General features: G+C 39.9%; 1 protein-coding gene across 3 annotated transcripts; it reads right to left on the bottom strand.

Moving 5' to 3' along the window:
• Positions 1-2,764: 2,764 nt before the first annotated feature.
• On the bottom strand, positions 2,765-115,916 carry pax7a (paired box 7a). Of its 3 annotated transcripts, none has more exons than XM_088338063.1 (9): positions 115,501-115,916; positions 109,431-109,666; positions 107,278-107,407; positions 106,962-107,090; positions 68,545-68,744; positions 50,621-50,786; positions 49,592-49,782; positions 9,936-10,191; positions 2,765-3,650 (listed from the first exon to the last, which is right to left on the bottom strand). In XM_088338063.1, the coding sequence occupies exons 1-9, from the start codon at positions 115,583-115,585 to the stop codon at positions 3,535-3,537; spliced, it is 1,509 nt and encodes a 502-aa protein (XP_088194189.1). In that variant the 5' UTR covers positions 115,586-115,916; the 3' UTR covers positions 2,765-3,534. The 3 variants fall into 3 exon arrangements, with proteins under 3 accessions (XP_088194189.1, XP_088194187.1, XP_088194190.1); XM_088338061.1 differs by having other exon boundaries at positions 107,263-107,407; XM_088338064.1 differs by lacking the exon at positions 106,962-107,090 and having other exon boundaries at positions 107,263-107,407.
• Positions 115,917-144,179: the final 28,263 nt, after the last annotated feature.

A 144,179-nucleotide genomic window follows, 5' to 3' on the forward strand; every position in this document is an offset into this window, starting at 1 on the left:
TTGTCCTGTTTATTATTCTCTCCAGTTTTAATTCCCGTCTTGTTTGTCCTGTTTAATTTCGTGACCTGTTTCATTATCAATCCGGTCTGTCCGTCCCGTCCGGTATCGACCTATCAGTCCGATATCAACACGGGCAATTGGTATCGATCTCGTCGGCCTCTGGCTTCCGATCATATCACGGCAGACTGCTGCCTCACGTGCATGACTCCCCATTTCCCGTAAAATAAAAGGCTTGTGTGAGAATGTCCCGCGTTTGGGTCCTGATCCGGTTCTGCTTCTTGACAGTTCCTATGTATGTGTTACATCAACACTGGTAATTTTTGATGTTTTGAAGTCTCCTTTTCCCCATTGTATACACAGGTCACGTTTTATGACCTGACAAATGGTTTCCCTAATTAATACAATCCTTGAATGATTTAAAGACAGACAATAAGACATTTCTCAATCAGTTTGAATTGGAATCTTTATTAGATAACAGTTACGCCAGTGTTACAGTTAAGACATCCACAGGCCGAAGGTAGTAAATACCAATACAAGTTTTCCCCACTAGTCTAATATTCATAGAGAAGAATAAATTATACCTTGATAATATATACACACACACAAACTTACGTGCCGAACAAAAAAGCGCGGAAAATCCCAAAGAAACTAAACAGGTAATTCAGCTCATCGGGGTAGGAATAAGACATATTAAATATCCAAATGTTTATTGAGTGTTAGAAATGAGTTTGATACGCTAAAGACGAATCTAATTGTTGTTTTTTTTCGGATTGTTTTTTTCTTCTTTTCAGATATTCACAAGTTCATTGGAGAATCAGGTGAGTCCGTGCGTTTGGTTCCAACGCCGCTCAGGATGAATTTTTTTTCCTCGTTTGTTTTGTTGAGAGAAGAGCGCATAAACAGGAAACGGGTCCAGTCCTGTCTGGCCAGCAGGTAAAAAGATCCGCTTATCGGAGCAGTTTTTTGGTCCTTTTCTTTGGACCAAGTCCAAGGGAAATTCATTCCCAAGTGTTTATTTTGCACATTCTTCTTCCCGAAGTGGGATTCAAGAGCAGTTCGATACAAAGTCCAACGAAACCAACAGAAATTCAACAGACGGACAGCAAGGTGAAAGGTGAACGCTTCATTTTAGTATAAAACTTTAGAAACAAAGACACTGTACATGTTTAAAAATAAGATGGCACGTGAGAGAAAACAGAGGTTGGTGTCAGTTGAAGGCTTTTCTTTCATAGTATTCAGACAGTCGTACTTAGAAAACATTCAAACCAGAGAAATGTCGATTAGAACAGTGCTTGGCAACTACTGGGCCTTGTTTTGTGACTATTCCATATTTATCTGTGTATATATATATATGCATTTTTCTTATCCCACAACATACCTCGAAGTTAGGGTCCATGTTATGCCGAGGTATAACAGTAACATATGACCGTAATTGAGTTAAAACGCATATTGACCAATCATAAGAGGAAAAAGGCGTCCCGGGGGGAACCAGCTGTTGATTGGTGGGGAATAGACTCCCTTTGTTCACTTCCAAGAACTCATAGAGACGTTTTGTTTGCGGACGACAAGAGTTGGTTGCCTTTTCTTTCGGCTCACTAATAAATACTGTATTCGTAACCGCTATCTAACTATATTGTAGTCGCTATTTTGAATGGTGACATGATTCGAAAAGACGCGACGTAAACAACTCAGGGGGGAGCGGAAAACCTAAGCGCTGATAAGGTCGTGTGTCAAAGTACGCACCCCTTTTGACCGTCAGTAATGGTAACGGCGGAAAACACAATTTGTATGTTTACCACTTTACTGAAGAAAAATAACGCCATTACGTAACACTGCTGACAAGCCACATAAAATGATGTGGTATGCCAGGCCCACGGCCCATGAGTTTGACACCAGTAATATAGCCTGTCACTAAGCAAGGTCCCCCTTCCCAAAGGGTGCGCGAATATGCATTAAACATGACATCTGCGATTGTGTAAGGATTGATAAGTCGAAAGATTTAGTTTTTTTTAAGAATTAGATGCAACGGGAATTGAACCCAGATCACCGCAGTGAAACATACAGATCCCAATCATTTGGATTGTGAATTACGAAGAATAAGGTTTCAAATTTAATTTCATCATCTCACTATTATTACACACGGTGCCACGTTGTAATGGGGCATTGTGGGAAAGAGTTCAACCAAAACAAAGTACAAGGTGGTATTGTGAGTAAAAATAGATCAAATCAAATACCTAAATATATATATATATATATATATATATATATATATATATATATATATATATATATATATATATATATATATATATATATATATATATATATATATATATATATATATATATATATATATATATATATATATATATATATATATATATAGGGGCAGCACGGCGGCGCAGTGGTTAGCGCTTGTGCGGCACAGTTCATGTCATGGGAACCTGTCGTGGGTTCAAATCCAGCTCCAGACTTCCTGTGCGAAGTTTGTATGTTCTCCCCGTGCTTGCGTGGGTTTCCTCCGGGCACTCCGGTTTCCTCCCACGTTCCAAAAACATGCATTTCAGGTGAATTGGCCGGTCCAAATTGTCCCTAGGTGTGAATGAGCGAATGAGTTGTCTGTCCCTGTGTGCCCTGCGTTTGGCTGGCAACCAGTTCAGGGTGTCCCCTGTTCACTGCCCGGAGATGGCTGGGATGGGCTCCAGCCCCCCCGCGACCCTAATGAGGATAAGCGGTACGGCTGATGAGATGAGATGAGATATATATATATATATATATATATATATATATAAAATAACTTTTAATTTCTTTTTTATGTCCTCTATACCTCTTTTAAAATTTGGAGTTGACTGTAGTTGTCAAATAATACACACTGTTCCTTTAAAAAATCCTGGAAATCAGAATTCTGTACTGATGTTTCGTTTCTCGCATATTTTTCTCCCATTGGAATGCTTTTCAGTTGGAATGTTTTGGAAGGAATGTTTTTTTTGAGCGAGGGGCAAGTGAAGGTGGTTAATTTTCAATTTGCGGGGTTTATTGGGCTTTGGACGAAGATAGACAGGATTTAGCTTAGTATCGCCAATACATGAATGTCCCCGATCTGTTTGTTCCCCAAACAAAGGCCGCGCCTTCCCTATGGGATGGAGCTTCTGTTGGAAAGAGGCGGTACTATTGGCTGCCCAAAACTGCTTAAAATTCCCTGCAGATTCCCTCCAGCCAGACTTCCCACTGAGCGGCCAAGTGCTTTTGGAATGTCAAGATGAACATGAAGGCGGGAAGGTCATTCCCCCCCCAAAAAAAGAAAGAAACTGATCTTAGGTTACTAGGAACTTGGGCAAAAAACAAAAAAAGAACAATATGCCTCCTCCTCCTCAAGGTGGAATCAAAGAACAACATATTAACAATAATCATACAGCAACAGTCATATTAACAATCGGGGGGAAAAAAGAGCGAGTCAAAATGGTGTCGTTAACTACTATCCACATGGAAGTCGGTGGGGCCCAGCGGGGCCTCCTGAAGAGAGGGGCCGGGGTTTCAGTAGGCCTGACCCGTCTCCACTTGCAGAAGTCCCAGCACGGCCGAGTGGTCGCCCAGTTTCATTCTCCTCTGGGTGGACAAACTCACGTTCTTGGCCAGGTAGTCCACAGCAGCTGCACACAAAATAAAGTAAAGTTACACATTTGAAAAGTTTCTATTTGACATGGTATATTTATTTTCATATTTGTTAATAAAACTTGATACTTATTAATCTAAAACCGTTTCATATGTGTTTGGGAATTGTCTTTTTTCCCCCCAGACTGTCAGAAGCACAATGCAGAAACAATGGTTAGCAGGTTATGGATATGGTCAGGGAGCCAGGCAATAATCATGGTTGACGATGCAGCATAGGGGTCGGTGTTTCAGTGAGTCCCAATAGCGAGGGCAACAGTCCAGCAGTTCGTTAGGCAGTACTCGACATCCGGAAGGGCAGGGTAAGTGTTCGGAACAATAGAATGACAAAATGCTGGCACAAGAGTGCTTAAGACGTGATATGAAGGCAACAAACTAGCACTGAGCCAAGAATACATAGTGTTTAAATAGTGAAGAGGGAGAGGTGTGATGGGAGGGTAATCAGGAAAGGGGACACTAGTGTGGGGTGGAGATTAGAGCCCGGAGGTGAGTGACCAGATAAGGTAGGGCCGAGCAAGATAGCAGGATAAAGGTAGAGAGAGAATTTATGTGTTTCATGTCTTTTATTAAGCATGCCGTTTTCAATCAGGTGCGCTCTTATAGTAGGAAATTTACAGAATTTTGTTTGTTTTTCTCTACAGTCGGGCCTGCGATTGACAGGCGTCTTTTTTCCGATGTGTCGGCTAACCGCGTGAGTCATGTGACTTAAGCCAACCTCCATTCACTCTTGGTAATTCATGCAAGTCTCAAAAGCCAGAGTGAAAGATACTATTAAAAAAGGAATAAGATAATCGTTGGCAGTCTGCTAGCATTTGTAGCCTCGTAGAGCTAGGGTGTCAAATTCATTTTAGCTCAGGTCATCGAGTCATAGGGTCTTAGAGTTGAAAGAAGCATTCTCTCGGGCGGCCGACGAGTAAATTAATGGCATAAAAAGTGTGACTTTTCTGGAGGGCTGTTTTTTTTTTCCAGGGGCTCACTATTAAATAATGATTCAGGGATGTAATAATTTATTATAAAAATATTATTGATGGTGTTTTTCCTCAATATTTATTTCCTTTGCCTTGATTTAATATCTCGTAGGTTTCAACTGTGCATTTATTAAAAAAGATTAAATGAGAAAGGAAAACAGTATTTCCACTAGTTTTCATTTCCACTAAAGTTTATTTAATTCCGGGAAAGTGAGCGCTAAACACTATTTAAAACTATTAATTTAATGATCGCAAATCTCCTAGTGAAAATGGTTACCTAAATATGGGAACTTTGCTGTTAGTTCTCATATCTATAATAGAAAAGAGCTAAAGCTTCTTTAAAGGTAGGGTGTATCATTTAAGGTGTCCTTAAAATGTTGAAAGTTGATTTTTTTTTTGACATTAGGAAGCAGGAATGGGAGAAGGGGGCTGGAGAGTGATTTCTTGCTCGGCCCTACGTTTTTTGTGAGTGTGGCATAAAAATGGTGGAAGTACGAAGCAGCCTGTTTCAAGTACAGTCCAAACGAAACCCCTAAGAAGATAAAAAAAATAATGGTTTATGCGAGCGTGTCTAAGAAATGCACATACTCGCACGCGCACATACGGAAAATGACAAAGGCTTCACTGATGACCTGAGCGAAAAGATGGCTTAGAAAAGTGTCAATTTTTGTACAGCTTCTGCAAACACACCCAAGAGATATTTATTTGATTTTTTTTTTTCAAGCCTGTGACATATTTTAAGTAAAATAACATCAGGATATGTTTCCTCAATATTCTCTGGTTGATTAATGGTAGTCAGCAGATAAAGCTAAAGTAGGTGCTTTGCAGGTGGCACCTGGCTTTAGTGACGTCCAGTGGACATATTCAAAACTGCAAGTCATTTTTTAAAATGATACAGCTCATTTTTCTCTTGTGCTTCTTTAAGCATTGTCTCACAAAAAATAATTTTTTATAGTTACTCACTAATCCTTCTAAAAAGTAACTGAGTTAGTATCTGAAATACTCTACAGTAAATGTAATTAGTTACCAGGGTAAGTAACTATCCCATTACTTTTAGAATTAGTTGTTGTGTGCAGTATTTGAGTCAGTTGAAGTAGTTACATGATGGAACCTTGTAGTATTTATTGCACCTCATCAGCAACAGATTTATTTAACACTCGAAGTGCAACAAAAATAAACAGTAAAGAATATAATAAAATAACAATCAACCGGGTTTGATAAATGAATTGGGAAATTGGTATAACAGAAAAAAATACAAATACAGAAAGAAAAAGAGAGAAAAGAAGGAAAAATATTAAACTTTATATACATTCATTAACACTCAAAAACACGGGAAATAAAATAAAAATGTTTTGAAATCTCCAAACAAAGATAAAATACAAAACAATTTTAACCTTTTTTAATGGTCAACAGATTTAAACAGAAACCCTCCTGACATTAAATATTGACCAATCATAAGAGAAAAAGGCATCCGGGGGAAATTAGCTGTTTTGTTCGTGAACGACAAGAGTCGGTTGCCTTGTCTTTTGGCGCACTAGTGAAAACTATATTCGTAACAGCAATCTAACTATATGGTATTCATATTGTCAGAACCAGAACAGATACAGGACCCAATCGCGTGACGTTCTCACACAAGCCTTTTATTTTATGGGAAATGGGGAGTCCTGCACGTTAGGAAGCCGGTCTGGCGTGGAAGGACAGGAAGCCAGAGACCGACGAGACCGATTCCAATTGCCCAAGTTGATATAGGACAGATGGAGTCGATACCGGACAGGAAGGGACAGACAGGATTGACAACGAATCAGGATATCGATAATTAACAGGAGAAACTAGACGGGAACGAAAACTGGCGAAAACAATAAACAGGACCAAAATAGACAGAAACAAAATTGGAACTTGAAAAAACAGGACATAAATAAACGGGAATAATACTGGACTGAAGATATTTACAGTAAACCAGGATCGTGTCAGAACCCACGGCTTGTGGGCAGAAGAGAGCGCTGAGCTTTATATAAACAGAAAATCAATCTCTCAACGAGCCGCAGCTGACACCACACGGGCGGGGCCAGTTGGGCACCATGGCAACCGTGACACACACGGGCGCAGCCAATTGGACACAGCGGCAACTGTGACACACACGGGCGCGGCCAATTGGGCGCCATGGCAGCCATGACACATACGCTATTTGAATTGTGACATGATCCGAAAAGACGCGACGTAAACAACTCGGGCTGAGCGAAAACCTCAGCGCTGAAAACGTCACAGGTCCGGGAGCACGCCGCCATTTCCGTTCTGCAACCAGGTGTACGTATCCCTTTTGACCGTCGGTAATAGTAACGGCGGGAAACGTAATTCGACAGATTACCCCTCCACTGAAAAAATTAACGGCGTTACGTAACACGTAAAAGCCACATAAAACCATGCGGCGTGCCAAATCCGGCCCACGGCCCCTGAGTTCGACGTCTGTAATATAGCCTGTCACTCAGCAGGCCTCCCCCTCGAAAGAGCGTGCGAGTGTGCACGCCAGTCTTCGTTAAACCTGGCATCTGCGATTTCATGCCCTCCAAACTCCGCGCGACCGCTCATTTTCAATCACTCCACGTCGGCCCCCCTCCCGGTCATTAACCGTCTTAATGAAGCCGCCATTAAACTGGCATCCGACTGACGCAACCGACGGGAAAACGCAAACAAGACGGGATTTTTACCTCTCTGGATGGCCGACAGCATCGGTCAATTATGCTAATCTAATAACGCTAACTCTTTTCCTGCCCTCGGGTGTGTTTTTGTACGTTTGTGCTAGTCGGAGGTGAGAGGAGGAGGTGGGCAAGAGGACATGGCGGCCCCCGGGGCGTGCCGCTCTTTGAAGTGGCCCTCTTGCTTTTCCCATACAAGTGGAGAAGGATGTGACTCAGGCGTGATGGAGGGGGGGGGGTCTTTATCAAGAGCACGTGTCTCGGCCTTCGCCGGTTAAGGTGGCAAAGGTCAAGATGCTCTTTTGCGTTTTATCAACATTGTGTATTTGTCGAAGGGGTTTATATTGTTCTCAAATATTAAATATGAAAATACATGGGGCAGTGGTTAGCGGGTGTGCGGCACAGTTCTGAGGTCGTGGGGATCTCCTGCATGGGTTCAAATCCAGCTACCGGCCTTACTGTGCGTAGTTTGCATGTTCTCCCCGTGCTTGGGTGGGTTTCTTCCGGGCACTCCGGTTTCCTCCCACATTCCAAAAACATGCATTTCAGGTGAATTGGCCGGTCCAAATTGTCCCTAGGTGTGACTGAGCGAGTGAGTTGTCTGTCCCCGTGTGCCCTGCGATTGGCTGGCAACTAGTTCAGGGTGTCCCTTGCCCACTGCCCGGAGATGGCTCCAGCCCCCCCGCGACCCTAATAAGGATAAGCGGTACAGCTAATGAGGTGAGATGAGATGAAAATACATCAATCAGTAACAAGTCTATGGTTGCAATTAAAGTGTGTGATATTCAGTGCCTCCTAGTGTTAACCTCCATTATATTACACTTATGAGAAGGCGAATGTCTTTGTTTCATTTTAGAACTTTGTTTGAAAATGATTTTATTTCATGAAAATCTATCCTTGCAAATACTATGGAATACAGATTTAATGGTTGGTCGGATCCCTTAACCGTGTCATGAGTGCTGATGTGACTCACCTGTGCCCACTCATTTGGCGCCAACCGCCACAGGTTCTGATTGGATCCCTGTCACTATTTGAGCCCGGCCCTGTCAATCCCCTGTGGTCAGTCCGTCTGTGAACATCAGTTAACACGAGGAAAGCATTTTTCGACCCTGACTCCTACCTGTCCCGTTTTTTGCTACCGTGTGTTCCCCTGCTTCAACCTGTTTTTGATCCTTACGATGTCTACTCTCCCGTCCGGGCTTTTGCCCTCTTTTTGTCACCGATCACGTCTACTGTCCCGTCCCTGCTCTCGACTTCTTTTTGTCCTCTACCACGTCTTCTCTCCTATTCCGGCTTCCGACTCGCTTCCGACCCCGACCACGTTTTTGCTCTCCTGTCCCGGCTGCTGACCCGTTTTTGCGGTCCCCGACTCCGCCATCGCTCGCCACGGAAGATCCACTTCTGCGTTCGGAGCGCAATCCGAGTACCAGAGCGACCTGCTTTCCGTACCCAGCAATCACCGGATCGTGGGTGCACACCTTTCTCCTAATAAAACTTGTGAGAAACGCAACGCAAGTGGGTCCTGTCTCCGTTCTGGTCTAGACAAACCGCTATGGTCGCAGGGGCACCATTTTCCTGTGGTGCGGCTTGGACAAGTACAACCTGGTGGTGCCCATTGCACTCCAAGCTACCATGTTTCCATCCTCCTATGGTAATTCGAAATTATTATACATTTGAAAAACATTGATTTGAGTAATAGGCAAAAGTACATAAACTATCATACAAATGTGCACTTTATTTGAACACTCATGTGTCGAGAACTTTGTATTCATTTTACATGACGTGAGCTTCACGTAAATGGAGCTGACATCATCGCCTGCCATCTTGCTGCTACAGTTACCCCCAAAACCTTGTAAAAGGCTGGTCAAAAAATGAAGTAAAGTGGTGTGGTTCGGTTACTTTGGATCTACGTAGTTTGTCTTCTTCCTTGTGCTTAGTAGCACTTGTTTTCGGTCGCACTACATAATACAGTGACACATAGTGGGACAGACTAGTACATTATAGAGAAAGAGAGAGAGATAAAAAGAGAGAAAAAGACCAAGAGAGAAAAAAGACAGGAAGAGTGAGAAAGAGAGAGAACTAAAACAGAAATAAAGGGAAACCGATATCAAGAAAAAAAAGTGAATGAGAAAGACAAAAAAAGAAAAGGAAAGAGAGAAAGAAAAGTAAAAAGACAGATAAAGAGAACAAGAGAAAGAGATAGAGAGAGAAAAAAGAGAAAGTTTATAAAGAGAGAGGAGAAAAATACAAAGAGAGACAGGGAGAGAGAAAAGAAATAGAGACCTAGAAAGAGAAACTGAGAGGGAGAGAAAGTTGAAAAGAGAAGAAATGGAGCGTAAGAAAGAGGATTGAGACGGAGAGGGAACAAAAGATTTAAAAAAAAATAGAGATATATGAAAAGAAAATAAAGAGAGAGAGAAAGAAATGCATCTCCAGTTGATTTGTGAGTGATGCCTGGCTTTGGCGGCATCCAGTCGACATTTCCATCTGCAAAGTCTTTTTTCACTTGTGCTTCTCTCAACGGTTAATACCCTTGGCAGGCCTGATCCAGCCCACGTCACGAGATAGAACGTATTAAGATTTGATAGGAAGGTATTTCCCTTACTTTGGCCGTACTGGCTATACTGGTATCCGGCGGCGGCAGCGACGGGGTCCACGCTGTAGCTGGTGGCGCTGTAGGTCGGGGGGCAGTAAGACTGCGAGGAGGCCAGGCTGTCCACACCCTTGATGGAGTCCGAGCGCTGGCTGCAGCTCGCCGAGATCGGGTTGGAAGCGTCCAGGCTGCCGTGCAGCGGCGAGATGGAGAAATCGTGTTGCGCCTGCGAAGGCACCGCGCTTCCGTTGCTCAGGATACTCATCACCTGGGGGCGCCAAAAACAACCCACGCGTCAAAACGCAGCCGATGGCGATCGAATTCCCACAAGTGGACGTCGTGTTTATTTGTACGTTATAGCCTTGTTTTCAAAAAGTCTCCAATGGCTGTAAAGACCACCAATACAAGATCCCCTGATCTGTAACATACATGAGGGTAAGGGAAAACTCAATAACCTCGGCATGAGGAAAATGAAACACCTTGAGACTCTTTGGTCTTCAGGCAAAAAAGATAAATAAGTGACTAAGTTAAAGGAAATCCAATAGGAACATATTTTACTGTTTTCATCATTCAGCTTCTTAATTGTAGATCATGGGTGGGGAAACGACGGCCCGCAGGCTACGCGGCCCATCGGCCTTTCTAATCCGGCCCACCAAATATTAAAGACAAAGTGATAATACATAAAAAATGGTTCGAAAAATATTGTCCCCAGCGTCCAACATTTAAACAGCAAAGTACCTTTTCCTTCAGTCACTTTTTTTAAATAAGGTGTTTATTTCATATATCAGACGGAAAAACACGTTCATAGACAATGCTTTACATTGAGAAATGAGAATGTAATTCGTACTAATTTCATCTTTTTCAGAGGAGTGAGAAAAGGGCTCAAAATCATAAAGGACAAATCCTACCATATCTAGGAATAGATATATAAATGAATAAATGAAGGCAGCACGGTGGAGCAGTGGTTAGCGCGTGTGCGGCACAGTGCTGAGGTCGTGGGAACCTCCTGCGTGGGTTCAAATCCAGCTCCCGGCCTTACTGTGCGGAGTTTGTATGTTCTCCCCGTGCTTGCGTGGGTTTCCTCCGGGCACTCCGGTTTCCTCCCACATTCCAAAAACATGCATTTCAGGTGAATTGGCCGGTCCAAATTGTCCCTAGGTATGACTGAGCGAATGAGTTGTCTGTCCCTGTGTGCCCTGCGATTGGCTGGCAACCAGTTCAGGGTGTCCCCTGCCCACTGCCCAATGATTGCTGGGATGGGCTCCAGCACCACCGCGACCCTACTGAGGATAAGCGGTGCAGCTGATGAGATGAGATGAGATGAATAAATAAATACCTGCAGATAAATGCAATGTAGATAAATGAGCACATAAATAAATCATATTATATTTTAAAATACATCATGGATTTTATCATTTTAACTGCGTATTTTGCAGTTGTATATTCGTCATGTATTTTGTCATCTATTTTCTCATTTATTTTGTCATCTATTGTGTTGCGTATTTTGTCTCTTATTTTTTTAATCGCATATTTTTTCCATGTATATTGTCGTGTATATTGTCAGGTATTTTGTTTCATATTTTGTCATTTATTTAGTCATTTACATTATCATGTATTTTCTCATCTATTTTCTCATTTTTTGTTGCCTTTTTTTCATGTATTTCGTAAATTTTTTAATCGCATATTTTTCCACGTATATTGTTGTGTATTTTGTCAGGTATTTTGTTAAATATTTTGTCATTTGTTTTGTCGTTTAATTTCTCATGTATTTTCTCATGTATTTGTCATTTTATTTGTTATATATTTTGTAGCGTTTTTTTTTTCATGTGATTTGTTACCTTTTTGATCGGGTATTTGTTATTTATTCTGTTGTTTATTTTGTCATGTATTCTCTCTGTATGTTGTCATTTATTTTGTCCGTTGTTTTGTCATGTATTTTCTGATACATTTTCTGATACATTTTCTCATGTACATATTTTGTCATTTGTTTTGACACATATTATGTTGCGCTTTTTTTCATGTATTTTGTCATCTTTTTGATCGTGTATTTTGTCATTTATTCTGTTGTTTATTTTGTCATGTATTTTCTCATGTATTTTGTTATTTGTTTTGACATATATTATATTGCGTTTTTTCATGTATTGTCGCCTTTTTGATCGTTGTATTTGTCATTTATTCTGTTGTCTTCTCATGTATTTTGTCAAGTATTTCCTCATGTATTTTGTCACTGATATTGCTATATATTTTTTGCGTATTTTGTCATCTTTTTAATCATGTACATGTATGTATATGTATATGATGTCATATATATTTATTTTAGTTTGTCATGTATTTTGTCCTTTTTTTGCATATTTTGTTGCATATTTTGTCATTTATTTTGTTGAGCATTTTGTCGCATATGTTGTCATGTATTTTGTCAGGACCAAATTTTACTCAAATGAGGTGGAATGTCAAACTAGCTAAGCTTTTTACCCATTGGTTGGTCGCTGTAGTAGCCAATACCGAAATCAATAAATGACAATATGCATAAACAAATGAATACATTGCAATTATGTCATATATATTTAGGTATTACGTGTTCATTTTGTTAGCGCTCAGCCCCACGGTGTGGGGGTCCAAGGTTCAGGTCCATCTATCGCACCCTCCCCGTGTGGGGTTTGCATGTTCTCTGTTCCTGCGAGGGTTTCCTCCAGGCACTCCGGTTTTCTCTCACATTTCAAAAACCTGCATGGCAGGTGAATTGGCCGGTTCGAATTGTGAGTGAGCGAGTGAGTTTTCTGTCTCTGTGTGCCCTGGCAACAAGTTGAAGGTGTCCCCCTGCCCACTGCCTGAAGATAGCACCCCCACCACTCTTTCAGATAATGGATACATAGTTGGTGTTCATTTATTTATATCACATGTATTTGTGGGTATTTATCTATATATTTATGGCAGGCTCGGCCCTCCATTTAGGGTCACTGGCTGAAGCCTATCCCAGCTGACTTTGGGCGAGACACCATCCAATCACAAGGCACATTTTACCAGAAAGACCCCCCTTCCTCCTGGAATCGAACAAAAAAAGACGAAGCGACCCATTCTTTTTGGAAATGAGTCGAAGGGGAAGAAAAGCGACTGTTCCCAGTAGCTGGCGCTGTCAGCGAGTGTTCCGATGAGGGACATCGGGGTCTCCGGGCGATAATAAGCCCGCCACCCGCACCAGACGGCCCCCATCCCGGGGCCAAAGCCAGAGCCGACGGCACAACAAGCGCCCAGGGACTCGCTAATCCTTGGCCCCCGAGCTCATCGTCTCATGAATAGTAATGGACTTGGAACTGGTAAATGATCCCCTCGGATCCCCGCGACAGTCAGAGAGGCCCGCTGATACCGCAGGTTAGGGCCCGGCCCCGCAATATGCCCAAGCGCGCATTATTCCCACCGCATAAAGCTTCCAATTCAATATTCTAGATTATTGTAATAGCATGTGACATTCGCCGGAGGAAGAGCTCGGAATGTGTTCAAATGGAAGAGATTACCTCCAGTTGTGCTCCACTTAAGCACCTTGTTAAAGAGGCGCAAGGATATAGGATGGATTGAGTAGGGGGAAAAACTATTGCAGTTTATATTCTATTTAATAAATATGAAAAAACGAATAGTAACATATCATTCAGGGTCTTCCATTGCACTACTTTCTATTTCACTATTGTTATAATGCACTTTTTGTCATTGCACGATTACTATAACACAGGCCAGTCTCCAAAAACTAAATATCTTTGACTATCCCGTTGGTCTTGTAAAACATTTATTACGCGTTGCATGCAATTTTCACGATGTTATTTTCAAAGACAAAAAAGAAGGTTCAGTTTAATTCAAACTCAATTGAATTGGGGGCTGCTAGATCTGGGGTCTGTTTAAGGGGGGGGGTCAAATCACGTTTTCTAAAACAAAGTTCTTAAATATCATATTTCTTTAAATTCCAGACAAAAATAAGATTACAAAATTAGAAAAAATAATGATACATAATACATAATAATCATGTGAATTTCCCTGTGGGGATGAATAAAGTATCTATCTATCTATCTATCTATCTATCTATCTATCTATCTATCTATCTATCTATCTATCTATCTATCTATCTATCTATCTATCTATCTATCTATCTATCTATCTATCTATCTATAAGAAAATAAATCAATCCCTAACTAATCTAGGGCTGCACTTAAATGAACAGTGTGGTTATCAGTGTCTCCTAGTGGTAACACATATCTAATTCCTTCAAAATATATATTGATTTATATATTTTGCAAAAATACATGAATTAACAAGTAAAAGTGCATTTTTTTTAAATACACATTGGTCGAGAAATGCCTATTTTACATGTGGACCGATCCACATATTTAAATGATAAATACTGAACGAGTACTATGTCATGATGACTGATTTGGATCACTTGTGCCCGCTCGTTTGGTGCCAGCCGCTGCGGGCTACCTGATTGGTTCCCTGTCATTTTTAAGCCCAGTCCTTTCACTCGCCTGTGGTCAGTCTGTCTGCGAACCTCTGTTGTTACAAGGCAAGCCTTTTTGACCCTGACTCCCACCTCTCCCGTTTTTGCACCCGTTTTTCCACCTTTCCGTTCCAGATCGCCCCGTTTGTCTCCGGCTACGACCCATTTTTGATCCCGACCACGTCTGCTCTCCCGTCCCAGCTTACAACCCGTTTTTGATCCGGACCTTGTTTTTGCTCTCCTGTCCCGGCTATCGACATGTTTTTTCCGTCCCTGACACCCCCCATCACCCGCTACGGAAGATCCACTTCCGTATTCGGATCACGATCCGATTGCGAGAGCGACTTGCTTCCCGTGTCCTGCGAGCACCGGATCGCGGCGATGCCATTCCTCTTTCTATATCTCAATAAACGTGTGAGAAACGTTACACGATTGGGTCTACCCTTTGTGCTGGTCGTGACATACTAGGATCGGATCGATACTATTATCTTGGGATCGATACCTTCTTCCCATTGTAAATATAACCATAATAATGTTAAGTGTAAGATTATCCTAACACTCCAAAGTGCAGTGTAGTGTAAAATAAAATCTTTTTATCACGGAAAAATTAACTCTGAAAATGTAACTCTACTCCCTCGATAAGTACCATGTTTTCACTGGGGTAGTGTTAAAATGTACTTTACCAGTGTTTTATTGACACTGGTTACCGTGACCATTCAAGATGGTAATTACAAAGACGAGCACATATTTATTACTGCACCGAAAGAAAATGGCCAATGGACTGCATTTATGTAGAGCTTTACCAGTTCACTGAGGACCTCCGAAGCACTTTACAATACACTTCAGACTTTATTGATGGTAACTTTAATTTGATCTCAGGTTTTGGACCCGTTGAATAATGATTTGGTTGCCACACACCGGATTGATGTTGCTCACCGTTGTAAAAAGAGCAGCTTGTTCTTTTCCTCGCTCCCGCACTGTGTTTAAAATCGCAGTGTTTGAATTGTAGGAAAAATGAGTGCCTTATGGTCTCGACTTAAGGGTATGTTACTGTGTATTAACACTGCCACCCCCTTCTAAAACGATTATTAATGAAACTTCTCAACACACAACACAGTTTGAAAATAAAAAGAGGGAAAAAAGATGGTTTTGAAAATGATGGGGGGGGGGGACCCGAACTTATGTCCGACATATGCTTCCCTCCCTGGCGAGGGGGTCTTCCTCTCGACATCAGGTTCGTGTTGAGTTTGGCTACGCTACGCTAACCTGCGACCCCTTCGGCTGCTAAACCAATTAGGCCCTCGCCAGGGCCGTCGCCACATACAGGGCAGCAGGAATTGAACCTCGACACCAGGGCTGGGCAAAATACAGCCCGCCAGCCAAATGCGGCCCATCAGCCTTTTTTATCCAGCCCGCAAAACGAATAGTTGAAATATGATAAAAAATATATATATAATTGTACGGTAAATAAAGCACTACCAAACAGTTTTTTTTCGCCAACTTTGCCCCATTGTCCATTTGTGTGAGAAATACTATGTGAATACTACAAAAAAAACGCAGAAATGCAACGGAAAAACTACAAAAATACTATGGAAATAGTTGAAAAATACTTTTACAGAAACACTACAAAATACAAATATATCAGCAAAGAAATATTACAACAGAAAAACAACAAAAATATATATCCATTAATAACACACAAATACAAAAGAAATACTTCAAAAATACTACTATATTAATAATCCAAAAATACTTTTACAGAAATACTAAACAAAATACCACCAGCAAAATATTACCACGGAAATACTATAAAAATACTACTACAAAAATATTACAATAGAGACACCACATACATACTACTATGAAAACACCAAAAAAAGATTCCCACAGAAATGTGACAAAAATACCCCTACAATATGAAAATACTGTTACTGAAATATTACTTCAGAAATACTACAAAGGTCAAAATACTATAATACACAATTTAAATATTGAAATAGAAAGACTACAAAAATACTACTACAGTAATGCTACAAATGCTACAAAAATTCTACTGTGGAATTAATACAAAAATACAACATAAACACTGCAGAAATAATACTATTAAAATACTAAAAAATACTTCTACAGAAATACTCCAAAAATACCACCAAAGTAACACTCCAACAGAAATATTACAACAAAAACACTACAAATATAGTACTCCAGAAATATTACCACAGATAGACTATATACATTTAACTACAACAATACTACAAAAACACAACAGATTTACTATAAACACTCTGATATGGAAATACCAAAGAAAATACTACTATCAAAATAATACAGAATATACAACAATGGAAATACTACAGAAACACTATAAAAGTAGTACTATGGAAATATTACAAAAATACTACTGTAGAAAGTCTTCCAAAAAATCTACAAAGTAAAACTAGTGTAATGCTACAAAAATACTACAGTAATACTAAAAAAATACACCAAAGTAAAACTCCTATAGCAATATTTCAACAAAAATACTACAAATATAGGACTACAGAAATATTACCACAGAAATCCTCCAAACGTTTAACTACAGTAATGTAACAAAAATATCACTAAAGCAACACTACTACAGAAATATAAAAACATAAATACAACAAAAATGATACTACATAAATATGACCAACAATACCACAAAAACACAACAAAGAATAAATAAAATACTAATATTAAGATACTACAGAAACACTATAAAAATACTACTGTGGAAATAATCCAGAATCGAAACATAAACACTACAGATATGATACTAAAAATGTAAATACTAAAAAGATACCTCTGCAGAAATATTACAAAAATACTAACAAAGTAACACCCCAACAAAAAAATTAAAACAAAAATACTACAAATATAGTACTACATAAATACTACCACAGAAATCATACAAACGTTTAACTACAGTAATACTACAAAAACACCATCAAAGGAGCACTACTACCGAAATATAACAACATAAATACGACAAAAAATAATACTACATAATTATTACCACTGATAACTACACACATTTAACAACAATAATACTACAAAAACACTATGAAAATACTACAAAAATACTACTTTAGAAATTCTACAAAAAAATCTACGTAAAACTAGTATAATGCTACAAAAATACTACAGTATTCCTAAACAAAATACTTCAGAAAATATACAAAAATATTTACAAAATAAAAAAAGTAAAGCTACAAAATTAAATAGCAAATTAAGTGCTTAAAACAGGGTACTAATCTAGTACTTTGCTTAAATTGTGAGCGTCCCATAACTAATTTGATGAACTAATCTATTTCAAAAAACAATCTAACGAAATATAAGATGTAGAAGTCTGCATGTACATTCCTTCATGAATGAGGGTCTCCAGGATTGGCCCCTTGGCTAAATCTGGGCGTTCCACTTTAGCTTTTAATTGAAGCTCGATTCCGTCTTTCCTGATGTCGAGCAATAGCCAACAATGACTGCAATTAATATTCACGCTCATGAAAGTTCTTCAAAAGAAAATGGATGTCTTATCTGAGAAAATGGCCGCCGCCACACTTCTTTTTTTTTTGCTATTTTCGTGGGTCAAACATAGCCGTTAGTCGTTCTCCAAAAGGGAAAAATGCTTTCAATCATTTCATTTTTGCTAAGGCAGCAAAGATAAGTACTTTCCTCGCAGCCCACATACGCTCCTTTAAAATTACTAAAAAGGGGTACAGTTAGCTGATAGTACGTTCAAACAGAGACCTCTACATACATTTTAGTAAAAATGATTTAATCATTTAAAAGTGTTTTCCTGCTTTTTATTTTGATTCTTTTTGGAAATTTTGTATTTGAATCTGGAAACTTTGCTGTTAGATTTCGAATAGAAGGGAGTAAAGCTTCACAGAATTGTTTTGGAAATGGTGCTCGGGTTTAGCGGCATCCAGTGGACACATTTAAAACTGCAAGTCATTGTTTGATATGATGCGGCTCATTTTTATTCTCTTGTGCTTCTCTCATTCCGCTAGTCGGACTAAGTCTGTTGATGAGCCTGACACGGCCTGACACCTCTTCCTAAACATTTCAGAAAGAGGAGGAAATCCATTTTGCGTATAAAAGTGATCACTTTTATGAAGGAAAATATTTTATCGTTGTGTTTAGTTTGTATTTTTCGAATTAAGCAAAAAAAAGTACAGTGTGTAGAAACCATATTTTTAGTAGAAAATCAGGTTTTTGTGTATTATGCGGACGACTGAAAAATGCTTGTCGGGCCAAAAATGAGCCACTGTTTTTCATAAGTCTTTATATTTACACTCTACTGTATTTCAATACCGAATTCAAATAAGGAAAAAACTGATTTTACTCGAGAATTCTCCAAAAAAAACTTACTAATAAAAGCCTTTCCATATCAATATCACTGATGCTTTGCATGGGCAGCACGGCGGCACAGTGGTTAGCGCTTGTGCGGCACAGTTCATGTCATGGGAACCTATCGTGGGTTCAAATCCAGCTCCAGACTTTCTGTGCGGAGTTTGTATGTTCTCCCCGTGCTTGCGTGGGTTTCCTCCGGGCACTCCGGTTTCCTCCCACATTCCAAAGACATGCATTTCAGGTGAATTGGCCGGTCCAAATTGTCCCTAGGTGTGAATGAGCGATTGAGTTGTCTGTCCCTGTGTGCCCTGCGATTGGCTGGCAACCAGTTCAGGGTGTCCCCTGCCCACTGCCCGATGATTGCTGGGATGGGCTCCAGCCCCCCGCGACCCTACTGAGGTACGCTAATGAGATGAGATGAGATGATGCTTTGCATTTTCTCCCATCCTTCATTGACTTCCTAAATCAGTTTTTCCGCACATCATTCTTTTGAATAGTGTGTTGTATTGGCATCTCGTGCCCAGCTTCTTCCAACTTCAGCCCCTCTATTTTCTGCAGGTGCCCCACCGGGAGGAAAAGCTGTAGATGTCCCCCCAGAATAATGTTTTCAATCGTGTTATGCCGTGTCTCTCGTTTCAATATCACTTCCTATTGGCGTCTCAAGCACGCTTCTTCATAATTCTTTGCACACTGCTGTAGGTCTTCCATCGGTTGTATGATTTCGCTCCAGAATTCACAAGTTCTTCATTTCCTCGCTTCTCGAGTACCCGCGCCTTCGTCCTTTGCATTGGCACTCTCTCCATTTTTTAACACTCAAGCAGCGCATTCCGCTCCGGAATTGTAATTTTCGAAAAGCATAAATGTATTCTATTCACATTTCTTTAACCTTCCTATGAGCTTCCACATTTCCATTTTTTTTCCTCAACCAGGACTGCTGCAGGTGTTATAATATGAGGGAAAAAATAGCACAGATGAGTTTAATAAGACTATTGTGTGTCTTTCATTTCTGTATGATGTTCTATTCGTGTATCCAGCAGTCTACTTGTGATGTGTTATTGGCGAACGTAACGGCTCTATGAGCTCACTTGGAGGGAAAAGACGGGAGCCGGCTATGCATCATTCTTTGAGGAGCCTTTTTTTTCTCTTGAAGGCACAGCATGCATTTTTTTTAGGATTCTGTGTTTTTGAGTACATATAAAGTAAAAATTAATTTTTCAGATGTGTTAATATTTCATAATAATTTCCTAATTCCAGTGTTTCCTGACTAGCGTGACACATTTAAGTTTTATTTTAGTTTATTTGTTGTTGCGCCGAAAGGGTATATAATTCATTTTACATTTTTTGGGTCATGTGTTTTTCAGGAATCGCAAATTGCTGTACTTCAACGGAGCTCCGTATAAAAATTTTTAAGTGTTCTAAAAGTTTATTATAGAGTGAAAACTATTTCATTATAATTAAGTAGTGCAATGGATTGAATAAAGTAATGATGAAGTCACTTTGTGCAAAAGTTTACATAATAATCGTTAATACATATCCATTATAGCAACAACAAAAATCTGAGGAGCCGTTTGGAACCAGAAAGAGACGGCTCTCAAAAAAGAACTAGAATTCTATTCACTATAGTCTACATCCCTTTGTATTTCCTTTTAAGTTCTTGCACTTGCTGCCGCCGGTGGAAAAAGAACAAGTCTGTGTTGCAATCTGGCATTATTCTCCAGAGTATGTTCGCCCTGGTGCTATCCTGTAGAAATATAGGGCTCAAATTTTACGCCACGCAGCCCCCTGTCCCTTTTACTTCTGGTAGTAAATATATGTTTGTCTCTGTAATCACCAAATATGGTCACATAATACGGAAACACGTGGCGCAAACAACTCGGAGAAGAACTGAAAACACTGATTCAGGTGTGCTGGGGCAATGCGCTGGTGGCACTTTCATAATGTAATATTTGATGTTTTGAGCTCCACAACAATTCTGTTTTCATTGTGTTATGTATGTATGAGGCATAAGGTGCACTAAACAGTTCCTGTCGGAGCGTGCAACAGTAGATAGCGCAAGGCACGTTATTTTTTTGCCCAACCAGGGTCTGCCACGTCTACTGCCACCGTCGCTGATATTGGCCTGTGCAGTGTCTAGCCTTGTTCGCTTCTACACCAAATGAACTTCCAAGCTTCCTGTATTTTAAAAGACAAGGCATAGGGGCTTGATAACTACAGCATTAAGCCCCTGCTTGTCTACACTAACTATGAGATGTCCAGGGCATGTCTGGATTGTGTTCTTTGTAATTTCATCCCCAGTTGTTTTTTTGTTTGTTTTGTTTTTCACCGTCATCATCTACATATTTATTCACATAAATATGTATCCAGATTGTGCTGAATTTAAATAAAATGATTGTGACAGAAATACAAATCAACCCTCAACTATAATAGACATTTAGTTGATAATGATAGTAATAATAAAAACAACAAAAATAATAGTCATGATACTTGTTATAATATAACTATTAGCTTTACCCATCTATTGACTGTATAAGGCTTCTTCTCACTTACATTTTTGGATACCAATAATATTAACAATCTAACAAAAGACTGATACCCCTCTCGCCAACAAATCTATACCCCTGGCCACCCTCTCGTGGAGTCATTGCTCATTTGACCCTTTCACTGCTTCAATATATGTTTCGGCAGATAAGACTGTCAGATTAGAATGTAATATAATATATCCACTCTTTCATATTTTTTTGCACTAGCTGCCACAGGTGAAAAAAAGAGATTTCACTTCATAACGAATGCTCAAATTTATTTCCGACATCACGTTCTCTATGCAACATTCGCCGCAGCAGGCGTAACGAAAACGACACATTTCACTCCAGATTTATTTGAAAGGTTATTAACCGTGTCATTATTTTGCCGTTAATTTTCAACAACAATGCACAAAGAGAAACTCGTCAAACATCCGCATAGACAACGGCGACAAAAAAAATTTGACGTGACTGCTGCAGACATGAAGGCGGCTCTGAAAGGAGCTCTTTATGTGCCATTTATTTATCTGAAAGGATGCACATTGTATCAATTTACAATTCTCCGCAGGCTGTGGCGTTCGCAACTTGAGAGAATTAATTACTTTTTTGTTATTATTTTGAAAGTAATCTATCTGTAGAGAGGAAAAGGAGGGGGTTAGAGGGAACAGCCCGGAGCACTGTCCTTTAAACTGAAGTCCTGGCTCGCATTATCTCTCCGAGCAGCACTTGTATGAACAACAAACGAGCTAGTGTGGAGGAGGAAACTGGTCAGTGAAGAGGGTTGCAAAAACAAAAAGACAACAAAAGCATTCTATAAACACATATAATTTGCCAATTTTTTTAAAGGTTGCCATGTTTTCCTGACTATAAGGCGCACCAAAAAAACACAAATTGACCAGAAATTTGAAGGTGTGCTAAACTAATGCAAAATACCGGATAAAATTGGGAATGCACAAAGTATTATTTTGTGTGCGTTACTAGAGGAGAATTTACAGTATAAAAAAGGAAAAATATCACATTGCTAAAAGTTCGATTTTGTACTGTGCACTTTTTTCAGAATACAGGACAGTACAGTAGTACTTCTATCTGCCGCTACCGGCGTGTGGTGGCGCTGTGAGAGGACACCCAACATCCACGCCGAAGAAGAAATCCTGCTTCTACTTCCTAGTTCGAGTGTAATGTAAACACACTGCACTTTATCTCTAGCACTCTAAGAACTTTGACATTTTAATTGTTTAATATATCCTGCATCCATTCATATGGTTGGTGTAAAGTGTAAGGACGATGTAATCTGTTTCTTTTTAAATGAAAGTGGAATAATTTAGCTTGATGCGGTTGAGAAAATGGTTGGATTGCTTTTTTTCAGCCACTTTCTACCACAGACAAGGAAGTTGCCTAACTCTTGAAGCTCATCTTCCAAAAATGAGTTAAAATTAACTTTATTCATAATTATAGAGCATATTCTTTTACGAAATACTTATTTTTTAGGACAAAACAGGTTACTTATACAAGCCTTAAACATACTTATATAAACCTTAAACATACAAAATATAGCACTGAAGCAACTTATGAACAAATTCAACTTACGAACGATTATCCGGAACCTATCTTGTTTGTAAGTAAGACAGCATCTGTACTACTATTATTTGTGCACGATTGCTGAACAAAATTGCAAAAGACCGTCCGCAACGGGAATCGAACCCGGGTCACAGCGGTATGAGCGCCGACACCTAACAACTAGATTAACCATTATACAATATACCGTATGAAAAGGCATGAGGTTCGATCTCATTGTCACACTACTTTTATGTTGCCAGAGAGGAATTTTAGGGAATGGAGAGAACAGAAAGTCGTTCAAGAATAAATACAATAGCTCTTATTCTAGTTTGAATTGCATGTGCCTTATAGTCCATTGCGCGTTATAAAATATATATGACAAAAGGCTATTTTTGGAGGGTGCACCTTCTAATCCGGTGCACCTTATATCTCAGGAAATACGGTACTATACTTTGATTGAAAGATTATTAGAAATACGTTGTGTCGTCTCGGAAATCTAGTAGGAAATTCTAGAAAAATCAATGATTCCAGATCAAAGTATTTTGCCTAAATATAAACCGGAAATACCACTGAAAGTGTACGGAAGTGTATAGCTGACAAACAAAAAGAGCCATGCCAAGTTTTGCCGTTTCCAGGAAAATGTTTACACAAACATACCATTCTCACATATGAAAGGGACAGTATGTCTTTTTTAGCACCTTTAAGTGGTGACAAAAAATTTAATTCATAAAAAAATAAAATAAAAAACATATTGGATTGTTACAATAATCAAAAATACATGGACTATATTTTAGATACTCGTAGGTCAAAGAGCTGCCGTAATCGTCTGCCATCTTGCTGCTACAGGTAACCCACAAACCCAAAACCTTGTGAAAAACTGTGCAAAACAATTAAGAAGAAAAATTGTGCGGTTTGGTCACATTGAACCTCTATAGTTTGTATTCTTCCTTTGTAGCACTCGATCTCGGTTGCACTACAGCAATACAGCAGCATCTAGTGGTCAAAATCTTCTTTAAGAGAAATGTTACTTCAGAGTGGCTTCTCATGAGAGAAAATGTGTAAAAATGCTAATTATATGATATTTTAAGTCATATCGGTCCGTTTTTTAGGAGGGAGGGGCGAATTTAAAAAATATATAAAATTTTCACTTATTTCTTTGGCAGATTTTTATTTTCTCAAATCAAGCAAAACATTTTCTTTTTAAACTTTGTTTCGAGTGCTTGAGAGGTGAACTGAAAAACAATATCGAAAATGTGTGTCCAAATATATACGCAAGATTTTGCACCTGCCGCATTTTGTTAAAAATACCGGAATTAGAAAATAAACAAACAAGTAAAAAGGTGACAACCAATGGAAGGGCATGGGCGCTAGAGACACAAATAGAAAGTAGTATCTGGAAAGTGGGAAGTGGAGGCTTTTGGGAGTAACGGAGGGGGGTTATTGGAGTACAAAGACTCCTGCAGGACTGCGCTGGCCCGGGGGCTTGCCTGCCTGGAGAGCTGATAGCGAGAGCTCCTCTGTTCCATCCACAAATACTCTTAATCTGCGCAAGACTGGATTAGTTCCTCTGTCACCGATAGCTGTCGCGCTCTGCCCAAATGAAATGCCCCCGAGGCGTACCTTTAAGTTGGGCAGGGGTCAAAGGGTGCCCAGACGGGCGGCGGCGGGGGGAAAAAGAGACGCGTCGGTTATCGGGACGACGCAGGACGTGGCGTTTTAAGCCGATGGAGAGATAGGCGGAAATGATCCTTGAGTTGAGGATCGATACTACTTCCACTTGGCTCGACCTCTGGGGCTCGTCCTGGAAGTGTTTGACTTTGACAGGGGTCAGTTATTTACTCTTAAATGCACAAACAAGGAAGAAAAGGGAGATTGTAGAGTGTAAGAAATAGCCTGTCAGAATTGGCATGAGCATCGGCATTCTGGAAGGGGCATTACCTTCTTAAGGTTTCTTCATTTTCCTTATGTTGAGTTTTTACTTGCCCTCGTGTAGGTTTTAGATCAGGATATGGTGTCATAATAGTCTAGTTTGTCCGGGGAGCCCTTTAAGACTCCTTGTGATTAAGGGCGTCAAGAATAAACATGACTTGACTGAGATTTTTGAGTTTTTCCTTTCCCTCATGTAGGTTTTAGATCAGGGGGTGGTGTAATAATTGTCCACTTGCAATAATCTGTGGTCTGTGCAGCCCTTTGAGACTATTTGTGATTAAGGGCTATACAAATAATCATGACTTGACTTGACTAGAACTTAAAACCTCGCCGCTAGTTTATGTAGCGTTGACTCAAAGTTAGAAAAATAGTGCTTTATTGTTACTCGATCGGTTGGATTCTTACTTGTGATTTCAAGCATTTGTTTTCAGTTGCACGAAGGATATAGTGACATCCAGTGGTCAAAAAACCCCACAGCCTCTTTAACTTTCATATTGAGGCCAGGCCCTCAAAGTATCATTCAGAGGGCTGCAATTAGTCCCAGGGGCGCAGCTTTGAAACCCCTGATCTAAGCAGTTCAAATTTATTGATGAAAACACAACAACTTGTCTTTATATTAGACAAACATGCAAATTTTCTAAACAGTCATGCAAACTAAGGTATCTAAAAGCATTTCAATAATTAATAAAGCCAAATTCCTTTTAAACTAGAATGCACTGTATTTATTATATTGTTCTGTAGTTCTGCCATACTTAACATATTGTGCAGAAGTCTGGGGCAATAATTACAAAAGTTCACTACAGCCCCTTTTTATCCTCCAAAAACGTGCGATTAGAACCATACACAGGGTAGGATATCGGGATCAGACTCATATTTTATTCATGCAGTCCAAATTATTAAAATTGGATGATTTAATAAATGTTTTCACTTCGCAACTGTTATTTAAGGTCAACAAAAACATGGTGCCAGAAAACAACCAAAAAGTATTCATTCGGAAAGAGGGAAATTATAACTTGAGGGGCTGTAGTATATTCAAAATCTCAAAGGTGAGAACAACCAGGAAAAGTATGTGTGTGTCGGTGTGTGGAGTCAAACTTTGGAATAATTTACAAGATGCGATCAAACAATGTCCAACTATTCATGTGTTCAAATTTAAATACAAAAAAACATTACTGGTGAAATATAGGGATGAAGAAGATGGGATGAGTGAGATTGGAAATACTGCATTTAAAATTGTGGTTAACTTTTGGTTATTGTAGCTTTTATTATATAATAATTGTTATTATAAATATTATTTTTAATTTTATTGTTGTTATTATCATTGGTGCCGCAGTCATGTTTGGTAACTAGTGGCATTATGACGTTGAGGGATGGGTATTACGAAGATTAGTGTATAAAATATGTGATTATTGTAATTATTCTAATTATTGATATCTGACCTATGTAATAAGTATATCCATGAGATTTTGTTATATTAGACACAAGAGGAGAAGTAAATGTAAAATGTTAGGGAACAGGGAAGATAAAGGGGTAGGGAAAATAAGCATCTGCTTCTGACTACCCCTTTTCGAACATGTTACGAAACATTATTTTGTGGTTGACTCATGGTTTTTGTCCTGTTTTTATTTTAATGTTCGAAATAAAGTTTTCATTCATTAACGTAAGATTGCTTGATTCAATAAGATTACAAAGCAAATCATGATACAATTTCTGATCCATGCTGACTGTGGGTTAATAGGTACACCATGATTATTTATGGATCAATATTCGTAATGTGTTTCGAATATTATTGTTTTTGTATGCATAGTATACATTTTGGGAGTGATCCTAAACTAATTTGTGTGCCTCGCAAATCAAACGTTGCCTTAGACTGTTGCTCACTCTATAAACTGTGTCTCTATGAAAAAAACAGTATTTCAATGTATGTATTTAACATCAGCAAACATAGTTTTCAATGTTTTGGGTAAATTGATTATTTGCAGTACGTGTGTAAACCAATTTTCTGGGCAGATATCAGACGGAATTAGAGGTTTATACTTTGAAATCTATGCTTTTTGTGTGTGTTTGAAGAGGTCATTCATTCGATGTTTTTATAAGCACTGATTTTGCCCGACCTCACTTGCACCCTAGCTTCAGCGGCCCCCAACTCAATTGAGTTTGATGCCCTGTTCTAAAAGTTATATAGGATCCTGCAAAATCGGGCAGGGCACTCTGGTCCTCAAGGGCAGTATGTCTTGCATGGTTTTGGAGGTTTATCTTTTTCAGCTCAGGGCAGACAAATTATGATAATTATACATCCATCCATCCATCCATTATCTGCACTGCCTATCCTCAGTAGGGTCGCGGGGGTGCTGGAGCCTATCCCAGCTATCCTCGGGCAGTGGGCAGGGGACACCCTGAACCGGTTGCCAGACAATCACAGGGCACACAGAGAGAGACTCACTGGCTCATTTACACCTAGGGACAATTTGGACCGGCCAATTAACCTGACATGCATGTTGTTGGAATGTGGGAGGAAACTGGAGTGCCCGGAGAAACTCACGCATGCACGGGGAGAGCATGCAAACTCCAAACAAGAAGGTTCGATCTCACGACCTCAGAACTGTGCCGCACATGCGCTAAGCACTGCACCGCCGTGCTGCATAATTTATATATATATATATATATATTAGATATATATATATATATATATATATATATATATATATATATATATATATATATATATATATATATATATATATATATATATATATATATATATATATATATATATATATATATATATACGCCCCCAATTGGCCCCGCCCATCTGGCGCCAGCTGTGGCTTGTTGACTAAATGGCTTCCCTCCTCTCTCCGGTTTCCTGCATGTGTTTCCTTATCCGGTATCGTTCCTGTCTATTTTGTCCTGTGTAATACTGATCTCCAGTATTGTTGCTCGTGCAATTGGTATCGATTTCATCGGCTTCCTGTTGTTCAACGCCAGACTGCTGCCTCCCGCCTTCCGCCCAACGATCGCCGAATCACTGGTGTTTGGGTTAACGTGCATGACTGCCCCATTACCCGTAAAGTAAAGCTTGTGTGAGAAACGTCACGCATCTGGGTCTTCCTCCTATTTCGGTTCTTGACACTATATATATACATATCTCAAGCTGGTAGGAGCTTGGAATCACCTGTATTGGGGCAGATAAATCTCAAAAATCATGCCATACCACGTATACCTTGAGCACACACAACGAGAGCAGAATATTAGAGAACAATTTTTCGATACATTTTGAAATGGATCTTCTTCATTGTCGCATTATGTTTTACTCGCGACCTTCAAACCGTTAGCGCTCATCTAATAACGCCGACTATCTAGGAGTCAATATCCTCCCCCCTCCCCCCTGCCGTGAGATGAGGGGGCCAGCCCAGCGGGCAGTCAGGCCCCTCATCTGAGCAGACAAAATGACTATTTAAAAATAACAGCGATTGCATAAATTGAATTAAAGCGTTTTGGTCACGGTGAAGGTGGCGCGGGGGCCCGGGGGTGGGGAGCGGGCCGAGGCGGCCGTCTTGGCAGGCAGCAGATGATGGGCTTTGGCCCGCATGCCACCGCCTTAATTGGCTGCGGCACGTTAATAGCGAGTGAAAAGTGTCTTCTACCAGGGATGAGAGGTAGCGGCGTGGTAGGGGTGGGGGGTCTTTGAATAATGCGGTGTTGGGGTGGGGGTGCTAATGGTGTTCAATTAAGTGTCTGATTGGCAGTGACAGAAAGTGGGCACTGACACAGAGGCGCAGATGAGGATGATTAGCAGCCGCAGGAACAAGCTGTCACTCTTCACAAATGCTTTTCCTGTGCGCCCTGAAACCTGCCCCCATCCTCTCTCCCCTCACTCGCCCCCCAAATATTGAAAAACTATTACCATATTTTCCAGATTTTACTTACCCCTCAAAATATATTCGATGCAATTGGAAATGCATACAGTATTTGTGCGTTACTACATGAGGTTTTAGGGCAGGGGTCCCTAACGTGGTGCCCCCTGAGGACAGTTGAGGTGCCTGGGGTCCTGTCCTAAAGATAACTCGTATTGTGACTTTCTAGTAAAAAAATCTTTTTGTTATTGACTGAGTCTGTTGAACCATACTTCCATACCTGTCAAGCTCCAGGGCTCCATGCCCATACAAACTGTCGTGTTTTCCCTTACAAAATACTAAAAAATCTTAGACCATATTTCTTTTTTTTCGGAATGATGCAGGATGGGAAATCCCCAGGTGGCAGACGCATGCGCACAGTAGCATCACACCGCTCGCTTCGTTTGCAACGAAAAAAGCGATACCGAGATAGAGGCTACCGCGGCGAACTCGTTTGACTTGATTGATTTGCCGATTCATGATCGTCGGTGTGTACCCATAATTGACAAATTTGCGTTTTTCCGTACAGATTTTCTTGTCACATGTCACACAAGTCACATTTATTTATATAGCCCTTAATCACAAAAATGTCTCAAAGGACTGCACAGGACTGCAATTACAAAATTACACAATTACCTGATCTTAAACCAGCATGTCGTACACGTCTTAAAATGCATAATAAACGTACTTTGTACGGCAAAAACCTACACGTTGAAAAGTATATACTTCCAATAATTAACCTGTTGATAACATAGTAGAGGTAAGATCAGGCCTAAAAATAAGGCCAGGGGGTGTTAAAGCCCGACCAAGCCCGAGCTCAACAAATTAACTTCATTTGAGGAACTGGGGCTAAAGAAACCCCGAATTTTCATATCTTATCTATGAAGATGTGAGAGAGAGAGTGCTTTGCTCTTGCTGGTTTTTTTTATACTATCCACCCGTCGTTGTTCTTTCTTTCTATTTCTTTGTGTTTTTTTTTAAGTCAGTTGAAGAGAAGCCCGGCCGGACCTAAATATAATGAGTGACATTTTAGGCATGAAGTTCAGGTCTGGCTAAGGTTGGCTCAATGTATTTTTAAATTTTAAGCATGCAGTACCCTAAAAGACTGCCAGGTGGCGTTGGACATAAAGGGACAGTGTGTTCAGCAACTAAGGCCCCACTTATTCTAATTGACGCAAAACATTTCTAATTTGAGGCTGCAGTACCCTAGAAACCGCCAGGTGGTGTCAGACATGAGGGACAATGTGTAAACCTATGTAAGCCCCATTTAATTACTTGGCGCTGAGCTTAGACCGGAAGTTAAGATCTTACCTTTTTAACATAGTTACAGCATCAAACATGATATGTTGCTATTTTTGAAACACATATAAAACTTGGAGACCCCTGTTTTACAGTATACTTTCATATTCGGCCCATGATCCATCAATCGAAAATTGCAAAAAATGGTAAACAACAGTGTCTAACCCAGGTCCAGGCATGAAAATGGATCAGGGCGTTACAAAGGTGAGAACGGTGTGGAGGATATATATTCCAGTGTACTTAACAATACAACAAGGGATTCAGCCCGGATATGTTGGTTATTTTGGCTAAATTTAGCCTCAAGTCAGTTGCACGAAAGCAGGTTCAATTTAACTTGGCTCAGTTACATCGATAATATATTCTCTAGAGCAGGGGTCCCCAACCTGCTTTTTGTCACTAATTAACGCAAAGGGAACCTAGTTTTGTATGTGTTTTAAATATAATAACATATGTTTTGTGTTGTTACTATGCTATTAAGTTATGATCTTAAGCCTTAGCCCAAGCCCAACCTGAGCCAGACCCGAGTTTCATGCCTAAAATGTCAAACATTCAGTTTGGGTGCGGGCCAGGCTTCCCTCTCGCTGACTTTTTAAAAGGATTAAACACCCTAAAGATGGGTGGATGGTCGGAAAAAAAGTAACCAAGAGCGAAGCCCTCCTCATTTTCCCACATTTTCACAGAAAAAAATATGAAAATTCAGGTTTTCTTCAGGCTTGGTCTCTTAAATGGAGTTACTTTGTCAATCTCGGGCTGGTTCGGGCCTTAATACCCACTCGCTTGTTTGGGTCAGGTCGAGCTGGATTATTTTAGGCCTCATCTTACCTCTACTATGTTATTACTAGGTTAATTATTATAAATATGGTTAAATGGGGTCAGTCAACCATATTTGACATTTCTATACAAGGTGCAAATGTCACATGCTTTACTTTTCTTTTAGATTCTTTCAGAATCTAGATACAATGTCATTTTAGTAACGTTTGCGCCAGGGAGACATTTCACGCTGGGGGTGCATTTTTCGGCACAAGGAAGAGCGGAATCCCCGACCAGCTAAGAAAAACTGGTAAGCCTCTAGACAAGGGGTGTCAAGCTCATTTTAATTCGGGGGCCACACGATAGAACAAACATTCTTGGGGGCCGGACTAGTAAATTAGAGAGAAAGAACAAAATAGAAACAAAAGAAAGAGAGTGGGAGAAAGGTACAGAGAGAGAGAGAGAGAGAGAGAGAGAGAGAGAGAGAGAGAGAGAGAGAGAGAGAGAGAGAGAGAGAGAGAGAGAGAGAGAGAGAGAGAGAGAGAGAAACAAATGAGATAAAAAGAGAAATGGAGAGAAAGAGAGAAGGGGAGAAGAGAGAAGGGGAAAGCAAGAGAGAGAGGGGGAGAGAGAAAAAGAGAGAAAAGGAAGAGAGCAAAAGAAGGTAAAAAGTCACAAAGAGAAAGAGACAAAGATGAACAAAGAAAGAGAAAAAGAGAGACAAAGAGTGAAAGAGAGAGTGAGAGAGAGAGAGGGAGAAAGAGAGAGATAGAGAAAGGGAGGAATAGGGAGAGAGAGAAAGAGAGAGAGAGAGAGAGAGAGAGAGAGAGAGAGAGAGAGAGAGAGAGAGAGAGAGAGAGAGAGAGAGAGAAATACAGCGTTTGTGAGTGGCACCTGGCTTTAGCAACATCAAGTGTACTGTACATTTTCTCTTCCGCTTATCCGAGCGTTGTCTTGCGGACCGGATTCAATCCCTTAGCGGGCCTGATCTTCCCCGCGAGCCGCCTGCTGGACAGTCCTGCCCTAGACTATTGGATCAACGCTGGTGTATGGGGATATTCCATCTACAGTATAGGGGTACAGATCGTATGGACTGAAGTCAGGCAGACTGGACAATTTAGTCAGAGGTGTGCTAGCCATGCTAATGCTATCCACAGTTTCTCTAAATAGAGATCTTTATGATTTCTGACAAGCTGAGCCATCTCATCCGACAGCTGCACATTATCATTTGACTAGCCGTTGCCAATGAACAGTATAGCTTTTGTTGTTGTTGTCTACTCTTCACTGGCCTCACGCACTGTTTACTCCGGCTTACTACCGTCCGTCATGGTGTCATCACGTGGTTGGGTCGCTGTATTACCCTGAATCATTAAAATCCCTCTCCTGCAACACGTGAGCACAGCTGTCCACTAACCTCTTAAACAAGGCGCAGTACGGGCAATAAAGCCACCGCCCTGCGCTAACCAGAGGTTAATACATCGTCTATTGAACCCCAGTCGGAGAATGCGCGGGGAGCGCCCGTCTATCCTCTGATACGCTCGAGTAACGTTGGGATGGATTCAGCCACCGGGAACAAGAGAGGCCCCCTTTCCAAAGCACACACACACTCGGAGTTTTAAATTAAACGGCAGATTTCCCGATTCCGTTTCGGCGTGTGTGCGGCAGTGGGAGGAAAGTGAGTCGGATGGAGAAAAGGTTGCAGGAAGACGAGGAGAATGGACCTGGGGAGGAGGAGGGTGGGGGAGGCGGTTTGTTTGCTAAAAGCAGCAGGGGCCAGGCTTGGTGAAAAATGTCAGGTCAAATTGTTCTTGACAGTGTTAATATCTGCAGCTCATGGCCGTAATGACATGTAAATAAATAGTGAAATAGCTCTCAGCTGGAAGCCGAGTGGGGAGCGAGTGCAGAGGAGCAAGAGAAAAACCCCAGCTGAGCTCAGACTGAGGGTTTTTTTTAGGGGTGGGCAAAGTTTTTGAGTGGTGGGCCACATTAGGTTCGAAAATTTGGGTCCCTGCAGGCCGATCTACTTTTTGTCACTTCGGGATAAATGTACAGGGTTCAAGTCCAGCTACCGCAATTTCCCCGTGTGGAGTTTGCACAATCTCCCTGTGCTTACATGGGTTTCCTCCGGACACTCCGGACACCTCCCACAGTCCATTGGTCCTAGGTGTGAATGATCGAGTGAGTTGTCTGTCTCTGTGTGCCCTGTGAGCCAGTTGAGGGTATCCCCTGCACACTGGGATAGCTGGGATGGGCTCCAGTACCCCCGTGATCCTACTGCGGATAAGCAGTGCAGATAATGGATGGATAATGGATGGATTTACATGCAAACATCTCCATGCTATATTTCCCTTTATGTTGGGTTTTAATTGAATTAATTAAATGAAATAGTACACAGGTAACAGGTGTCTGTTTTAAGCACTTCATTATAATTTTCTTTTGAAGTATTAATATAGTTGTGTTTTTGTAGTTTTTTCATGGTAGGATTTCTTGTAGTATTCCTTTAATATTGTTTTTGGTTTCAGAATGAAATCATAATATATAAGGTCACTGTTTTAAGTCCTTCATTTGGTATTTTTTGTATTATTGTTATAGTATGATTTTTGTCATATTTCCCTAATAGATTTTTGTAGTGTTTCTCTCGTACTTTTATAGTGTTACTGTATTTGTATTTATGTAGTTCATCTGTAGTATGATTCCTGTATTTCTGCCGTAGGATTTTTGTAGTATTTTAGTAGTATTTCTGTTGTAGTGTATTTCAATTAAAATAAGACTTTGGTACTATTTTTGTAGTATTTTCAGGAGGATTTTTTCTCTTCTCAGAATAAAAGTAAAATAAAACGTTTTTGTAGTATTTCTGTAATATTGTTTTCGGTTTCAGAATGAAATTCATAATATATTAGGTCACTGTTTTAATTACTTGACTTGATTTCCTTTTTGTAGTATTGTTATTACATGATTTTTGTGGTATTTCCCTTACATATTTTTGTAGTATTTCTGTGGTATTTTTGTAGTGTTACTGTAGGTGTATATTTGTAGTTCATCTGTAGTAAGATCCCTGTAGTATTAAGTAGTATTTCTGTTGTAGTACTGTTGTATTAGAATATGATTGTGGTAGAATTTTGTAGTATTTCTGTAGGATTTTTTTCTTTTCAGAATAAAATAAAATAATAAATAAGGTATATGCATGTTGTAGTATTATTTTTAGTCCTTCTGCAGTTGTTTTTTTGTAGTATTTCTGTCATATAATTTTTGTAATAATTCTGTTGTATTTTTGAAGTATCATTGTAGTTATATTTTTGTTGTATTTCTGTACTATTTCTTTTTTCAGAATGAAAGCAAATTAACATATAAGGTCTCAATTTTTTAGCACTAAATTTGATATTTTTATTTCTTATTTTATAGTATTTCTGTAGAAGTATTTTGTAGTCGACCCACAAAGAGATAATTGGGACAAAGAAAGCGCGCAAAAAACATATGTCTTTGATTATTCGTAGTGCTTTTTTTCATATTCTATATTCTGTCATTATATGTGTGGCCAGCAGGGACGTAGTTTGCTCTTGCCTGTTTTAGTGGCTAGCACAGTGAACAAAGTTTGGTGCATAGGGGGGTCGCCGCCGTGAAAGTGTAGGTGAGAGGGAAGGGGGTAAAAAGTCAGTCTAAGGTATCAATCACATCAATACACCTGTCAGAGTGGCATCTGGAACTAATAGAGAGCACATGCCCAGTGCTAGTAGATAAAAAGGAAGAGAGAACAAAAGTGAGAGGGAGAAAAAGAGAGATAAGAAAGAAATAGAGATTAAGAGAGAGATAACAAGGTAGACAGAGTAAGAGAGAGAGAAATAAAGAGAGATAGAACACAATAGAGAAAGAAAGGGACAAAAAAGAAAAGGAAGAGAAAAAAAGAGAGAGAAAAGAGAGAAAAAAGAGACAGAAATGGAACGAGAGAAACATGGAGACTGAGATAAAGTATGGTTGCCCCAACGATCACATTTTACACCACGCAGACCTTATTTGTGTGTTTAATTTCAGCTCAGTGGTAAATTTGTGTTCATTTTTATAATGGTATAATTAGTCTCCATGTTTAATAGTCACATAATCCAAAAACATGTGACATAAACAACCTGCATTAGGGGAATGAAAATGGCTTCAGGAACGCGGGGGCCCGGCACCATTGGCGCTCTCCAGCCAAAGGCGTCAATGCCATAAAATCCGGTGCGACTTGTACGAGGACAAAATTGACTTCCGTTCTTGAATTTGACCATGTGGCTTGTAATGCTACAAAAATGACTGCCACATAAATATTGTGACAGAAATACCACAAAAATACTGCTACAGAAAAACATTAAGTTAGAAATACTTCAAAAGTACAAGTACAGTAATACTCCAAAAATACTACGGATATACTACAAAACATATTTTGTTTAGAAACAGTGTACTACAAAAAACACTGTACTGTATAAATACTAGAAAATACTACAAAATAAAAGTACAGTAATGCTATTAAATATTACATAATTACTTTAAAAATCAGCCTCCAGAATTACTACAAAAATACCACAAAGATACAATTATAATTAACTACAAAAGTACCGACTGGCTACGCCCCCACCGAACATTCTTTTCTTCACATTAGCATGCGAAGGGTCATTGCTGAGTTGTTCACCTCAGAGTTTGCCTCATTTGCAGATCAATGGTGAAACTAATCCAATCAGTTGGCTGTCCTTTGGCCATTCTATGTAGGAAAGCCAAATGGCTCGGCTGTGGTACTCCTGGTGTTAATCGGGTGCTCTCTGTAGCCTTGAATTTATGGTAGATTGAATCAACTGTTTATAAAGTCAAGCTTTAGCAATGTGAGGCCATGCCAGCAAAAGTCCCCCCCCTGGAATTCGGACGCGCCAATCAAGTGGGCGCTATCACCGGAGTCTGTTTTCGATAGTATCGGAGTTTGCACCCGCACTGTGAAAAAAGGCAGCGGTGGCGGGCCTTTCGCACCTTATAGGCATCACGGATGCGTGGGACACACTGCATGTGAATCAGTCGCAGTCATTTTGCTCCTTAAATCCCCATCCTCTAGGATTTACTCAAATTCATATTGGCTGCCTCGGCAAGATAAATGTAAATCATATTCCCCTTATATTTATTATTTATCGGGATGCGGCAGCTCACTTTCAGCGGGAAATATCTCGCGCTCGCACACAAACACCCTTGCATTTAAATAGCATTTTTATTGTCCGCCTTAGCCTTTCATCTGGGCGCTGCCTCTCCAGGGGAGAAACGTTTCCGAGCTGGAAAGGAAGGTGGCGGCGGAGGTGGGAATGGGTGGTTTTGGTAAGGGGAGGGGGCTTGCAGTGGTGAACCCGCCAAAAAATTCAGGCAGTTTGAGGGGTATGGAAAGTTGCTAGGTGGGAAATAAGCATGAACGCACTACGCCAACAGATTTGCGGGAAGCAGCTCCACATGCTTTCATTATCACCTTAATCCTTGAAAATGGGAGAATTTATCATGTTGTTTATCAAGGATTGAAATGTGCTTGAATTTTGGGTGAAATGCTTGTAAGTGTTTGGAATTGTTGCAATGTTTCACAACAAAACTGTTGAAAAACTACGCCCATATTGCTCTCTCGTGGCCTCACTTTTCCATTGCATTTCTTCTCTCATGATTAACGGCATCTTGAATTAGTTTGTATGGCATTATGATGATATATATGTATCTAAAAGTATATGTCTTGATAGATGCACACCCAAGATTAAAAATCGCAGACATATTTGTGGATCTGCAAAATGCGTGATTCACACCAGATTTTCTTCTTTTAATGGTAACGGAGAAATTGGAAAAAAAATGGCTTTGAAAGCCTTTAAAAAATGCTTGAATATGGCCATGAAAAAGGTGTACGTTCCAATAATTCTTGTTTTCAGAAACATTTATCATTACCTCCAGTAAGGCTCCAACAAACGCAGAGCAACACAAACTTTTTAAAAAAAGATAGAAATTGATAAGTTTATTCTGTTTTTGCTATTGGACACTTGCAAAGGAGATTGCATAGGATGCCAGTCCATTCAAGATTATGCCTCACTGTTTTTTTTCCGTTATTTTGACTGTTATGCACTGTTAACATAATTGTTACCATTAGCTGATAGTGTTGCTGTTTTGAATTTTCAAACTTCTTTTAAAACGTGGGTTTTGATAGTTGGATCCAGGACAGGGAAGCGGGAACCAGGAACAAAGTAAAAAACAAACAAGTGGTCACAAAATGACAAAATGTCCAAACAAAAACAAACCTGACATCCAAACCGGAAATGGAGATGCAAGGAACAAAGTAACAAACAACTGATCCGTCTGAACAAGAAACCAGAAACACACGAAACAATAACGTGGCAGTGGAAATACGATAAACAAAGTAACAAACACAAATAAGTGGGCGCATACAACTAGCAGAATGGTGAAAATTTCATTGCTATATAATCATCTGTATATACACTCATCCATCCATCGATCAATTTTTTTGCACCACTTATCCTCACATTCCTTGGAAATGTTATCTACTTAATGCTGTATTATTCTTCATATCTGAAAAAGAAAATATGATTCAAACATGCTAAAAAGTGAATATGCCAGGTGCATATTCAATACCTTTCGATTTAACTTGAAATAGACCCTAATCATCTGTAAATGTAAGGTCAAGTCATGTTTATTTGTGACGCCCTTAATCACAAGGAGTCTCAAAGAGCTGCACAGACCACAGACTATTGCAAACTGTAGACTATTATGACACCATCCCCTGATCTAAAACCTACATGAGGGCAAGGAAAAACTCAACACAGACTTCAGTAGCAGTGAATGTGTAAGCATTTGAGAACACCTTCATCCATAATTTCCACCACATTATGTAAACACCATTCTGCAGCATTTAAAATTTAATGTTGATGTTAGTCACTAATGCTAAGCCCTTGGAAAAAATCTGTGCCATACTCTGCATTTAACGCTAGCCAGCCAGGATAAAATGGATTTTAGACCTCCATAGACCTCAGTAGTGGTCAATGTGTAAGCATTTGAGTACATTGTCATTCATTTCCACCACATTAATTAAACACTATTCTGCAGCATTTAAAATTTGATGTCGATCTCGGTCACTAATGTTAAGGCCTTGGCGAAAATCCGTGCCATACTACGCATTTAATGCTAGCCAGCCTGCATAAAATGGATTTTAGAAATCCACGGAACTCAGTAGCAGTCAATGTGTAATTACTAGAGAACATCTTCATTCATATAGACCACATTTTGTATCACCATTCTGCAGCATTTAAAATTTGGTGTCGTACTTGGTTACTAATGTTAAGGCCTCGGCGGAGAATCTGTGCTACTAGGCATCATTTTATTGCTGTCATCTGCCAATGGGCGTTTAGCTAGCAGCCTACACACACCAGCATTGTGGTGATGTCAGAGTCGGCACAGGTTTCCTCAGAGTTCATAAGTATTGCAAACACAACAAGCAGCAGCAATAATCTGCACACAAACAGTATCGCCACTGGATACGATTTACACTCGCTGGATTTTTTTTTGGCAGCAGCCAACAGCGGGCGTCTGTTTTTTTTAAAACAAGCCTCTTAAGTCTCCTTTTTTTCAAAAAATGTTGCCAAATTGAAACAGTGTTTGTTTTAATGGAACTTCTAATTAACCGCTGTGTACCCCCTTCTCGGATCGCATCCCCCCATTTGCTGAGCGTGCAGCAGCACGGTGAATGCAGGCGGGCGATGGGCTCATCCCCTTTGATTTGTTGTCAGTGGCGGCTGCCAGCTGACACAGTGCCCGGTGAGAGGCTTAATGCCCAAGTTTTAATAGCGTAGTAGGGTGTGGAGGGGGTTCGGGGGGACGACACCAACCCCACCACCACCACCTTCCTGTCTCTCATTGATATTCAGGTTCAGGGCCTCTCGTTAGCAGAATTGGGAGTGACGCGTTTCAAAGGAACGTGTTCCTGTAAGGCAATTACTTTTCTTGGTAACAAGAAATTCATTAATTTGTTACAACAAGGTGCGTTACTTTGCTATTCCTTAAAAGTAGATCATGAATTTCAACGCCCTGAGATGAGACTTTTCCACCCGATCTCATTTTCCGAAAATGCTTACGAATCAAAATATAAGGGGGAGGGACGTATATTGTTGTTTCAATATGGCTTCTGTTGAAGGACAAACAGGACAAAACCACTAATGTTCTCTAATTTTATCCAAATGTGTAGAATATTTATTACATTTCAACTAGGGGTGGAACTGTGGAAAGGAAGATGGGCTGGTACGACTTTGCAATTGGGTTTGACTGCCGTTTCTCACTTGTATAGTGTAGTAAAAAGACGGGATACAGGTTTGTTACCTCGATGGCAGCAAAGTCATATAAGTTGACATAAAGTCAGGGCTCTCAGACGTGAACTTAGATGCAATGCGAAACTACGGAGCTGCTTTCCTCTTTCTTCTTGTTTTTATCTCTCTCCTGTGTTACACCCCCATGTTAGGGCTGAGCTGTGCAGGCCCAACCTCTGGCTGCATCCATAGCCAGGCAGATGGCAGTCTTAAGCAAATGGGTGCGTGATCGGCCATGGGCCCCAAAGGTAAGAAGAGAAAAACAACTGCACAGAAATTAAAGTTTAACTTAGTAATCTAATTTTATTCATTTTACCTTTTCAAAAAGTTTCTTTTTTATTTTTATAAATGCATTCAAATTCGTTTTTGGTTCCGATATTTACAATTATAAACTCAGGGGGTCAGTTTTTATGCATGTATTTGGTTATGTGTCACCAGTAGGTAGGAAGTGCTTGGGGAGGGGGCGTGGCTCATACAAGAAAAAGATAACAGTAAATCAATGAGGCCAACTTGAGCACAGAATGTATGGTTATAGAGTGCAGACTTTTGGTATTTTTATTTATAAAATTATTTTTTGCAATACACAACGCCTGGAGAAATAAAAAGGTTTTTGTCAGTACAGAGAAATGGAGAAAGAAATCTTCAAGTGTATCAAAGCCCAGCGAGAAAATAGATAGTGTCTCTGAAGATTGTACAAGCCCAAAGAATATGAAGGGTTTACTGCTTGTACATGGTAGGTGTACATGTTTTCTTCTATTTCTTCACACATGTGATTATGTGATGATCACAGACACACACATACTTTTCCTGGTTGTTTTCACCTTTAGGATTTTGAATTTACTACAGCCCCTCAAGTTATAATGCAAGTATGTACGGAAATTTGTAACTAGATAGATACTTCAGCAATCTAAAAAGTGACAGAATTACTTTTTAAATGAAGTAACGGGGAACTGTTACTCCTTTTTTTTCAGTAACGCACCCAACACTGCTTGTTGGAAGTCAGGCAAAACGCAGCCAGATTGTTCCGTACACTCCCCCCTTCTCTCCATTTTTTTGGCAGCGACAAGAGCTCTTAAAAATAATTCATACCGTTTTTTTTTAGCAAAGCGCTTTGGTAGGCTAATGGAAGAGAAGCAGCTCAGTTTTGGAGTCTCCCCTGGCTTATCTCGCTCAGACAGTTGTGGGAAGTCGTTGGTGAGCACGGTGTCAGTGTGCTTCGGTGCAGGCGGTGCAGGCGGGCAGGCGGGTAGGCCTCGGGACACGGATCAAAGGGAGGCAGGGGTGAGTGCCGCCTCTGATCCCGTGTACCAGTGTGTATGTGCTCGTATGTGTGCGAGGGCCCTGCCCACTCACACAGCCCAAAGGCCTTCTCCATAAACACACACGACCTAGCCATTCCAAAATACTTTCGTAAAAAAGTTTCTTGTCTTCCAACTTTGTCGACTTCCTTCATCAAGGCCGCAGTGGAACCTGGCTACTAGTGATATGTCCTTCACCAATGTAACAACTCTATGGTCCCTAAGGGCCCGGTCCTAGGGGACCATAGCTGCTGTTCAATTCGGATGTATAAATTGCAGACTTCATTTGTGGGTGAAAGAGTTGAAATGGCTTGAGAATGTCATAAAAAATGATGATAATCATCAGAAAAAGAAATAATTTTCTTTCTGTGTGCCTTTCAGGAGAACCACGCTCAGTGTAAACAAAATAAAGGACAGTTATGTCAACAAAACAGTTTTGGATTATAGTGGAAATATTGAATTAACTCCTGTTATTTATTATATGAGTAATGTTGGCAAAAACATAGACTAATTTCTCTCAAAGGGCGTCATAAATGTGTTCAGCTGTGTTTTGTACGTTTAGTGTGTTTTGTGTTGTATTTTGCATGAATAGAGCAGCTTGACATTTTCCTTAAAAAATAATGCGCTAGAGTGTTTAAAAGGTAGCAAACAAACAGTGGCTTAGAGTCAGGAAATTGCAGAAGTATTATACCTATCGTAGGTTTTAAAAAACCTTCGGCGATCCCCCAAAAAATATTCAGTTCTCAAAACTGAAGGTTTTTATTCTGCTGAATTTCATGTATGCAGCAGTTGTTTTCTTCTGTATTGTGCTAGGTGTTGCTGTCCATCAAAACCGAGGGATTTTAGATCCAGAAGGGCTACTTCAACAAATGTGCGAAATTGTGTCTCAAGCCAACTACACAATTTGAATTTATACTACTTCCTAAAAATGGGAGAAAAAAAACGTACGCTGCCTGCCGTGTTACTTTTGTTGGCCAGCCATGCACAGCTAGCCCAAACCCCTTCAAGCACCCAAACACATTTCCATTATGAAAAAAGCAAATGCTTTTCCTTTTTTTAATCGGCTGCAATGGCAAAAAAACCCAGCTCTGTCTGTACAGGTTACTAGATTGAGAAGGATGCAGGGCTCCAGTTGGGCCTCACTAACGCTGCAGGATTCCATTACTAACTTGGCGGTGTGCCCCCGGAGCCCATTTGCTAACAAACAGAAGTTTTATTGTTGTTGTTTTTTCAGCAAAGGTCCATATAGCAAGACTCTGCAACTGGCGTGTTTACCGTGACAACAATACTCTCCCATTCTAATGAATCGCCCTTCATGTGTTTTCCCAATCAAGAGTACAAAAACCAGACGGATGCACTGAATTTGTAACATGTGCTAATGTGTTTAATTGCGAGCCAGCTGCACCAACCGGTGGTGTGTTCATATTGGCGCGCAAGTCAGAACGCCGAGAAACCGTCGGCGCTAACTTCGATTCCGATGCCAGTGGGAACGTCTGGGTCCCATGCTGGGAGACTGATGGGAACGCCGCGTGGCGTGACACATCAAAACATCCGGTGAAATCGGCGCTCCGAAAGATAAGTGAAAAACTGTTAAAGCTTTGTAGAACAAATACCTCTGCCAAGGTCAAAAACATTTAATTTGAATCGGTATGCTCCAATATTTTGAGGCAGTAATTCTTTTTTAAAACAAAGCTTACATCTCTTGTCAATGAAAAGATTTAACATTTTCACAATTTTTCAATTCACAACTGCTATTTAAGGTCAACAAAAATGGAAAGAGGGAAATTATAACTCAAGGGCCTGTAGTAAATTCAAAATCCCAAAGGTGAGAACTACCAGGAAAAGTATGTGTGTGCCTGTGTGTGGAGTCAAACTTTGGAACAATCTACAAGACGAGATCAAACAATGTCCAACTACTGTTCAGATATAAATACAAAAAAAACATTTCTGGCAGAATACAGAGATGAAGAAAATGGCGTATGAGTGATTCTAAAGATTGGAAATACTGCGTTTACAACAAGAGTTAACCTTTATTGTTATTGTTACTATTATTAAATCATAACTGTTATTATTGCTATTGATGTTATTATCATTGGTGTCGCAGTGATATTTAGTGACTAGGAGCAATATAAGTTAATAGATGGGTACTACGATGATTAGTGTATAAAATATGTGACTATTGTTATTATTATAATTATTGATATCTGACTTATGTAATATTTATATCTGTGAGATTTTGTTACATTAGACACAAGAAGAGCTATCTGTAAAATGTAATTAATAGGGAAGATGAAAAGGTAGGGAAAATAAGCGTCTGCTTCTCACTACCCCTTTTCGAACATGTTATGTTAACATTACTTTTGTTGTTGAGTCATTGTTTGTATTTTTTAATCATGTTCGAAATAAAGTTTTCATTAGTTCATTGTTTACTTCCAGTTTAAATAATCTAGAAATGAACGCAGTGTTTTTCAACTAGTGTGCCGTGAGACTATGTTGTGTGTGGCGTAGGAAATTGCCCAATTTTATCTCTTCAAAAAACACATTATTTTGTTCAGTATATTAGCTTCCATTCAGTGATCAGACAAGTAAGATTTATTCATATCAGTAAGTGGCAGCAGAGTACAATTTTATATGATTTTTATAGACTAATTATCTGCTAATGAGGTAGAAGGTTGCAGTGCATCAATTTTACATTTTTCCAACGTTTTAACTGAGCATTGTTAGTTGCCAATGCTAATTGTCAATGCTAATTGCTAACGTTAATAAAGCTAGCGACACCGTCTATGACGTCAGCTAATTAAACAATGCTAGCTGCTAGTTGGGTCAGTCGCAGCTAGCGACCCTAATGCAACGGCGATACTAAAGCTAACACATAACTGGTAAAGCTAAATATGTGCTCAATACTCCAAATGTTTTTTTTTTGTGGTGTGTTTATTTATTTACTTTTTCTTTTTTTTTTTTAAACTGAAAAGATTGATGCTAAAAGCTGCCTCAGAGATACTGGCTGCTATTGTCCAACCATAATAAGTCCCCTATATTTACTATTTAGCAAATGTTGGTTAAGCTCAGTAGCCTAGATGGTAAGGCGCCCGCTTTGAGACTGGGAGGTCAGTGGTTCGCGCCCCGGCCGAGTCATTCCTAAGACTTAAAAAGTGGTCGGCGGCGCCCTCTGTTGGCTGCGGCTGCATCGGCTCGCTACAACGGGTCAGGTGCAATCGACATTTCGTTCTGTGTACATTGTTACACAGAATGACAATACAAGGAAATTATTATTATTATTATTAAATGATACAAATAACATCTTTATGTAATCTATTCATCTGGGTTATTTCTTTTCAAAATATGGAGTGAAAGTGCAAAAATCTATTAACCATACACAACAATTTACCCAATAACCACTTCAGCCCCTACAAAAAAGAAAAAAAAATATATATATATATATATATATATATATTATGTTTTTTTTTACAAAATACTGATTTGATGATATTCTATACTTACTATTCTACTCTGACTACTTGAATAAGCTAGGAGTTGAAAATACACGGGAATGGTCAAAGATTTATAAAGTTATTCTAAAGAGCAGGAATCCTCGACCAACTCCTCTAATTACCCCTCCACACACAAAAACAAATATGCACACAAATATAGGGGGGGACAAGAAGAAAGTGTCACAGTTGCCATGGTGCCCAATTGGCCCCACCCGCGTGCCGCCATCTGCGGCTCATTAACAGATTGGCTTTCCGTCTTTTTAAGCTCAGTGCGCTCTCTTACTTTGTCAGTCCGTCAACGAACCTCTGCCTCGCAAGACTTGGGTTCTAACTCGGCCCTGTTTTCTTGTTGGTATTTCCAGTCCGGTGTTGTTCCCGTTTAGTTTTGTCCTGTTTAATATCGGTTTGCAGTTTCGTTCCCGTCTATTTTGGTCCTGTTTATAATTCTCTCCAGTTTTCGTTCCCGTTCATTTTTGATATCCTGTTTCTTTATCTATCCGGTCTGTCTGTCCCGTCCTGTATCGACTCCATTTGTCCAATGTCACCTCGGGCAATTGGAATCGATCTCGTCGGTCTCTGGCTTCCTGTCTTTCCACGCCAGACCGCTGTCTAATGTGCATTACTCCCCATTTCCCATAAAATAAAAGGCTTGTGTGAGAACGTCACACGTTTGGGTCCTGATCCTGTTCTGATTCTTGACAGATGTTGTGATGAAAATAAAATCCTCAAAGAAAAAGTATTGTACAGTGAAAAAAATACACAATAATTCCTGGTGTCTGGCGACGTAATGAGTCAAGATTATCTCGGGCCAGAGTAAAACTTTTCATGGGCCACTTTTGGCCTGTATGCCTTGAAATGTGATATAAGAGATACATTTTTTTGGGGTTGTTTTGAGTGCTAAATATTGCTGAATAAAAATGTATAATCAGTTTATAAATAACACATCAGTCGAAAAATCTATCTTTCCATATATATATATATATATATATATATATATATATATATATATATATATAATTTGTAGATTGAATTTCTAATGACTCTGGTGTTTTTCCTTAGGTTTAGCAGCGGGAGCATTAGCAGCTAAAGCCCCCCGTGCCACGTTTAACAATCAAACGCGCCGCATGAGCCGCCGTGTTATCCTCCTCCGTCGCTCCAGCAGGAGAGAAAATCTCTTTTTTGTCACAAAATCCTTAATTCTTTCTTCTTAAAAAAAGGAAAAGAACAGTAATACCAAGAATCTGCTTTGAGAAATATTTTAAAAGGGGTTGGGGGAATGGCGGGGCGGGTGGGGGTTGACTCAAATAAAACACACGTGAACGACGGGGGTAATTGTGGACAAATGCGGCATTGAAATTCATTTTCAACTCTTTACACACCATTTCAATCTTATTTTCTGCCTGTTAACCGCATCTTGTCGTTGAGGGTGGGCAAGTCTGGCCAGTCGCGATGGGTAATTGTGTATAATTCAGTCCGTACAAACGATTTGCATCATTTACAAATGGTTTCTTTGCCGCTTAAAGCTCGTGATAGACCGCCACGCCCGAAGAGGTTAACGCCCGGCTTTTGTGTAACCTCGGTTAAAAAGCGAATAATTCGAGAGCCTTCAGTTGGTAAAAAATGCTGCAGCAAGGCTTTTAACTAAGACAAGAAAGTTTGATCACATTACCCCAATTTTAGCTAACCTGCATTGGCTCCCTGTTAGCTTAAGATGTGATTTTAAGGTTCTCTTGGTAGTTTACAAAATCATGCATGGACTTGCTCCCTCATATCTTTCCGATTTAATATCTCCCTGTGTTCCGGTCCAGCCCTTCGCTCTGAAAATGCTGGTCTACTTGTGATCCCAAGAGCCAAGAAAAAATCAGCTGGTTCCAGATCATTCTCCATCCCGGCCCCGGTGCTGTGGAATGCTCTTCCCCCTGAGATTCGATTTTGAACGTCAGTGGAACTGTTTAAATCTAGGCTTAAAATACACGTATGAATACGCATATGAATAACCTAAATTTTAAGTTATCTATTATGGTATGATTAAAAAAAGGGGGTAATATTTTTTTTCTGCAATGCGCAAACCCCCCCACCCATAAATTACGTAAAAATACGTCTATGGCACTGATGAATTAATTTTCCCACTCACCAGACCCAGAACTATCTCATTAGCTTTCCTTCCTTCTGCCTAACCGCATAGGTGCTTCACTTCTCTTTGCAAGGGCCGCAATGGATTAAAACGGTAAAAATAGCGACCAACTTCTCAGCTAAGCTTGAAAACAAAACATAAATGAAATAATGGGGGTTGAAAAATAGAAACTGGAGTCTTGGAGCTGCAGACAATTACAGCAAGAAGATTACGGGTCTACATTTTTAAGCTCGAGCTAATTATTTCATCTGTGCGTGTTCTGGCTACGACGCTCAGGATTTAGGCGTCCCAGGGAAGTGCCTGTTTGGAGCGGCTCGCCGTCTACTATCAAGATGAATTTTAATTTGTTGATGTTAATCCAATTGTTTTACCAATGTAGTAATTTGGAGACACTGAAATAAATCCAGGCGCTTTGGAAGGCCTCGCATAAAAGCCCGCGTCGCTAGCTCCGCCGTCGAAAATTTTTAATTGCACTCCCATGCAATCGGTTTGGGGACTAACACATGGTTAAGGAACGCAATTACTTTTCTCTGTAACGAGTATTTCAATGCATGGTTAATAATATTTTGTAAGTCTACTCTTGTTACTGCATTATTCACCGACTCATTAAATTCAGGTCACGCATCATTGATTGAAAAATGGGCCTTTTTATATTCATATCACATACAAAGTATAATTGAATACAGTTATGATGGCGCCCTCTCAAGCACATAACGGGGAGGCTGAATTTCTCCTCATGTAGATATCCTCCCTACCGTATCAGTGTTGAGACAATTATGTTACAAAGGAACCAATCTTGGAACGCAATTACTTATCTTGGTAACAAGTACTGTAACATGTGATTAATAACATGTTGTATGTAACTCTACTCTTATTACTACATGGTGCGTTACTGCATTATTCTGGTACTTATTAAACTCAAATCACCCATTATAACCCCCATCAAACTGCTAAAAACATTTTGCCAGTATCCTTGATTGAAAGATAGGCCTTTTTATATTCATATAAAAAGTACAACTGAATACATTCACGGTAGCGCCATCGCAAGCACAGTACGAGGACGGTGAATTTCTCCTCATGTGGATATCCTCCCTACCGCATATACTTAAATCAAACAGTAGACAAAGAGTGCTGGGACTAATGCATTAGAAACGAACACAATCCAGAAATTGATTTACATTTCACGGTAACAAGTACTTAACGCGTGATTGATAACATGTTGTATGTAACTCTACTGTTATTACTACATGGTGCGGTACTGCATTTTTCTGCTACTTATTAAATTCAAGTCACGCATTACAGTCTTCTCCTGCATCTCTTACGTTCTGCAAACAACATTGATTGAAAGGTGGGCCGGGCCTGTTTATATTCATATACAAAGAACAACTGAACACAGTTATGGTAGCGCCATCGCAAGCACAGTAGGAGGCCGGTGAATTTCTCCTCATGAAGACATCCTCCCTACCGTATATACTTAAATCAAATGGTATACAAATAGTGCTGGGACTAATGCATTAGAAAGGAACACATTCCAGGAACGGATTTACTTTTCACGGTAACAAGTACTTAACACGTAATTGATAACATGTTGTATGTAAGACTACTGTTATTACTACATGGTGCGTTACTGCATTATTCTGCTACTCATATAATTCAGGTCATGCATTATAACCACCTTCCAACTGTTAAGCACTCCTGCATCTTTTACATTCTGCCAGAATCATTGATTAAAAGATAGGCCACTTTATACTCACATACAAAGTGCAACTGAATACAGTTATGGTGGCGCCATCCCAAGTACAGTAAGATGATGCTGAATTTCTCTTCATGTAGATATCCTCATGACCGACTATATTTATATCAATCAGTATACAAATATTACTGGGACTAATGCATAAGAAAGGAACACATTCCAGGAAAGCAATCACTTTAAGAGCAGTAACGCGTTATTATTAACATGTTGTATGTAACTCTACTGTTATTACTACATGGTGAATTATAGCATTATTACGATACTCTTTAAATGCAGATCCCCTATCAAAATATCCTCTAACAGCTGAACTGTCCTGTATCTCTCATGTTCTGCCAGCAACATTAATTTAAAGGTGGGTCTGTATATATTCACATACAAAGTACAACTGAATACAGTTACGGTGCACAGTACGAGGACGTTGGATTTATCTCCATGTAGATATTCTCCCTTCTGTATATGCTTACCTCAATCAATCAGTGTGGAATCAGTGTTGGGACTGACTAAGAAACATTTTCCTGGAAAGCAATTACTTTTCTTGTTAACGAGTTGTAAATAACATTTTGTAACTCAACTTTTCTATTTGGCGCATTACCATGTTGCTCCACTACGCCATCAATATGATCAATTATTTAAAGTGTCCTCTCATTATTGAGTACACTTGCTTCATTTACGTTGCCAAATACATCCCACGCTCTGCAAAGAACAATTCCCCAAGGGAATTTTGTGATGTAAGCAACACATTTAAAAAGCAAAAAATATACCATTAATGCTAAAAGGTGAAAAGTTCCGGTATATATGCTATATTAAGATTTAACTCCTTCAAATTCAGAGTTGAAACTAAAAATAAAGAAATACAACTAAATATGGATGGCGCTGTCGTAAACACAGTACGAGTGGGCTGAGGATGCATTTAAAAATAATCCCCCTAGTGTATGTATTCATTTTAAAGTCAAATTTACGAAAATAATAATAAGTACTGAAATCAGGGTGTCAGGTTATATGCGCAAATTGGTTGCATGTCACCAGTGTAGCTTAGGGAGAAATAACAAACTAACAGGAAATTAATGGGGCAATTTTAAGCACAGGACTTATGGTAAAACTGTGCTGATTTTTGGGTCTTTGTATTTGAAAAAGTATTTTTTTGCAAGATGCCATGCCTGGAGAGAAAAAGAAAACGTCTTGGAAAGTACCCAGAAATGGAGAAGTAGATCCTCGAGTTGTTCAAAGCCCAGAGACAAAATGGATATGGGGTACCTCAGCAAAGTGTTTGCAAAACTCTCAGGATTGCACAAGCAAGGTATGAAGAGTTCACTGTTTCCACAGGTTGGTGTACACGTATTCTTTCATTTCTTTTATTATGTAGCTATTTTAAATACACTTTAAGGGGTCGTCCTGGACAGTACCCAGAAATGGAGAAGTAGATCCCCGAGTTTTTTGATGCCCAGAGTCAAAATGGATATGGGGTGTCTCGGCAAAGTGTTTGCAAAACTCTCAAGATTGCACAAGCTAGGTATGAAGGGTTCACTGCTTCCACAGGTTGGTGTACATGTATGCTTTAATTTCTTTTATTATGTGGCTATTTTAATAACAGTTTTAGAGGGTTGGCCTCTGTTGGAGGATATATTGTAATTTGTAACTAGATAGGCACGTTCAGAGTGACGTGCTATTTTTGGGTGTAAGTATTCTTTGGGTTTACTGGGTTAGTTATTTTGTAAACGAATTAACTAGTTACCGTAACCAACTACTGTTTTTCAGTAAAGTGCCCAACACTGCATTCAAAAACATTATCAACATCAATCATTCTTGCAAGGAAGATGGGGCGGAGAAGAGAACCGACCTGCGGGGAAAGCCCATTCCCGACGGCGTTCATGTGGTTTCCGGAGGCCGAAGGGCTCATGAAGGAGTCGGAGTAGCTGGAGAAGCTGTGGCGGTTGGACGAAAGGCCATAGGCTGAGCTGCTGTCACCCAGGCCCCCCTGGTGCATGGAGGACGGGGGCAAGGGCTGAGGTCTGTGCAAGGTACTACCCTCTGAGAAATAGGGAGGGGACATATGGACAGTATTAATCCAGTGCATTTTTTTTCTCTATAGATCAGACACTCATCATTTTAGGGGGATTCCATAACTTCGAGGTTCAATTCTCTTGTACAACATTGAAAAGTCATTGTGCCACCAGAAAAGGTGTTCATTTATGGGATTATTTAGATCACGGGTGTAAAATGTGCAGCCCGTGGGCAGGATAAGGGCCTAACAACACCCAGAGAAACAAAAGAGAAAAATGAGTTGCAGTCTACTTGATATTGACAAAGCCAAGCACCACTCAAAAAGCAACTGGAGTTATATTACTTTCTCTCTTTCTGAGTCTCTCTCTTTTTTTTCCTCTTTCTCCCTCTTTCTTGTCTTTTTTTCATCTCTTTTCTCTCTTTTTTCTCTCTTCTCACCCTCTATCCGATTACTCCACTTCGCTCTTCCCATCCTGACACCAAACATTAGGCTGCACAGCCCAACAACGGGTGAGTTGCAGTTCCATACAACCCCTTATCAGCGGAGAAGCTTAACAGCATACACTGGTTTACCCCCTCCGCATCACGCTTGTATTTAATTATGTGTGTGTATATATATATATATATATAAACACCCGCATTTCATTTCAGTAAGGGTAAAAAGTAAAGACTTCACCATAGTTTTTTGGGGGGGGTAAAATTATTTCCTCCTTTGTACAATTAGTTTTTTTTACCAAGCTATGGCTATAAACCCGTCTACAAAACAAGTTTATATATTTTTAAGGCAACACTTTTGGTCTGTATTGGCGATATTTGGCGCATACGGAAGGTAAAATCTTAAAATCTAACATCAGAACTCACTCACCCTGCGATAATGCTGTTCCAGCATAGCTCGATTCCGGGAGTTGGTACGTTGGTAAAGTGGGCATGCCAGTCGGTGGGAATCCGCCAGGGAGCAAGTGGTTAAAGGCAGCTAGCTGGTTGGCCCCGGCCTGTTTACGCCATCTGGCTCGCCTGTTGCTGAACCACACCTGAAGACGAGGACAAAGACAAATGATCAGATTTCTTTTTCATTTTAATTAATCCGTCTTGTGACCAATCTGAACAAATATTACCGCTCATGACATATTCGTCACAAATATTTTTCAAAATTGTAATACACAACTTTTGGTTTTATTCAGAAGTCATCCAAACTTATATGAAGATAACCTTAATATCTTAAACATAAGTTCAAAACAATGTCATCATTTTTACATCATTCTTAAAGTTTCATGGTTTGTGCTTTATGTTCTTAAAAGGGACAGAGTGTGTGGTTTAGCGCCTCCTTAACATAAAATATATATATATATTGATTTAAATATACTTGAACTCTGAAAAAACATGCACTTTTTTAAACTTGTAGATTTAGTGGGTGTGTTGTGGTGGAAAATAAAATGGCAGGTTGAATGGATGGGGTTAAATGTGCTTTCGATGTGAAGTCTGTCCATTTAATCGATGCGAGAGTGTGTGTTAGGGATAGATGTGAATGGCGAAGGATAGTAAAGAATGACTGATATCGATGCAGCTTTAAACTGGCGAAACTGAACTCCCAGGTGGCCTGCTTGGGCCAGTGGGGCCAAGGTGGGATCGAACCATATGATGCGGAGGGGGTAAACCAGTGTATGCAGTCGAACCTCTCTGCTGATAGTGTTGCATGGCACAGCAACTCACCCCTTGTTGTGCTCTGTAGCTTACTGTTTGGTGTCAGGTTGGGAAGTAGGGAGTGGAATAAATGTTTCGTGAATGTGAGTGTGTTTTTGACTCCAGCCACCTGCCAATAGGCGGATATAGCTTCGATATATAGAGAGATAGGTTGAAAAATTAGCACTGCCTAACGGGGACACGGGGTGCGCTGGGGACTGAATCCGAATACCGCGTGGAATGAAGAAAAAGAAACGAAAAACAATGACGGGTGGATAATTAAAAGAGAAAAAGTCTACAGGAGGGGAGCCCTGCCCGGCCGAAACCAAATGCAATGATCGACGTTTTATGCCCGACCAGGATTTTGCGTCAAGCTATGATCAGGCTCAGACTTAAGATCCCACCTCTATTTCAAAATAACGCACTACTTTTTGGCGTCCTTAATCCGGGGGGTAACTGAATCACATTTTAAATGAAGTAACTAATTACTTTTATTCAGTAATGCAGCAAACACTGTTAATAATACAAAGTTGATGCGCAAATAGTGACTACTGTTTAGAAAGTCAAAGACGAAGCACCTCTTACTCCAGTCTAGACAGACAGCAGTCTTAAAATAAGCAGCTCACAATATCAGACCCTGAAAGAAATCCCCTGCCCCCTCCCCTCAAAAAAAGGCGAAAAAAAAGTAGGAGGAGTTCTTTAGAAAGATTTACACATTTAAAAAAGGCTTCTGCTTCAACAAAACACGAATATAATCGGAGCTGGTGAAAGGAGCCGGCAACCTGTTCCATTTAGCCGAGACAAGGCCCGGCCTTGGCTGCGTGCTCGGGGGGTTGAAGGACATTGATCTATGCCTCGCACAGGCAATTCATCAGACTTTAATACACTGTCAGCGCAGTTCATCTACTGTTGTGTTTCAAACGGGTCGGCCCATTGTGAGCGCACATGAAAGAGGGGGACAAAAGACCCTCCGTACGCCAACCAGAACACTGGGCACAAAGAGGGGGGCGTCCCTTTTTAAACAGTCCTTCCACAGGGGACACTTTCAAGGGGACTTACACTTGCAGACTTTTTTGGGATTCAAGAAGAAGGGGTGCCTCTTTTTGTACGGACAAACATACACATAAACTGGTTTCAAAAAAGGCCTACATGGGATTAGCGCTGCAACTAACCACTGTTTTAATAGTCGACTTGACACAGACTTTTGAAACATTAGTCGATTAATCAGATAATTCATTTTTTCTTAAATTAGGTATGAAGTTGATTTAATGATGTGGCAAACTATAATAAACACATGAAAAATGGGTACGGTGAGAAATACATGATTTAATGAGCATACTCCGGAATTGTACAAAAATAAATACAAATGCCGGTCTACTTCTGACTCCAAGAGCCAAGAAGAAGTCTGCAGGCTCAAGAGCATTTTCGATGCTGTCAAATGTCCCTGAGATAAGCTCTGCAACATAGTTTGAAAACAAACGGTTTTAATCAACTGATGTTTATCGCTTTTAACGTTTGAAAAACTGATGTTTGTTTCTTCGGACCGCATGCATTTTATTTCAAATAGGGTAGCATGCAACAATATTTAAAAAAAAGGATTGATTTTTTTTTTTAAATGCATTGTTAAAGTCTTGGACATAAAAATGGTGTGCAAAACAACAGAATACAGACGCTGCTCTACTTATGAACGAGATAGGTTCCCGACGATCGTAAGTTGAATTTGTTGGTAAGTTGCTTCAGTGCTATATTTTGTATGTTTAATGTCAATATAAGTATGTTTAAGGCTTGTATAAGTAACCTGTATTGACTTGTACTAAAAATAAACATTTAAGAAAATAATATGCTCTATAACGATGAATAAAGTTAAGTTTAACTTACTTTTGGAAGATGAGGTTCAAGAGTTAGGCGACTTCCTCATTCGTGGTAAAAAATGACCCAAAAAAAATGATCCAACCATTTTCTCAACCGCATCAAGCTTTCTTATTCCACTTTCATTTCAAAAGAAACAGCTCGCCTCTTTTTTACACTTTACCCCAACCATATTGAATAGATGCACGAGATATTAAACAGTAAAAAAGGCAAAGTTGGCGCTGGAGATACAGTTTAGAATGTTTACACATGAACTAGGAAGAGGAAGCGGATTTCTTCTTCGGGGTGGATGATAGGTGACCTCTCACAGCGCCACACGTCGGTAGCGGCAGAAAGAAGCTCTACAGTAATGTCCTCTACTCTGAAAAAGTTGCAGACCATACAAAATCTAACTTACAGCAATGTCCGGATAGTTTTCGAATGGTCGTAAGTAGGGAAGCGTCTGTATTCTATAACATAAAGTAATGGAAAAAAATCCAAGTGTTTGTCAAATAGCCTAGCAATCAACAACAATACAAACTAATGTATGCTATACACCTGCAAATGTATGTAAGATATGTTGGAGTTGAATGCAAGTACTTGGTTGGATGTTATCATATTAACATTAAATGTTTTTAAATGCAATGCACGGTCGCAGTCAAGTGGCTCCTATTGGGATGAAGTGGAGCGTGCTGGCAGGTCGGAACCATCCAAACTCCAACTGGGCCAGACAAACAGCTGCCTCGCCCACCCTTGGCTTCCACAAAAACTGCCCCCCTCCCAACTTTCTCCATCCCGCAGAGCCACTTCACCTATGACCTCATCCTCTCACCCCGGCCCTCTTTTATGTTCACTTTAACTTCCTTCCCCCACTTTTGACATCCAAGAAGAGCGAGGAGGTATTTCATCATTCCGGCCACTAAAAAAACGACTCAACTTTGACATTTCGCTTTTGTCTTTCACTTCGTGAACGCCTCACGATGATGATGATGACAAAGATCATAATAGTACATACACTCTTCTGTAACATATCTTTGTCGATAATTGTTAGCATAAGGAATATTTTAGATTCATCTAACAGTATTTATTTACTTGATAACTGTACAAATTGTATGTACAGACACTGCCCTACTTAAGGACGAAAGTTGAATTTGTTTGTAAGTTGCTTCAGTGCTATATTTTGTATGTTTAAGGTTTATATAAGTATGTTTAAGGCTTGTATAAGTAGCCTGTACTGTTTTGTACAAAAAAAAAACATTTAATAAAATGATATGATCTATAAAGATAAAGTTGAGTTTAACTTACTTTTGGAAGATGAGCTTCAAGAGTTTGTCGACTTCCTCCTCCGTGGTAAAAAGTGGCCAAAAAAGCGATCCATTTTCTCAACCACATCAAGCTTTCTTATTCCACTTTCATATCAAAAGAAACTTCATTACACTTTACACCAACCATATTGAATGGATGCATGAGATATTAAACAATAAAAATGTCAAAGTTCTTAGCATGCTGGAGATACAGTTCAGTATATTTACACACGAACTAGGAAGAGGAAGCGGATTTTTTCTCAGGGGTGGATGCTGGGCGAGCTCTCACAGCGCCACAGTAATGTTCTGTACTTGAAAAAGGTTCACACAATACTAAATCTAACTTACAGCAATGTCCGAATATTTTTCGACATCCCGAAAAAAAATGCGTGTATCTACCGTTTTTAATAAGTCGAAAGTTCGTAAACAGGGAAGCGCCTGTACCATGTTTACATTGAATAAGCATTACTCATACCATAAATACCCGACTACAGAGCGCACCGGATTAAGGGCTGCATGCTAAAATTGAAGAACTCAATGTTGTCTTCATACGAGCCACAACCGATTTAAAACCGCATGCTTAGACAGCCCTAAAAATGACGTCCATACATTTTAAGCCTGGTGCATACCTGTTACCAACCCCATGGGGAATTTTACGTCAACACCTTTGGCTGCACATATTTACTACCGCGCTGAAAGAAAACGAAAGTAAGGGCCTCTTGCGCTAAATGGGAGCCCTATATTTCGAGACAACAGCGCCAGAGCAACCATACAGTGGAGACTAGTACCATATTGCAACACAGACGTGTCGTTTTATGTTGTTGTCATTGGTGATTGTCACGGTAATGTACCGAATTGCATTGGCTTGTTATCGTTTCTCGAGGATTAAAGGAAACTTCAGTGAGCTGACATTGACAATATGGAAAGAGATGTGTTCTGTTTTTGATAGATAACTTCTACTCCTGTTCAATTTCGATGTGTTATTCACAGGGTGGGTTAGGGTTACTTTAACTTGATTACTTTCAATTACTTTTGCATTACTCCAATACCAAATATGCTAATAAAAGACAAAAGAAACCAAATTTGAATAAAATTATGACTCACAACACGTGTTAAGCTTTCTCTCCTGGCTTTGATCTCTTTGATACCTGGCAAAACGAACATAAAATGCGATAGAAACAAAATGAAAATAAATCCAAACAGCTTGCCAACATCATTTTTGCCGTTCCATGTATTCCGTTACTCCCCAAGCCTGCACAAAATGTAATAATTTTATTCATATTTAGTTTCTTTTGTCTTTTATTAGCATATTTGGTATTGGAGTAATCCAAAAGTAATTGAAAGTAATCCAGTTAAAGTAACCCTACCCAACCCTGGTTATTCAAGTGAAATAGAAATAATCTGACTGCAACGAAGTACTGTTAATCTTCCCATTTGCTCCTGTTGTGTTTTTTATGAGTAATGTTGGCAAAAACATGGACTCATTTCTCTCAAAGGGCATTAACAATGTATCCAGTCGTCACCATGGTGTTTTGGATTCAAGCACATCCGGTGTGGAAAAGAGCAATGCCCTATGGTCCGAAAATATGGTACATCTGTCTATACAACAAATAAAATCCTTAATACTTTTATGTCCCGGCTCGTTTGCCATTTTTTAAACCCAGTTCTGCCAATGACTCACCCCTGTTGTATAGACTATACACCCGTTTTTATACTTATTTGAATGTAAATTTGATATTCACATTGAAAAGGGACGGTAGTCTTTTAATATACAATAGTTTTCATTTTCAGGGCCTAAAAATTAAACATGCGACTAGAGCGGCGAAAAATTAACATGCATCATAGACCGAAGCTCCTTTGATACTCCAAAACCCCCACAAGCTCACACAGCCCTGAGCTGCAGATTTGGTCCTGCTCCCTGGAACCTGATCACAAAGTCACCTTGGACCATAATTTCTCTGCTCGGCTCTCTACAATCCGGTTTAATTCTCTGCAGCGGCGCAGGGCCGGCTCCCTCTGCAACTCGGGAATCTACCTGTGCGACAGGCCTCCTTCGCAAAACGCTAAGAGGGTTCCTGGCGTCTTTGTGTTCTGGACCTGGCAAAAACGAAGGATGGTTTCCAAGCTTAGCCCTGATGCAGGAAATACCGCACTGGAGGAGGCCCAAAGGTGAAGGTGGTTGTATGCAAACCTTACTGGCATGCTTCAGATGCGGTAAGACCGTCCCTCGTTTTGGAATGCGGTGCAAAAGTGCATCAGTCTTTAGACATTCTGGTTGTGGTCTTGTCTGTGGGTCCGTAGACACTTATTCACCTATACTAGGTGATATACAGATAATATACCATCCCAAAATAGAGTTTCACTGTACCTGTCCCTGTTGCTCATTGATAAGTCTGCAAAGGAGATTGCAGAGTGTGCCAGTTCGATATTTTTATTATTGTGCTCTGTTGTTTGTTGTTTTGACTATAATCAACTGTTTACATCATTGTCACTCTCAGCCAATCACGTGCTGTTCTCTGACATCCATACACTTTAAGGCGGATCTGCTCTTGTAACCTTGTAGATTTAATAAAACAAAAGGGCCTTTATTACAAGTTGGAATCTCTGATCTAGGGTTTGGCTGCTCTCTATGTCCTCCTTTCAAGTTCAGAATACTTGTCTTCCCTCCTTGTTTTGAGTAACTAAACTTTAAACCAATAACAACTAGAATACAACCACATTTTGCAGGGGGAAGATGCTCAAGTGGTTTCCAAAAATGCGATCTTGCGCCCAGTGTTATAGCATATTCGCCAATTTCTCATTTTAATACAACGGAGGCCACAAAATACACGTTTGAATGTGATTTTTCAGATATCTATGGGTCATCGTCCCATTCACTGTGCTTCCTTGCTGAAATCTTCAGACAGAAGTGAAATAGATTTTTAATCTACCAGTATATGATCAGCACAAACACGGACAAAACAATAGATCTGGTACTGACGTTAGTTGTCCATAATGTGGTATTTTGATTATATATTGCCTCCTAGTTGTAAAAAACTTAATTGATTGAAAAATAATATTATTAACATGCATTTCTGTAAAAAAAATCATACTATTGGTGTTTGGTCACTTTAGTCTCCGTAGTTTGTATTCTTCCTTATGCTTTATAGTACTTGTTTTTGGTTGTAATACACATTACAGCGACATTTAGTGGTCAAATATTACAACGTCCCTTCAACCATTATTACTATTAAATATGAAGTCGTTAACATTTTGCTTGCAATTTTGTTATAAATGTATTTAATTTTGCTCAAAATTTGACACGTCAGAGAGGAAAAAGTTAAAATTCTTGGTAAAAAAAAATTAAGTAAGAGAAAAAAAAAGATCTTAAAATACTGTAAATAAAAAAGAAAAACTATCGTAAAAAATGTGTATTTTTTTTTTTTTTTAATTCTACCTATCACATATAAAAGTTTAAAGTTTCAAAAATATTGACAAGTTTTAACCATTAAAGACAAAAATCTTTCTCCTTTTGTATTTCTCGCTCTCCCTCATTTATTGAACACAGCTCTGCATTTGAAAACTATTATTTGTTCAAGGCCTCTTGTGGCACATATTTGCGTGGTAGGAGATCTTAGCAGGCTTTAGCACTGACAGCTAATCGTAAAAGGTTGAATTAAGTCGCCCAAATTACATCCTTGGGCCTAATGCTAGCAGGTTAGCCAAGGTTAGCCAAGCTCCCCCTCCAAAAACCCAACCCTGCAGTTTTAGTTTTGTTTTCAGGAATAATCTTCAAACCCCCATAATGTATTTTAAAACTAATCTCTGATTTCACTATACAGTACCATGCAGTTCCTCACAGTTTTAGGCTGCTGACAGTGCTCGTGTGGGTAAGGCCTTCGCCTCCCATTCAAACAAAGACTTCCGCTTTTCATTCGTCCATTCACCCTGAGCCAAAAAGTTCCATCGTAGGCGAGTTGTTACAGGTCCTTCTTTGATATCGTCCCTGATCTCAGATCGTCCTACCGCTACGCTAGCGAGCCGTTTACCCTTAATAGATGGATCCGTCTCCCCCAGTGAATTTTAACCATTAAAATCTCTCTCGTTTTCTATCTCTCCCTACCTCCAACTCTCTGTCTTAATTATGGCTCTGCAATTGAAAAATACATCTGTTCAAGGCCTCTGGAGGGACAGATTTTCGTAGTATGTGATCGCAGCAAGCTTTAGCGTAAACAGCTAATAGTAAAAGGACGATTTGAGTCGCCTAAAATTACCACATGTGGCCTCATGCTACCCAAACCGAAATGACACCAAACTGCAGCTCTAATGCGATTGCCGCAATTCAGTCCCGCACAGTTCTCAGTTTTGTTTCAGGAATTATCTTCGAAACCTCATAGCGTGTTTCGAAACTAATCTCGGATTTGACCATGCGGTTCCTAACGTTTTTACGATGCTAACAGTGTTCGTGCCCAACATTCAAACAAAGACGTCCGCCTTTCAATCATTCATTCAACCCTCAGCCAAAAATATCAATTGACGGCGAGTTGCCCCCAGTCTTTCTTCGAGATCGACCTGGATCTTCAGATTGTCCTCAGGGTTCTCTAGCAAGTGTCCTCCCTTCAGGAAAATTACTCCCGCTGTCTCTATTTTAAATATGTCTCTGCCTCTAAAAAATACATCTGTTTTGGTGGCAAAGATTTGCGTGGTTGGAGATCTCAGCAAGCTTTAGCACTAAAAACTGATGGTAAAAGGATAAATAAGTCGCCCAAATTACATCCTGGGGCCCTAAGCTAAATGGTTAGACAAGTCCCCTGAAAAACCCAAACTGAAATGATGCAAAACTGCAGCTTTCACGCAATCACCGCAATTCAGTACTGCACAGTTCTTCGTTTTGTTTTCAGGAATGATCTTCAAACCCTTATAATGTATTTCAAAACTAATCTCTGATTTTACTATAGAGTACCATGCAGTTCCTAACAGTTTTACGGAGCTAACAGTGCTCGTGTGGGTAAGGTCTTTGCCTCCCATTCAAACAAAGACTTCCGCTTCGGATTCGTCCATTCACCCTGAGCCAAAAAGATCGATCGAAGGCGAGCTGCCCCCGCTCCTCTTTTGATATCGTCCCTGATTTCAGATCGTCCTAACGTTGCACTAGCGAGCCCTTCAAAAGACGGATCACGTGTCCTCCCCACAATAAATTCCCCCGTTCAGCCGATCCTCCGTGAAGGATGCTGTCAAAAGGAGGCGAGTGACGCCTCTCAGGAGCCAATTTACGAAATGTTGCTCCAGATGAATAGCGAGAGGCGAGATAATGACAAAACAAAATATCCAGCCCGAAAACACAAGTGTTGGGGAGGTGGGGGGGCTGATGCAACCGACCTCAACACAAGAGCGCTCCTTCAGTCTCCTACCACGCAATATCACTCTTGCCTTCCTCACCCGCTTTTCCTCATCCCTCCCGCCTCCTCCCTTTTCCTTCCAGACTGCTGGCGCTATGCTAATTAAAGTAGCTAGGAGTGCGAATTTGAGAGGAGAGCGGGATTAACTAGATAAGTATCAGGAGTACAGAAGCACTGTACCAAAGTCATTTAAATTCTAATAATAAGAAAGTGTTAGAACATTCACTCTGACGCACGGCAACAATTTCTTCCAACTACAATCTACATAAATCCTATTTGTGCCTTTATGAAACGTAAACCCCACACTGGCGGGAATACGGTTTGCCTGTTGGGTTCGACTGCCGTCTCTCCGTTCTATTGTGATCGTCTGTCTTTTTTCGCTGGTGGGCGATTGAAAGGAAACAATTGAGACTTTGCTACATATTCCTCTTGGTTAATTGTATGAATGAGTTGTATTTTAGGAACAAAAATAGGTAGAGACATACTTGTAGATCAATCAATCAAGAACTTGACTAGAAATACTGCAATACTTTCAATAGTGTGTGTCCACGCGAGGCTTTAACGAAATAATGACCCAACATTTTTGGCACTCTAAACCAGTGATCAAGTCATGTTTATTCGTATAGCCCTTAATCACAAGAAGTCACCAAAGGCTATACACACTTCAGACTGTTATTACACCAACACCTCAACTGGTCTCAAACTCAATTGACTTAGGGGCCAATAGAAGGAGGGTCTGGTTGAGGTTGGGCCAAATTGGGTTTTCCATCCCAAAAAATCTGATAAAAACATTTCACTGTTCTTGAGTATCTTTTTAAAAGTTCTCCACATAATAATATCTAAAAAATAAAAACCCATTACGTATTAATACAAACATGAAACAATAAAAAAAATCTCTAATAAATCAATACGTAGTTTGTGCGGGCTTACACGAATTGTATTGTTTGATCCCTAGATGTTCTTGATTTGTGTAGTGCAAACTAAAACATTATTTTGCCTTGCCTTTTTTGTAGGAGGAAAGGAAAACAGAAACAGTAAAAATAAAAGAAGAAAACAACAAAGTGAAAAAAAAACAAAAAATGAAAAAAAACCTAAATAAAATCAGAGTAAACAAAAGAGAAATAAGAAAAAAAAAATTTAAAACAGAAAAAGCAAGATTTTTTTAAAGAAAAAGATAGAAAAACAAGGAAATTTTTTAACAAAAAACTGGACAAAACAAGAAAAAAGAAAGAAAAATGAAAAATTAAATGGAAAAGAGGGAAAAATCAAGAAAAATGGGAAAAAAAGAAAAAGGAACAGAATGAAGAAAAAAAGAAAAGAAATAGGGAAAAAAAATAATGAAAAAAGAAAATAAGTTTTTCTGGTGGTAGCCGTAGCAGCAAGATGCCAACTATTTCTAGATGAACCTCATGTTATGTCCAATTTTTCGGCCTACAAATATTTTTTTTTAATGCACAAGGTAATGTATTTTTGCTTCTTTTTTCAATTAATCTTGTTTTAATTAATAATTATTTTTACCACTAGAAGGTGCTAAATAATACACATTGTCCATTGCCCCAGGGCCATAAGTTTAAACTAATACTTAGTGCAGGTTTATTCAATAACAACATTTCTTGGCTCAACATTCTAAATCACATAATTTATGCTCATTTACTTTCTTCAGGTCATAGAATAGCGTCAGTAGTATTTAATTAAATTGATGGGAAAATTACTGTTTCCAAGTATCTTAGTATCTACTCCTGTTAGTACCGCTAACCTCGTGTGTCTGATGAGGATTGTTGTGTTTGCAGTATCAAAAAGATGAAGAATTTCTGAAATATCGGTAACATCTTTCAAAATTCAATTCAAGGAGGTAAATCCATTACCTGGGCCACTTATGTATTGGTTATTGATTCCTAATTAAATAAGACTGGTGTAAATGATCTTGGATGCGATTCAGACTCTCAATAATTTTTGTCATGGCAACCGAGGCTCATAATGAGGATGTGCCCCATTTTTTTTCCCATCACGTATGAACACACACTGTTTCCCTTATGAGAAAACAGATATTAGTCTCATTACTTTTGTTCATACAGCAAGGGTCTCCAATGTGGTGCTCGTGGGCATCAGGTTTCCCACTAAAGACAGCTGAGGTGGCCGCAGACCTGTACTGGAAATATTTGATCAGTGCTGGGTCATTGTGATTTTCTGATCAAACGATTTATTTTATTGGTTGACCGAGTCTGTTTAACTCTACATCCATTGTTTCGATAGTGCAGTGGTTATCACATTCGCCTAACTTGTGAACGGTTCCCGGTTCAAGACCGGGGAGGTATGGGTGCAACCAGGCTGGACACCACAGGAAATGGTGATCCTACAACTCTTGTGGTTAAGGGATGGATATAACCAATAATATAGTCATAAAGTAACAAATTGATATGTTTGAAATCTACAGTATATTAAAGTGGGTGCTCTTTGCGGCAATTAGTCACAAAAACGTAGCTCTTAACTTGAAAAAGGTTGGAAACCCCTGTCATAAGGGATACATGTAAAGACAAACGTCATTTAACACCCCCAAATTGCCCCCTATCCACCCACTGCCCGCCCCTCTTGGACTCACAGATCAAGTAGTGAGCCTCAGATAAAGTGAGAAAATTCCACCCAACGCCTCAAAAATTGATTTTCATGCTTCGTAAAAGCCGACGCTTATAACTTATTAGATCCCACTAAGTACAATAGCGACACGCAGAAAGTTTATTGGTAATGAAAGAGGAGCTCGCATGACACATTCGGCAGGTGGGTGGAGTTTGCAGGGTCGAGTAAATCTGAACTGGCTTGGTTTCAATAGAATTCTATTTCTGATATTTCAGATTTAGCAGATAGCAAGCGGATAATTGTATCGGGACTTATTTTGAGTTTAAGACTGCTTTAGTAGGATACCTGTCTAATGTTGAAAGCTAATCACTGACAGCATTTTTTTATTTGGGATGCTAAACAGGTCACATAATAGACTTCTATATCAACTATATATGCTCGTATAGCTTAGAACATGTTTTTATTGTGTTTAGATAAATATATACTGAATCCAAAATGTTTGTTAAGGAATGTATGCTCACAGTATTACAAAATATGATTGATCTTTCGCTAAAATGGCCCAAACAATACTCCTGTCTTTTAAGTCTTTTTTTATTTAAGGATTATATCATGTAAGCTGTCTCCTCAGCTAACCATAAGAAAGCAAGAGCAGAATAAACAGGGTGTCTCAAAAATGTATACACCTTTTAGCAGGTGACAACTCAATTATTTATTCTTTCTTTATAGACTGAACTCATTGAACTGAGAGATGGCAGCCAGGAATGACTTCGAAGAAAGGAAATGAAAACTGGAAATATATAAACGCAGAAGAAGTGCAAAAATAATTTAGGTTTAAGAAAGAACCACCAACACAAGTTACCATCACTTGAATTAGAGATACGGTTAAGGCTGATGAAACTGATGAAACAGGACATACATTAGAAGTTTTCGACCAGCTCAGAGTGTCTCCTCCCCAATGCCCGAAGATAGCTAGGTTGGGCTCCAGCACCCGCGTGAATGTAGTGAAGATAAGTGTGTATGGATGTACGTCGACAGGGAAAAACAGAAGAAAGATTTCTGGAAACCTGTCGACCACGTCGAAAAAGACTTTTCGGCAAGTTAGTCATGGGGTAGGTGTTTCAAAATCATCTTTCCATCGCATCATGAAATTTTGTCAATGGAGAAGTTCCATTCCAAGTTCATTCCATGCTCTTACTACTAAAATGTGTATACATTTCTTATGCATTTATATACTGTATTTGTAACCTCCTTAACAAAATGGGCTGTTTGATAATATCCATGCCAATGTTGACAGGGAAATTGATATCTAAAGGAGAAGATGCTGCAGGAGAAGAAATTCCCTCCCGCTGTGAAGGTCTGCAACAGCTCGCACGGATCATATCCCACAATTTGTCAGCAGGGGTCATAAAATGCGCTGGCGAAGGAGCGCTGGTAGCTGCAGGGGTTGATAAAGATGGATGGGAGAAGAGACAGGGGGGGTCTTAAAATGGCAGGCTGGGGTGGACGTGAAGGAGTATGCTCCCGTTTACGAGGTGGTGAGTTTGTATTGCATGTCAAAACCAAGCGTTGGGTTATGTTGACAGATTAGCCCTCCTGAGTGGAAATCTACTTCCTGTGCTGTGTGTATTTAGAGGTAGAGCAGGGGCAGGGAACCTTTGTGACTCTAAGAACCATAAACGTTAATTGATTAGACGTTTTTGAGAGCCACACAATACATTTTAAGACAAAATTCCCCAAAACTGCCAAACCTTCATCCATCCATCCATCCATTATCTGCACCGTTTATCCTCAGTAGGGTCCAAAAATTAATACTTCAGAACATTTAGTTTCAGTGTGTGACGTTTGACAATTTGATAAAATCGATTGAAAATAATAATGCCAGAGCTTGTGTCCCATATCATCAAATATACCACTTAATATGTGCCTCCCTCCCGCAGTTGCTTAAGATTGTTGTGGCTCATTTCCACTGTCATTTTGGTCGTAATTATTGGTCTTGAAAAAAAGAAGCAAAGGAAGTTCCTTTGGAAAAAATGTCGTGAAATATTGAAAACAAGAAGGATGCATATGCATTTACCTTCAGCGCAGAGGGCATTGGATGAGAGAAAGAAGGAGTGCCATATGGGTGCAGCAATCCACCCACCCCTATCGCTGATCCAATCACATTATCATGGATGTTTGGCTGGCATATTTACAGTTTGTTCTGTGGGTTTTCAGTATAAAGTGTCTCAACAGTGAAGATTGTTGGTTAATGAGTTTCCATATACGGGACTCCATAGCTAAAACGGGGTCTGTCGGTATAAAATCGTGACTGTAAACTGCAGTTAGGACTCTGCATTGTGGACTGGTACAAGTGCCACTGTATCACGTCAGCTTTGAATAAACTACAGAACGACAGATAATATTAGTACGGCCCTCATTTTATCTCTGAGCCAGATGTAGTTGTAAAAATGCCGTATTTGGCTTGCAAACCATGTCTTCCTGACCCTTAGGGTAGAGGTTGGCCTTCAGGTATGCTAAGGACTTTTAAAATTCTCTGATGAAGGTTTTGACCTGCAGACACTTTCTGTTTTGATGATCAGCACACAACAGGCCGGGTTCGTATTTAACTTCACCCGAGTGCCGAACGACATCTGGAGGATACGTCATTGCAGCTGTGCTGGAGAAGATGGGTTTTCGGGAGGCCAAAGGGTCTCCTGTCTTCTCGCATCATTTGGGCACCTTCACTAAGGAGCAGCTGGTGCGAAACACACATGTGTTTTCCATCACAAATCGCATGTAAGCAACCAGAAGCGTAGCTTAGAGCAAAACTCAAAGCAGGGCTCTGAGACTTTACTTCCCTTGAGTCGTGTATGCGTGAAAATTTGGTTCAGGTTCAGATTCGTGGACGTACTAATCATTCATACATACGATATATTTATCGTTGGTCTCAGCGGGCAGGGATTGAAATTTAAATGGCGCACAGGTAGTGTGGGTGTTATTTGTATAATTACAACGATACAGACTTTAAATGAGGCTCCCCATTGCACATGCACTTTACCAGTTTAAATGGGATGATTTATCACATGCAAACATATATCTACACTACCGCTCACAAGTTTAGGGTTGCTTTCAAATTTCCTTATTTTTGAAAGAAAAGCAATGTTTTTTTTTCCTCAATAACATTAAACTAATCAGAAATACAGCTTATGCTATGTTAACGAGCTAAATGACTATTTCTGCTGCAAATGTCTGTTTTTCAATGCAAATCTACATAGCTGTATAGAAGCCCATTTCCAGCAACCTGTGTAGTGTTCTATATATATTTGCTAATTGTGTTGGATGGGCAAAGAGATGATTAGAAAACCCTTATGTAATTGTGTTAGCACAGCGTTAAACATTTTAGCCGGTTAGAAAAGCTATTAAACTGACCTATCTGTGAGCTGGTCTAGTATCTCATGTATCGCATTTCTGTCTGTGATTTGACTCTCAGAATGGCGAGTAAATGATAACTTTAACGTGAAACTCGACAGTATAATAAAAGAGTGATATTATAAATGAGTGCTATTCCAGGTGAGAATTTGCCAAGAAGCAGAAGATCTCTTTCAATGGTGTGTACTAGTCCCTCCAGATAACAGCACAAACAGAATCTAACCAGAGTAGAATGAAAAGTGGGAGGTCCTGCTACACCACCAAACAAGAGGACAAATACATTAGATTCTCTCGTTTGAGAAATTGACGCCCTACAGGTCATCAACTAGCCTCTGTTGAATAGCCTCTGTGAACAGTGAAGATGTGACTCTGAGATGCTGGGCTACAAGGCATAGTGGCAAGAAAAAGCCATAACTGAGACTGGCCAACAAAGGAAGAGATTCGTTTGGGCAATTGAACAAACATTGGATGGAGGAAGTTTGTTTAAAAAGTAATATGGACCAATAAAACAAAGTTTGAGGTGTTTTGTGAAACACAGAAAAATGGAAGAGTGCCTGATGCCTTTTATCAACCCTGTAGTGGAGGTAATTTTATAGTCTACTTAATCGAGCACTGCTTATCTGTTAATGCTTTTATTCAAAAGGAGCAGGTCATAAACCTCAGGTTACACAAAACAGCCTTGACAGTTTATATATTGCTCTCTTGCTCTGCCAATCAAGTGATGAAAAAGAAAAACAAATTACAGGAGAAATATAAACGGTATAAACAAACGGTGTACAATTGACCAGGTGCAGCCTTATTCCCTGATGGAATATGTAAAAAATCTACAAGAAATATACATTATAATTGTTTGATGCTAATGAGTTCACTTTGTTTGCTGAGTCCTGCCCAATGGTATTATGTCACTCTTACGGTTAAAATACAGGAAAACCAACAAACCTTTACTCAGACAAGATTGACAAAGACATGTGCACTAGCTGTTATTGCAACGGATGAACACTTAGCATGCGCTAACACACTTGAATGGCTTTGGATGGAGTGCGAATGACCATAGTAAGAGGAGAGGCCTAGCAAGCCTCCTCCCCAAACCGGTGGCTGATTGATTCATGTGTTGAGGGCGCGGGGGTCCTCGGGGAAGATGAGGAACCCCGTGTGATATGTGGAAGGCTTTACAAGCGTCGGCGAGCTTGAAAGTGACGGGATGGGATCCACACCAAAACGGCCGGAATGAGAAATCCATCAGGAATGCGTCGACTTTCTCTCCTCTGGCCCCCCTAACTTTGGGAGAACAGCTGCCGCAATAACTCTACTGTAAATATTTTCCCTTTCTGACACACAGCTGCATGGCACACAGGCAGGCGGCTCGCTAGCTTTTTTATTTCAATTGCGCTACAACACTGGGGGTTGCTGATAATCATGGGAACTTCTTTAGAAAAATCCATACAAGACCAACTACAATGCATTTGTTGGGATCAAGGAGCCATCAAATTACATCAACATGAGACTGGGAAGTTCGGGTTCGCGCCCCGGCCGAGTCATTCCTAAGACTTAAAAAGTGGTCGGCGGCGCCCTCTCTTGGCTGCGGCTGCATCGGGTCAGATGCAATCGACATTTCGTTCTGTGTACATTGTTACACAGAATGACAATACAAGGAAATTATTATTATTATTATTATTAAAGAAAGGGTTACACTCCCAATGGTTGAGCAGCAGGCGTTAGCCTCGAGATTAAAACTGCTGCAATCTTCAGTAATTTGACAAGAACACCTCCTCCAGTTCAATGATATTCATGATTAAGTGTATGAGACGTCAGGGTTACAGTTTGGAATTGTTGGGTTGGAAACTTAAGTCTAGGCCTTTAATGTAAAAATCGAGACTTATGTTATAAAATCATATTTAAGTTGAGTGAATGATGAAAGAAAAATGTGTTTTACTTTCATTTGTATTAAATTTAGTGCACATCTGCTAAAACAGAAACAATAGGCTTGTGTTGATTAATAATATCGACTCATTTAAACTTCATGTAACGAGGATGTTATTATTAAAGGATTTTTTTCTTTTTAGCCTGTCGAAAATAAAGATTACTTATTCAGAAATAAGAAAATACTGCCATACTGGAATGTGGTTTCTAAACTCCACACATCTTTACATAATTATAAATACCTTATCAAGACCTTATAATGACTGCTTGGACAGCACACTGTGTCTGGTCATTACATTTGCCATTTCCATGCAATTTCCATCCTGTATTCTGTTTCCATGTCAGGTTCGTTTTTTGTTTATGGTTTTGACATTTTTTGACGCCCGTTGTTTTAAACCTGGTTTGGTTTTGTATGTTGTGGGATCCCTTATCTGAACGCTTCCACTCCTGTACTTCTTGCAAATAAAATTCATTTATGGCTTTTCTCCTTATTTCTGGAACATCTAGTCTGATTTAAGCTTGACACTGTCCATTTGGCCTTAGAACCCCTGGTTGCACGTGACTCTCTTTTGCTAATTTCTGTAGAAGTATAGTGTACAGTCCTGCTAATTGTGTGCCTCATATTCAGAGGAAAATTTCCTGGAAGGAACAAAAATCGTTGGCATCTTGTCCTCTACCTGCACCCTGGCCTCTGTCAGTTTGGTCCTCTGGGCCAGCTCCTCCCGAGTGTAGATGTCCGGGTAGTGCGTCCTCTCAAAGGCTTTCTCCAGCTCTTCCAGCTGCTCTGCGGTAAATGTCGTGCGACTGCGCCTCTGCTTGCGCTTCAGCGGCAAGTCGGGCTCCGAATCCACGTCCGAGCCATCGTCTGTGCGGCCACCTGAACGAAAGGCAACAGGGGAGTTTTTTTAAAGGGTTCATAGAAAAACAAAAACTAAAAATCAAAAAGTGTAGTGTTTTTTTAAACGAAACGGTAATGTCCTATCATGTGGGGAAAATATAGGCACAGTGACCAATGGGCTTCGATATTAATTCACTTTAGCCCCTCTACCTCATGTCCAAAATTATTATTCAACAGTTTACGAAGGCCAACAATAATTTCAGGGGTCATACACGAAGTTCCACCATTAATATATCCATTGTATAGAAACATTGAAAATGACACGGGTCCTTTCTAAACTATCGCTAGTTAGTAAAAGCGACTAACTCTGTACCGTAGACTCATATTGAGACCCATATTTTTCAGCCTTTGAAAATCTTTACAGACTTCAATGCTCCATTAGTATGGATGGTATTAGAAGCAGTTTAGTATCAGACCTACTTATGGTAAATGCAATCGTCAGTCTGTCGTTTATTGTTTTAAAATATACAATTTTGAATAAAATAAGATCAGGAATTTCAACAAAATGTTGAACCATGACGAAATATGTGTTCAGGCACAGTTTCTTTGTGTACCCATGGCAAGGTGTGTATCTGAATAATTGTTCTCATGACGATTTCTGGGGGGAATTCAGATAATTTGAAATACAATTTCTTAAGCGGTCGCCCATACTAAACAGGTTCAACTTATGTGAAGGGTCATAATGAGGCAAGAGAACTGTGAGCCTCACTCAGACGCTCAGCACAGTAATACATTACATACTAACTTGATTGATAATATTCATAATTTAATGTGAAAATTCAGCATTTTAAAAAGAGAAAATCCCAAATCCGTGAAATTTAATGAGAAACTCTTTAATACTGAATACATATAACCATTTAATGTATTTTTAAGTTTAAATTTTCAGGTCAGGCACAATCTCACTTGCCTCCCTTGACTGCATATGACTGAATTGCAAGACCCCTCACCACAGCGCTTTGGTTATTGCCTGTTCTCTGCTTCGAATTGAATTGATTTTATTTCCAACCTGTCGTGAATTGTGTTCTGAGCAGACAGCACACAACAAATACTATCACAAAGGGCAGGTCGAATGTGTTGTGTGTTGGGTGGGCTACTGTGGTAGGCAGTTTTATGCTGTCATTCAATCTGCAGAGTGGGCGCATAAGTCAATGTGTCCACCAAAACAAATCTGGAAGCACGTATAACCGCTAACGTTTAGCAGCTCGTTACACCGAACAGAAGTTCATAAATAAAATTAGACTCTGGGAAAGTCAGAAAAGCGCAAAGAAACAATGATCCCCAGCAGGTGCTCCGTGGATGTCTATCAGGTCCAGGAAGGGACTGAAGCGTCGGCATTAAGAAGGAAATATCAAGGCTGCAGGTCTGGCCTACTGCTACGACTAAGCTATGTAACAACCCTCACAAGCTACCCCTGCCAATCCTGTACGTCTCCAACGCCAGATTCATTACCCATGAAACGGATAGCCTGAACTATAACTTGTTGGAAAGCGCTATATTCGGGATGTATTGTATTTTAAGTATTACAGGGTTAGATGGCTCAATCCGAGGAGAGCGGATTCTGGCGTGCAGTTAGCCAGCAGCTTTCTAAATTGCTTTCTTACTCTGAAGGGAGAAGCCCTCCAGTTTTGTTGTACTTTTGTATAATGAACACAAAGACTATTCATTCAACTGCAATTCTGTGGTGTTCGTTAATATTTGTAGATCTATAGGTTTTATTTTGTTACTTTATACTCTCAGTTGGTAATGACTACATATCGAGGTACTTTGACCATTAGGGGCTTTCATAAATATGCGACGCTTCTTTGCGGGTTTTCACTTTTCGCATTACCACGATAACCGAGGGATTATTGTATTGTAAGTTTGCAACGGCCCCAACCCTCCTCCCCTATTTTCAAAATGTACCCCTTCATAAAAATGTGAGAATATTAATCTCATCTGTGACTATTTATTCAATATAGCAGACTCTCTGGTACGCAATCCTGCCTCAGAAAGGGAGGAGGAGGGCAAAGTATTGTGGCAGGAGTTGGGGGGTGGTCGGGTTAATCTGCATGGGCCACCTTGTGCTCTTTGCCTGTGCTTGGCCCAGGGCGCACCACTTCATCGCATGTGTTAACACGCAGCACCATATCGTGGCAAAGCAATTCAACCCCGCTTGTGTTTGCGCCCGCTGTCATTAAGTGAATTAAAACACATTTTACACGACTTTACAGGCATTCAGCTAAGCCGCCTATTTTCCTGCTCGAGGAACGTAGATACGGCACAAAGCTGCTCAATCCAGGCCCGACAGGGACTTTTTTTTTGACAGCCAATCGAGCATTACCATTAGGACCGAATATAGAAAAATTGCATCATTTTCACCTCCTCTGCACGTCTTTTCAAACGACATGTCCCTTTTCATTCCTGCGTCGCGAAATTCGCATTTTTATAATTTCCTTATTGAGACACTGACAAGGCGGCGCTGACGTTGCCAGCCTTGCCGCGGGCCTCTTCGTATTGCATCAGGTCCAGAAAAGTGTGGGAGAGGAAAAATAAAAGAAGATGAGCTCCAACCCAAACCGCCATGGTCACCTGGACTCTCCGTTTTTCCGACAAAAGAAAAACTAGACGAAAAACAACTGCAGGAACAAAAGAGCAACAGAACTGGCAGAGTCTCAAGGCCAGCTTCAGAGTTTAATTAAACAAGGAATTAGGGGATTATGTGGAGACTATCATCACAGGCCACTCCACGAACAGTTTTTTCGTCCCCCCTGAGCTGGCGCTCGACGATTCTCTGCGGATTACCACGTGGCCGCCGGACATGAGGTTGCATTCATTAAATCAATTCTTCTGTCTTATCCGTTTTAATAAAGATTGATTCTTGGAACGCGTGCCGTCCTTGAGCATACAAAAGTTGAAAATGTACACAGAGCCGCGATCCTTCTGTTGGTTTTTTCACAAATATGCGGATACTAAGTTGCCATAAGGACGCTTGAGATCAGGCCCGGACGGTATTTCAAAGTCAACCCTGTTGACGCGGACTCCAGAGACTTTTAGAAAAACCATTGAGTCTCCTTGCACGAACGTCCCTTCTCTTTGTCCTTGCAGAGTCACAAAAAACGCGTTCCTCAAATGCTATTACTTTTCCCAGTAAGGGGCACTGTAACACCTTAATAATAAAATGTCGTAACACAACTGTTGTTACAACATCGTGTGTTACTCCACTACTTTGATCTGCAATGGTATGGTCACGTCATAACACCATCGGTACTGGCCAAGATTACTCACCAGGGCACAGTCCAAGGGGGCATTAGAAGAGAAGGCCGGAAAAAGAACTAGGCCGACAATATCAAGGAATGGATTGGTGCCAACTTTACCACGACCCAAATAAGGCCAGGAACCGTCAGCTGTGAAGAAAGCTGTCAAAGGTTGCACCCTCAGTGGCGTCTCAACGCCCGGGAACTGATCTTTAACTGACTCGACTTCGCTCACTAAGTGACCTTCCACCTTAGGTTCCACCAGAAACATAATGCTAATTACGATACCTAGGAGGGTGGTTTTTAAGTACTTACAAAATACAACCCCAATACAGTTACTGTGGCACTGTCTAAAGCAAAGAGAACAAGAACACTTATTTTCTTCCTACCATGTATATGCGCATCATAACTATAAAATAAAGATAAGGCAGGCAGTTTGTATGCACAAATTTGGTTGTGTGTCTCCAGTGGCTAAGGGTAGGCAGCGCGGGGGCAGGGTGCGTGTCTTATACTTGAACAATGGGGCAAAGATGGGCAGTGAGCACAAAAGTTACGTAAATGAGTGCTGGATTTTGGTATTTTATTTGCTAATATATTCAGTGCTCGGATAAACAACTATTTGGACTCTACCCAGAAAAAGAAGAACTCTTTGATTGCTTTGAAGACCAAAGACAAAATGGATTTGGCGCGTCTCTACCGTTAGCTCTCAAGCTTTTGCAAGTCAGGAGAAAGGTAGGGTTCATCACCTCCACAGTTTAGCTTACAAATGTACACGTTTTCTTTTATGTATTTCATTATTTTTCAATTTTTTAACAGTTTTAGGGTCGGCTTCAATGTGGATATATACGTTAATTTGTCACTAGTTACTTTCAGAGTTATGCGCTACTTTTGGGTGTCTGTAATCTAGAAGGTAACGCAATAACTTGAAGTAACCTGTAACTGCAACTAATAATTTTTTTCAGTAACACGCTCAACATAGTCCCGGACAGTTTTTCAAAGTCAACCCCTTTGCCGTGGACTCCAGGGTACCCGGAGAAAGACATCCGAGTCCCCTAGCACGAACATCCTATCTCTTTGTTCTCGTGGAGACTTTTTTAAGGAAACTACTATGGCTGCCAGTGTTGCTTTTGACCCGCTAGTCTAATGACTGATAGCCCTGAACAGCTGATAGCATGTACGACGGCTCTCCATTAAGCCCTTCAGAGCCAACACATCTGCTCTTAAACATGAAGCACGAGCACAAGGTCAATGGCTTGCCTGTAATGAGGACGGGGGAACATGACCATGCAACACACACTATATGCGTGCAGTGTCCATCTGGGATTTTGTTGTCATGGTTAGAACAGAAACTCGCAGTGAAACAATTACGTTGACTATCATTTCAGAAGATGGAAAATTTGGTCCAAGAAAGTCAGCTGCAGTGTCTTTTGGGTCTTAAAAGCATCTAGGACGTGTTGTCTTTGTCTTCTGAAGCCAATTTTTGTCCAGTAAAATCAGCTTTAGAGTCTTTTGGGGGTCTTTAAAACAGTAGTTGTGTTTATTTGCTGAAAAACTACAAAGACAGAGTGAGACATCAGTGTCCAACAAATGCTATGTTTGTCTGCATTTTTAGAGTAAATATATCCGGAAAGTGATATTTTGCTTTGACAATCTGAACGTGTGTCCAAAGAAAATGTTGCAAATTTTGTGAAAATGTTTCAATGCTGAGTGTTTTACCACAACTGCTAGGCTGTGGATTTCTCACAGTTGATTTGTTCTAGGTGTTTTTTGTGAGTTAGTATGTTGGTGGTTTGGTTGGTTGGTTGGATGGATCCATTAACTACAAGTGTCATTGTGGGAAAAATCCCCTGTGGTGTGTCTTGGGCATGTACAGCCTGGTGGCAACCAGCCTCCCTCAGGCCGGCATTGTACATTTTGAATTTGTTTTTCTGGTTTTTTAGTTTAGTTTTAGCACTTTCTACTGTTAAACCAGAAAACTTGTTTGCTTGTGCAGGCACAGATTCCTTATTATACCGGTAATCATCATCATTTGCTGCTACATCTACTATTCCCCTCTACGAGTTTCCTGACTGCTTGAGTCAGCTTAGAAGTCGAAAATACACAGAAATGTCTTTTAAAACAAAAATGGGAATTCTAATAAATAGTACAACATTGAATGCAAATCTAGGAAAATGATAACTGGCTTCATTTTGTTTAAAATAATACAATTATTACATTATATTTATAATAATGGTACATTTTTATTCTTTTCAAAACAATCATTGTGTATCAAAAGAATTAGATTCTTGTATTAATTAATTAATTTTACAGTGAAATCAAATTTACAAAATCTATCATTGAAAATATGTATTATTCACACGTAACTATTATCTATCTATACTCTCATTATCTAAAAAAAATAAATCTTATTTAAGTATAAAAGAAAGACAATTGTATATTTTCATTTAAATTATAATTTAGTTGGATGTATCCATTATTTGTATTCAAATAACTAGACAAATAATAACCGCAAAGTAAAAGTATAAATGTTTTGCATATGAATTACACAAATATGTTATTGTTGTTGAATAAATAAATGGCATTTTTTTCTTTTGTGAAGGTAACAAGAACCGATTGATAATAATCCGCCCTCTCTTTCTACAGCAAGTCTGCAGGCACATATCTTTGCCTTTCAGTGTGTTTAGCAGCTAATGACAACATTTAAAAATCACGTCTTCTGTTGTGTTCCTCAATAATCACAATGAGCACACAACAGTCCCACAGGGGTGTCGAGACCGATCCGTTAATGGTCGGCTCTGCAACAAAAAGGTACATACTGATTAGACCTCCGCATTATACAAGCGCTGGAAGGGTTCATGGGATATTGATAAACCTCTCCCGTGTCTGTCGTTACTTACATAAAGTCCAATTAGAATCTAATTATGCGCCATCCAGTGGGTAAGATTACTGCTCAGTGCTTTACTCCGGGGGGTATACCCACCCCTTCCCTTCTTCCACCCAACATCCACTAAACATTGATTTTAAATCCTGGTCAGAGCCTTGTTTGGCTAAGTGCTTGATTAGAACAAAGAATGAGCTGAAGCTTCATTGCTTAAAGGAGTCAAATAATGTGTCATTGGTTCCCAATCATGTAATGTGATCAAGCTTTTACAGCTCCTGAATTAAGAATTTGACAGAAATAGGCGAGACCTCTTGTTCTTGTTGTGTAACCAAAAACAGTGACACCAACATAGGACCATGGATCAGATTCCATATTACACCATCCTAAAACACAGACTTTTGTTTTTAGTAGTTCAAAGCCTCAATCAAATCATGCAGTTGGTGAGCACAATCCAATTTTTTCTGAGCTTTAATATCCAGCAGTGAGGTGAGGTGAGGTTCGTGTCTGGTGAGGCACAGTCAGATTTACAAATAAATCAATCTAAATCAAACTCATCATTTCTTTGGAAGAGCAAGAAAGCAATATATAATCTGTAGCATTGAAAATTAAAAATTGAAAGCCCAAGACACACCACAGGAAATGGTGCCCCTGCGACCCTGGAGCTCAAGGGATCCAACCAACCAACCAACCAACCAACCAACCAACCAACCAACCAACCAACCAACCAACAACAAGGCAACCAGCATTGGAAAAAAAACACTTTATTGTCTTACCATAATTCATAAATGAAGTCTCTGTGCTGCCTCTTTGAATAAAATCATCAATATATAGGTAGTCCTCCATAATGAAAAATGTTTATGCAACAGGAACAACATTGCTGGATCGCTTGATTTGCTGTTAGCTTGCTAATACTATGACTAATTCTATTGTTTAGGGCTGAGGAGTACTACAAATTAGAATCCTTGGTCTCACCATCGCCCTCTGCCATGAAGCAAGGGAATTGCATGCCTTTCTCAGCATATGCAGTCGCTCAGTACAACAATACATTACAAATTGCTCCTTCTGAATAAAAGCATCAATAGATAGATAATCCTCCATTATGAAAAAGTTCGACGTCACTAATCCTATTGTTTAGGGCTACGGTGTACACCAAATCAGAATTGTTGGTCTCACTATTAACCTCTACCATGAGGCAAGTGAAATGTGTGCCTTGCTCTGCATCTCCTAAGCACAGTAATATGTTACATATTAATTGTTATGATAATGTTAGTAAGATAATGTGAAAATTCAGCAATTTTGAAAATCCAAAAGTTGTGTGATTACATTAGAAAAAACTTTAATGTTAAAACGTTTTGTTAATCAGTGGTTGATGCTGTTTTTTATGATATACCCAAATAAATAAACTTAATCAATCAATACATCCTCTGTTTTTCAGTAACACCCCCAACGCTGGATATCATTAAGAAATGTTACGTCCAGAGTTGGATTCAGCAGACACGTCCATATATATAACCCCAAAATAGTCTGGCTGAGATGTAAAAACACAAAAAACATTCTTAATTCCATGTGAAAAAAACAACTCTGATCCCTAATACACCTGTGAAGAAAAAAAAACCTCAACACCTGCCAATCTGCCACGTACTGGCGACATCAACCGCACCTTTAGCTCGCAATCCAGGACGCCGACCAAAACAGACAGAGCTTTGGCAGCGCGGCATTAGCTCATAATGGCTCATTTTGAAAAGCATATTAGTTCCAGCATAATTACGAGCGGGCCTTGCATTCTCTGCATGTGTGTGTGTCTGTGCATGTGTGTTGCATGCATTCACAGGACCAGCCCGAGAGCTCCAAGTCACACCAGTTGACTGTGACTGACAGGAGATTTAGCTCCAAATGTTGTTTTCTCCCCCCTCGTATCGCACAGGACAAAAATAACACGCCGTCTTTTCTGCCCCTTGTTATGTTGACTTGTTTATTTTTGTGCCTACCTTTTGTCTTGCCTGATACCGCAATTATACTTTTTGTCAGTCATGGGGGGGTGAATATCAAAAGGCCTAATTATGCAAACAGGCCTCAGATAAGCGATGGGATCTGCTATCTGTGACATGCATCTGTCTCTGTGCTAGCTCTGCCGCTCCGGGCCTGCATATAAACAGGCCCGCCTGTCCTCGGGACTGCTTGCCATCCGAGCGCCACGGCACTGTGGGGTTTTTCGGGGGTGGGCGGCTTTGGGGGTGCGGCGACATCAAATAACTCGCGACTTCTTTGCGATTTGCATTTTCAGGCGAGCGGCGTCGCCGGCGAGGGCGCACTGTACCGAAGGGGGTGCCGAGAGAAGGGGACGGTACGATGCGCAGCAGATAGTGACTTTGCGCGAGATCGACGATAAACGCTACACTTTGAAAGACGATTTTCGCCATGAAGAACCTCCCGCCGTTATCTTTCACCGGGAGGGAAAATAACAACATAAAAAAGTCCTATATGCCCTAAAAGTTGAAACAACTTTGTGAAAACCCGTCTGATAGGTGAAAGGAGATCATGTAAATTGAATATGCATCTTTTAAAAGTATTTTTGTTGTATTGTGCAGCTGCTGCAGTACATATACAGCGACCCTCTACAAACGGAATTAATTTCTTAAACGGATTGCGCTTGCATCTAGAATTTTTCGTTTCTCGAGCAAATTTTCCCAATAAGAAATAACTGAAAACCGATTAATTCATTCCCAGCCTCCCTAAATCATCCAAGTAAACCCCAAATACCAATAAAACACATCCATCTTAACACTAAAAAATCATACAAATAGTAATTGACAGTGTAACGCACGCTACTTTAAAAAAAGTAATTCATTATAGTTACTCAATACTTTTTACAAAAAGTAAGAGTTAGTAACTGAATTACTCTATAGTAAAAGCCAGGGAAAAATACTATTTCGATTACTTTAGAAATAAGTTGTATATCAAGAATTTGGAAATTTTCTGAGAAAATACAAAATAAAGTGGTGACTTCTTTGACCAGAGTTTACTTGTAGAAATGGAAATTCCGACTATTTTTAGACAAAAGGTATTTTTGGCTCGGCTCACGAAAAAGAGCCGACTCTTTCGGGTCCCAACCATCTCTTTAGATTGTTTTTTTTGCTTTTATTAACAATTATTGTGTAACATTATGAACGAAGTGACTTAAAAAGGGGGAAGAATGAATAAAGAATAAAGGCAAAAAAAGAGTTAAAAGAAGAACAAAAGAATAAACATGACATTTTTATAGAAATACATTATAACTGAAAACACAGGAAATTAATTTAAAATATGTATAAATCTACAAAAAAGATCAAAGGCAACAAAATTTTAACCTTTTTTACGCTCAGAATCCCCCCCCCAAAATGTATATTGACCAATCACAAGAGAAAAAAGGCGTCTTGAAGGGAACCAGACATTTATTGGTGGGGAGCCGGCTCCGTTCATTCACTTCCAAGAGCCAGCAAATAGGGACGTTTTGTTTAAGGCGGTTGCCGCCACATTCACCAAATCGCCTTTTCTTTCAGCGCGTAAAAGATACTGTATTCGTAATCGCTATCTAACTATATGATCGTTGCCATTTTGAATAGTGATATAATCCGAAAAGACGTAAACAACTCTGAGGGGAGCAGAAAACTGCTTTATTCAAAATAACGCACCGCTTTTGACAGTCAGTATCAGTAACCGTGTTGTAACTGCGCACCGGGTTATAGGGCGCACCCCGGAAAAATAGTTTTTGGTCCTATTTTTGACATACATAAGACGCACCGGATTATAAGGCGCTACAATGGGAACGTGGACAAAACAGTCAGATAGTTCAGTCAAACTTATTACCCCCTTAACATTCCCAAAGCTTGCAAAGACGCAAATACGTGTCGAGAACACGTGCAGATGCGGTGTCCGTACGATGTCACTCAAATGCATCGTTCCATCATTCGGAAGGTTAAAGTCTTGGGATTCAAGAAATGCCATCCATTCCTTAGTTTCTATTTTCTTTTTCGCTCGCAACTTTACTGTATATATGACAATAAACACTTGGAATTGAGTTTAATTTAAAAATAGACACTCCATTCCATCCATTATCTGCACCGCTTATCACAGAAACATCGAGTTCAGTCTGAAACAAGATACAGGGATAATATAGAAAGCCGGAGTAGCTCACCGAAGTCGTTGTGTTCATAATAATGTGCAGCCGTGGTCCTCTTATATCCGTGAGTGTAGTAATCCAGGAGAATAAAATACTTACAAATACAAAATAGTAAAAAAATGCTTTCTGTATGCCGTCAGCCACGTGCTATACGCATTCATCTTTTTCGGCCAATTGCAGGCTTTGTTTTGCCGTCTAAGCCAATGCCGGCCTGTAAATAACAAAAAGGATCCGCCTCTTGACCTCCGAATAACTTTAGCCAATAGTGATCGATTCAACTGATGATTGACACGTCTTTTTGGGCCAATTGCAGGCTTTGTTTTGCCGTTCAAGCCAATGCCAGCCTGTAAATGATAAAAAGGATCCTCCCCTTGACCTCCGAATAACTTTAGCCAATAGTAATCCATTCAAATGATGATTGACACATTGGTTAGCCAATAAAACGCCGGTAAATAAATCCCAGCATACACCGCGGACTACTTGGCATTCGGGTGAAAATCTAGTCGGCGGCGGCAAGTTAGTTGCAAGACTTTGCGAATTAATACTGATCCATAAATAAGGCGCACTGTATTATAAGGCGCATGGTCAGCTTTTGAAAAAAATAAAGGATTTTAGGTGCGCCTTATAGTGCGGAAAATACGGTAGATTACCCTGTTACTAAAAAAAACAAACGCTGTTATTCCCATTAAACACAAAAATACACTGATAGGATGAATAAAAAGCGAGTTTATAATGAGCCCTTGCCATGGATGAGAATTAGACGGTTGCCAGCTGAACTGTTGTGGTGGAGGAGTGAGGGAGCACGAGAGAGCACGATGAAAAAGCACAAAACTAGCAGGCGGGATCAGGCCTGCATGGCGGGAAATGAGGGCAGTGAGTAGTCTTGAGCACCAGGCTCTCTTGTGATCGCGTCTGGATATTTATTGCGTTCCTGCTATTCTCTCTCTCTCTCTCATTAGCTGTACCGCGTATCCTTATTAGGGTCGCGGTCCTGCTATTCTAAAAAAACCTATTTGCATTTATTTTTTCCTCTTTTTTATATTTGCTTGAATTAAATTGCACAATAAAAGTTTTTTTTTTAAAAGTCATGTAATGTTTATTTGTACAGCCCTTTATCACAAATAGTCTCAAAGTGCTATTATTACACCATCCCCTGATGGAAATGGGCCTACTTGATCTTATTCCCTTAGGTACTACCAAGGTATCGGATTCAAGACAGTATATAAAAAAAAAGGATTTTTTTTTTATCATTCCGGCTCTTTTGCCAAATTCTTTAACCCAATGTCGCCTGATTTGCCGTCTCATAGAAAACAAAGTATCACTTTGCAAAATTCTTTGGTCTAAGGGTGCAAAACAAAGAGCCTGTTGAAATTTCCCCTAACAATTAGTCAGCTCCTTATTCGAAGGGTTTGGGATGAGGAGATTTTCTTTTTCCCTTTTTGGGATTCGGAGCATGAAGTGCAGCCGAAGCGCTGCTCTTTTATGGCTCTTGGCAGTGGGAAGAAGGCGCGGTGCGCCCGTGAGAGCGAGCGTACGTTAGCTGTTGGCCCTCGGCCCCCCGTTTGAGGGGCCTCCCGGCCTTTTCAGTCCACAGAGACAAGCTCCTCGGGGGGCCATTACAACATGAATAGGTGCCTGACAGGCCTGTGCAGCACTGCAGGGCATCCATAAACGCTGACATATTGACTCCCCATGCATGGTCGCTGCCCGAGTGTGAAAACGTTACGGCCCGAGAGGGTGCTGGTGGATTTTCCCCCTTTTTTTTAAAAAAAATGTACAACCCAACTTATCATATTTGAGGAGGGAAATACTGTTTGTAAACATCCAGGCTATTGTGAGCAACTAAGTCTTAGCCTTTTGTTACATCAGCATTGTGTTTCTCTCATGCATTTATGCATGTCTGACTCATATTTTCCTATGCTGGAAAAAAATAAGCATTGTTGTAGCAAACTCAATCCTCCCATTGTAGGAACGATCAATGCGTATTCAACTTCTATTCTCTCACTGAGATAAATGTTTTTTTTGTAGGCTAACTAAACAGTGCATAGACAAACAAAATGCAATTAGACAAATGTATTACTGGCATTCATAAAATTCAAGGAGGGTATGGAAGGCAGCCTAATCATTTTTATCTTTTGAAGCAAATCAGCAGGCATCAATAGTCGATATTGCCCCATTCTTTCCTCAAGAACTGGAAAATAATCTGAACGGCAAAGCTTATTTGAAAACATTAGACAAGGCGTCTCAAACTCAATTTACGCCGAAACTAGGGATTGTCACGACCAGAACGGAATCAGGACCCAAATGCTTAGCGTTACCTACAAGTTTATTGATAGATAGAGGAAGGGCAGCGCCGCGATCCGGTGCTCGCTGGACGCAGGAAGCAAGCCGCTCACACAATCAGATCGTGATCTGAATACGGAAGTGGATCTTCTGGAGCGGGAGATGGCGGTGTCAAGGACAGAAAAAAACAGGTCAATAGCTAGGACAGGAGAGGAAAAACGTAGTCAGGATCAAAAACGGGTTGTAAATTGGGACGGGAGAGCAAACATGGTCGGGGTCAAAAACAGGTCAAAGCCGGAGACAAACGGGGAGATCAGGAATGGACGGGTGGAAAAACAGGTGCAAAAAGCGGGACCGACAGGAGTCAGGGCACAGGTGATCCTATTCAGTCACAATGACAGGGTTAGGGTAAGTTGCGGCCAAATCGGGTTTTCCACGGACTCAAATATCTTTTAAAAATTTGCTTTAAAAATAGAAAATATTAAAAATGTAAGAAAATACTATGAAAAGCAACCAATCAACCAATCAGTAATAAAAGAATACATAATTTGCATGGGCTGCACCTTCACTAAAGGGACAGTGTGTGTACTTGGCTATCCATCCATTCATCCATCTATCCAAAAGAGTGATTTTCCTCTTTCCTTGGAAAGAGCGCAACTGCAAAGGTTTTTGCTCATTGAGGTCAGAGCAAGAATAATTAAATTACCAGAGGGGGAGGGGTGATTGAGTTATTAAAAGTGGCTACCCTTTGGGGGTCTCAGAGTTGTGGTCCCCCAGCAAAAAACTCTTTTTACGCGAAAGAGCAAGAAAAAAGGAAAAACATCCACTCACGCCTGAAGCCTATGCCAAAAAGAGACTAATCCTGCACAGTACGCACCCAAAACCTTTTTTAGGGTGAATATGCCTGAAGAAGCTATTCGTATTTTCTGGATCGTGATTTTTTTTTTGGGAGGGGGGAAAGTTTTACTATGAGTAATTGTACACAGCCTTCTAGGCTTATTAGAATAAAAGTCGAAGGAAAATACAGTGTCTTGCAAAAGTATTGGGCCCCATTAACTTTTTAACATATTGCCATATTTCAGGCTTCAAACTTATGGATAAAAAACAGAATATTTGCTAAGAATAAAGAACACGTGAGACACAATCGGGAAGGGAAAATTTTATATTGTGCTAATAAATAAAAAATGAAATGTAGCCTTTGAAAATATATGTTCCCCTTTGGGTTAAACAACCTCCTTTTTGCTGCGATCACAGCCGCAAGTCTTTTTTGGGTATGTGTCTATAAGATTTGCATATTTAGAAACATAAGTATTTGTCCATTCGTCTTTACAAAACAGCTTATGTTACTTAAGCTTTGATGGTGTTCATTTGTGCACAGTATTTTTCTTTATTTTCCACACATGGTCGATTTAGGATTTAGGTCTAGACTTTGGTTTGGCTATTCCAACACCTTATATTGTTAGTTTTAAACATTATAAACCATGTAACCATTTAATTGTGGTGAACCTGCGTCCCATTCTCAGGAGGACTCCAGCAGACTCCAAAGATTTTCTGCCAGAATCGCCCTGTATTTGGCTTCATCTATCATCCCAACAGTCCCTGCTGAAGAAAAGCAACCATGAGGCTGCCACCACCATGTTTGACAATGGGGGTGGTGTTTGAAGGGTGATGTGCAGTGTTATTCTTATGCCAAACGTAAGGCTTTGCATTCAGCCCAAAAATACCAGTTTTGGTGTCCCATGGGTTTTCCTGCAAACACCAAATAGGCATTTTAAATAGTTTTATTCCAGAAAGGACTTTGGTTTCTCCACTATTCAATAAAGGACGGATTAATGCAGAGTATGAATAAGATTTCTTACGCACAGATTTTCCCATATCAGCTGTGTATGCCTACAGGCCATCCAATGTGATCATGGGCATCTTGTTTGCTTTCCAGATTAGTTTCCTTCTTGGTTGGGCTGGAAGTTTGGAGGGATGGCCAATTCTTTGTAGGTTTGCAGTAGTTTTATGCTCCGTACATACTTATATTATTGCCGGCACATCGCTCCTGGAGTAAATGTTGTTAAATCTACTTGTATCCCATTCCTGCTGTAAACTTTTCCATAACGTTATTTTGGACCTGCCGGTTGTATTCTTTATTCTTGATAATGCTGTCTGTTCTCCTGTGTCTGATTTCACAGACTTCTGAGCCCATCGCAGAGCAGAAGCATTTAAACTGAGACTCAATGCACTCTGTTTGTCATTATTAGTCATTTAAGTTGACATTTATGATTAACATGTCATCAGGGAACTTCTAGAGTGGATTGGCTGAGCTAAGAGAATAAGGGGCCAATATTTTTGCAACACTTTCCTTTCCGTTTTTTTTTTGTTGTCAATATAGTACAAAATGTGGGAATAATTTTGTTTCACTTCACAATTGTGTCTTTTTGATTATTAAAAAATATTTTCAGTTTTTGTGTTGACAATATCTGTGTATTGTTTGTTATTGCAACATCCGTTGCAGCCTGGTCATTCTGGAAGGGGATTACCTCATGTGCAGTCCATTCTGAAGGTTTCCTCATTTCCCTCATTTTGATGATTTGATTTTTAACTTGCCTTCATGTAGGGTTTAGATCAGGGGATGGTGTCATAATAGTCTGGAGTTTGCAATAGTCTGTGGTCTGTGCAGCCCTTTGAGACTCCTTGTGATTAGGGGCAATATTAATAAACATGACTTGACTTGACATTGAGTTTGAAGCCTGAAATATGGCAAAATGACAAAGAGTTCTTGGGGAGCCTATGTAAATGCCTCAAAGCAGGATAAGTAAATTGAAATGTAAGTTTCCTCTATTCCCAACCAAGATCTCATTTTCAGGATGCGAACAAACGAGACACAGCAAGCGATATCCGCCTATTCCCCAGGGAGGTAATGAGTGACGATGCAGAAATAAGCTCATTAGTTTGGGAAAATCGAGAGGACAAAACACCGCAAAGTTGTCGGACAATTCGAACACATTTGTCATTCGCAACACTCAGGGGGGGAAGCTGAATGCGTTTGCAGTGTTTTTGTAGCGCAAGGCCAATTAAAACAAATGAATATGGTGGCCCATCAGGAGCAGAAAATGGGAAATGTTCTGCCGCTAAGTAGCATAGTCTAATGGGCATTTTTAAAGTCTAGCGGAGCATAGTGGCGGCGGTGGGTACGCGAAACCTAATTATCGTTGCGCATTGCGCGGTCCTCTTCCCGTATTGTAATAAAATTAGCCCCAAAACGCCTTTTGTGGCATTCGGAATGCAGCTCAGCGGTGAGATTTTGACAAGCGGCGAGGTGAATCGCTAGCAAAGTGCGGGCGTCTTTTCAATAAATTACGTGCCTCCTGACCGACTCATCTGATTTAACATGGACGTCATAAAAGCCGGCGCGGCGTCGACTAATTTCGCCAAAGCCTCCGTTTTGCCCGAATAACGACAGCTTAATCAGCACGACAAACACGCATTTGTGCCAGAGGTCCTGCTTATTATTTTTGGTATTATTATTACTACGACAGCAGATTACCTCAGACAGGCGGGGAAATCTAATGCCAGGGTCTTTTGATGTTACACCAAAACAGTGTTTTTTTTCACTAGGAGAAATGTCGAACAAATTAAATACACCTCTCCGTCATTAAAAGTCAAAAACGATCTTCCCTGCTTTCTATTATCCAGAGTCATAAAGTTTACCGTCAACTTCCCCAGCACCTAAAGAAACAGTTTTTGTCGACGCTCAGCTTCAAGTGACAGCCGCCTAATGCCTCTATTAAATAATTCGTCGGTTGGGATGAGCGTGATTTACGGAATTATACGGGGAATTAAATCGTGTTTACGACGGAAACCGGCCGCTCGTCCCGGACAAAAGACGGAGGGGCTTTGTGCCCGCTAGCCGAAATGGGAGATGGTATTGTCGGCTGTTTAATGACGTGAAAGCGCTCTGTGTTTGTGCACAATAGTAACTGCTGTTCAGCGTGGGGTACGTTAGTTTAAAAAGGTAATTAGTTATAGTTACTCACTACTTCAGGGGGGTGTCAAACTCAATTGCACAGAGGGTCAAAACTCAAACCACAACTTTGTTGGCTCTCTGAACAGGATAAATATTTATTGAATAAACTAAAACTTGATGTTTTTTTAACACAGTTTGAATAAAAAAAGGCGGGAGTATTACTTAACTTAAAATCATTTGCTGTCCGTAAAAACTCAAAATGTGAAAAAACTAAAATATGAAACACATTTGTGCTTTGGGATTTTGTTTGGTGAAAAATATTTTCTGCATCTTCATATTCTTCTTTAACTCTTTACCTTTCTGTAGCTTCTGCTCTGTGTTCAGGTTTTGTCTCATAATGGCGTTTTACATTACATTAATTACGGCCATATTAAATCATAGGTTAACAAGCAATGTCAGTAAACATATATTCAGCCTCCCATCGATTTTAAAAGGCTCAGTTTACAGAATCTAATTTTCTCTTGGCCATTGTGAAGGTTTACCATCTGCGTAATCCACAGAAATGTCACCCTGCTTTTCGCCATTTAGCCTTCCGTTACATCGTGATTGATAAAAGTTCGTACTGTCAAGTTCCAATTCCTGACACTAAAGGCTCACTATTAATGCACTTGTCGGTCTTGTTTTTCAACAGGCTGACATGTTCTTTGTCAGTAGATTGTTTTAAAAGTGGCTGGGCATTTCAGGCTACTGTAATGATTATTGATGTGACTCAGCTGTGCTCGCTCCTTCGACGCCAACTGCCTCGGACTTTGATTGGCTCCCAATCAGTACTTGTAACCAGTCCTGTCTGTCCCCTTTTGTCAGTCCGTCTGCGTACTTAGTTAACACTAGGCAAGCCTTTTTCGACCCTGACTCCTACCTGTCCCGTTTTTTGCTCCCGTTTGTTCCCCGGCTTCAACCCGTTTTTTATCATGACCACGTCTACTCTCCTGTCCCGGCCTTCGACCTCTTTTTGTCCCCGACAAATACTTCTCTCCTATTCTGGCTTACAACTCGCTTCCGACCCCGACCACGTTTTTATTCTCCTGTCCCGGCTACTGACCCAATCTTTACGTCCCCCGACCCCGCCATCGCTCGCCACGGATGATCCACTTCCTTGTTCGGAGCGCAATCCGAGTATCAGAGAAACCGGCTTACTGATCGTGGGCGCAACCCTTTCTCTTTCTTCCAATAAAACTTGTGAGAAACGCAACGCAAGTGGGTCCTGTCTCTGTTCTGGTTTTGACAGCTACAGCTAACTCGAATGATGCGGGAACATTTTCGGAAAGTCTTGTGGCGGCAGAAGAAGCTCTGCATTGTGGGATTTTTAGTTTGAGAGTTATCTGCCGAGCCTTCATATTAGATGTATGTAAAATGATTTCAAGGGCCAGATTTAATTATACTCCGGGCCGGATGTAGCCCCCAGGCCGTGAGTTTGACACGTATGCATTCCTTCTTCCAAAATGTAACTGAGTTAGTAAATGAATCTCTATCGAAAAAGGAACTAGATACCTGGGACAGTAACTATTTCAGTTTGTTTAAACAGTAGTTGTGTGTCAAAGAATTGGAAATTTTCTAAACAAATGCGAAATACAAGGGTGACATCTTTGACCGGAGTTGAGAATTTCCACTATTTGTAGAGAAATGTCCTTTTTGGCTTGGCTCACTGAAAAGAGCTCCCCTTTTAGGTCCCAAACAACTCTTCAACTACTTCAAAACTCGTTTTTTGAGCATCAAACCTAGGTTGGCGCGGTAAGGGGGGGTTAAGGGTTATTGTTCTTTCTGCTTTATTCATTATCCATTATCCATTATCCATTATCCGTTATCGGTCAGTTCATAATACGCTACTGAAACCTCACAACTGGACAACTAGTGATATAAAAGGCATGTGAAACAACATTAGATTTTATCTCATCATCACACTATTTTTACTCACGGTGCCAGAAACAAATGTTAGAGAATGGAGTCAATAGAAAGTTGTCAAAAAAAGATATGAACAAATACAAAAAAAGCAGGACAAGCGAAACAAACCTTGGTGTATCCGACGATGAATTGGACTTTGCATTTATTTATTTCTGTCCAGACGAGATTTCTGTTTTATCCGTTCTCTGATATTTGTTTCTGGCACCAGGAGTAAAAATAGTGTGATAGTGATTTAAAATGTAATGCATTCTCTGTATCGTTAGTATTGCTGGTCATCTAGCGGCTGAGTTTTGACGCTTAATAGATGTGACCTGGGTTCGAGTCCTGTTGCATACAATGCTTTGTGATTACAATCAGCAATGTTTTTCAATAGCATAAATACATTAGACCTCATGCATTAACACACGCGTATAAATTATGTATGCAATTCCACCAAATCCGCAATACTTTGTAGTTTGCAAGGCACAGTTTCAAATTTCTGGGACAATTTGGGGTTTTCATGTGCGCCTTATAATCCAGAAAATACTGTATCTTCCCTTCCCAGTTTCCTTCCATTAAAAGCCCATCTTGCCGGTCACAAGTCTCTCCCGCCGAATCAGCCGAGAGCGGTAAATAAATGACCTTCAGGGATCCACCAGCCTTCATGTCAAGATACATATCCACTGGCGACCCGGTTGATGTCAACTAATTCCTGGGGGGGCGTTTTCCAGGACACCCTAATGGAGCCGGGCCTGCGCCGCCACACTGACAGCAATAGTCCCCAATCAAGTTTCATTACAAGGACAAAGTCGAGAGCGTGATGGCTACTGCAAGTGACACCAGACTGAAGAAATAAGCCTGCTCCCATCGCCGCAAATTGGATTGCCAATACGGCGCCCAGATGTTGGCAGAAAGTGGGGAGAAAGACAAACTGGGGAAGAAAATAAGCCGCCGTAATGACTCCACTTGGTAAACTAACAGTATTGATCGCCTTCTTCTTGTTTGTCTAGAAAAGCCTTATCCCCGCTAATAGCTGTCTGAGAGTGTAATCTCTTCTCCCCTTCTCCTTTTCTCTATTCAGAGAAGAGGCAAAAGACCAAGCCCCAGTCTGAGCCCGACCGGACCCGAATTTCCGCCTAGGCAGGGCCTAAAGTGTTAATCATTACGTTCGGGTCAGGCCGGGATTCTCTCTCGCTGCCTTTTTTAAAAACGAACATATGTAAATTATAATGTGTAACTAAAGGAAGGTGTTTCGAGGCCGTGAGTAGAATGGCCATGAGAGACCATGATCTGCAAAAAAGAAAAAGGTCGTCTCATCACAACACGTGTACTAAACCCCTTGCAATGTTAATTCAAAGAAATCATCCCTGTCTCTCTCTGTCATTCATATGTCATTGCTCTTCTTTGTCTCCGTGCCACTCTCTCTTAAAGTACCGCACTATTTCCTAAGGATGTACTGCTGCTTTTCATTGTTTATGGCACAATTTTCAGTCTGTGAAATGGCTATAAAACTTTCCAGTCAACACTTACAAAAATCTGTCAATGATAGATCATTTTAAGGTAATGTAATCTCTGCAGATAAAAATATATTCAAATGTTTAGCATTCAATTATAAAAGACAGGATTTTTGTTATCATAAATCACCTATTTTCCTTCCAAGTCCTCGCAAATGTAGATTTCGGCTACTGACATCGATACAATACTCCCAACAAATTGGCAAGACCACAAGGTGCTCCGTAGATTATTGCAATCGTGTCCGGGATAAGACAAAGGTGGTGTCGGGAGAGGAAGCAAAATCCAGACCTACTTCCCAAGCCACCCCTGCCGAGCTTGTATCTCACTAACACCAGATCCATTCCCCATGATGATGGATGTACTACGAATACAACTCTGGAACGTTGTATTTTAATCTTAACAGAGACCTGGCTCAGTACGAGGATCCCTGACGCTCACTTGCAGCTAGCAGGCTTCTTTCTACATTGCTTCTTGCGCTTAAAGGCGTTGTACAGTACTATTGTGTAATGACAATAAATAACATTTACTCATTCCAATAAAATGTGAAATTTCAGGTGTGTGTCAGGTTCGGTCCTGCAAATCAAATGAATTTTGTTAGGCTTGCGCTGGGTCAGGTTTTGATACAGGCCTGGGTCAGGTCGGGCCAGAATTTCTTTAGGCCTCAACGCTGTGATGTGAGCACACGCAATTGTTTGCTAATGTTGACACCTGCCAGGACCTGGGAGCGAGCCTAGGCCTCAGATGGGATGCTCAAATACTCCACCACCATCACCACCAGGGACTACCCCCCTACCAACACCACTTTGCCGGCCCTCTTTAGCCAGATTAAGTGCAGGGTTGCCGGGGTCACAAATCAGCGGACTCCCTCTGAAGTTGGGAGGCACCGATCCGAAGAGCGAAAGGGCTGAAAAGGGAACGCCGAGGGAGGAGGGACAGGGGGAGGGGAGAGGGATCAAGACTGACAGTCTATTGTCCACTCAAAATGACGGCAAGAATGTATGTTCTTGGCTGCTTTTCCCTTCAAAAGAACATCCACAGAGGAGCCCGTCCGAACACAATGCAGGTTTTGTGGGGACCTACTTTTTAGTTTCTGTGTTTGCTTTTACTCATGAAAAAATAGTTTGCAAGATAAGCTTCTTCGTTTGGATAATGGTTTACGAGAAATACTATTTTTTTGTAACTGAGTATTTATTTCCTTTTGTTAGTGTTGTTTAGCTTATCTTTTTTCAAGTATTGTTTTTTCTTTGATTTCGAGCTGAACTGAGCACATATTGAAATGAAATGATCTGCATTTCTATAGCGCTTTTCAAGTCAATGACTTCCCAAAGCGCTTTACAATGTGCTCCACATTTCCCAATAGCGGCCGTGATCTGTGCAGCCATGTAAGGCGCTAACCTGCTTATTGGGGGCATTAGGGATTCAGTGTCTTACCCAAGGACACTTCGACATGTAACACGGAGGAGCCGGGATTCGAACTGGGATCCCTTTATCCCAAGATGAGCGCTCTACCTCCTGAGCTACTGCAGCCCCTATTTACCTTTAGCAGTTAGTTTTTATCTTTTTTTATTATCTAGCATTGCTTTAGGAGTCACTAGCTTTTAGCAACTAGCATTAGCAGCTTCTTATATTACGATTCGTCAGTCGGGCCTTCAATCCATTTGATTTTGAAAACCCCTGAACTATTATGGATATGTATATATTTTTAAAATATTAGTATATCAAATTATTTACATTTATCTTACATAACATGAGCTAGAGGGAGCTGTTATAATTGTCTCCCATTATGCGCTACAGGTTCCCGTTTCATTATTATCGTCGATTATTTTGTCAGTGTATTACCAGTTAAGTCTTAGTTATCCGACATGTCTCTAATGCAATTTCTACACCTTCACTGTATGTGACTGGGCTGAGGTCTTGAGTTTTTCCTTGCCCGCTGTCATGATTACCGATGTGATGCACCTGTGCCTGCTCCTTTGGCGCCAACTGCCTCAGACTCTGACTGGCTCCCTGCCACTATTCAAACCCACGTCTATCTGTCACCTGTTGTCAGTCTGTCTGTGAACCTCAGTGTACTCTAGGCAAGCTTTTTTGACCCCGACTCCCAACTGTTTTTGCTCCCATCTGGTTCCCAGCTTTGACCCGTTTTTTCATCCTTACCACGTCTTCTCTCCTCTCCTGGCTTTCCACTTGTTTCTGATCCGGACCACGTTTTCCGGTCTGACCCGTTTTTTCCGTCCCCGCCACCGCCATCGCTCACTACGGAAGTCCCACATCCGCGTTCGGAGCGACTTACTCCCACGTCCAGCGATCACCGGATCGCGGGTGCAACCCATTCCTTTCTTCCAATAAAACTGAGAGAAACGCAACGCAATTGGGTCCCATCTCCGTTCCAGTCTTGACACTCGCATGTTGGTTTAAGAAATCGGGGAAGTTGTCATTGTGACCTGTGCAGTTTTTTGAGACATGTTGTGCTTAAGTGCTATGCGAATAAATATGATGACTATGTTTAAAAATACTTCAACATAGGATGCAGATTCTGATCGGATTTTCACTTGCATATTCAAGCAGACAAAGGAATAATAATAATAATAAAATCTGCCAAGATTAGGAAGACACTGTCTTCACCCTCCCGCTCTTCCTTTGCAGATGTACAATAAAACGTACACACAAAAAAACCTGTGAGTGAGTGTCCCAAGCTCAAGCAAAAAAGCAGAAGAAAAAAAAGGTGCTGCTGTCCAGCCTTATCGTGTCAGTTTGAAGGCCCCTATTCAAAAGTATTCATGCATCTGCCTTTGAGGCACAATGGCCGCTAGTTTATAAACTGTCTGCCCCGGCAGCCAAAGGCTTTGGTTCCTATTGTTTTGCACCCCTTAATAAACTTTTCCGAGGAGTTCATCAACTCGCCTGAATGGCGAGTTCCAAGACTGAAAATAACAGAAAGGCCTTTTCTCTCCTCCCCTCCTCTTTCTCTCCTCACGCCGACGGAACAATAGCGAGAGGAGGCTGTCAGACATCACACAGCCCTTTTTTTTCTTTTTTTTCGCTTTCTCTTTCCACGATGCAAGAAAGTAGAAGTATTCACCCCACCGGAGGGGGGAGAAGAAAACCTCTTGCAATGGAGGGGGAAGACAATGCGACTCTTGCAGATTTGTGCCACAGAGAATATTCAAGAAAGTCAGTTTCATATATATTTATCAAAATGTCCAAAAAACATATTCAAGTAAATGGAACAAATTTGTCAAACCCTGAAACTGTTTGACCCAGGTTGAATTTCAAAAAAGAGCTTTTATCAGACTTAAGAATTCCAAATACCTAAAGGGACAGTGTGTAATATCTGATCCCTAGCAATTTCTAAAAAAATCGCAAGGAAGAATAGAATTTAAAGAGACTTTTCACCCGAAGCAACAAAATGGTGAACAATTATGTCAGCTTGCTTTAGAGAGAGGGCCAAGTTATGTAAAATAATAATGCTAATATCTTGACCTCTGAGTTTGTTTGTTTTTTAAATTACATTATATTATTACATTATCACAGTTGTAGATTTTAATTCAATATCGTTTTTTTTAATAATTAAATTTGTTATTATTAGTTTACGAGTGCACTGCAGGAAAGAGGTCTAAATATAGTGGAAGCTAGAGCTTTTGTTGGTAATAGGGATGAGTGGAGAGGTGTTGTAAAAGGATAGTGGGATGTTTAGACGTGTTCTAAGGCATGGGCAGGCCCGTATGATGCGGCACGGGTAAACCAGTGAAAGCTGTTGGGCCCTGCTGTTTGAACAAAAGAATGTGTTGTGTCACCCTGACCCGAGTGATATGGCCGTTTGATATGGAGGGAGGAAAGCATGACCAACTTGGGTGCCGAGGTGCTTAACTTGTTTGGGTGTTTGGGCATTTGGGTTGGCCATGGTCCAAAAGTTTTTGTGTGTGTTTTTTGCTCCCTTTTGCCTTTTTATTTTCTTTGTTTTTGTATGTGTTGGTCTTGCTGTCGGTCACCCGTCTCAAAGAGATATGACCAGGGTAGAAAGATAGATAGATTATTAGTAGCCGCTAAATAATACACACCTTCGCTTTAAGTTATTGGTACTCGCTATGGTATTTTTTTGCCAAAGCTTTTGCTAAGTTTTTGTTTTTAATTAACTGCAGCAGCAAGATGGTTCATTTCCCAGTTTCCCAGTTTTCAGTTTTGAGTATCCCATATGTGAGCTTCATGTCATGTAAAAGAAACATAGATTTATTGAAATATGACTTCTTTTTTAAAAAATTTAAATCAATGTTGTTGTTTCTAATGAATTAGATATGTTATCCTTAGTAGCCGCTAAAAAATACACACTTTCGCTTTAAGATATTGGTAGCCACTATGGTATTTTTTTGCCTAAGCTTTTGCTAGGTTAATGTTTTTGGGTAGCTGTAGCAGCAACATGGTTCACTTTTTGAGGCCCCCTCTAGGATGTTGAAATAAATGTAAGTTTTTCAAAACATAATTATTAAAGAAAATCCACTGTTATATCATTGTTTATGTGTTTTTCCCTGTTGTTTTTTTTAACCGCTAGGAGGCACTTAATAATACACACTGCCCCTTTAAAGAGAACAGGCCCTAGAATGACACTTGTTGTTGTCAGCTCCAGTGACAGCATGCAATAAAGCGTCATTTTGGCTTTAAGCCATTAATCCTCTGTTACACCTTTAAACGTTGTGGCCAATTTTAAAAGTCCTTAATAGTCTTCTGCTTTAATTAATTTCATAGTCAATTAAAAGCAAAGCTCAACTGCTTGCACGCGGCCGGCGCGGCTCGCCTGCTGGCGGCCGGACAGCCATAATTGATGTAATAGCCGCAAAAGCGAGCGAGAAAAGCTTGGAGATAAAAGCCCACTGTGGTCCAATTCAACAACATCCCCGTCCACCCCCTCTTTCCTCCATTCCCTTCCACCAACCGACCCAAAAATGCCTTATTGGCTGCCCCTGGACCGGGCCGCCTACCGTTTCCCACCGATGATCCCAGTGCGCGTTAACACCCTAATTAGATGTGACAAGTTCAACGAGGCGCTTTGGCGAGAGGAAAAGCAGCTCAGGTTATGATTTCCGAGTCGGAGCCACAAGGGACGGCCTGGACAGCTGATTCCTGTCAGCCTCATTCATCTTCTCACAGCCAATTAAACATCAACGCTAACAAAGCGCCCGCGATTAAACGCCTCCGAGGAGGCGAGATGGAAGGCTCGGCGGCGGGGAAAGCTGAGTGAATTTAGAGATCCGACAGCGCTTGTCCTCACTCGATCACAACGGGAGGCAGACGACAGCCCTTGGCTGCTGATTTAGGTCGGTCATCTTTGTATCACAAACGATGCACACGTGATCAAAAAGCTCGTACAGCGTTTTGTGTAAAAATAGTTGGTAATGTAGATCAGCGGTATCAAGAACGATGGTTACAGGTTCGGTTAGTCCCTGTTCCTCAGACAAAACCTCACAGTTACTTAAAAAAACACCTTGAGGGAATAATTGCAATATATTGAATATCCTTGTAATGTTTACATTCTTAACCTGTTGGCAGCAAGTGGAGCGAGTCGTTATTATGTTTCCCTGACAGTTCTAAGTTTCTTGGTTCAAATCTTGCCTAAGGGCTTCCTGCGCGGGGTTTTCATGTTTCCGCAGCTTCCCGAAGGTTCCAAAAACACGCGTGTCGGGTTAAACTGAGACTCCAAATTACAGACAGGTGTAAACGTGAGGGGTTCATGGTCTATATCAGGGGTTGGGAAATGTATTTCAAGATAAATTTCACCAAAATCGCCAAAACCGCTCTCCAGACAAAAGCTGATTCTTCAGCTCAATGTATTTCACTGTGTGACGTCAGATGTTTGATACCATTTGTGAAATAGGAAAGATGCCAATGCATGTCTCCTATATCGACAGATCTACTGTACCCCTTCTGTAATTATTTAAGATCATTTTTGTTCATAAATGATGGTTTCAAAACAAGGTGCAAGTGGAGTTCTTTTGCAAAAATTTCTTGAAATACTGCAAACGAGGATACTGACATTTTTATCTTTGGTGTAGACGGTTCTGGGCAGACACAAGTGCGCTGTGTGCATAGCTCTGCCCACCCCTACTACTCACCCAATCAAATTGCTCTTCGTGCTTGACTGGGGTTTCTGGCTGTTTACAGTTTTTCTGTGAGTTTTTATCAATTAATATCTCAACAGTTGGCCTGAACTGTTTAATGAACTTCCTTATAAAGGATTCCTTAGCCTCATACAGCCAAAACGCATCTGTCGGTGTGATACTATGACTGTAAACTTTAGTGGGGAGTATGCTCTTAAATACTTTATGCACGTCAGCTATGCCACACTTAGGGGACATTTGCATGAGTATAATTTTATCTCCGAGCCATATTTCCTGAAAAGCCATTAGTTCCCGACCCCTGGTTCATATGCACCTTTCAACCAGCTGGCGGCCTGTCAGGGGTGCAAAGTTCAATTGAGATAGGGTCCACTTCCCCCGTGACCCAAATGAGGACACATGCAACAGAAACTGGGAAGAGGATCAAGTGAAAATTGGCAGGCGAATGTTTTTTTAACATGTGTTGTAGCTGTAGCTAATGTTTTTAGCCATAAAATAATCATTGAGTATTGGATTGATTCTGTCATGATTTCTGATGCGGGGCACCTGAGTCTGCTCCGTTGTCGGCAGCAGCCGTGGACGCTGATTGGCTGCTTCCTCTTTTTCAAACCCCCGCCTTCCTGTCAACATTTGTTGGATCGTTTGCGAACCTTCGCTACACGCAGGGCAAGCTTTGTTTGACTCCTGACTCTATCCGGCCCCGTTTTCCTTCAGATTCCCGTTGCCGACCTGTTTTCTGAACCCGTTTACGTTTTTGCTCCTCCGTCCCGGCCATCGACCTGTTGTTTCCTCGCTCTTGACTTTGCCACTTCGCCACTTCTGCGTTCCCAGCGATCTTCTACCCGTGACTGACAATCACCGGATCGTGCAAGTCCTTTCCTCCTTCTAAATAAAGCTGAGTAAAACGAATGCAATGGGTGCTTGAAATCCTTGAAAATGTTTGAATTTTAATGTTGTGTTAACAAATTTTGAAAAGCGTTTGAATTTTGGGTAAGATGCTGTAAATGCTTGAAATTGTTGCCATGTTCCCTAGCAGTCTGGCTGTACATACCACGCATTCAATTAAGAAAAATAAATCAAGTCTGCATAAAAATGTTTCCCATGCATGTGCTCTGTTTAGTCTCCTTTGCCATTGCATTTATTCTTTCCTTGTGACGAACGGCAGCTGACATTAGTTGGTATGGCGTTGTCATGTATGTAAAGCGTCATTGCCCCTCTACGCATCACGTCCAAGAGGACAGGTGAAGGGATCGGGATACCGGGTATTGTAGAAACTGGAAAATTGGCTTCAAAATTGCTTAAAAAGTGCTCGTCCACAAAAAAGTTGTACGAACCCTGTACTGAAGGCCTGGGTGTGAAATGCACAACCTGCCACACAATCAAATGACGTTCTTGAACATCACAGGCCGCTGACATCACAGGAAGCGTTAACCTTCAAGTCCTTCCTGACAAAACGCGATCACAAGCGGCGTCCCCTCCCCGTCGACGGGGGGGTAGAAATTGAATCCCTTTAAGTTATTAAGCAGGAAAGGATTATAAAAGCCTCTTTATAGAAATGAGCTAGAAATCCCCATGTCTTCCTCTGTGTACACTTTTTAAATTTCCCACAAGAAGCCAGGGAGGGAAGATTGCCCCTTTTCAAGAGGAGAACCCACAAGAGATGGAGGGGGAACCTTGCTTTTTCATTTCTTCTTCCTTTTTTTTTATTCTTTTACTCCAAGTCATCGTCCCACATGGTAAGCGCGCCACTTTAATTAATAGACAGCCTTGAGAGGTATCACTGTCAGCGGGGATAATGGCGGCAGAGTGTTTGTGCCCCCATGAATATTTGCGATGGGATCAAAGTCAAACGGCAGCGTGGAAGGAATCTAAGCCCGCTCCCCCCTTTTATTTATTTTTCTGATATGTATTTCTGGCGACGCTTAAGCCGCTGACACTGAAATGTCACTCGGGGTTCGGTGGGCTTGCACACAACAGCCCTTCCCCCTCTCACTTAGTGCTCCTTTCATTTTCATCCTTTAGTGGACCCAACATGCTGCGTTTTTTTTCTTTTTTAAATAATAATTTTAATTCATTTTTCAACACTTACAAAAAAGAGTTATTGTCATGATTACCAATTTGGATTACCGGTCCCCGCTCATTTGGTGCCAGCCGCTGCGGGCTATCCGATTGGCTCCCGGTCCCTTTTTAAGCCTGGTACTGTTACACTACTTTTGTCAGCCTTTTTGACTATGACTCCCGCCTGTACCGTTTTTGCTCCTGTTTTTTCCACCTGTTCGTTCCTGATCTCCCCGTTTGTCTCCGGCTACGACCCGTTATAATCCCGACCACGTCTGCTCTCCCGTCCCGGCTTACGACCCGTTTCTGATCCCGACCATGTTTTTGCTCTCCTGTTTCGACCTGTTTTTCAATCCCTGACACCGCCATCTACCGCTACGGAAGACCTAACCACTTCCATGTTCGGATCACGATCCAATTGCAAGAGCCACTTTCTTCCCGCGTCCAGCGAGCGCCGGATTGCGGGCGCTGCCCTACCTCTTTCTTTATCTCAATAAATTTGTGAGAAACATTACGCGATTGGGTCCACCCTTTGTGCTGGTCGTGACAATCATTCCTATCTTTGTTTGTAGGAACTTTATCAATTTTAAGTAACTTTTACTGTGTCACATTTGATGATTTCATAAAATATACGCAATAATAATGCCGAAGCCTGTGTCTCATGTTGACAAATATTCAACAAACTATGTTTTGTATTGTTCACTATGTTTTGTATATGCTGTTTTTCGTAAGTCGAATGGTTGTAAGTAGGGGAGTGTCTGTACTTGCTTTACCGACCACTGGTCAGAAAATTATGTACTTTTGAAAGGTTTTCGCATGTGTGTTTAGTACAAAATATGTCTCTTGTTAAAAAATGAGGAAAATACTACAAAATGATTGAAATAATTTCCTATATTTGGGAAGGAAATATCTTGTGTTCCAAATATGATACTAGCTTTTCTGGATGATTCATGTACTAATGCTAATGTATCGGTGTTCTGTTGAGTATTTATTTTGCAAAAATGTAGTATTGTCATTTTTGTTGTCGCTGTTTTGTTTTCACGACGAAGATGACGAAGATAATGCCAAGAAGGACGTGTCTGCCGTCTATCCTCGCCTGGCGCTGTAAATTCCAGTGAGAAGTGTCTTGAGTGGCTGGGGGGAGCAGGCGAGGTTAATCCGAGTTTAATGCAGTGGAGCGCAGTGCGGGGTCTTCGCTATGATGGGTATGTTATCTCTGCCCACCATTTGGGTGCTCTCCCCTCTCCTCGTACGCAGCCAAGCCAAATAGCTTGCATGCAAGGATGAAGTTGAGGTTCTCCCTCTCTCTTTTCTCTCTCTCTTTCTCTCTCTTTCCTCCATGCCCGAGGAAAGAAAACGTTATTAATAGCTAAATAACTCTCCCATACTTTCACTGAATCTCTCTTACGCACTGTTCCAGATGGATTTGTTTGAAGTGCGCCCCCCCATCCCCTCATCCCAAGAAACAGCACCCCAACCCCATTTTGCACACTTCCCTTTGCAGCCAAAATATAGCCAATATGGAAGTTTAAAGGTATTGCCAAACTGATTTTTTTTTTCAATTAGGTATAGAACATGTAATCTCCGGATGTCAAACTCAGTTTGGCTCTGGGGCCGGATCCAGACTTTCTGTTCTAAGGCGGGTCGGATCGGTAAAAGAATGTTAACTTAAAATGTTAAGCTTAACGTAGTTTTTTAGTATTAGGCTTTGTCATTCAGCCTACTTTAGTGGCCTACCCTACATATCATAATGATGTATTATAAAGGACCTTTTATAGGCATAATACATTTATTCACCATAAAATTGGGAGAAAAATGGTTTTCATGTTGGCATTGACAGGTTTATTTTAACAGTTGAGTGAATGCATTTTACAACTGAAGCACCGCTATACAAACTCAAACGAGATTTAAAAAAAATAAATTGTTGGCCTTAATTGTTGCACTGGTTTAAATGAATAAAAATCAATTCAAGATAGAAGTTTAGGCAGTGCGTAGGCAATAAAATTAGACTACATCAGATGAAACTAACTACTAGGCTAAGAATATATCCTTTACTGCCATGTAGTGGACAGAGAAAACATTTGGTTTGCATTTATTTTAAAATCTATATATTTTGCTGGAAATTACCTAGAGAGTCGCTTCTTTTTTTTTTTTTTTTTTTTTTTTTCAAAAATGTATGGCGAGCTGGATTAAATCACACAGAGTATGTTCTAGTGTGTAGTTATGTAAATATGTTACCAAAGAATCCATGTGCAAGGGGACTCGAGAAATGTATTCTCAAAGATGGCCCATCCGGCTCGTTCGTTGTAGAGCAGTGATGTCATCGAAGGAACACGTCACTTTTAAAATAGTGAATCCCATTAACACAACATGTAAGGCGAGCTATGAAGTAGACACTAGTAAAATGCATACCAATCATTTCTGCTCGGAGGGAGGGGATTGAGGCTTTTCGTTTGTGTTTTTTGCCGAGTGCGTCTCAGTTGGTATAATTTCGTCCAGCTAGCTCCCCGTTAGCTTTGAGGCTTACCTCTTTTGTTTGCTCCCGGTTGGCGCTCGTTTGCTGCCCCCTGTGTATTGTTTGCGCTCGTTTTGCCATGTCTCTTTGTTTATTCCTGTCCGCATTCACGTTTATCACCGTAGCCAGTGCTGCTTTTTGTTGTTGGTTCCCGGTTAACCTGGCTGCTCACTGCATGTTTTTGATCGCGTGGGTTTAGCACCGGTTTTGCAATGACCCTTGGTTTGCTTTCGGCTGGCTTTGCGTTTATCGCCATAGCTATTGCCGCTTCTTGTTGTTAGTTCTTGGTTAGCCTGGCTGCTCACTGTGTGTTTTTGGTTGGACCGCCTTGTGTTTTTCTTTCAAGGCTCCAGCCTCCTTTTGTTGATTGTCCCAGTTAGCCCCCATTGGCGGCTCTCTGTGTGTGGTTTTTGCCAGTAGCCCCTTTTGGGCTGCTTGCCCCTAAGTTAGATCATTACTCCATCCACCAGTGACACAATAACTAGGCATTCAAAAAAGCACTCATAACCTCTTCACCCAATTAACGCATGATTTTTGGATCAGACACCTTCCTCCATAGGGCGCCGACCAGTTTGGAGCAAAACACACCTGAGCACAATCTTTACACACCTGTCTCTAATTATTCCAATACTTTATAATGACTGCTCGGACGGCATATTGCCTTGTATCACTGCATTTCCATTTCAGTCTTTTGTTTCAGGTTTCGATGTTGTCAAGTTTGATTTTGTTTGGACATGTTATTTGTTTTGTGACATCTTGTTGTTTGTTACTTCCTTACATGCATCTCTATTTCCTGTTTGGTATTTGTATCTGTTTTGATCATTGTCGGGTTTGATTTTGTTTTGATGTGTTCTTTTTTTATACCCTAAGTTTGTTTGTTTGTTACTTTGTTCGTTTTTTTTTTTTTTTAGTTTAATGCCATCCTTATTTTTGAGCACCCCTGCATCGGTTCCTACTTCCCTTCACTTGGGTCCAAAACGTAACACGTAAAACAATGCTTGCCAGGGCGCTGGTGTTCCTTCAATGACATGCTGTCTTCAAAATGCATTATCTCGGAAAATAATTGGCATATACCGATGACATATACATACATATTACATATATATGCTATTTATTTATGTTGTGCATGTTTAAGAGTTTGGGTATACCTTTAAGGGGAGTCAATCTGCAATCAGATGAATATCCTAATTTATTTGTTTTTGCTCCCTGCCACACTGCAGCTCCAAATATAATTTCAGCCCAGCTCGTGTGTCGTCCACCCCTTTACACCTCTTTGTCACTTCCCCTTCCTCAAACCAGGAAATAATCCCACCTGGCATGTGTTTAATTAGACTGAGGACCTCTGCTAATCCTGCGATTTGCTGGAGTGTCCATCGCCTGTCGTTTGCAAGTGTGACACATGTGCATCAAAGAGAAGAAAAAGAGACATACGCGTGCTATACGCCTATGGATTTTCATGAACTGTTTGAATACATACTGAAGTATATTTTTCACACTTAGCAAATTGGTATTTTGTTCTTCCTGGGTCATCATATTTTGATTTTCAATCTTTTTTTTTTATAAAAGGTTGCTAGTTTAAAAAAAGACCGCTATAAAGGGTCATTTTATGTTTTTTTTCTTTAAAATCATCCTTTACAATCAAAAAAGACAAATATATTCAGTATATTCTATATATTTGATGAATTTGTTTGTGTGTTTTTTTTTTCCTTTTTACACCTGTGGAGAACAAAAATGTTGAAATAAAAATCTGTTCTCTTCCAGCCTATAGAAAATAAAGGTTATTAATGATAACAACAACAGTAAAATTATTAATAATAATTCCATCTTTTTTAACATTTTATAATTTATGATACTATTGTTTTCTACCAGTGCAGAATTACATGAATAAATATTTTTTGTAATCAGTTTCTTTAGCACAGTGATTTGGAGTATTTATTTACAATTGCTGTGTCGTAAATACACCAAGGTAACAATGTATTGGACATAATTGCTGTGTTTTGCGGAAACGTGGCTCACGTTTAGCATTCCGGACGCTAACGTGTAGCCACCCGGAGCCACCTGGAGAAATCCGGCTTCAACGTCGCTAAACAGAGACATGAAAGCCGGGGGGAATCGGAGAGGAGGCGGACTTGCTAACACGAGGTGGTGTATCCCTGGATTTTCACAAAGAAAAGATTTCCATCTGCCGCAGGAATGTCGAACTTTTGGACTGGCGTGACGTCATCCACTCCGCTACAAGCACCCTCGGGCATCATGTTAATCTGTTAATAAACAACGGGGTAGACTGCTGGAAGTGTGAATTTCCCTACGGGGATGAATAAAGTATCTATCTATCTATCTATCTATCTAATACTTGTCCTATTAAATAGTATATGATTACAAAGAAATGGCATGATTTAGCTTAGACTGCTTTTTAAATTACAGTATACCGTATCATCTTTGCTTTTAGTATTATAATTTTGCTACTTAATCAAATCAAATATATGTATGATTATAAAGAAAACGCATACATGTACTTTAAGAACATATTAAAAAGATACATTACCCCATACAATTTTGATTTCTGATTTAATTAGATTAATGTACTGTTTGTCCATGCATTTCATTGAAATAGTCATATTTCATGTTGACATTATAACATTGATGAAATCCATCATGCATTTTGACCAAGTTGTTTTTGTTTGCATGGTAAAATTGATTAATATATCCTCTTTCAGCCAGTACGAATTTAAAGGTGAACAGATATTGGAACAATAATATTAATAATAATTTACTATAATGAATAACAAAAAAGACTAAAACGATTTGATTTTAGTGTGATTTTTGTTCATCTTATTGCCTGAATAGTATGTGCTAAAAGCCCACAGACCCCAAAAAATGCCAAACAACAGAGTTAAATCATTTTTAAATGAGAGAAACAATATGATAAAAATCGGATATTCCTCATATTGCCGACGTACCGCATTCAATGCCTCTATGGGTACATACAATAACACTACGGATTTTTTTTTTGTTCCTCCCGACCCTTTTGCTAAAAAAAATTAACCCACCCCTGATGTTTGAAATGATTGGAAGTAGATATGTCCCCCAACCAACATTTTGCGCACTCTTCTTAATTATCAGAAAAGGACTGCAGGGCGCATGCGTAACAATTTCCGGCGTTATCATAAATGAACTCTCGATTAAATAAATCACGTCATGTACCTCCCAACTACCCTATAAATAAAAAGACGGACTTTAAAAACGGGAGAGGAATTTTGGTAGGAAAAAAACGGAATCCTCGCGAATGTTTGCGCCCGGGGCGAACCATGCATGCGCTGCGCTACCAGGGAAGATGAAAGTGTAAAGAAAAGAAAAAGGCTGCGACGTTTAATCTCCTTGAGAGGCTCACCAAGTGACGGAAAGGAGCGAGCTGATTGAGGATAAAGAGCCGGGCGAGCGAGCGTGCCCGTCGGCCAGCGTTGCCGCTCTCAACAGGGCGATGGAAGAAAGCGCGCAACCTCCCCGCTAATAACTATTAAGGTGATGATGAGGAGGATGATGACGATTATGATTAAAAAGATCACCGGATTGCATCTTTTTATAGCTTGCTCCTTATTGTCGGGTAAAAATGAAAAATAAAATCACTCTTTTCCCTTCTTTCTTTGCACTTTTCTCCCGGAAAGGAGAGGCGTTGTAAAATAAAGACAAATGGGGAGAGGGTCTTCACGCTATCAAGTCCTCCATTATTACAGGGGTATCAAACTCATTGGAGCTCGGAGGCCACATCAGAGAAAAAACATTCTAACGGGGGCCGGGGTAGTAAATCGATGGCATGAAAAGTGTGACGAAGCTGGAGGGTTGGGGGTCTTTTCGAAGGCTCACAGTTAAATTGTGATTCAGTCACGTATGGTTTGATTTTCTTCAATAGTTTATTTCCTTCTCTATGGGATTGAATCTCTTGTAGTGTTTATTATCTGTGAATTTGTAAATAATAATAAAAAAAAACATTTCCACTACAGTTTATTTAACTTGGGGGACTTGCGCAGACTGGAAGCCACCCCATATATATATATATATATATATATATATATATATATATATATATATATATATATTATTAATATTATTATTATCATTATTATTATTATTATTATTATTATTATTATTATTGTTGTTGTTTGAATGATTTAAGGTATTTCAAAATACCCTCTTTTTAATTCAACTTTTAATCGACCATTTGTATTTAGTTTAGTTTGTTTTACTTCAAACCTTTGACTGTTGGGGGTCTGGCGTGCCTCCGTCCACTAGAGGGCGCAATTGGGTAATTGGGATAGGTGTGTCTGATCACCCACCTGTTCCTAATGAGCCTGACCCTTTATAAGGATATTTCGGACAGCACCCAGGGTCGGGTGATTTCAATTCTCCACTGTCCCTTTTTTATAGTCAAACCTGCTTTCTGATTTTTTTATTTATTTTGTCCAGGCAGATTTATTGCTGTTTTTCTCCGTTTGTTTATTAATTTGTTGATGCCTTTATTATTAAATACTATCTTTCTGAGCACTTTGCCATGGTTCCTGCTTCCTGCGTTTGGGTCCACCGCACAACCACATTTACTGTAACATACTTTGATTTTTATCTCACATCTTTATGTTTTTCTTATGCGTTTTTTAGTATCATTATTTTGGTGTTCATGTTCACCTTTTTTATAAAAATGCTAACCTGAATTTGGGAACTTTGAGGTTGGATTTTACACCTAAAAAAGGAGTTAAAGCTTCTATCAAACTACTGCAAAGTGACCCAGATGATAGTTTATGTGTCTTTTGTATTCCCTTAATCAGCAAGTCTGTGACTTTTAATTAAAATAGCACAGGGATGGGTGTTCTCTGGTTGATCGATACATGGTTGTCAGTGAAAACGTTTAAAGTGGGTGCTTTGCAGGTGGCGCCTGGCTTTAGAGACATCCAGTTGATATATATGAAACTATGAGTCATTGTTTGACACGGTGCAGCTCTTTTTTCTCTTGTGCTTCTCTCAGCATTGACTCACAGGCCACACAAAATAATGTGGCGGGTTATGAGTGTGCATTTTGGATTACGTTTTTAAATCTTGCTCTTTATATTTTCGTTTGATTTTGAAGCACAACGGGGGAAAGAAATCATGGGATCATTTTTTCCTAAACACACGGAGCCGATTTTCTTTTTTGCTCCTTGCAAGGATCGACGGTGAAAAGAAGACAAATGGGTAAAGCGTTTTCATGCTATCAAGTGATTCCATTATATGAAATTACAAAACGATCTAGCAGAGGGGCGTGCTGAATAATTCATCCGCTTTTATGGGTCCCCTTTTTGGCCCTTTGTCCGAGGTTTCCTAGCGTTTGTTACGAAGAGAATAGAAGTGCCATAGCGGGGATTCTCTTAGCTTTGCATGCTTGTCACCGCCTTTGCTTTGTATTTGTTGAGGTGCGTCTTCAGCACTTGAAATATTACAATCCAAGGGCGTAGGTTTGGTCTTGGCATCGGGTGGGGGCAATTTTATGTGATCACAATATATCGGTGGGGACCGAAAAATAGTTGCTCGATATTGCGGGAGGGATTTAAAGCATTTCTTTTAAGTAATCACGTAATATTGATGGGGGCAAATCAATGATTTTTATCAATATTGGTACAGAGACGTCCCTTCCGTCTATGCTAAAACTTCAATCGAAAACAAAACAAAAAAACATTTAGAATTTAAGTATGTAAAAATACTACATAAATATAAAAATTATGTAAATATATGCTAGGTAAATAATAACATTTACGAATGCATAACGAATCAAATAAGTAAATAAAAAAATATTAAAATAAATAATTCAATATTAACAAGTACACGTTAACTAAATAAATGTTAACTCAGTAATTGAATGCATGAGTAAATAACCGATTAAATAGATAAATATAAATAAAAATATTTAAGAATTTAATAAATATTACGCCAATAAAGTTAAGACGTCTATCAAAATGCATGAGCCCCAAAATACATGAATTTGTTACACATATATCTAAAAAAGAAATATTCTGGATATTTATTTAAAATATTTATTTTCAAAAATATATATGAGACTCAAAGTACACGAATCCGTTAAATATATTGCAAACTAAAAAATATCCTGAGGTGTATATATTAAAAAATAATTATAATAATTGATATAAGTAAATCGCGTTTCAACTATATAGATTTTGAGTTATTCAATTTTCCCATTAAATTATTCGAAACACAGTTCGGTTTTAATTAACTGCAGCGGTTGGATGGTTTAAAAATTCATTTCGAATGACTCTAGTTGTTGTTTTCTATTCGTGCACTAGATTTAAAAATCGAAAGCATCATTGATGTATATATAACGCCACAATTTGCATTTTTGTTCTATATCTAATGTTTAATTTTCATTTAATTTGTGAAAATGGGGATGATTTTCTAAAGAGACAAATTGTTTTATCACATAGTTCACTTGAAAATGTTTTCATTGGATTTCCAAAAGCCTTATTTATTTTGCGTTTAATTATTATGATTAAGTAATATTTAGTTCACTATGATTTCGTTCCATTTCGGGAGACCGGAGAGTAGTACATTACAGTAAGAGACTGGGGACGGGAGGAAAAAATAATAGCTACTATGGCCAATGATTTTTTTTTTTTTTGAATGGATGGGACTGTTTTATAACGTTTTTATTACAAAATATCTAAAGAAATAATTTAATTTATTATAATTTTGTATAAATAAAGGTACATACATGGTGTTTTTATTATATGTAATGTATTGCAACATGGCCAGAAAGTGCATTTAATTAGGGGATAGGGTGGTGATGGTTAGGGACTATTTAACAACATGTATTTCCACTCAAACGAGTGGTGAATGTTAGCACTATCAATTGAAAAATTAAACGTAGCATTGATTTAAATAAAAATACAGGTACAGAAATTGCACTTCTAATTTCATTATTGTATATTGACATGACTACAAAGTACATTTTATTAGTGAGGATGGGGGTGTTATTGTATGGGACTAAATAATGACATTTATATTCCAATATATTCTAGTTTTTTTATATTCGTGACTACAGATTGTAAAAGTGAAGGCAGCTTTGATTTAAATATAAATACAGATACATAAATTGCATTTGTATTATGTTTTGTTTAGCCTGGGCAGAAAGTGAATTTTATTAGGGAGGATAATGTTATTGTATGAGATTATTTTATTACATGTATATCCAATCGAACAAGTTGTTGATGTGTGTTTGAATCAGTGTTGCATAAGGGGGTAGGAGGGGGCTTATCGTTAAAAACGGCTGAATTTATGAGTGAACGAGTCTCAATCGGCCACTCCAAATGAATGTCCCTCCTCTGAATACTTTCGAGCCCTCATGAATGATGCAGGGACTATAATAAATCAAATCCCACGAGGGAGGAAGTGACATATTTGGGCAAGCGTCCCCATATCCGGTTGACAAAACATGCAAGTGCAAATATGATGAATAAAAAGAATAAAAAAAACAGCCGCTGAGGTCCCCGTGAGGTTGCTAACTTACATTTATCACCGAGGATGCCATCGATGCTATGCTTTGTTTTCTTTTCTCCGTCTTCATCCTTCTTATCACAGTCATCCTCGTCATCTTTTTTGCCAAATCGGGCCCTCAAAACGCGGCTGATGGAGCTCACTAATGGCAACAAGAAGGCAAATTCGTGATTAGCCCTTCCACGCCACATTGCACAAATATCAAGCATATTTGTTGGTTTTTGTTTTCTCCTTTTTATGGCACGACAAGCGATGCTGCACTCGTCGGTTCCCTACGATAAGGTTATTAAAAGAAGAGAAGAATTGCAGCTTACCAGATGAAGCCTCACCTGAAGGAACCGTGCTTCTGTCGCACACGCCGTCCTTCAGCAGCTTATCCCGGATCTCCCAGCTGAACATGCCCGGGTTCTCTCGCTTGTACTCCTCGATCCGCTTCTCCACGTCGGGAGTGGCCACCTGCTGCAAGTGGCATGCAAGGGATGGGGGAGCTTTAATTGCGCACATTTCACGGTGGGACATGGGCTTGGGGGGTCAAACACACGTTTAAAAGTAGCGCCTCATCAAGTGAAAAGAAAATATGCGCCTGCATATTTCAAACGCTGTTTGAATGGTGCCCTTGTCAGCTGTTACATCCTTTGCAGAAGATACTATATTTTAATTATAATTTCGAGTCAATGGATGACTGCATACCCGTCAACCTCAGCCAATTGATTTCCTTACTAATGAGACCACTCCCCCTTTTAGGCGTTAATACACTTTGCAAACACAACGTGGCACCTATTTACTCACAGCAAGGCAGACTATGTAGAATAAAACAATAATATTTTGGGGGTATCGGGCACGGGGCTTAACCACTGAAATAAATATGCGCACGCCGTTCTGGATTACTTAGCAATTGGGACGAAATTGCGCTCATGACAGCTCGAGCTGTTAACCCATTTGCAGAAGATACTACTTATTTCAATTGAAATTATTCTAGTTATCAGATATGTCCGTCCAGGTGTTATTTCTCTGTCAAAATAAGAGCATGCATGCTTAAATTCAGCAAGGTTTTTCTATATATTGGCATAAAACCATGTCCTAAGATGATCCAAATTATTGACTACGATATTTCCTAGACAATGCATTTTTTTGTTTTATAGGGGTTACCTTATTTACAGGAAAAGAGATACAATATTTTAGAAGAACATACAAAGGATGCACAAAATCTTCTGCCAACAGACTCGGAATTTATTCTTGTCGTGTGAGCACAGACAACAAGTTTCAATTTCGGTAAAGCTAAGAATAAGAATTAAATAAGAAATGAAAATGTATCGGAGAATAAAGTAAACCACAATTATTTTATTGATTTCTAAAAGTTCCATATAACACTAGTTAAGTGTGGATGAATAGTTAACTGGTTTGGGTTATACGTTAAGATATGAAAGAAGAAAGATGATTATTTTTTAAATGTGCAATGTATGGTGATATTGATAACTATAAAGCCCTCATTTATGATAATAGTAAGTATGATTATAATGATTATAATTGTGACGATGATGATAATAGTTGTTATTTTATCAATAATATTGAACAAATTAATCCACGTTTTAGGTCTATTTCTTATCAATATTATCAATAATATTAATCTTATGATATGGATTGATTAATTGATTGATTGACATTATTATGTTTTTTTTCCCCTGATCATCGAATATGAAATTAAAATGAAAAATCGACAGTTTTTATAAATGATTGAATGAACCGGGATAAAAGGGCTGACAGTTATTATTGCTGTTGTCTTTATCATCATTATAATTATAATGTAGTATCCTATCAATAAATGTGTGATTAATATGAAAAACTGAAAATCAAAAGTCAGAGGACGTATAAACATTTCCATGTAACACAAACGATGATTATATTTCGGTATTACAGTATTAATAAAGAGGTATAATCCTATCCCATTGGATTGTATTGTAACTTAATGAAAAAGAGAAATATTGGAGTCGTATTAATTATTTAGGGGTGTTTTAAATGCTGTGTTTTGCTGCAGCTGTACTTATTGTTATGGCTGCTTTCAACAAATTCATTTATGATAAAACAAACGTAAAAAAAACTACAGGTGGACTTCCTTAACATCGTTTGTTTTTTGGTAGAATACATAAATCAAGATTTATCATAACTGATGTTTAATGATTACGGTTCAAATTGCAATCTCGGGTACCTAATATGGTATCCTCTGTGCCCAATCTGATCTTGTTGCATACAATTTTTCACCACGTTGATATTATAATAAAGTATATTTTATTCTATTTTATTCTATTTTTGTCTTATAGCTTGTTTTCTCAAATAATACATATAAATAAAAAATATAATTCCAAGATTTTCAGTGATTGTTGTTCAAAGAGCGCTCAGGAGAACCCTCATATCGTCTCTGAATCCCGTTCTAAGTCCTCTGCGACCAATCCTCCCCCTCCCACGCCGCGTTACATGCACTCACCCTGGGCTTGCTGCCCCCGATGGCCCCCGGGCGAATGGATCCGGTCTCCTGGTAGCGGCAAAGGATCTTGGAGACGCAGCCGTGCGAGACGCGCAGTTGTCGCGAGATGACACACGGACGGATGCCGTGGTGGGCCATCTCCACGATCTTGTGGCGGATATGATTGGGCAGGGGTCTTCCGTTGATGAACACGCCGCCCAACTGGTTGACCCGGCCTTGGCCCAGTGGGGTGGACACTGCGGGCGTGGGGCAGCACACAACGTATAACAATGATGATAACATACATGGTAATGTATACGTTTTACCCCTATTCCATCCGTTTTTTTTAATCAAATTAAATCACAATTTGTGCAGCTTTAATCAGACAACCATTTACAATACAGCACTTTATAGATATTGGTTCAGTCCAGGAGAGTCAGCTTGTTTCTGAGATCAGGGCTAACTCACAGGGTGGACATCGTCAAATTTAATATACACATATTATAGTTAAATGGCTGAAATCATTTTTATTTTCCTCTTTTGACTGGAAAAAAATCATATAATTTGAACATAAGTGACTGATTTATTGTTCAATTGTGTTTTGCATGTTATAGAAACGTGTTTACTCAAAATAGATATATTAAACCATGTATGATTTTCTGTGTTTGCGTCATACACTTGAATCCCATTAACACTGATAAGAGTAAGTTAAAAATACTTAAATTATTTAAACAAATTGTGTTAAAGAGGTTTTACACTGCATATGTTATCATATTAACTCTGAACTTATCAGTGTTAAATTTGATCAACACCAAGGGTGTGATTTTTTCCATATGGTAAAAAACTTGACTAACACTCCTTTGTGCAATGTAGTGCAAAATAATTCCTGCTTTCAGATTAAGTTAGCTCTGAAAATGCACGTTCAGTGTACATTTTACAATCTGTAGAAAGGAATACCCGCGGGGTTAGTGTTAAAATGTATGCTATAGGTGTTAAATTAAAAGGTGTTATTTTACTGCAAAATGCAATTCAAAATGATGCATTCAATATTAGAAGAATAAAAATACAGTATGAAAAGCAATATTCTTTTAAATAATTGATTCAAAGAAATAATAAAATCGGAACAATAACACCTAAAATGAGTCAAATGTTTTGCAAAAAGGACATTATTTTTTGGTAAAAAAATATTCATCTTTTGCCACAATTTTGAATATTTTATTTGATAAAATTTGGTTATTATTTTTCATTTGTGTGTATTTTATATTTTTTAATGACCCTTTTAATATTTGCATCATTTTCTTCTTTATTTTTAAATGTTTTTTGTCTGATAACAATTTTTATTTTTATTTTTTTTAACAATTTCCTTCCCCCTTCCTTTTTTATTTTGAAACATTTATGAAAACTGCAGGGGGCCACTTGGGCAGTGTTAAAGAGCCTCATGTGGCTCTAGAGCCGCATGTTGCTGACACCCGTAACAGGAAAACAATGGGAACTGATACTCTGACATCTTTGTTGCAAATTAAAGTAATTTGTGACAGTTTCTGTTAGAGATTCAAACCATATGGGGACCAGAAAATGACAGCAGGACCCTGCACTGTTACAGATATTAAATAACACCACATTTACTGCATATGGGTAACAAACTAAGAAAGATTCTAAAATTATTGTTTATATTGTTTATTTGGTGAATTAAACACAATTATTTACACATTTTTTCTTTGTTTTTATTCTACATAGTCTGTGTGGCTGTGAGTGTAGGTGCTGCGTTGAGTTTATAAGGTTTATTAGTAAGGTTTATTTTGCTTACTTTAATGAACACTGTTTTTATTTTGCTAGAGGAATATACCTGGAAATATTTGAAAACTCGAACAATTACGATTATAGTAAGAAGTCTTTTCTGTATGAGGTAACAGCCATTGCTAACACAAGCACCGTTTCATCTCAAAGGCTTATGGAGTCAAAACAGTATTTTTAATATGCATTATTTTCACTTGTTGAGGTTCTTGGTACTTTGAAAAATGTGTTGAACCTCAAGCCCGTGTCTCAGAGATTAATTCTACATAGTCTCCCTTGCTGTGAGTAAATGGGTGCTGTGTTGAGTTATCGCTTAACCCTCCGCTTGTTAGTTTTCAGGTAAAACGTCAGCGGGTCGTGTGCAACCCGCGTCTTAAATTGGATATAAAATACACTAAAAGCAATAAAAAAATTGTTTTTTTCTCATCTTTAGATTATTTTCTCTCCCTGTATACCCCTCGTTTTCAATTACTCAGGGGTAATTTACAACACATCTGCTAAACGTGTTGTTTAAAAAAAAAAAACAAAACATTAATTATATGAAAAATATCTATAGGTTAGGGTCGTTTTCGACTCATATTTACTTAAAGAACCAAGCTAAATGATTTTTCTCATTAATAAAACTTTACCGAAAATATAAAATGAAAAGCACAACAGGTCAAAACAAAAACAAGATCAAACAACCATGAAGTACCAAGATCGATTTCTCGTTCAAAAACAAATAAATACCAAAATTAGAGAAATGTCTGCAAGAACTAGCATAACAATGCAAGTATCTTAAAACGTGTGGCCCAAAAAATATAATATTAGTGTATTTTTTGCAGATGTATGATTGCAGTTGATGCACAATGTGTCCAGCGCACTTACTATTTCAGTCCTGGCTGTAGCTAGTGTTTTATAATCTTGTTTTATAGCATGGTCGAAACTGACCCTGACTGAAGGTAACCATTTTAATTAAAGGACGTTATGTAATGATATTTGTTACTTCCCGACATCCCTGACAATGTCAAGAAGACTTGATTCAGGAAAAAAACCAAATGAATGTAGTTTATGTATGTATTTGATATTCAAAATGGGTCGGCGACCCTAACACAATAGGATGGTTAATAAGGGGAATTGAAAGCATTCATACAAGGTGACCAATTGGTTGAGGTTTCTATGTAATAATTGAAAAAAACCCGCTAGATTTTTTGGAAAAAGAGCGAGAGGTGAATTCCCCGACTGAGAGAGTGGCGCATCACGCACGCCCCTGAGCCCACTCCACGCACGCGCTCGCTCCAATTCCACGAACTGCAAGCCATCTGAAGAGGTTGCCACTTTGCCACCTTGATTATTCCTAGTCATGCTGTCCAAATATTGATGTGATCCTCCCCAAACCTTATTTGCCATTTGGGCAAAAAAATCCACGGATGAATCTAATAGCCAGACGCGCGCACTCCGTGCGTCATTACGCATAACGCGCGTATGTGCTTTCGCCTTTGCCACTTGAGCACGAACGCGGCCCTAATGGGAAAACGGTTGGCGTAAATGCATGCAAATACAGAAAAAAATACTGCTACTCGAATTCATCCCACTCGTGCCCGAGAGTGCGTGGGGACTGGACGCCAAATTAACAATTAGATTGCCTCTTTTGGCGGCGCTCTTACTTGTAATGCGTCACTTTTAATGTTATTAAAACACACACTTGGGGTTTTGGTCATACGGCAGGAGAAACAATGAATTTGTAGTTGATTTTTTAAAAATACACAATAATAATATATATTTAATACAATGGCGTAGGGGCGTATTCCCGCCAATATAAAAAATGCTCAGCACGCAAAACTAAGAAAATATATATCTTACGACTCATTCGGGAATTTATATTTTTGCTGCTAAATTTTATTAACCTACCTTTCATCGCATTATTATTATAAACTATTCTCTAAGCACTTCTTTATCATGATTTTTCCTATTTATCCTGACAGTATTCATCTTTTTTTCTCATTAAAATATTTATTACACATTTACCTGGAATGCCATGTCTAATCTCGTTTTTTACATTGTTTCACAACATTCATATCAATGACAATAAAGAAAAAACAATGTAATTTAAGTCAAATCAACATTTATTTTTAAAACACAACGAATTGCTGCTCATTGTGTTGTGTAAAAATATTCCTTGTAATATAAAAAAATGCCACCCCCTGTTAGCATTGAGCTATAATTATTCTCCCTGTACAATAATTTTATTGTTTTTACAGTTGTTAATAAAAAACAGGTTAAATTATGATGAAATGAGGAAAAATAAAAGCTCAGAATTTCATTGCATTAGCATAACAAACGCGTCTTTCTAACATTTTTATTTTAATAAAGAAAACGATAGAATATTGTGAAATAAGAGACAAAAATTGACGCTATTTTTGTTTGATGATTATGATTATAGTTATGATTGTGATTATATTTTTGAATATGATCATGGTTATCATTCTGATTATGATGATTTCATAAATTAACTTATTTCTTAGTGATTTTTAGCAATTATTTCCTATTTTGGGCAATAATTAAACTTGGTATTGCTTAATATTAACATAACAAAGATATTCTGCTAGTATTTATTTGCCTTTTACATTAAAAAACAAGTTAAAATATAGTAAAATTAGAGCAATAATTATTGTTTTGTCCCCAATATGATGTCCCCATCAATGCCAAGATCAAACCTCCACCCTTGCTTTAATAAATCATCATGATTGCTATACGGAAACCAATCATTTAAATGTGGTCACCAAAATCTGACAAGGAGGCAAGAGTAGAGCACTCGTCTTGAGACCAAGAGGTTACAGGTTCAATTCCTGGCTCCTCCGAATTAAATGTCAACGTGGGCGAGACACTGAAACCCGAATGCCCCCGATCGGCGGGTTGGCGCCTTGCATGTCTGTCGCCGTTTTCTACGTGTGAATGGGTGAGTGTGAAGCACATTGTAAAGCGATTTTGGGAGGTTTTCAGCGACTTTAAAAGTGCTATATAAATGCAGACCATTTAACATTTACAATCAGGAAATACTTAGCCGTATGGACCAATTTTAAAGGACCGTCTGTAAACAGTTTTTCAAATGTTGTTAAAATATTTTATTGTTTCATTGTACTACAAAAAGCTCACTTTCTAGGGGAAACTGTGTTAATTTAAATAGAAAATTATAAGGGCCGCAGGAGTCCTACGTTTTTTCAAGAGTTTTTTATTATAATATTTTCATTTATATCCCGGCCAAATTGTTATATGCATGTTAGAAAAATAGCTAACTTTAAACGGAATCTACTGTTCGTTTAAATACAAATTGTAAAGGACTGCACTAGTCATTGTATATGTTTCTCTTTATTCATTTCAGTAAAACTACCTATTATGTTTTTTCTTTTTGCATTTTATTTAATTTTCTTCTAATCAAATGGAATGGAAATAAAATGCAGATTATGTAGTTTTACTGAAAAAAGAAAAACTGACAAGGATAATATCCTACTATATAAATACACACTAGTCCTTGTATATATTTTTCATGTTTATTTTAGTAAAACTATTAAATTTGCATTTTACTTGACAATAGAAAAATCAAGTAGAATGCAAATTAAGTAATTTTACTGAAACAAAAAAAGAGAAACATATACAAGTATTGTGGTCCTTTACTGCAAGGTCAAAAAACAACATAACGAGTAAAAAGGGTACATGGGCACTTTCAATCCAACGTTGAGTAATTAAAACTAAAAATGGGACAGAACTATAAATGTTTTCATAAATTGGCCATTCCTGCAACTAGTGTCGGTATAAGCTAAACTTGAGTGTGGTTTTGCCTGAGAGCAATTAAATGTTTTATTGTTTTGAATTTTTTTTATGTCATTAATGTGTCTATTTGTTTATATGTTTATATGTGTTCCTTTATCCTTTTTAATAGAACCAGAATGGATAAATTGAAGAAGTGCGCGAGAGAATTGCAATTCTTACTCTTCGTCTGCTGACACTCAGCACAGTAATACTTAACTTACAAATATATATGTAATATAATGTAAAAATTTGGGGATTAAAAAAATTAATAAAGGTGAATATTTGGGGTTTTTTTGGAGGGGGGGTAAAATGTAGTAACTTTATGTTTAAACAAAATATGCAAACGAAAATAAATGTTTTATGTAGTGTAGTAATTCGTTAAATGGTGTAAGAAAAATTATTATTTAAACCCATTTCGTTCGATTTTCTTTCTCTCTCTGTTTTCATTATAGCGATATTTTGTGACCTTCAAACCCGCATAACAAAAGATGTCCCAGTGTCCTCTCACCTTCCAGGGGGAAGCCGGTCCTCGGGTAGTTCTGTCCCGGCGTGGGCCGCACCATCCTGGGCACAGTTCCGGGCAATGTAGCCATCCTGCAGCCACTCACTCAACAGTGCACGAAAAAACGAACCACACGAGCTGCTTGCACAAAGTCCAAAATGCAGGGAATGTTTTGGCAGGGGCGTAGGGGCTTGGGAGAGAATATTCGAAAGGGAAAATATGCAGTGAAATTCCAATCCCAGGTGGATACACTGGATGAGGTTCACATAAGAGAAGGAAGAAAGGGGGGAGGGAGGCTGTAGAACAATATTTAAAAGTGATGCCCTAATTCTACACGTCTATAGAAATCCAAAATAAAAGCAAGCTATTGTAGGGAGTGAAGGAGGCAATTGGGAATTTGTCACTCGCGTCCCCTTGGCGCATTTGGCGTGAGTGTAATGCGTGGAAGTAGTTGAAGTGTGCAAGTTTGGTGCACAAATCGTGGGAGGAGACACGCGTGATTTCCCATAGGCTCGTTTGGCCTTTTTCCTCAGCAGCCTTCGAGCCCGACCACCAATCACAAGCGAGGCCCTTTCAGACTTGTTTTTGAAACACCACCCTCATCCTCATTTTCATCACCAGGAGTATCCTCATTGTCCATCACAGCAAAGAAAAGGCAACTGAAAATGTTATTTTTTTGAATGCCAGTTTAACATGTTTAAAGCACTATGTGTATTATTTAGTGCCGCCTAGTGGTAAAAAATAATTCTTAAAAATAGAAACGTGATATGCTTTGAAAGAAAATAAAAATTGGTATTGAAAATGTCAGAACCAGAACAGGAGGAGGACCCAGATGCGTAATGCTTTTACACAAGCCTTATTTAACGGGAATGGGGCAGTCATGCACGTTAACACACACGCCAGAGATTCTGCAATCGCTGGGCGGAAGAAGTAAGACAGAAGTCCGGCGTGGAAAAACAGGAAGCCAGAGGCCGACGAGATCGATACCAGATACACGAGCACATACCGGACCGACGGGGTCAATACCTGACAGGATGGGAAATACAGGATCGATACCAGATACACGAGCAGATACCGGACAGATGGGATCGATACCGGACAGGACGGGTCAGACAGGATCGATACCAGATACTGGAGACTGGAGTCAGATATCAGACAGGACGAGACAGACTGGATCGATATCAGACACTGGAGACGGGAGTCCAATATCAAACAGGACAAGATAGACGGGATCGATACCGGACAGGATACACAAGCAGGATACCGGACAAAAACACTTGCGGGTGCAGAGGTTCGTTGACGGACTGACAAAGGGTGAGTGAGAGCACTGAGGTTAAATAGGAGGGAAGCCACTCAGGCAACGAGCCGCAGTCGGCACCAAACGACGTGGCCAAGAGAGGGCAATGGGCAATAGTGACAAAAAACATCTATGTATTTTCTTAAACTAACCAAAAATCAGGTACTTTTTTTATATAAAGAAAAAAATAGCAATCTGCAGGAAAATTTTACTCAAGATATGCTGTTTGGTAGGAGCTGGATTATCAACTTGATGTATGCCTTGTCTCAGGTGGTGCAGATATTAAACAATTGTTCAAATAATCCACATGTTTTTAAATTTCTCATTCCATTTTGAAAGAATATTATGATCTTCAACATAAATACTTTTTCATTTAATTTGCATTAAACATATATGTTCTGTGATATTTACACCACAAAGGATATCACATATTTTGAAATACCCTGTATTATATGTATAATATACACTACCATTCAACTACCCAGACAACAGCGTGTTTTCTATTAATGGTCATACTTGTTATTTTTGATCAAATTTGAGGAAAAATAAATATAAAGTACAATTAAGAAGGTTACAAAATAATGAAATTGTCACGGTTGCCCATGGCGCCCAATTGGCCCCGCCCAGTTGGCGCCAGCTGAAACTCGTTGACTGATTGGCTTCCCTCTTATTCAAGCTCAGTGCTCTCACTCACCCTTAGTCAGTTCGTCAACGAACCTCTGCACCCGCAAGACGTGTGATTTGACTCTGTCCGATTTCCTAATTGTGTTTCCTGTCAGGTATCGTTCCCGTCTATTTTGTCCTGTTTAATATCGATCTCCAGTATCGTTCCAGGCTATTTTGTTCTGTTTAATATTGATCTCTAGTTTCTGGTAGCGATCCCATCTAGTTTGTCCTGTTTAATTTCTACCTTCAGTGTCTGGTGTCATTTCCGTCTATCTCGTCCTGCTTGTTATATCATTTTTTTTATCTTTCCAACTTTGCTTTCGTCAAACAATGGAAATTTCTAAGCAACCCTAAACTTTTGAACAATATTATATATACTGTAAGAAAAATACTAAGCAATAATACATGCATTTTTTAAAATACTCATACTCAAGAAATGTATTTTACATAACACGGGGATCACTAAGAGTTAACTGACCTGATTGTCTGCCATCTTAATGCTTAAGTGCCCCAAAAACAGATACCCAGTGAAAGGCTGGGCATTAACATTAGAAGAAATATGGTGTGGTTTGGTCACATTGAGTCTCCGTGTGTCATGATTACTGACGCGAGGCACCTGGCGCCAACTGCCTCAGACGCTAATTGGCTGCTGGTCTCTTTTCAAACCCCCGTCTTCCTGTCACCCGTTGTCAGTCCGTCTGCGAATCTCAGCTCACGCCAGGCAAGCCTTTTCGACCCTGACTCTCTCCTGTCCTGATTCCTGTTTGATTCCCGGTTCCGACCCCTCTCCTGAACTTGACTACGACTTCCACGTCTGAGTAACCTGCTCCCCACGATCAACGATCTACAGATCCTGTATTCTTTACCTGTATTCTTTCCCTTCTTCCTAATGAAACTAAGAGAAACACACGCAAGTGGGTCCTGTCTTCGTTCTGATCCTGACACCGTACTTTGTTTACTTGTGCCTTTTAGCACTCGTTTTCAGTTGCACTACGCCAGGGGTCTTCAACCTTAAGCTGGGAGCTTAGTTTTCGTCATTAATTAGCGCAAAGTTTGTTTTCCATTTCTATGTTATTACCAGATAATTGGAAGTAGGGTTGAATAGATTCGCTCAACCACTAATTTCATAATTTTACGAGAAAGTCACACTGACCCAGCACTGGTGAGCTAGTTTCTAGACCTGGGCCACGGCCACCTCAGCTGTCCTTAGGGGACACCATATTGGACACCCCTGCACTACACAATAAAGCAACATCTCGTGGTCGAATAATACACACTGGCCCTTTAAAATACACATTTGGTAATGGAATTTACTAAAATTTCACAAAAAGCCACCACTTTATTTATTTATGTGGAGACTTAATATTGAAAATCATCCATGTTACAGCATTGTGAAAACGTCATTTTTTTATGAATGTGAGTTTTTCGACTTTTGTTTTTAAGGTATTTTCTGTAAATTGATGCATAATTTTAATGGAATTAGATGAACAAAATGACGTGTAACACATTGACTACAGGTTTCCCTAGATATGAATTGCTTCACAGTTATATCGGCATAATTTTGTGTGTGTTTTTGTGTGTGTGCGTGTACATATATGCGTGTCAATTGGCGTTGCAGGCACTCCTGGTGGAGGGCAAATTTCCACAAAACATTTTTGGCCAGCATCAATTAGGGGAGTGTGCTGGGGGTGAAATGGCGATTTCACATGAGCGCATGCAGCGTGAGGCGAGTGGGGAGGATGCCTCGAGCCCCGGCCTGACCCTCCAAACTTAGTTGCCACCCCTAAATTGGGAGGTTGAGTGGTGGGTGAGGGGCTAAGCTAAGCATCAATCATGAGACAACCATATAACAGAGCTGTCATGGCGAATTTATGGAAAGAATAAAGGAATTCAAGGGAATCAACAGGTAGGTCTCTAAAAAAAATGGATAAATGATGAATGAATACAAATTGGCAGAGCAAGAAAAGCAATATATAAGTGTAAGCATGGAAAGAAAATGTTTTATTGTCTTGGGTTAGGGTTAATTATTTATTGTCTTGGGTTAGGGTAATAATAATTTTTACTTGAACCACTAATTTCCAATAAGTTAAAGTTAAAGAAGAATATAAATTCAAATTAAAACTATTTAAAATAACTAAATAATAATATATATATATATATATATATATATATATATATATATATATATATATATATATATATATATATATATATATATATATATATATATATATATATATATATATATATATATATATATATATATATATTTCTGCCATACTTAACATATTGTGCAGAAGTCTGGGGCAATAATTACAAAAGTTCACTACAGCCCCTTTTTATTCTCCAAAAACGTGCAATTAGAACCATACACAGGGTAGGATTTTGAGATCATACTAATATTTTATTCCGGCAGTCCAAATTATTAAAATCAGATGATTTAGTAAATTTTTTTGCTGCACAACTGCTATCTAAGGTGAACAAAAACATACTGCCGGAAAACATCCATGAATTATTCATTCGGAAAAAAGGATATTATAACTTAAGGGGCTGTCGTAAATTCATAATCCCAAAGGTGAGAACCACCAGGATAAGTATGTGTGTGTCTGTGTGTGGAGTCAAACTTTGGAACAATTTACCAGACGAGATCAAACAATGTCCAACTATTCACGTGTTCAAATTTAAATACAAAAAAAACCTTCCTGGCGGAATACAGAGATGAAGAAAATGGGGTATGAGTGATACGAGAGATTGGGAATAGTGTGTAGAACTATTGTTAACTTTGTGTGTTATTGTTGCTATTGTTATATCATAACTGTTATTATTAATATTATTACAATTGTCATTATATCATTGGTGTATTTAATAGAGAAGATGAAGGGGTAGGGAATATAAGCATTTGCTTCTGACTACCTCTTTTCGAACATATTATGGAACATTATTTTGCTGTTGAGTTATTTTTTTGTTCTGTTTTTATTTTAATGTTCAAAGAAAGTTTTAATTCATTCATTCATATATATATATATATATATATATATATATATATATATATATATATATATATATATATATATATATATATATATATATATATATATATATATATTTAGCTCACATATAATACGTATAGAGAACTGGAAGTTGACCTCCTCCCAGACGTGGATGATATGAATTGATCATTCAATGCGGTGAATGAATTGATTTCTACAGTGATTCAAAAGATTTGATGCATGCTTTTGTCACATTTGTGATTTAAATATGATGACATTCACCACATCTCCGGAGAAGTCATCCAAACCACCTCATCATCCCATGCACCTGCGGCGTTCGAATGAGAATCTTCCCCATTGACCCAACTGGCCAGGAAGCTACGCAAGATGCTGTCATGATTACCGATGCGATTCACCTGTGCCCGCTCCTTTGGTGCTAACTGCCTCAGACTCTGATTGGCTTCTTGTCCCAATTCAAACCCACTCCTATCTGTCCCCTTTTGTCAGTCTGTCTGCGAATCTCTGTTTTTACACGGCAAGCCCTTCTTCGACCCTGACTCACGCCTGTCCTGTTTTCTGCTCCTGTTTGTCTCTCGCTACGACCTGTTTTGATCTCGACCACGTCTGCTCTCCCGTCCCGAATTACGATCTGTTTTTTTTTTTTCATCCCGCCCACGTCTGCTGTCCCGTCCCGGCTTACGAGTCGTTTCTGACCTCGACAACGTCTTGCTCTCACTGTCCCGGCTACCGACCAGTTTTCCGCCCGCCACCGCTCGCTACGGAAGATCAACTTCCGTGTTCGGATCACAAGCCGATTACGAGAGGGAGCACCGGATCGTGGGCGCACCCCTTCATCGTTTCTTCAAAAAAAAACCTGTGGTAAACGTTACGCGAGTGGGTCCTTTTTCCGTTCTTTTCCTGACAGATGCTACAAGTCAGGACATAGATAGGACGTATATACCAGGAAGTAAAAGACTTCATTTCCACAAAACACCTGCAAACATATAAATACATATTTTCACATTTAGATACAACAAAGTCAAGTCATAATTATTTGTAAAGCCCTAGATCACAAAAAGTCTCAAAGGGCTGCACAGACCAGAACGTTGAGAATTCTGATGATTTAGGTCTAGACAAAGAGACATGACTTGACTTGAGTATCTCCTAAACAAAACCTACATGAGGTCAAGGAAAAACTAAATATCCTCAGTTTTAGGAAAATGAAGAAAAACTTTAGTCCTCCTTCCAGGAGGACCGGGCTACAATGAATGTTGCAAGGACACCAGAAGAGAATACACAGACATCATCAAATTAATTATAACAGAATGTCCAGAGCAGCACGGCGGCGCAGTGGTTAGCGCATGTCTGGCACAGTTCATGTCTTGGGAACCTCCTACGTGGGTTTAAATCCAGCTCCAGACTTCCTGTGCGGAGTTTGTATGTTCTCCCCGTGCTTGCGTGGGTTTCCTCCGGGCACTCCATTCCAAAAACAAGCATTTCAGGTGAATTGGCCAGTTCAAATTGTCCCTAGGTGTGAATGAGCGAGTGAGTTGTCTGTCCCTGTGTGCCCTGCGATTGACCAGTTCAGGGTGTCCCCTGCCCACTGCCCGATGATTGCTGGGATGGGCTCCAGCACCCCCGCGACCCTACTGAGGATAAGCGGTGTAGTTAATGAGATAAAATGAGAATGTCCAGATGACAGCTTCCTACCCCAAAATCTTGACCGATACAGGTTCTTGATATTGCGGTACATCCGGTCCAAGTGCTAGTAAGATGGCAAGAAAAACATGCAATGCGTAACAACCAGGCTAATCCATTTCCCTCAAGGACAAGAAGACAAGAGGAATGTAAGTGTTTCACTTCCACTGAGGTTGCAGATCATAAGAGCGGCGTTTTCCACAGTACAGGACTCAAATGCAGAATGATCTCAAACCTGCAGATTTCTTCTTGACTCTTGGACTCACGAGTAGAGCAGCCTTTTTCGAGCAAAGGCTCCGAGCAAGAACATGACGGGGACTTAAATCGGAAACATATGAGAGGGCAACTCCATGCAGAATTTGATAGAATACCGACAGAACCTTAAAATCATAGTGAGCCAGTGCAGGTCAGTTAAAATTTGTGTAATGTGATCAAACGTTCTTGTCCTTAAAAGCCTTGCTGCAGCATTTTGTACCAGCTGCAGGTTCTTGATTTTGGACTTTGGGAGACCGGGAGTAGTACATTACAGTAATCGATCCAAGCAGTAATAAACACATTATCTATAATACCAGCATTCGGTCTCGACAGCATTGGGGGAATCTTCGTAGGATTACGAAGGTGGAAGAAAGCTATTCTAGTAATATACATATCGTGTACCAAAAACGACTGACTAAATGTGACACCTATATTTTTGAAAGAGTCACTCTGGGTGATATTACATTTCTTAAGGTTCAGTGCACTGTTTGAGAACAAATTACGGCATTGTAATGATCCAACTGTGACGTATTTTTTTAATTAAGTACCCTGAACCAGCACTTTCGATAGGGCTATCAAAGGGTCATTGTGTATTATTTAGCTACCCAGTGGTTAAAAAAACGTAATTTGTTTAAAAAATAAATACATCTTTGTCGTGATTACCTAACTGGAGCCACCTGAGGTAATCAGCTGGCGTGCTGGAATGCGCTTCCTGATTGGTGGAAGCTTTCTACTTAAGCTGTCAGCGTCCAGCGATGGACGTTGGAGTGTACTCCTCGTTTCCAAGAGTGAGCCTCCAACATTCAAGGTACCCACGATCCCTTTGTCTATTCCAAGCCTGCTTCTCGTTGCCTGACCCTTTTCTGTTACAAGTTTACGATCTACTCTCCCGCCCCGGCCACCGACTTACCTGCTACGTTGCTCGTCACGCGTTTCACCACGGAGCTGCCATTCCGTCCAAAGAGCCTTTCTGCCACCAAGAGCCGACGTCTCAAGTCTGCTCCACCGACCCTTGTCCAAATAAACTATAAAACTGACGCTTTGGATCCGAGTGCTTGTTCTGGTCCCTGACACATCTTGTTTTTTCTATTCTACTAGGAAAAAAATGTGTTTCGCCCTTGGAAGCATTACCTCCCAGAACAAGCACTCTTCCATGAGTAACGGGAGAAAATTAGTGGTAAGAAAAAACAAAAACACAAATGGCATCATGTAATCGACGTGTTTTATGAGGAATACCTGGAATATGACAATAGTTTGTTTTTTATGTGTTAATTATCTTATTTATTTAATTCAATTTTATTGTTTGTTAATGCGACATCCATTGCAGCCTGGAAGGGAATTACTTCAGGTGCGGTCTCTTCTCAATGTTTCTTCATTTTTCTCATGCTGAGGTTTTGGAGTTTTTTCTTGCCCTTGTGTAGGTTTTAGATCAGGGGATGGTTTAGTAATATACTGTAGTAGTCTGTGGTCTGTGCAGCCCTTTGAGACTCCTTGTGATTAAGGGAGTCACAAATAAACATGACCTGACTTGACTTGACATTGAAAGGACATCAAAAACATCCCCCAAAAAATTAAAAATAAAACACACAAAAAAGGCAGAAATCTTCCTCTGTGGGCACATCAACAGGATGTGTAAAACCACACAAGATGAAAAATAAGTGCAAAAAAAAAAAAAAAAACTTGACCACAAGACCATGTCACAAAATATGATTTAAAATATGTGACATAGCATTATTTACTGTTCCTGGTTACTTCATTTAAAAAACAATTGCATTTAAAAAACAATAGCGCCGTTATTCAGCTGCGTTTTTTGTTACAACGTTTTTCCCAACACTGGTCAAAACCCAACAGTAACAAATGGTAGGCAGTATGTGAGGTAGGGGCAGGGTTTATACAGGAACAACAAACGGGGCCAACAAAACCAGAGAATTTACGGTAAAAGAGTGCTGATTGTTTTTTTTTTTGTCTTTTTATGGGTTTAAGGGCTGTACAAATATGACTTGACTTGACTATGAGATGCTTAGGAACATTTATATTTTAATGTTTAAAAGGCTATGGGTGAATTTGATCTCATCCACCAACTCATTATAAAATCCTCAGAGCAAAATAAAACCCTAAAATGCTAATAACAATATAATTAACATCGTAATTTTTGTCCCGGGTCTTCGAATGACTGTCTCTTGATAATGAAGTGCTCAAAGAGAGCATTTGAAGTGTTTTGCTTCCAACTCTCAAATCGAAACAGACAACACGTTTGGACTCTGTGTATTCACATTTATTCGAATAACTCGTTCAAGTAATAATGAGTTTAAAAGAAACAAAGTCCTTGTGTTCAGAGATTAGAAAAAGGGAGATCGGAGGGGGCATCCACAATATACACTTCACAGTGTGATAACAAAATTCCTTTCAAGCTCATCAATTCTTCAAGCAGTTTTGAGCTTTGGAGTTCCTTGTAGTGGAATTGCGTCCACTAGTGGGCAACTGAGTTTTTTTAAAGATCTTTTTCCCCCCCTTATTTCATCTTCCTCCGTCATGTGAGCGTACAAACACTCAGCAATCTTATCTCCATCTTCAAACACTTGCGGTCCCTTATTTGCGTCACGGCAAATGAGCAAAGTTTCCTTTTATGCTGGTAGGTGTCATGTTTCATCTTCAAAATTGGTAAGTACAAAGAAAAGAAGAAGAAAGACTCTTTGTCTTGTTAGAAATAAAGGGAAGAGAGATTATTTCACTCTCTATAATTGTCATATAAATGGTAAAATAAGGTAGGCTAACAGCAGTTAATATGAAAATGTGAAATCTATAGATGATGAATTCACCGTAACGCTTTGCAGACGGGAGATTACCATATGCGCTTGAAACGTGTGTCACTTCACATGGCTCAATTTGAGCTCTAAATTTTCTTTCTTAAGGATGGGTGCGTCGTTCGATTTGTCCTTTACCCCGGTTTGAGCTAACCTGCATTGGCTCCCTGTTAGCTTAAGATGTGATTTTAAGGTTCTGTTGGTAGTATACAAAATCATGCATGGACTTGCTGCCTGTATCTTCCAGATTTAATTTCCGCTTCTGTTCCGGTCCGGAGCCTTCGCTCTGAAAACGCTGGTCTACTGGTGATCCCAAGAGCCAAGAAGAGATATGCATGTTCGAGAGCATTCTCCATTCGGGCCCGAGTGCTGTGGAATGCTCTTCCCCCTGAGATTCGATCTGCAACCTCAGTGGAAATGTTTAAATCTAGGCTTAAAACACACTTCTACTCTATAGCATATGAATAACCTATATTTTATGTTGATAATATTTGTGTATAATTTGCCCTTATGTAGGTTTTAGATCAGGGGATGGTGTCATAATAGTCTGTGATTTGCAATACTCTGTGGTCTGTTCAGCCCTTTTAGACTCTTTGTGATCAAGGGCTGTAAAATAAACATGACTTGACTTGACTTTAAGTTCATCCATCCATCCTCCCTATCCCCAGCCACTTCTACCAGCTCATCCGACGGGATCCCGAAGCGCTCCCAGGCCACCCTGGAGACATAGTTTCACCAGCGTGTCCTGGGTCAACCCTAGGGCCTCATGCCGGTGGAACATGCCCGGCCGGGATACCTCCTGAGGGAGGCGTCAAGGAGGCATCCTTATCAGATGCACGAGCCACCTCTCCTGGTTCCTCTCAATGTGGAGGAGCAGTGGCTCTACATAGAGTCCCTCCCGGAGTACTGAGCTTCTTACCTGAGGGAGAGCCCAGCCACCCTGTGAAAGAAACTAATGTCAGCCACTTGTATCCGGGATCGCACGTGTAACAATCGGCGTTAACAACATTTTAAATTATTGCAAATCTTTTTTCTTAACATAGGTTCCTGACCAAGAGGTACAGTAATTTGAATAGAAGGAAATAATAAGTGCTTGTCATGATAAGTGATGTGACTCACCTGTGCCTGCTCATTTGGCACCAACTGCCGCAGGTTCTGATTGGCTCCAGCAGTATTTGAACCCAGTCCTGTCTGTCCCCTGTTGTCAGTCCATCTGCGAACCTCAGTGAATACTGAGCCAGCCTTTTTCGACCCTGACTCCCACCTGTCCCGTTTTTTGCTCCCTTCTGTCTCCGGCTTCGACTTGTTTTGATCCTGACCACGTCTGCTCTCCCATCCCGGCTTACGACCTCTTTTTGTCCCCGACTACGTCTACTCTCCCGTTCTGGCTTACGATTCGTTTCCGACCCCGACCACGCCTTGCTCTCCCAGTCCCAGCTATCGACCCGTTTTGCCGTCCCTGACACCGTCATTGCTCGCTAAAGAAGATCCACTTCTGTGTTCGGATCACAATCCGAGTACAAGAGCGACTTGATTCCTGGGTCCAGCGAACACCGGATCGTCTTCCTCTTCCTCTTCCCCTTTCCTTCAATAAAACTTGTGAGAAACGTAACGCAATTGGGTCCTGTTTCCGTTCTGGTCCTCACAGTGCTCCAACATTTGAAGGTGAAATAAATGAAGATGTACTCGTCTGATTTTCTATTAAGAAGAGTATCTGTGATGAATCGGCGAAGAGGAAGTCGCTGTTAAATAGGGCGGGGTTTCAATGCTCTCCCACTCACAAGAGCGCTAACAAACACAAGATGGCTACGGCCCGACCGCTATTGGCATTTTAGCGGCGTTTCCGCAACATCCTTGTTAACTTGTTGAGACTTCTTCACATCTGCTTGGAATTATCCATCACTTCCTCGTTACGAATATTTGAGCGAAAGGAGAGAAACGTCACTTTGGCTTGTAATTGAATGAAGGAGACACGATGGGAGTCGTGCAGGTGTGACGGGGCCAAACGAGGAAAGCGATGACACGGACATTCCTCATTTGGAACACGTTAGCCGGGATGGCTGAAGGTCATTCGGGTCAAAGCCAGGTTCTCACAAACCGTAGAAAAAATAAGAGACCGCTGTATTGCTCCCACCTGCACAATCCATTGACCTGCACAAGAGTTTTGACAACGCAGTTATGTTAATTTATAGCCAATAAATACATTCTCGGAGGTTGCTGTGTTATCTAAAGGGGCAGTCTGTACAATGAAGTGCTATGTTATGGAGGACAGATCATGTCGTTTGTAGAAATAGGTGTATAAATGGATTAATACCTACAAATATAATTCATATGGAAGAATGAACACATAGATAAATCTGGTAATACCCGATTATATGACATATTTGCAATTAATTCTTTAACATAAATATTTTGTCTGTCACGGTTGCCATGCCACCCAAATGGCCCCGCCCGTGTGGCGCCAGCTGCGGCTCGTTAACAGATTGGCTTTCCGTCTATTTTAAGCTCAGCGCTGTCAAGCTTCCTTTGTCAGCCCGTCAATGAACTTCTGCCCCACAAGACGTGGGTTCCTGCCGGTATTTCCTGTCCGGTATTGTTCCCATTTATTTTGTTTCCGTCTCTTTTTGTCCTTTTATCATTTTCTTCAGTTTTTGTCCCCATCTAGTTTGTCCTGTTTATTTCCGATATCCTCCACATTATCTATCCTGTCTGTCCTGTCCTGTCTGGTATCAACCCCATCTGTCCGATATTATCTCAGGCAATTGGAATCGATCTTGTCGGTCTCTGGCTCCCTGTCTTTCCATGCCAGACCGCTGCCTAACGTGCATGACTCCCCATTTCCCGTAAAATAAAAGGCTTGTGTGAGAACGTCACGCGATTGGGTCCTGATCCTGTTCTGGTTCCTGACATTGTCATTTACTTTGTCATATAATTGTTATCATATTTTTGTACTTATGTGTATATTGTCATCCATTTTGTTGTATATTTTGTCATAACAATATGTATTTCAAATGAGGAAGTGGTCCAGTTGCGTTAACCTTTCACCTTTTGGTTGATTAGTGAGGAACGAATCAGCTATTATTGTTTTGTTTCTCCTCATCCTGGTGATCGGCACACTCAGTGTGTATTTTGTCGTGTGTTTTCTTATTTATTCTGTCATGAATTTTCTTTTGTATTTTGTGGTGTATTTAGGGACGTTTTTTAACATTTATTTTGTCATGTATTTTGTCCTGTATTTTGTCGCATATTTTGTCCTTTATTTTGTCATGTATTTCGTCTTTTTTTAATCATGTATTTTGCCATCTATTGAGTCGAGTATTTTGTTGCATATTTTGTCATTTATTTTGTAATGTATTCTGTTGTTTAGATAATGGATGCAAGGATTGTAATACATTAAAGTGCAAAAATTACGATGAGGAGTCGTATACTACAGTGAAAAAAATGCAACAATTGCTGGTGTATGGTACAAAAATCCCGTTCATCAATCGGGCGATAGAAAACGGGCCACAGCCAGCCCACGGGCCTTGCCTTTGACATATGTGATGTAAGAGCATGAAGAACATCAAAACAATCCTCTTAAATCGCATCATCTCAAAGTGTTTTCGTATAGTGTGAGTAGAGCAGAAAGACAGAACAAGGGTCGGAGAAAGACAACATATATCAGTCCGAAGTTTGACTTGCAAAACAAGGTGGCTCGGAGTTCCAAGTGGTAATCAAACACAGTGAAAGGCCACTGAAGGGGGCAACTGCCTGAAGCTTAGAGTTTTTGCAAAGTGACAAGATGCCTTTAGGGTGCACATGGAGAACATCAAATAATTATCAAAAAATAATTTGAATAATAAAATTAGGATACAGAGATCCCTCTGTTTTCACTGTTAATGGGGACCAGAGCCACCCGCAAAAAGTGAAAATCTGCGAAGAAGTGTCACACCTTCATGAAAGCCCCCAAAGGGTTAAACCTACCTCGGGATTTCGTCATTACCGACTGAGAGTTTCTAGATCTACAAATAACAACACACAAGACATACATGCAGTTAAATGAATAGTTTTAGTCCCCAAGAGCCAAGAAGTGTTCCGCTGGTTCAAGAGCGTTCTCCATCCGGGCACCGGTATTGTGGAATGCTCTTCCCCCTGAGGTCCGATCTGCAACCTCAGTGGAAATGTTTATAACTAAGCTTAAAACTCACTTCTACTCTATAGCATATGAATAACTTAAACTTCTCATGTGTAATAACCTGTGAAGCCCTTTGAGACTCTTTGTGATTAAGGGCTATACAAATAAAAATGACTTGACTTATACAAAAGTATTGGAGGGTTCTCTTTTCAGTGTAAGAAAGCAATTTGGAGAGCGGCTGGCTAGCTGCGCGCTAGCATGACCTCGAATGGAGACCAATCTCAGCAAAGATTAAAATAAAACCGTCCGAAATGTAGTGTTTCACGATTTGTTGATTCAAGTCATCTGTTTCATGGCTAATGTACCTAGCGCTGGCAAGATACAGGGTCTGCAGCAGTGGTTGAAGAGGTGTTAGTCCAGCTGTTTGCAGTGGGCTGGACTGGTAGTTTCACCATTGCCTTCCCCCAGATGCAGCCCAAGTCACTTCTGGAACCTGATAATAATCCACGCAGCACCCACTGGTGATCACGATTTTGTTGAGCTTTTCTGACTTACCTCAGGGTCCAATTTAATTGATTAACTTAATTTCAATCTAACGAGCTGCTATGGGTTAGCAATTTCTTTGATCGCGAATACGTTGTTATCAAAAACAACAAGTCAAGTCAAGTCACATTTATTTATACAGCCCTTAATCACAAAAATATCTCAAAGGACTGCACAGGATTACAATTACACAATTACCTGATCTTAAACCAACATGCGGGCAAGGAACAACTCAAAACATCAGCGTGAGAAAAAAGAGAAACCTTGAGAAGGGGCCTCACAAGTGGTAATCCCCCTTCCAGGATGACCAGGGTGAAATAGATTTAGCATAAAGACAAAATGAATTCAATTCAAAATCTGCAAAGAAGTGAACCAGCAATAACTGAAGGGCAAAGTAGAGAGGGATCTTATTTATTATTGCATAACACTTACAACTGGATGGGATAATTATCTTCGTGCTTTTAATACATTCAAAACAATGCTTGAAGAATGTCACAGACAAAAACAAAAGATAATTTAGCACAACTGCACTACGCAACATGAAAAATGGATTCAGGGGAACTAAAGATCTGTGTATCAGTACAACAGATTTGGTTGATTTCCTTGATGGATAATGTGGAAAAATTGTGATAAATTACATTTATCGTTTTCAGTTTGGCTTTTTTTCTGTAAAATAAAATATTTGACAGTTGTATTTCTTCTTTTCCATTGGAATGAGTAATGAAATATAACTTCAAACCACAAAATCAAAGACGGGGAGCGACCTGTCAGCATTAGAATTATTAGTCAGCATCAAGATTTCATTGCAAATTTTGATTTAAAAAAAAAAGATTGATTACTCTTAAAAATATAATGAGGAAGAGATAAAATCAAATGCCTTTTCCTATGTCATCTACATCCCTAGTGGTCTCATGGTTAGGGTTTGGCACTTTTCTACTGCAATCTAGGTTTGTTTCCCACTGCATCCAATATTGTGCAAAAGTAGTCAGGGATATATTGTGACTGATAAATCATTCTTCTAATAAGATAATGTACTACTGTTAAACCTTGTGTATAATACGCACCCATAAATATGATATAGACAAAAAATGGGACAACTTTTAGACGCAAGGAATTAAGTGACATCCATATTTTTATGTCAGTAAGGCAGGCCTCCAAATTTTAAAAATTAAACGGAGCATTTCCCTCCATCGGCAAAGTTGAGTGTCATCTGCATAGCAATGGAAACTAATATTATACTTGTGAATAATATCACCTAGTGAAAACGTATTAATACTGAAAGTAAGAGGACCAAGTATTCACCCCTGTGGAACGCCAAAGGTAACGATAAGAGCCTCAGAGGTCTTATCACTGTATCCAACACAATGGGTCCAATCTGAAAGGTCGGATTTAATTCAAGAAAGGACAATTTCTGAGAGACCAATCCATTTTCCCAACCGATCTAATAATAAATTGTATTATCCCATTTGCTGCTCCTTCTCAAAGTTGTTTCATTTTCCTCATATTCAGTTTTTTTGCGTTTTTCCTTCCCCTCATTTTGTCAGGGTTGCCAGGGCGCCAAATAGGCCCCGCCCGTGTGTGTCACGGTTGCCATGGTGCCCAATTGGCCCCGCCCGTGTGGCGCCAGCTGCGGCTCGTTGAGAGATTGGCTTTCTGTCTATAAAGCTCATCGCTCTCTTGCTTCGGGTGTCAGCCCGTCAAACGAACTTCTGCCCCACAAGACGTGGGTTCTGACTCGGTCCTCTTTTGCTGTTGGTATTTCAAGTCCTGTATTGTTCCCGCTTATTTTTGTCCTGTTTGTTTTCAGGTTTCAGTTTTGTTTCCGTCTGTTTTTGTCCTATTTGTTAGTTTCTCCAGTTTTTGTTCCCGTCGAGTTTCCCCTGTTGATTTCCGATATCCTGATTCGTTATCCATTCTGTCTGGCCCTTCCTGTCCGGTATCGACTCAATCCGTCCGATATCAACTCTGGCAATTGGAATCGGTCTCGTCGGTCTCTGGCTTTCTGTACTTCCACGCCAGACCGACTCCCCATTTCCCGTAAAATAAAAGGCTTGTATGAGAATGTCACACGATTGGGTCCTGTATCCTGTTCTGGTTCTTGACACATTTAGGTTCCAGATCAGGGGATGTTGTAATGGTGGTCTGTGCACCCTTTGAGACTTTTTTTGATTAAGGGCTATAGAAATAAACATTACTTTACTTTACAACTTTTATTTATTTCTGTGCGGCCTGGTACCAAACAGCCCGCGGCCCGATGGTTGCGGACCACTGATTTATGCAACATGATATTCAGCTTGAGTATTCGCAACCCGGCTTCAATTGGCATATGTTTGCCGCCATTATGGGAAAGATTTGGCATTTGGAGCTTGAGTTAATAAAGAAAAAATAGCGCCTCTTGTTGTTGGTTCCAAGGAACTGCATCCTCCTGGAGCAAATGAATAATATTAATGACTAGAATATTGCGCCAATATGTAACAAGTGTGTGCGGGTGACATCATCTGAACGGGTGCAGGTGGGCCGGGCCGTGATCCACGACATATCCTGTCGCTGTTCATTACCTGCGTGCATGTCCACGGGCAGCAGCCGGTGACGTGAGATGCAAAATATCCGGAGAGGTAAATCAAGGTTGATCTGCACTGGGAGGCATCTGGAACCCGAGACGCACGGACAAAATGACGCTCGGAGCAGCCAATCAGAGGCCTGAGATGTGAGTGTTGGCCTCATGTGGAAGCCGAAAGGAACCCGTTGCTAACGAGTGAATAATACGAGGCACATGACAAAATCCTGGCTGGTCTCGCTCTAAATGGTCTGTTGACCTATTCATTTTAGGGGAAATTTCCTATCACCTGTTTATCTTTCATTCATTTGTATTTGTGTTTCTCGTCTATTTGGTCTTTTCAATTACATTGCAACAAACATCACATTAGAAAATGAGCAAATCGCCGGAAAACAAGGATGACAGGTTGAAACCAAAGGCCTTTGAAATACACATTGCGGAAAGAGCACGGCGGCGCAGTGGTTAGCGCATGTGCGGCACAGTTCAAGTCATGGGAACCTCCTGCGTGGGTTAAAATCCAGCTCCAAACTTCCTGTGCGGGGTTTGTATGTTCTCCCCGTGCTTGCGTGGGTTTCCTCCGGGCACTCCGGTTTCATCCCACATTCCAAACACATGCATTTCAGGTGAATTGGCCGGTCCAAATTGTCCCTAGGTGTGAATGAGCGAGTGAGTTGTCTGTCCCCGTGTGCCCTGCGATTGGCTGGCAACCAGTTCAGGGTGTCCCCTGCCCACTGCCCGATAATTGCTGGGATGGGCTCCACCCCCCCCCCCCGAACCTACTGAGGATAAGCGGTGCAGCTAATGAGATGAGATGAGACTAAAACTTTACCTTTTTTTTTTTTCTACATAAATATGATTTAAAAACACACAGGTATATTATTCCAGAATTAACAAACTTAAACATAAATATCTTAAAATACTTTGGCCTCCATATAAATATCTCCCGTCAAAACTAAACAAATTAAGAATATGGAAAAACATAGAATATTCCCCAAAAAGGTGTGCTTTTAACATAACTATGAATTCAAAACAGACAGGAAATATATTTCAGAATAAACAAACTTAAACATTAAATAATACTTTGCTATCCATAAAAACGTTTTCTGTCTAAACTATATGAATTCAAAATCTAAAAAAAATGGAAATACAGGCGCTGCCCTACTTACGAACAAGGTTCCGGACAATCGTTCGTAAGTTGAATTTGTTGGTAAGTTGCTTCAGTGCTATATATTTTGTATATTTAAGGTTTATATAAGTATGTTTAAGGCTTGTATGAGCAACCTGTATTGTTTTGTCCTAAAAAATAAACATTTCATAAAATAATACGGTCTATAAAGATAAATAAAGTTTAACTTACTTTTGGAAGATGCGCTTAAAGAGTTAGACGACCTCCTCCTCCGTTATAGAAAGTGTCCAAAATTAAGTGATCCAACCATTTTCTCAACCACATCAAGCTTTCTTATTCCACTTTTAATTCAAAAGAAACAGCCCACCTCTTCTTTAGACTTTACACCAACCATATTGAATGCATGCACAAGATGTTAAACAATAAAAATGTCAAAGTTCTTAGCGTGCTGGAGATACAGTATATAATGTTTACACAGGAACTAAGAAGAGGAAGTGGATTTCTTCTTCGGGTGTATGCAGGGCGAGCTCTGACAGCGCCACACGCCGGAAGCGGCGGAAATAAGAACTACAGGAATGTCCTGGACTCTGAAAAAGGTGCACACAATACAAAATCCAACGAACTTACAGCAATGTCCGGATAGTTTTCGACATCCCAAAACTTTTTTTCATATCTACCGTTTCTCGTAAGTTGAATGGTCGTAAGTAGGGGAACGTGCATTTCAATTTTTGCTATGGTGAAAATAACTCCTGGATATTCATACTTTTCTTTAACTTTTCAACTTTCTGTATCTTCTGCTTTGCAAATAGGTTTTTCAGCTAGTCCTTATGTTTTGTCTCGTAATGCCATTTTACGTTATATTCCTTTATCATGGCCACATTAGCTCAACACAGAAGACACATGGGCTTACCAGCCATGTTAGTAAACATATATTTCCCTTCCGAAAAGGCTGTTTTCAGAACCAACTTTTCTCTTGGTCATTGTGAGGGTTTACCATTTGCGTAATCCACAGTAACAGAAAAGTCACCCTGTTTTTTTCCGTTTAGCCATCTGTTACATCGTGATGGATGGGAGACTCACTGTTAATGCACTTGTCAGTCTTGTTTTTCAAGTGGCTGATATGTTGTATGTCAGTATATAGTTTTAAAAGTGGCTGCGCTCGTCAGGATCCAGCTAACTCAATCGATGCGTGAATGTTTCCGTCTTGCGGCGGCATGAAAGCTGAAGTGCTGCATTATAGGATCTGTAGTTTGAGACTTATCAGTGTTTCATATATCCGGGCCATCATAGCAGATTTATATGACACCTATGAATTAAAGGTACAGTAGCACTTCTTTGCACTTTGGTTATGGATTGTTCACCTCTTTAGCAGATGATTATGAATTGATTTGTCTTGACTGTCAGTGATATCAACGTATCGTGCATTGTGTTCGGCAGACAGCAAATGCTATCTTAGGCGCAGGTTGGATAGCGCTTTGTGTGTTTGGTGTGACTATGATAGGTTGGTGCATGCTATCAGTCAAAAACCCAGGGTGGGCACACAAGTCAATCTGGCCACCAAAACTGTGGAGAATGCCGACTGCCGACCTTTTGGGTCTATGTGAGTGCAGTGAAAAAGTATATGCTCCCTTCCTAATATCTGTAATTTTTGCATATGTATCACTCGCAAAGGTTTCAGATCATCAAAACCTCATATAGCCATATATAAACACTTTAAAATACATCACGTTTTTGCACTTTCAACCAAAACGCTAATTTGCTTACAAATTTGACAACAATATAAAGTTGGTGTTTTAATTTGGAGGTAACTGCGGCACAGTTCTGAGGTCATGAGATCGAACGATCCTGTGTGGAGTTTGCATCTTCTCCCCGTGCTTGCGTGGGTTTCCTCCGGGCACTCCGGTTTCCTCCCACATTCCAAAAACAGGCATGTCAGGTTAATTGACCGGTTCAAATTGTCCCCAGGTGTGAATGAACGAGTGAGTTGTCCGTCCCTGTGTGCCCTGCAACTGGCTGGCAACCAGTTTAGGGACTCCCCTGCCCATTGCCTGAAGACAGCTGGGATGGGCTCCAGCATTCTCGCAACCCTACTGAGGATAAGCTTTGCGGACAATGGATGGATGGATGAAAACCAAATTGTTTAATATGATGGCAAATCCTTTTCAAGATCAGCATCAGAGTAAAGTTTTTCTAATGCATTAGTAGCATGTTGGTTTAAGATCAGGCGGTGGTGTAATTGTAATCCTATGCAGTCCTTTGAGACATCTTGTGATTAAGGGCTATACAAATAAATGTGACTTGACTTGACTTGACTTGACCAGTAGCGAAACACACCATTTTCTGGAGTGGTCGCTAACGATACAGTTTTTCTTTAAAAAAAATCAATCCTATGCAAATTAACATCACACACTATCTTTTTGAATAAATGAGTACTGAATGGATGAGTAACAAATATGACTTCAATACTTGCGGAATTAAAGTAAGTCGTATGCGATGACATTAGGCTATCGTGGTGGATAGCATCCTAACAAATCTAGGCTAACAAGGCAGGCGGGTAAATTAAAGTAAAAGGCTGCTGTTTGGTCACTTCCTTCTGCTATGTAGGACTCAATCCGGTCACACCATACAATAAAGTCACACCTAATGGTCAAATATTACATTAAGTACCTTTAAGTGAAAGTTCGGCTTGAAATATGCACCCCTTTTCTATTTTTTTACGGAGTATTTTTAAGAAACTTAGCAATGTTCATTTACTCAACAATGGTAAAAGCTAGAAACCTTGTTTTTTTCCAATGAAATATACTGAGGTTTTAAGTTTTTCCATGCCCTTATGTAGGTTTTGGATCAGGAAATGGTGTAATAGAAGTATGTAGTCTGTATAGCTCTCTGAGACTTATTGTGATTAAAGACCATAAGAACAAACATGACTTGACTGAAATTGACATGAGCTTTCATGCTTTCTTTTGATAGGTCTTATGCCTATATAGCTGAACTCAACTTTTTGTTGGCCTTCAAAAATGAGTCAAATGGCAAAAAATGGCTGGCACCCGCTCTCCCAATTTAAGAGACACATCTGGCATTGAATGAGTTACATCCCATCAAACCTTTCTTGATTGTGTGACTGTCACCACCCTAAACCTGACTTTTTTTCTGAAATTCGTTGTATAAAAAAGGTCACGAGAGTTCAGTGTCTTTGATGATTTGTCTCGCTAACATTTGAAATGTTGAAACGACCATGACACAGAGATCAGAAATCTCCAGCCATGTCCTCTGATGCACCCGAGGAGCTGGACAAGCTAACAATCGGGTGTGGCAGGAATGAAATGAGCAGCACAAACACTACATAGGAAGGTCGACCATGCGCTATGTCATGTGGGTGGATGTCGTACTAGTTGTCGAGTTGAACTAGGTCTCCGTTTTTGTATTGAACATATTTGGATATCTGCTGAACAAGCAGTTTTACCGTTTTTGGTGGACCTATTGACTTGTGTGCCCGCCCAGTTGTTTGACTGACAGCATGCACCAGCCTATCAGAGTTGCACACACAGACATATACACACACTGCCATCTAACGTCTGCCACCTGCCCTGTGTAATTGTTTTTTGTGTGTTGTCTGCTGCAAGACAAAATGCACGATGAAAATCTGCGAATGATCAAAACCATGAAAAGTAAACTGCTATACAACAAAGAATTACTGTATTTTTTTCTGTTGAATTCATCATTCATCATTGTACATTTTTAATCCCTCTCTGAAACTGTAAAAGGAAGCCAGAATGCTATTGCAAATATCTGATTTACGCGTCAAACTGCATATGCGTTGAGAAACAGACTTCTGAGTTTCTCCGAGGTTTGCTGGCAATATTTTATTACAGCAGCTAGTGTAACAATCCATTTTACGCATCCAAGAATGCGTGTGTGTGTGTGCCTGTCATGTGATGGGACCAAAATGTTTGGTTATCACGCTCTGATGTGCATGTCAAATCCACTTGTCTTTCTCAAACAAGCTAGCAGTATCCTGCTTGGCTAACCAGGGTCCAAGAAGAGCACCAATAGAACGGAGGTTGTAACCTACCGCAGGCATTGCACTACTTTTATGGTGCACTATTTTTTATTGCACTACTATTATGACTTTTACCAACTGTGTTTGACTCCTCGATTGGTAGGGACACTTTTACCAGTGCCACGTGGAACAGACACACCTTAAATCAACAAGAAAAGTTAAAAGTATTAATCTACAAGATGGAAAGGTACTCTCAGGACCTTTTGGGTCTATGTGAGACCAGACGGAAAAACTTTACAGAAATGACAACTGATGAGAGCCATGTTTCCTACTATGGTGGAGAAGTTAACAAGCACATTTATGGTGTGGGATTCTTGGTGCACAAAAACATCAATGCCACTGTAAAAGGATGGTGCCCAATCTATAGCAGGCTCATCACAATATGGCTTAGTGCCTCACTGTTCAACATCACAGTCATCCAGGCCTAAGTATGCACCAACCTTAGAACACAGTGATGAAGAAACTGAGGATTTTTACCGACATCATAGAAAAGCATCAAAGAAAGACATCATCCTGCAAGGCAATTGGAATGCCCAAATTGGTGTGAATGCTCATAGAAACTGGAAGAAAACATGTGGACCAAGCTCCAACCTTTAAACCAATAAAAGAGGACAACAGCTTCTTGAACTAGCTAGCTATAATAACTTGGTGCTGGTAAAAACTCATGGCAGCCACAAAAACTCCCAAAAATGGACAACTACATCATGATTCCTCAACGTTTCAAAAGTGGAATCAAGAGAATTATAACCTGTCACCAAATTTAAACAAATTTTGGAGCTGTCCTTTCAGAAGAGGGGTTAGAACCAGAAATCATGGCTAGGATAGCTCAAACCACAGCCACACTTACCAGACTTAAACCCATCTTGAGGGACAAGAACATAGCAACGAAATCAAAGATCAATCTCATGCGGGGGCCGGTTATTTCCATTTACCTTTACGCTTCCTTTGTGCACGCAAAACAAGGACTAACACAGCAAAACTGGAAAAGAAAATCTTTGGCCATAGAGATGCAATGCTACAGAAAACTTCTAGGCATCACCTTCTTCGACCATGTGACAAACAAAACGGTGCGCCACACCAGATCACCACATCAGAGGGCACATTGGACCATATGAAGAACTGTTGTCCACTGTGCACAGACGAAAACTTCAGGTGTATGGTCACGTGACAAGACCATCAGGACTAGCCAAGACCATCAGGACTAGCCAAGATAATTCTCCAGGGCACACCTTTATGAACACCCCTTATGCACATGTTGTTAAAAAATGGAAATTTGCTGTAAAATGCATGAAGCGGCACTTTTTCATCTAGTGTATGATCCAAATAGTCATAGAAATAAAGTTTCGCCTCCTTATCATTTTAGTAAATGCCTATCACACATGTGAAGAAAATTACTAGAACCGCTTTCTTCCATCTCCGTAACATTGCTAAAATTCGTCCTATACTTTCTCAGTCGGATGCGGAAATCATAATTCATGCGTTTGTTACCTCCCGTCTCGACTACTGTAATGCACTACTTTCCGGTCTTCCGATGACCAGACTCAAGAGTCTTCAGCTGGTACAAAATGCTGCAGCGAGGCTTTTAACAAGGACAAAAAAGTACGATCACATCACCCCAATTTTGGCTAACCTGCATTGGCTCCCTGTTAGCCTAAGATGCGATTTTAAGGTTCTCCTACTACTATACAAAATCATACATGGACTTTCCCCCTCATATCTTTCAGATCTGATCTCCCCCTACGTCCCGGCCCGAAGCCTTCGTTCCGAGAGCGCCGGTCTCCTGGTGATCCCAAGAGCCAAGAAGTGTTCCGCTGGTTCGAGAGCGTTCTCCATCCGGGCACCGGTGTTGTGGAATGCTCTTCCCCCTGAGATCCGATCTGCAACCTCGGTGGAAATGTTTAAATCTAGGCTTAAAACTCACTTCTACTCTATAGCATACGAGTAACCTAATCTTATATGTAATAACTTGTGAAGCCCTTAGAGACTAATTGTGATTAAGGGCTATACAAATAAAAATGACTTGACTTGACTTGACTATCGGTTAATGTGATATGCGTCACGATTGCCAAATGAGCTCTTCGGTTTCCTGCCAGCAATATTTAGCCATTTTGTTTTATTGACTGAGGCGAGAGAGCACATGCTTGTCCATTCCCGAGAAAATGCAATATTTTTTATCCGGCGGTTGAAAAATACACAACTTTAAGCGTGAGGGGGGGAAAAGCAGCCTCTTTGTTAATGAAGATAAAAGTAATGCCCCCATTATGCATGCTATTTCAATTAGTCCCACCACAACCATCTGAGAGATCCTTCCAGAGAAGGGAGATCACTTGACCGCCCCCTTGCTTGTGACCAAAACACGTATTTTCATGAGGTGGTCTTATCAAGCGCTTGGACACAGATACTAAAAAAAAAACAGGACATTATAAACAACTCATAGAAGACGATGCACATGGTGGTTGAAAAGACCTATTCTTCAAAGAATTCTATACTATGTATGGCTCCATTCTAAGCTTAAAATAACATGAATAATGTTATTATCAGAGGGTAGCACAGCAGCGCAGTGGTTAGCGCGTGTGCGGCACAGTTCTGAGGTCTTGGGATCGAACCTCCTGTGTGGAGTTTGCATGTTCTCCCCGTGCTTGCATGGGTTTCCTCTGTGCACTCCGGTTTCCTCCCACATTCCAAAAACATGCATGTCAGGTTAATTGGCCGGTCCAAATTGTCCCTAGGTGTGAATGAGCGAGTGAGTTGTCTGTCCCTGTGTGCCATGCGACTGGCCGGCAACCAGCTCAGGGTGTCCCCTGCCCACTGCCCGAAGATAGCTGGGATGGGCTCCAAAAACCCCGCGGCCCTACTGAGGATAGGCAGTGCAGATAACAGATGGATGGATGTTATTATCAGATCTTGTTCTTTATTTATAGCGTACGTTGGGATTCTGTATTAGGAATTCCTTTTTTAACTTCATAAACTAGTGATGTGGTTAGCGCATTTGCCTGACATGCGAAAGGTCCTTGGTTCGAGACCGAGTGGAAATGAAATATGGAGAGGGATAGGTGCCTCCAGGCTGTACTTTCCCAAGACACACTACAAGAAATGGCCCCCTTACGACCCGTGTGGCTAAGGGATTCAACCAAACTAACATCAGCTGATGGCCGAGTATTTTTTCAAATAATGACTGTTAATGTGTCACTTTGATTGCATGACGGACAATTTGGAAAGCAACCTCAAAAGTCTGTGGCAGGCCCAAACAATGGGCTATCAAACATTTTAAGAGATATCTACAGTGGCTTGCAAAACTATTTGGCCTCCTTCAACTTTGTGACCTTTTGCCACATTTCAGACTTCAAACAAAAAGATATAAAACTGTAATTTCTTGTGAAGCATCGACAATAAGTGGGACACAATCATGAAGTGGAATACACTTTATTGGATATTTTAAACTTTTTTAACAAATAAAAAACGAAAATTTGGGTCTGCAAAATGATTCAGCCCCATTGAGTTAAGACTTTGTAGCGCCACTTTTGCTGCGATTACAGCTGGAAGTCGCTTGGGGTATGTCTATCAGTTTTGCACATCGAGAAACTGATATTTTTGCCCATTCCTTTTTGCAAAACAGCTCGAGCTTAGTGAGGTTGGATGGAAAGTGTTTGTAAACAGCAGTTTTCAGTTATTTCCACAGATTCTCAATTGGATTGAGGTCTGGACTTTGACTCGGCTATTCTAGCACCTTCCTATGTTTTTTGGTGAACCGTTCCGTTATAGCTTTTGCTTTGTAATGGATCATTGTCTTTTTGATTACCCCAGACTATTGCAGACTACAGACTATTATCACAACTCCCATGATCTAAAACCTACTTGAGGGTAAGGAAAAACTCAAAAACCTCAACATGCGGAAAATGAAGAAACCTGCTGAGGGTATTTTTCAAGGTGACTTTTGGCAACAGTATTCATAAAGGGTAAACATCGACGAGACTATTACATTATAGAGCTGAAATAAAGCTGAAATAGCACTTTTTTTATCTAAACTTAAAGCTTTTTATTAGTTAAAATGGACAGAAGGCTTATACACAAATGCTCATAATACAGAAATTTCAATTGTCATTCTTATTTGAAATGTAATAATAAATACGGTTGTTCACAAAAAGCATCAAGAAAAGTGAATCCATGTACGCTTTCCTTAAGTCTATTGCATGAAAGCGATCAGTGTTTCCTGGTGCGGTCGAGCGATTCTGCTGTCGATTAGGGCAATGTAATCAATTCAAAATGTTGATCGATTTCAATATAACCTACAATGCTGCTCAGTGATAAGTCTTCGGAGTAAAATACAAATGAACATTTTTGGGCTTAAAGGAAAAAATGAATACTGTACCTTCATAGGCTGTTTGCGGAGTGCAAGCTCCATGCCACAATGTGCCTAGCCAAATCTTTAAAGTAGCATCAATAATTAGCTTGTTACCAAGGGAAGTTAGGGGAACTGTCAGATCTCTTCTTGTCATAGTGGCTGTGGTAAGCACCCGCGACACCAAAGGAAACATTTTCAATCAGTTTGCATCACTTAATCAGACCGATGAATGCTCATGAATACAAAATTATTGAAGAAAAAAAACACACCTTTATAGTTATTCTAGGTTTTTACAAACAGTCTTTGAATGTTTAGTGCAAACTTGAAAAAAAGGTTGTGATTTAATAGTTACTGTACATAATGCAGAACCCACTCTCGGATGGCCATGACATTAGTTTTTTAACCAACTCACAGGCGTATGAAAGACCGGTCTTGATTCACTCAAAGACGATTGAGAATTGTTTTGAAGAGGGATCTTCGATAGCCCTTTTTTGTCAGGCCAATACCATTATTTTTGAGTAGTCATTGATAACTGATACAGATACCTCCGTTATGATCTGCATTTTGATTTGCATTTTATATAGCGCTTTTCAAGTCAATGACTTCCCAAAGCGCTTTACATTGTGCTTCACATTTCCCAATAGCGGCCGTGATCTGTGCAGCCATGTAAGGCGCTAACCTGCTTATTGGGGGTATTGGGGTTTTAGTGTCTTACCCAAGGACACTTCGGCATGTAACACGGACAAGCCGGGATTCGAACTGGGATCCCTTAATCCTAAAACGATCGCTCTACCTCCTGAGCTACTGCCGCCCCATGTAAACTCTTCCCCCAAATGACTAAACATTTTAAAGAATACCTATAAAACCCCAAAGATAAAATGTACCTAAAATTGCGTGAAATGGTCTACATTTTATATTAATTTAATTTGTCAATTTTAGTTCAAATTATCAAAAGCAGGGGAGTAAAGAGATACAAATGCAAATACCAAGACCTTCAAATAAAGCTGGTATTGTTACAGATAAAATTACAGATATGGTATTGGTACTCACCTTTACCTAGTTCACATTATATCTACAATAGTTAAATCACATTTGGGTTTGCCCATCCAGTCTACATGTGTTTTTTGGACTTGAAGGAGGCATTTGACTGTGTCCCTTGTGGAGCCCTTTGGGAGTATGGGGTAAGATACAGCCTTATCGGGGCTACTTGGTCCCTGTATGACCGATGCCAGAGTTTTGTCCGCATTGCTGTCAGTAAGTCAGATTTGTTTCCAGTGGGAGTTGGACTCGGAAAAGGCTGCTTCTTGTCACAGATTCTGTTGATAACCTTTATGAACAGAATTTTTAGGTGCAGCCGTGCCGTGCAAGGAGTCGGTTTTGGAGCATCAACATTGCATCGATGAGTTGGTACTGTTGACTTTATCAAGTCGTGATCTTCAGCTCTCACTGAGGTGGTTCGCAGCCAAGTGTAAAGCGACTGGGAGTAATATCAGCACCTCCAAGTCCAAGTCCATAGCCCTCAGGATGATAAAGGTGACATGCCCTTTCCCGAGCCGGGTATCCTGCCCCAAGTGGAAGAGTTCAAGTATCATTGGGTCTTGTTCACAAGCAAAGGTAGGATGAAAGAGGAGATCATGTGCCGATTGTTACGGCGCCTGCAGTCATGAGGACCCTGTACCTGTCGTAATGAAGAAAGAGCTGAGCCAAAAAAGGCAAAGCACTCAATTTACCGGTCGATCTACGTTCCTACCCTCAGCTATCCAGATACAAACACTTTAAATGAGTTTCCTCTGAAGGGTGTCTATAGTCTTCCTTAGAAATAGGGTGAGAAGCTTGGCCATCCAGGAGGTACTCAGTGTAGAGCCACTGCTCCTACGCATTGAGAGGAGCCAGCTGAGGTGGCTCGGGCACCTGAAAAGGATGCCTCATAAGGTTATCCATCAAAAAGAAACATTTCTGCTTCCGTATTGTCAGCGTCAATATCAGGTCGCGAAAGTTTTCTCGAGGAACGATGACAAGCGAATACAATCAGGTCAATTTGCATGGCAACCACCAATGACAACACAAAAAGACAGATCAGTGTTGCAATCTGGCAGTGTCCTCCAGGGCATGGTGTCCCTGGCTCTGTCTTTGAGAAATATAGGGCTCGCTTTTTTCGCGAAGGTGTGCGCTGGGTTTAACCCTCTTCTTGCATTTGGGTTGTGTACAAAAATCACATACATTTGTTTATTGG

The sequence above is a fragment of the Urocampus carinirostris genome, chromosome 6, assembly GCF_059441175.1.
Source record: "Urocampus carinirostris isolate Australia breed hairy pipefish chromosome 6, RoL_Ucar_1.0, whole genome shotgun sequence".
Taxonomy (NCBI): Eukaryota; Metazoa; Chordata; class Actinopteri; order Syngnathiformes; family Syngnathidae; genus Urocampus; species Urocampus carinirostris.

Excerpts from the sequence above, each read along its gene's own strand:
- pax7a (XM_088338061.1), bottom strand. The coding sequence starts at position 115,585 with ATGGCTACATTGCCCGGAACTGTGCCCAGGATGGTGCGGCCCACGCCG. Across the intron at positions 49,783-50,620 it reads TGGAACAGCATTATCGCAGG|AGGGTAGTACCTTGCACAGA; the intron begins GTGAGTGAGTTC and ends CCTATTTCTCAG. Across the intron at positions 3,651-9,935 it reads GTATAGCCAGTACGGCCAAA|CTGCTGTGGACTACCTGGCC; the intron begins GTAAGGGAAATA and ends TTTTGTGTGCAG.